The 121896-nt window shown below is 37.3% G+C and overlaps 4 protein-coding genes and 1 long non-coding RNA gene across 7 annotated transcripts; 2 read left to right on the forward strand and 3 right to left on the reverse strand.

The window, feature by feature from the left end:
* Positions 1–43274: 43274 nt before the first annotated feature.
* Positions 43275–58716, reverse strand: LOC130076932 (uncharacterized). The gene is made up of 3 exons (XR_008805700.1): positions 58328–58716; positions 49277–49742; positions 43275–44363 (listed from the first exon to the last, which is right to left on the reverse strand). It is a non-coding gene; the product is annotated as an uncharacterized LOC130076932 (long non-coding RNA).
* Positions 58717–58780: 64 nt separating this feature from the next.
* Positions 58781–73950, forward strand: snx9a (sorting nexin 9a). The gene is made up of 18 exons (XM_056242234.1): positions 58781–59051; positions 62913–62999; positions 63572–63646; positions 64215–64301; positions 67889–67988; positions 69241–69385; positions 69473–69560; positions 69692–69817; positions 69914–70031; positions 70383–70513; positions 70753–70856; positions 71552–71655; positions 71782–71859; positions 71974–72050; positions 72297–72386; positions 73304–73418; positions 73543–73634; positions 73737–73950. Exons 1-18 carry the CDS (start codon positions 59040–59042, stop codon positions 73782–73784), a joined length of 1677 nt encoding a protein of 558 aa, XP_056098209.1. The 5' UTR covers positions 58781–59039; the 3' UTR covers positions 73785–73950.
* A 1669-nt stretch (positions 73951–75619) lies between these two features.
* Positions 75620–91576, reverse strand: LOC130076946 (angiopoietin-related protein 7). Its single transcript, XM_056242250.1, has 7 exons — positions 91436–91576; positions 84546–85129; positions 78257–78491; positions 77950–78087; positions 77660–77876; positions 76636–76831; positions 75620–76540 (listed from the first exon to the last, which is right to left on the reverse strand). The coding sequence occupies exons 2-7, from the start codon at positions 84942–84944 to the stop codon at positions 76394–76396; spliced, it is 1332 nt and encodes a 443-aa protein (XP_056098225.1). The 5' UTR covers positions 84945–85129; positions 91436–91576; the 3' UTR covers positions 75620–76393.
* A 1628-nt stretch (positions 91577–93204) lies between these two features.
* On the forward strand, positions 93205–95944 carry pomca (proopiomelanocortin a). The gene is made up of 3 exons (XM_056242240.1): positions 93205–93266; positions 93501–93631; positions 94621–95944. Exons 2-3 carry the CDS (start codon positions 93503–93505, stop codon positions 95143–95145), a joined length of 654 nt encoding a protein of 217 aa, XP_056098215.1. The 5' UTR covers positions 93205–93266; positions 93501–93502; the 3' UTR covers positions 95146–95944.
* A 2750-nt stretch (positions 95945–98694) lies between these two features.
* Positions 98695–121629, reverse strand: efr3ba (EFR3 homolog Ba (S. cerevisiae)). 3 transcript variants are annotated; one of them, XM_056242238.1, is made up of 22 exons: positions 121506–121629; positions 114079–114155; positions 113632–113759; positions 113355–113505; positions 109262–109383; positions 108300–108449; positions 107719–107844; positions 106744–106822; positions 106144–106279; positions 105732–105893; positions 105070–105181; positions 104880–104931; positions 104550–104722; positions 102586–102823; positions 102209–102337; positions 101872–101939; positions 101429–101556; positions 101194–101285; positions 100905–100953; positions 99385–99488; positions 99183–99232; positions 98695–98986 (listed from the first exon to the last, which is right to left on the reverse strand). In XM_056242238.1, the coding sequence occupies exons 1-22, from the start codon at positions 121612–121614 to the stop codon at positions 98887–98889; spliced, it is 2535 nt and encodes an 844-aa protein (XP_056098213.1). In that variant the 5' UTR covers positions 121615–121629; the 3' UTR covers positions 98695–98886. The 3 variants fall into 3 exon arrangements, with proteins under 3 accessions (XP_056098213.1, XP_056098212.1, XP_056098214.1); XM_056242237.1 differs by having other exon boundaries at positions 99385–99491; XM_056242239.1 differs by lacking the exon at positions 121506–121629 and adding an exon at positions 120366–120740 and having other exon boundaries at positions 98696–98986; positions 99385–99491.
* Between the last annotated feature and the right edge of the window lie 267 nt (positions 121630–121896).

Genomic DNA, 121896 nt, shown 5'->3' on the forward strand with positions numbered 1-121896 from the left:
ATCGTTCAACCACCGATGATGTGAATTTGTGGTGGGGCAATCAGTTTGCCCAACCAATGGCAGACAAAGGAATTGTTTAGAAAACCTGTTTGAATATTCATTAGTATAAAGTATTAAAAAACCACTTCACCTTTATTTAATAATTATATAAATTAAAAAAAGCATTACTGAAAAAATCTAATGTTATTATAAAGTATAGCCTAGCCTAGATACAAACTAACTTATATTTATATATTCATTTAATTTTAATCAAAATATTTAATTATTAATAATATTTACATTTAAAATGTTATATTAAACTGGGCTGACAAGCTCCACCATAACCATGTTTTTGCCTTGTTTATTTGTTTTAATATTTAGTTGTTTGTTCATTGGTTTGCCTTTCTGTTTTATAGGCTATGGCAGTCGCAAATGAGCCACTGCAAATGTCTAAATTCCGTCAGGGTGCACTCAAATGATCTTTCTGTGTAAATGTAAGCGGGACTAAATTAATAAAAAAGAAGCAAACATCCAAAAACACACTCAGGGGGGGGTCACCATAAATAACCTATTACTGACGCTCATGTCACTGGGCTGATGAAGTCAACCATTAGGGGCACTCGAGAGAATATGTGTTGAAGATTGGCTTGCTTGTGGCAACAACAACTGCCCAAGCCAAGTGTTCTGCTCGACCACAGTGAACCAAGAGGAGATGATACTATTCAAGTGCTCTTGTTGAATGGACAGAGCACCCTAGTGGCCATGTTCCAGGCCAAAAATTAGACTCACCAAAACCAGAACCAAAAAGCAGTGTTAATCGTAACACGTGAACTTACTTATCAAAGACCAAATATGTCTGCTAGACTGACCTAATGCACTGATATTGTCAGTCCTAAACTTTTACTCTACAAGACAGACTTTAAAACTTAAAACACAATCTTAATGTGCCCTGTAATCTGATCGGTTTACACTCAACACATCTGATATGATACCAAGCAGATGTCAACACTACTCATAAAGAACAGGAGAGTTTGTTTTCTCATGTGTTGGGTGACATGACAGTAAGACAGTCATTGGGTATTTACTCAAGGCTGGAAGGCCATTGTTGTCCCTCAGCCTCTCCCTAAGGTCACAGGCATCAACTTAATTAAAGCTGACACACTGAAACATCATCCCTACAGCTGGTTCAACAAACCTGTCAAAACACAACAGCACCCATACAGGTTTAAGAAATATAGATCTGATGAACAATTTCCTTGATCAGAGAGAAGACTGCTTGAACCTAAGAGACAACTGACTCTTAATATGGCTCCTACGTTTAAATATACTAAAACTATGTATGACACACATACAAAAAATGTAGGCCTATATTATAAAATTATAGGTTATTGTAAAAATGCTGATTGTGCATGCACGTTTTAAATAGTTTTCTGCTGAATTAGCCACACTGCTACTGAAATCTGTATTGCACATTTAACATATTATGACAACAACCATAATAATAACACTGATAATAGTGAGAAAACCACATGATGAATCAAAGTTCAACATAGCTTTTCCACAAGCTGAGGTAAATACTAACATATGGAAGGTGCTCAGGTGTGTCATGCGCACAACTACAAAACAACAATGGTAACACACAACACTAAAATAACATTAAAAATTAATTTAACAACAATTAAAAATTAATTGATGTAACAAAACCTAATGTACATAATTGATAAAAAAAACATAAGATAACATTGATTATCTTCACTGCATTTATAACAAAACGAAATAAAACAACCCTGCCTCTTTTCAAAAAATATTAAACATTAATATGTGGTTCAGGCAATATGCACTCAGATTATCTTCACTGTAATAAAATTAAATATAACAAAACACAACCCTGTCTTTTTGTCAAATGTCCGTTTTAATGATCAATAAGAGCCATAATAAAAGTATAAAAAGGTATAAGAAGCTATACAATAAGAAATAAAGCAAACAATTCAGTCAAATGTACAAAGTCAGCGTTCTTGTAGGCTACAACAGTAAAAGTTAAATAGCCTAAACATATAAAGTTATGAAACTTCACTTTGCCCTCAGCCAAAACGATTTGCCAGGGAATAAATTATAGATTCATGAGACCAAAGATCGCCAGTTAGATACACAACACAAGACGAATTATATTTCATATTTTTTACATTTTTACATATTTTTGCCAGCGTCAAACTTCAGAAGGACTAGCCAAGGTAAGGCTGTTCCAGGCAGGGTTAATGAGCGCTGATCGCACAACTCCGAAAACGTCAGATCAAATTTTCAAATAGGCGCTGCTATCTTTATAAACCACAGATTTGAGCTTTAAACAACTACATTGTCGTCTGAAAAACTCTTAAAACTACATTTCGTGACACAATAACAATATAATTTTTTTAATTATGTGGGTTTTCTCCTCCGCTATTGCTTGCTAATTGTTGCGAGATGTTTTCTGGGATACCTGACTGTCTCAAGTCCCCACAAGTCACCTCTCGATGGATCCTCGATAAAAGGGGCGGATCAAGAACACGTCTGGGGATTTGAACCGTACTTGGCCAGATGTGAACTTTGAATAGAGAGCCTAAGTCCCTCCCCTCCACTTCCGGCTCATGGGACCTTATTTCGGAAAAAATATGTATGGTAGTCAATGGCGAGAGACAACTTATCTTTTTATTCCGTCTGAACTGTGCCCTGAATTACACATATGATGTTTGTCAATTTAAAAGATAATTATGAAAGTCAAGAAAGTCGCAGTTTGTCATAAAACAGAAGAGTAACATTTAGTTTTATGTGGAAATCGCTCAATGAACTACATCTCCCGGGAAGCGAAACAACGAGCAAGATCCGTTGCTCGTATGTGTGCAGTCTGGTACAAAACACTCAGGCATGACGGCGTAACGTTACGATTATAACGGTCAAACAGTCTCAGTAAATCTTCAGTAAAGTTAGCTTCATTCATTGAGAGAAAATGTGCGCCTTTGGGGTTTGTAGTCTTTGTAATTACGTATTTTCAAAGTCTTATACCTCAACAGTTTTACATCAAACTGCGACTTTCTTGACTTTAAAATGTATCTTTTAAATTGACAAACATCATATGTGTAATTCAGGGCACAATTCAAACGAGATCAAAATATTTGTTGTCTCTCGCCATTGACTACCATGCAATATTTTTCCGAAATAAGGTCCCATGGTGGTCGACCGGAAGGGGAGGGACTTAGGCTCTCTATTGGAACAAGTCTTGGGCAGCGACTGATGACGTTTCACAAGTCCACAAGAACACAAGTACAGACAAGAATTTATATTGAAAAACGGCCACTGTTACATGTGTCCTTCACATTCTTCAAAACGCCCACAATCCTTTGCACACATTACAATTCACGAAAAAAAGAAATGAGGGAATATGACTCGTCACTGAGCTTGTCTGAGATCATTAGGAAATATAAGACAAAAATAATGGTTTCAACGATGATGGCATAATAATAATAATACATTTTATTCATAGTGCACTTTACATTTCAACGAAATCTCAAAGTGCTACAGTAGCAGGGACAGGGGGTTAAAAACAGTTAAAAAAATATCACAAAATCTATAACGTTATTTTTACATGTTATACATGTTAATAATACATGTTATTTTTGTTTTGGATTAAATTTATCACTTGACACTATACTGCTTATGTGAGACAGACGGTGGTCATTCACTGTATTGCATTAATAGAAAGCCATTTACTATAAAGCTAAAGGTATTTTTCCAAAATTAGCCTACGTTTTAATTGTATTTTCGTGTCATGAACATGTGTGACATGCATCTCATTCTAGTGTTTGGAGGACTCAAGCCCACAAGGCTCCGTAGAAGTAGCTGGACCAGAAAGGAGGACACCGCCTCACTAGTATGCAGCCTTTCACTTGAGAAGCAAGCAACCCATGAGTGAGTTATTGAATCATTCATTCAACTTTCAGTTTCATTTTGAAAGCCAGTTGTGTTGATGCACAGACACAGTTGACTCCGATTTGACTTCTTTTGGCGAACCAAATATTGACAAAGTATATGGCAATATTTTGTCTAAAATGCATTTCAATTAGGGCTAGATAATTTCTAGCTTCCTGAACAGTTTCTCGTGTGGAACTGCATTTGCCGCTATGACGCCAAACTGTTCATCATTACATTTAAAACACATAGATTCAAAATGAATAGGACACACTATAGGAAATATCTCGTCACAGTTCATTATGTTACAGTTGCGATTGACACATCAAAAACACAAACAGACACAAAACCACCAACAAAAACACGTCACAACACTGAATGCTGAACACCTAAGCTAGCCTTGTTTAAACCCCATAAGCAATCGACAAGTTAGAAAACTCGCAGAAAGGCACTTACCAGTGGTACTATCTGTAATTAGATTATAATCATTTGTACTGTATAGGGATTCACAATATATTATGTTTTGCTTATAACTGTCAAAGAAAAAAAATCTGATTGATAACGTTATTTATTTTGAGGTGGCAAGAGAGAATTCTGGATCTGACATTTTAAGATTTTGCTTAATAAAATTATATGTTGTTAATAATTAATATATTCATTTATCAAAATAATATTACTTATTTAAAAAAGATATATTATTAAAATATTAATCATATATCAGTGTTTTATCTGCACTCCAGGATCAATAGGATGCTACTGTATGCTGTGTGTATCATGTCAAACAAAAGTTTTTAGCTGAGACTTTATTTGCAATATTTCCTTTTATACATAATTTGAATAATGAATAACTTGCACTATAATTTTAAAATTAAATGCAATACAATACTAGCCAATATGAAATAATTAGATATTAATAATATTGAAGTAATTAAAAGACAGGTGAGTTTGAAATGGTTTGCATGTATGTAATAGACTGTAATATAAATAGGATTTAATATATGTCATTTCATAAAGAAGTAAATGGTGACATCAAACAAACTATCCCTAAACAAATGTCTTGTTTTCTTCCCATTCACCTTGTAGTCACATTCACAAATCAGTTGGGCAACTGGGCAGACATTGCCCCATGGAGTTGCCTGCTTAAGTGCGTATGAAAATAAGTGTCACTCTGGGCTACATTCAAAGGCATTTTCCACACACACACAAAATGTCAGTCTTTCAAATGGATATCAGCATGACACCCTGCAGTGAAGTTTAAAATATTTGGGAGGGGGAGAAGAAAAAATAACTTTTGTTTTACCCCTCCTACAGAAACGAGCACACAGAGAGAGAGAGAGAGAGAGAGAGAGAGAGAGAGAGAGAGAGAGAGAGAGAGAGAGAGAGAGAGAGAGAGAGAGAGAGAGAGAGAGAGAGAGAGAGAGAGAGAGAGAGAGAGAGAGAGAGAGAGAGAGAGAGAGAGAGAGAAGCCTTTTAATTAAGATTTTATGTATTAAGATGAATCCCCCCTCCAAGCAATCATTATAATTGTGTTTTACTGGCCTTGAAACTTGTTTAGGCAAGGATCTTGGCTTTATTACAATATTTTTCCAGAGTCTTTCAAGCAAAGACTGTTTTGATGACATGCTTTCACCCTACACACGACTCTTTTGAGAGCATTCTAATGCTTGTTAATGAGAGAGTCCAACTTTCATTTGAACACAGCTTTCATTAGTTAAATGCCTGCTCCTTGGGGGACGCAAGATTTTAATTACCAAGAGGCCGTTCATAATTTTGACTGCTTTGAGAAGCATGCTTGGAATTTTCTCTGCCAGGTTTCAATTGTTTTGTCTTCATTCTTGCCGTTTTTGAGGAATTCAACTTCTCAAAAATTAATTTGAGAGAGCAGCTTTTCAAGGCTGTGCTTAGTGGATAAATATAGGCTACATGAAGACGGCACATTTAAAATTAGACCACATGTTGTCTTTGAAAAAATATTTTTTTTCTATTCAAACTCATAGTACAAATATCAAAAACCAGCATACACTCAATCATAATGTGCATGCAGGATTATACTCATACTCTTTTGTTTCCATCTTAATTTAACAAAGACAATCTTTTGTATGTGCTCAAATGCTTTTGTGTGGTAACAATTACAACTCAACAGACATATCATGCTCAGCCAGGAGTAGCACTAGCTCGTGTGGTGAGATCCTCTGACAAGTAGTGCAGTGACTCCAGGCACTGGCTGGGAAATTACTCCTAGCCGTTAGCTCCCAATGCTAATTGTTTGTATTAAACAGTGTCTGACAGGAAAGGAAGTGTGCAGAGGCGCTGAGAGCAGCGACAGGTCGTGTTAGCGTAGTGACAGTTGACTGGGCAGCCTGGAGCGGAGCTGGAGAAAGACTCTAATCTGCCCTGCTCGTTACTCTTGTAGCCCATGGCACCTCTGAGCCCTCTTGTTCTGTGTAAGAAACACTGCTGCTACATCACAGCCACATTCTCTAAGAGAACATGTTAAATAACAATATGACTTATGCTCCAGGAAAGGACACTCTCATCAAAACATTTCTCACTTCCTTTTATTTCTTACTGTAAAAGTCATTGTTTATTCTAAACTCGTAGGACTTTCTTATATATAAATCAGACGGGTCAGATTCTCGAGTTAGACTTACTCATTATTAGTGAAAAATTATGTCTCATAGCTTCAAAAGTCTTTATTGTCTTTATTATGATATATATGTATGTATGTATGTTTTATTTGTGCCCTTTTTTAACGTAAAAGTTCCAGCCCCCGATTACAATTTTATTGTATGGAAAAGAGCGACCAGTAGATTATTCAACATTTTTATTATTTTGTACTCGCCATAATTCAAATGGATATGAAACACCATGATGATGAGTAAATTTTTGGTTGAACTATGCCTTTAAAATGAGATCTCTCTTCAATGATTGTAAGAAGCTTTCAGAATTTGTCATTCTGTTTCATTTTGAATTGTTCAACAATTTTTGGGGGCTATTACCGATATATGAGTAGAATCAAGGACTAGAGCTTAAAACAAAGACCCTCGCAGTGGAATGAAGGGAGAGAGAAAACCCGACAAAATCAGTGCTGAGGAGTGGGGAAATCTCCTAAGTGATTTTCTAGGCTGTTACACCCGCTGTGCGGCGGGTATTGAATGATTCCCAGAGGTAGTTAAGTTTGCTTTAGGCTATTTTAGGCTCATCTTAAGGAGATGGAAACACGACTCTGTAAATGTTTGTTCAACTGTCTGTGTCTGGGGGGAGATGGAAGCTCCTTGAAGCGATTACAGCAAATCAAACATGAACATTTTATTGCTATAAACGCCATTTTACATGTGTAACTACTTGGGGATTGGTTTGGAGATAAATGAAGAACATATGGAACATGAGCGTTAGCCTTTTGCAGGCTGCATTAAGTGTGTCCACTGTAGCTCCAGGCTGAGACAAGAGAAGAACAGAGTAGCGGGCACTGACCCTCTCAGGCCTCTTGCCCCAGCAGATGGAGGAGAAGGCAGAGCGGGCACAAAGTGCTGGCACTGCCCATTTTGGCACCACTGGAAAGTGCCAAAGCAAAGCAGAAAGCCAAGATGTGAATCCTTTGTCTGTCTTCATAAATACAGTCTCCCCACATCCAATGGCAACTGTATTTTCTCTCCCATTAGTCGTTTTTTGTTAAAGATAAAAATGTTTGGGCTAAATTAATCCCTGACAGAAGGGGTTTTTTTTCTTTTTCTTTAATAGATTATTTAAACCAAAATCATTATAACAAGCTAGAATTATCAAGTAATACAGCTAAATATTTGCATAAATGAATATTGTGGGTTCAGTACAAGTTAAGCACTTGTGGCTTAATGTTGATTACCACAAAAAAATGTAGCTTTTCTGTAACAAATCAAAAATCTGGTTTACAGTGAGTCACTTACAATGGAAGTGAATGGGGCCAATCCGCAAAGGTTAAAATACTCACTGTTTCAAAAGTAAATGTAAACGTAAAGTTAAATAAAATTTTACAACATCATTGCCATGATGTGCATAATGCCTAAAACCATAAAGCAACTGTAAAAATGATGCTTTGTTTACAGCTTTACAGCTCAAATAATACATAAATTGTAACGGAAGAATTAATGTAAGTGCTTTAATTGAATATAAACTTCACATTTCTGCTATTAAATCCTCCAAATATTGGCCCCATTCACTTACATTAAGTACCTTTCTGTAACCTCATATTTTGCTGCTCCTTTTTTTATGAAAATGAAGGGCATTACATTAAATTTATATTCAAATAAATTAATAAAAAAATCATCATTATTCCATAAATGCTGTTGATTGTGCCAAACTTGTACTGAGAATATTCCTTTAAAGAAGATGCTTATGAACTATTGCATCACTTTTTTTACATTGTTGACGTCAAATAATCATTAAGACACGAGTTAAATGTGCTGTATGTCATGAGAAAAGCACTCACAGTGCCCAATTAACTAATTAGCATGTCTCAGTTGACTCATTATTGTTTTTCAATCCTTCCACCATTTTTGAACATATGTAACACATATGCTCACCAATCACAACTCCCTCTGAAACGCAGCTCCACTTTATAACAAAACTAGCAGCACAAGAAAGAAAGAGAGGGAACGGCAGACAGAAGCGAGTTTTTTTTTTTTTTTTAGGCCGTGCCGGCTCCTTTGGAAAGAGCTTCTTGCCAGGCCACCTGTCTGTGCTCATGCCAGCTGTACGTTTGCGCTGAGGAGTGTCACAAACGCGCCACGCTTCCAGCAGCACATTAGCTGCACTTGGCACTTCTTCCTCATGTGAAGGAAGAAGCGGCGAGAATCAGATGGATACATTTTGCCTGGGGTTGGGGGGTGGTTCTGAAGGAGGGGGTTGTGAAGGTTGAGTGGCTGTCGGGTTTTTCCTTCATTTTTTTCCCCCCCCTCTTTTGGTTCGGTTCAAGAGAAGGAGTGCCAGTGGGAAGCAGAGACACCTGGTGCTGCCTTCAAGCAGTAGCTAAGTGGAAGGGAGCAACTTGGAAAGAGGTATTGTTTCACACACCTTACCTCCGCTACAGTACGTCCGCCTTCTCTGAGAAGCGTTCAGACGGCGAAATGGTGCCCAAACTTCAATCTAAATCGTTAGATTGCGTCCAAGCGTTAAATGCAGAAGGCCAAGTAAAGACAGCGCTAAGGGGGGCCAGTCGATGGCGAGCTTTCAGTGAAGTTTCTCTGAAGGTTTCTGAAGAAACTCAAGTGTTTTTATTTGTTTATATTCTTTTCAGTTGGACGGAAATGGACTTTTAGAAGCTTTGTTGTCGGGGTAAACACAATCTGTAGGGTTTAAATGAAATAATTGTTACTAAATAAAACTGGCATTCTTTTAGAGCTGAGATTAAAAGGATTATCCTTCGCTCTTTTCCGTCCCATCTCCTCCTTACCGGTCTACGGTAAGGCCTACTGCACTCACAAGGGTAAATTAGCAGCAATCAGCTCCCCTCCCTAAGGAATCCGAGTAGTCAAGATAATTGCAGCAACATTTGCCAACAACTCTGACACAACCTGACATTTCCAGGAAAGGTAAATGGCTAAGGCACAACGCTGGGAAGGAGAGATGAGCTGATGAAAAGCCATTATGGACACAATAATTGGATAAATGGCCATCGAAGTTAAGAGTAAGATGGATGACGGTGGATATTGAAAAAACAAATATTGGTGAAGCTTTTTAACACGTGCACAAGTGTGTAATGCATAATTGGAATAATTCATTTTTGGATGATATTCATGTAATACCTCAGTTTTCAATAAGTATTGGTACATCTTGTCAAGGCAGTTCATTAGTAATAATAATAATAATGTTACTTTTGGGAAGGAAGATGGTTCTCCTTTAGATAAACAAGGATTAATTTAATATCCAATGCATTTATAGTGTCAAAATTGGAAATTTTGACACTCCAAATAATACATACATTATTTTGAGTTTTGCATAATTGAATCATAGATTGCAATATGATTAAATTCCCTTGTGATTTAGATTTTGTTTTAAAATAATTTTTCTCCAGTTCAAATGATCAGATGTAAAACAGCATAACATATTTAAAATAATAATAATAATGAAAACATCGGAAAGAAAAGGAGAAAAAAAGTGTTATAATAATATTGACTGGAACTATGGGAAACATGAGGAACTGAAAATAAACTGAAATAAACTGCTCTCAGATACATTGAAGACCAATATGAACAGTATTACAACTGGCTCTCATGAAATACAGTTTCCCCACCCTCCAATGTTCTTCCAGCACCTGAAAACAAGATCTGTAGTGCTGTTATCTGCTCTGTGAGAGAACAGATGTGTTTGCTAGAGCGCTTCATATCGTTCCATGAGGCAAGAGGAAACACTGTAATGACAAAGTGTGTTGTTGTAGCCTGGTTTTTCCTTTCAAATAAACACAGACAAAGCAGTTTGATGGGAATTCAGCTCATACATGATCTTTATCTCTTTATCTTTCTCTGCCGCTATACCTGTACCTGGGCTCATTAAGCAAGACATTTTTCTGGACTTTCTGAGAGTTCAGAAGCAAGAGCAAAAACAACGTGTTAGTTTAGTTTCGTTTCATTTTGTTTTAGTTTCGTTTGGTTATGTTTTTGTTTTGTTATAGTTTGGTTTGGTTGTTGTTTTGTATAGCTTTGTGTGTGTGTTTTTTATTTGTTTGTGGTTTTGTTTTGATTTAGTTTGTTTTGGTTTTTGTTTGTATAGCTTTATGTGTTTTTCTTTTGATTTGTTTGTTGTTTTGTTTTTGTTTGTAGCTTTGTGTGTTTTCCTTTTAATTTGTTTGTTGTTTTGTTTTAGTTTGGTTTGGTTTTTGTTTGTATAGCTTTGTGTTTTTCTTTTGATTTGTTTGTTGTTTTGTTTTTGTTTGTAGCTTTGTGTGTTTTTCTTTTAATTTGTTTGTTGTTTTGTTTTGTACCCATGTTCTGTTTTAAAATACCTTTTAGTAGCTCTCATCACATTTACACCCCAGGTATAAAACTACCATGAATAATTGGGCTTTGAATTAGACAGAGAAACATTTTTAAATATTTTTGTTATACATGCAGCATAAATAACGCTCAACAGAACATTAGGGTTAATTATCTACAGTATATTCAAGATATTTAATTTGTTCAAATTTAGAATTCTTTAAGTGTCAATCATAATGGTGATAGATTTGTTGCCACCATCTGCGTGACCTATTGTACTGCAAATTAATTCCCACACTGACTGGTGAAAAGAAAAGAAACGGTGTCTCTAAAGAATTCTTAATAAGTTCCTCTTTCTTCTTTGTTATAAAATAACTGCTCTAATGTGGCAAAACAGAAGTAGCCTTCCTATTACAAAGCAAAGCAACACAAGGCTTTTTTCCCACTACCCTGCCCCCTCGCTCCACTCACTCCACACCGCCACCCTCTTTTGTGTCTCTCTCTGTTTTTCTCGGTCTCTCTTTTCCTCACCTCTTCATCCTGCATTTTATTTCGCAGAGGTGAAATTGAGTCCTGGAGTCTGTCAGGTCTCGTCCGACTCTCTCAAGGTGAGAGGACATGCCTCCCCTGGCCCGGTGCCGGTGGGTTCTCCCATCTCGCAGAACCGTTTAGGGAGATGGGACGGACAGTGAGAGTGACAAGGAGGTCAGCTTCACGGCTTCCGGGGAGAGCAGATGGCCCTCGGTGTGGGCTTTTTTGTCCATCATTGTTTTTCCTTTTTTCCAGGGGAATGTGCTGAGAACACAATGGCCTGGAGTGAGTGAGTTAGAGCTCCTGGCAGGGAGAAGGCCAGCGCAGAGCTCTGGATGTTGGGTCTAAATCCCCTTTACCTTAGGGAGGGACTAACAGCTCTCTTCCAGCCAAGGTTACTAAAGACCCATCCAGCCATTGCACTGTTTAACCCAAAGAGAAAGTAACGACCTGCATGGCGTACCATACCATGCAACATTCAAGGGTATCTTGTCCTTAACTTGCTATTTTAATTATATATTTAAAGGGATAGTTTATTGAAAAAGCTAATCCAGTCATCATTTATTTACCCTCATGTCATTCCAAACCGCTATGACTTTAGTTTTTTTATGTGGAACACAAAATAAGACATTTTGAAGAATGTTTGGATCACTTTTGTCAATACAGTGAAATTTAATAGGGTCCAAAACAACAACATTGGACCCCATTGACTTTTTTTGTGTGTTCCACAGGGGAAAGTAAGTTATACAGGTTTGAAATGACATTGGCGTGGGTAAAGGATTATACATTTTCATTTTTCTGTGAACTGTTCATAACATCAACTTATCAAGCATTAAAATATCTCATTGTCGCAAAAAATTTTTTCTTTTATTCATAGCCTTTTCCTAGAATTCAATAAAGTGCGTGTGATTTAATTTGATTTACTTGTTTTATATATGCATTGCGCATAATATTTATAATAGCTGTGAGTATTTTTTACTCTATCTGATAGCAGAAGACAGGTGCAGTCACTTCCCAGGAAACTGCTGGGTGTGTCTTTCTCCCAAAGTGACATCTGCTGATGCTGTTAAACCATAAAATAACAAACATCGAATATAACAGCGTCTACAAATAATACAGCCTGGGGCACATTTAAACCTGTTGTTTATATGCTGACACGAAAGTGTCTCTGTCAGGTTTGAAGTGTGTGTTTTTATTTTGAAGATGATAAGAGGCCATTAAACTGAAGTAAGACATCACTGGAACTCTGAAAACGCCTCAGACCCCCAGGCAATTACGCTCAGGACATGGAGAAAGTCGTTTCCCTTTGTCAGGGACAACACACTGTGGCGTTGCATTTTAAAGGAAGTTCTAGGTAATTGAAAGAAGGAAATTCGAGAAGTGTCTGTGAAGGGCTTTTGTGATGATTGTTCTGCTCTTCTTCTTTCATGCATGAAAGAGTTCCCCTTTGCTCTTTTAAGACTGTGGAGAGGAATAAGAACGGGCAAACTTCTCCGAGAAGTATTATCGGTTTGATATATACGCTTCTCCAAAAATGACCCTTGAGCTATTGCTGAACATAACCTCAAACTGCTTGCATTAGTAAGGCAGGTATATGCATTTTTTTTCTGATGAAAACAAAGAACGTACAGTATGAAACATCACAAGTTTTGTGTATAATATAACACATACAAATGCAAAAAAATATTAAAGTTAGTTGGTTTCACAGTGTTTTAGACCACACTGACCATTCAATGTACAAAAACAGTTGAAACTTATATTTTCTTTAATGTTCCACAGGTTTTAGTAATGACATGAAGGTGAGAAAATGATGACAAAATATTCATTTTTTGGTGGACTATCCCTTTAAGTGTGGTGAGGAAAATGCAGGGGAAAAACATATCTTATCACAGGTCATAAACTAATGAATTATTATGAGACTGGTGTTGCTATTGAACATATTAATTTTAATGAAGCAAATGATACTGTAATTTTTCCATTGATGGCATTGTGAACGTTTCCCTGGGGATTAACATCACTCGACAATTAGACGCTCAGCAGTGCATGACAAGGGGGCCGCCATCATAAAAGAGATGGTCATTTTACACTCAAAGAGACAAATCATGTCTCTCATGAGATTGATCACATATGTACACACTTATACAAATTCTTGTCTGCCCAAGTGCCACACCTGGAACTGCTCAATTGCATTGTACGAAGGTACATTGCCCCCTATTTTAAGAGTCTTAAACGCATGGATATGACACAGACAAAAAAGACCAATGTGGAGCAGGAGTGTCATTGGTATTTTTTATTATTTTTTAGAGGCTCACATTGCTCACTTTTGTCTCTGGATGTATTTATGCCCATTTCTGTCCAGTTCTCAACATTTTAACTCTATATATCTCAGTTATGACTTTATAGTTGTGTCCCAAATGACGCACTATATACTATGCACTATGTACTCAACCGTGTAGTGTATGAACTTTATAGGGTTATTTTGTCATTCAACATGGGAATCTGATAGCCCCTCCCCCTCCGCTACGTAATTAAAGCTGCGACAGTCGAGTGCATGACATGTCCATGGGGGGGTTTGTATTTGGGATTTTACTACTTAAAGGTATAGTCCACCCTAAAATAAAAATGTTGTCATCATTTACACAACCTCGTATCATTCCAAACCTGTATGCATTTTTTCTTTTGCTAAACACAAGGAAGATATTTTGAAGTTTCGTTTCCCATTGACTTCCATTGTATTGTTTGTCCACACAATGGAAGTCAATGGGAACCGAAACTGTTTAGTTACCGACATTCTTCAAAATATCCAATTTTGTTTCCAGTAGAAGAATGCATATTGGTTTGGAACGACATGAGAAGAAAATGATGACAGAATTTCCATTTTTGGCTGGACTATACCTTTAATATAGTCCATCGATCTATCCATTCTCTGCAGGGTCGTGGGCCATTTTTTTTTTTTTTTATTAGCATAAAAGGTGGCCAACGTAAAGCTGTTTTAAGATGCAAGTTATATTTTTGGAAGCTTAATTTAAAATGAACGGGCTCAAAAATCTGCAGGTGCATGTTTGAACCGGCATGACACTTCTGATGTAAAGGATCAGGGAGTGGACGTGAGTAACCTCGATGTCTTGTTAGAGAGAGAGTGATTGGAGGATGTCACTGCTCATTCAACAGGGGCTCAGGTGTGACCAAATATGCCCAGCTCTGCTGCTTCCTCATGCACGCAGCCTTCATTACACACTCTCTTTGAAACTTGAGGCCAATTCATCTCTGCTCGCACGTTTATCCGCTTTCCGACATTATACTCAGACATGCAAGCGTGTCTAAGTCATGTGAGCTTCACACACACACTTGTTTAAAGCATAAACCTCCATAAATTCAGTCCCAATGATGCATTCACTCACAATAGCACCTTTTTCATGATTGCTCTGGTTTGCAACCCCCTCTTCCAGGTCGCCACATGCAGATAAGTGGACAGTTAGTCAAACATAAAGGGACATGCATTTTGAATACATATTCACACAAAAGGCAAGTCACGGATGTGAGACACACACTTGTCACACTGTCGTCCCTCGTGGAAACACAAAAGAGCACATCAGAGCGAGAGAAAGACAGCAACCCGGCGGTCCTGGGGTCTCTCGTGTCACTCAAGAGTTGTTTGGTTTTTTTGGGATGGAAACATGTTGTTGTCACTGGTTGTTATTTAAGGACTCAAGATAAAAAAGGGGGGCTTGTTTTGGCATGAACTCGCAAAGCTGTCAGCACAAATGAAGCTATTGGTGGAACCTTTTTTTTTTCTTCCTTGTGCTCAGAAAAACACCAAAGAACGTCCAAAATGAGGAATAGTTGATGAGGTGATAAGAGCCCCTGTTGGGGGGCAGGCAGGTGGGGGTAAATCTGCTAACTGCACCCCTGAGGGTATAGGGCTGGGCCGGGGAGGGGTCAGCCTGATGAAATAGAGGCTAATGACCCCATAACCCCTGATTAAAGGGCAGGAGATCAGAATGCAAACCAGAGCCTATAATGGAAATCAAAAACCTGGAAATTAAATGAAGATTTAATTAATGAAAAATCTGCTTCTTAATGAGACACTGAAAGCAGCTTCCTTTTATAAGCGCTTGCGTCCTCTAGGGAGTGATACATATATATTGTATTTACATTATCCACCTCCCACACACACATGCGTGCGTGGCCACACACACTACACATACTCCCAGCAGACGTACATTTCCTTGCGTGTATACGTTTATTAAATCTCTTCTAGTATATCACTTTGGTTAAGTGTTACAACAAGAAAATAAATAATTTATATATAATATAATGTAAAATATACACTCACCGGCCACTTTATTAGGCACCCCATGCTAGTAACGGGTTGGACCCCCTTTTGCCTTCAGAACTGCCTCAATTCTTCGTGGCATAGATTCAACAAGGTGCTGGAAGCATTCCTCAGGGAGTTTGGTCCATATTGACATGATGGCATCACACAGTTGCCGCAGATTTGTCGGCTGCACATCCATGATGCGAATCTCCCGTTCCACCACATCCCAAAGATGCTCTATTGGGTTGAGATCTGGTGACTGTGGAGGCCATTTTAGTACAGTGAACTCATTGTCATGTTCAAGAAACCAATTTGAAATGATTAGAGCTTTGTGACATGGTGGAAGTAGCCATCAGAGGATGGGTACATGGTGGCCATAAAGGGATGGACATGGTCAGAAACAATGCTCAGGTAGGCCGTGGCATTTAAACGATGCCCAATTGGCACTAAGGGGCCTAAAGTGTGCCAGGAAAACATCCCCCACACCATTACACCACCACCACCAGCCTGCACAGTGGTAACAAGGCATGATGGTTCCATGTTCTCATTCTGTTTACGCCAAATTCTGACTCTAACATCTGAATGTCTCAACAGAAATCGAGACTCATCAGACCAGGCAACATTTTTCCAGTCTTCAACTGTTCAATTTTGGTGAGCTCTTGCAAATTGTAGCCTCTTTTTCCTATTTGTAGTGGAGATGAGTGGTACCCGGTGGAGTCTTCTGCTGTTGTAGCCCATCCGCCTCAAGGTTGTGCGTGTTGTGGCTTCACAAATGCTTTGCTGCATACCTCGGTTGTAACGAGTGGTTATTTCAGTCACTGTTGCCCTTCTATCAGCTCGAACCAGTCTGGCCATTCTCCTCTGACCTCTGGCATCAACAAGGCATTTCCGCCCACAGAACTGCCGCTCACTGGATGTTTTTTCTTTTTCGGACCATTCTCTGTAAACCCTAGAGATGGTTGTGCGTGAAAATCCCAGTAAATTAGCAGTTTCTGAAATACTCAGACCAGCCCTTCTGGCACCAACAATCATGCCACGTTCAAAGTCACTCAAATCACCTTTCTTCCCCATACTGATGCTCGGTTTGAACTGCAGGAGATTGTCTTGACCATGTCTACATGCCTAAATGCACTGAGTTGCCGCCATGTGATTGGCTGCTTAGAAATTAAGTGTTAACGAGCAGTTGGACAGGTGTACCTAATAAAGTGGCCGGTGAGTGTATATATATATAGGTTCACACTGCAGTTCAAAAGGTCGGGGTCAGCAAGATTTTTTTTTTTTATTCAGCTTTGCCACCAAAGGAATAAATTACATTTTAAAATACATTAAAATAGAAACAATTATTTTATCAGTGACATAGAAGAGTTTTAAAAAGTATATAAACATAAAGTGAGCAGTAAACTGTGCCTTTAAGAGTTTCTTGACTTAAAGAGTGTTTCTTGTATTATATATTGTTATTATTAATATTAATAATGATATATTATTTCTTTAGCAGTTTAGCAACACTCTTCCACAGTTTACTGCTTATGTCCAGCAAGAAATTGGTAGTTGATGAATAAGTAAAAAAAAAAAAAAAAAAAAAAAAAGGTAAGGTAAGGTAAGGTAAGGTAAGGTAACTGACATTCATTTTAAAATCACCTTTTGGCTTTTTGTAGTTCACTTAAATTGTCTTGCAGTGTGACAAATGAATTTTAATAGTCCTAATACTTCATGTAACCACTCAGTTAATATGAGGTCATAAAAACGCCATGTATAATTATACAGGAATTTAAAAAAAACAGTTTTAAATGAAGTGTAAGTAGCATGTCACTCTGCAGGCTAACAACCCAAAATTCAAATTTTAATCAGCGTTATCAGATGTATTTTTAAAGACTTTGTTTTACATTTAGAAACATCATAACCCATCTTGTTGTCTTCATGCCAAAATGTGTCCTGCTGCAGGGAGTGATAATGCCCCCTACGCCACTGTTTGCTTATTCGATAGAGTGGATCAGTGTGTGTGAATCAGCACTTCAAACACAGAGAGATAATCGTACATGTACACACACAGTCAGAACCATCACTATACACACTGCCAAACTGCAAAGTCTGTCTAAAACAGTCAAAGTTTTGCCACCCTTATACCGTCAAGCAAATATATGCCACAGGAGGGGTGGGGAACAACCCCAATGATCTGTTTCTTAGGAATTACATTGACATTCTTCTGCTGATCTGTATTAGTGGTAGGGCAGGTGAAAAAGTTGAAGGTGAAGGCAGGTAGTAACCCGTGCTCTCTGTCTGACTTTGGCATTTAATGGAGCTTCTAAACTGTGTCTTGTTTTGACAGATAGGAGCAAAATTAGCACTTGACCTATCTGATGTGACATTCCACCCCACCCTTTCCCTTACGCACGGCACAAACGGTTTATGAGGGTGGTATCCTTCTCTCTCCACAGGCCTTTATTTCTAAAAGAAAAGAGGGGATGAGAGAGGAGAGCAGAAGGGGGAGAGGTGAGAATAGATTATGGTGTGTGGGTGTTCGGTTCAGTACACACAGCACATGTCTCCCCCTGCTGGTCAAGGCACGCCATTGAAGAAAACTATAGTACAGTCTTTCAAGAACTCTAAATTGATTTAAAGCAACCAAATGATATGTAAAGTTAAATATCCACCTTACTTTTGAGGTAAGAGCGGGTGAGGCCTTCTGTAACTTTAATGTGCAAGGCTTTTGGTGTCTTCCGCTTCCAGTTAATCCATTTAATTTAGCTGTAAAGTCTGTTATGCTGCTTGATACTGCAAATTGGTATTTGATATATCCATGTATACTGCGCTTTGTCATTCTTCTAGTTATTTGCCTATAGTGGCTAAAGAAGTGGAAGTCTCACTTCTTACACCTGCATTGAAAAATATGGTGGTACCAATATCCAGTAAAAAAAAAAAAAAAATCAATATAATACATCTATTTAAAAAAAATTAACTGCTTTTTTTTTTTTGCCCTAATATCAAGTTTTCATCCTTCCTGAATGTAAAGCAATTTGTTAGTTCGGCCCTTTGCGTAAGGAACCCTGGTTGATCAGTTTACACAAGACCGTTTTCAACCAAAAACTGAAAATTTTGTATGCGTTTTGTCTGTTCATTTACACAACAACAGGGTTGTAGGGGCCTGAAAACACAAAGTTTTGAAAACGGTTTTCAAAGTGCAAGTTTTTGAAAATGATACTGTTATAGTCTACAACAATTACAACAACGTGAGTTGAAAACAGTGAAGCCATGCGGATGCGTATTACGTGTTCAGTCTAGGCGCGTAGTTTTTCTTTACAAAGTGACGTCGCCAACTACTGGCCTGGCTGCACAATACTGTGTTTTTAGTTGTTTTTGCAGATTGCGGAAGAACGTTGTCGTCTGTACGTGTAAAAAAGCGAAGAAAAACCTTTTCCATTTTTAGTACATTTGTTGTTTAAACGTACCCTCAGTATCTAGATTTCTTCTGTCATATTCAAATCCCATGCCAGATGCATTTAACCTTAAGTCTTTTATATCTGATTTAAACGACCTGTTTGCTAAGATTCGTCTCATATCTTGTCTAGGTGTGACCCAAAATAAAGGTAGGCCTACTGAAAAGAAGCATTTAAAATAAAATCAGGTCCACAATCAGAGCGTTACATGATTCACATGAAATTAAAAGAAGAAATCAGTGTTCGCTGTGAGCTGGCATCATGCAGCTTTAAGCAGACCGCACTTATATTTGTTAGAAAGTTCTCCATAATGCAGTGAATGATTGAATCCTCATGATGCGAGATGCAATAGCCTGCCATTCCCTGGGTTATGCAGAGATTAGTGCTCTAACTGCTGTTTCAGCCTTGTAGTACTTTTCCCCCTTGACCTCAGATGTCTTAGTAAGACTCTGCCATATGTCTGAGTGTCTTTATTAAATGCTCACACAATTTCAACATGCTTTACAGCTTAAGGCCAGCCATATTTTTTAAATCATGCTTTCAACTTAATAAAATGACATACGTTCAGCCGTCACGGCAATCTCCTTAGCTCGACTTGAAGATTTTTGTAAGCGTCTCTGACCACCGAAACAAAGTCATTTCATCACTGCAAGCAATCCCAAAAGTGCTTCTTTTAGATGATTGGAAAATCCATTGTCTCCATGTCTCATGATTAAACTAGTTTTAGTGAAATTAGGACAATGTAGACTTGCCCTCACACTAAGATTCTTCTTCATTTTACTGAGAAATTTGATCAAAGAAAAAGCACAGGCGGAGGATTTGAAAAATCTGAGTGACAATATTCATTTGCCGAGATGATCGGCGAATACCTCGCTCGATTTAGATAAAGTAGTCAATGTGTAATCTGTGTTGGAATCAGGACAAGCATCTTAACCAAAAGAGACCGACTGAAAAATCAATGGGGAAACTGTGTAATACGGGTTTGAAGGAAGTTTAAAGCAGAAGTGTGAGAGGAAGTGAAAAGCAGGGATTAAAAATCACAAGTGAGATTTACTTAGAAATATACCTTCACAGATTGTTCACCTGAGAAAAATACACTGGTAATCGTATATGTTTGGAAGCCTGTTGCACCGCGGAGTAAGAAAATAGATTAAATTTTAGATGCAATATTATATCTCACAATTATGACTTTACTTGTAACTACGATATTACTTTATATCTTGCAATGCGACTTTAAATCTCTCAATTGCAAATTTGTTTCTCACAATTGCGACTTTATTATTCACAATATCTTACAATATTACTTTATATATCGTAATGTGTCTTTGAATCTCACAATTGCAACTTTGTTTCCCATAATTACGACTTTATAACTCCCAGCTGCTTTTATATTTAAAAAATATATATTTTACTATTCCACATCACTATTAAAAGTCAGATATTTCATTGTGAACTCATTAAATTCCTTTCCAAAAATCATCTGGGTTATGATATCCCCATTTTCATCATTTTATAGTTCTATCTTACTGCATGTCACCACCAGTTGTCTCATTTGTGTCTATTTTAATTTCTCCCTAGGAATTTCAGCAGAAACATCTGTTGACACACGACTGAGAACTCCTGAGCTATGGAAAAGCAACGTCTGAGCAACAACACTTTCCTCTGGAACCCGGAATGCAGAGAACAGAATCTGAGTTCAGCAGGAGCCAGGCGGCTGTGAGGTCGGAGAGGTGCATTATTTAGTGGGACAGAAGGAGTTTGCGGGCTGGAGGAGCGAGTGTGTTCACAGGACAGGAGGAGAGATGCGGGTGGAGGGGTGAGTGTCTCAGGTGCGAGTCAGGAGTTTCAGCTCAGCGGCTCTCTGATCAGCCAACAAGCGCATCACGCCGCGTTAGCACTGGGTAGGTGAACAGACTGTCGCATCGTGTAAAGGAACGGACACTGTTTCCTGTGGTTCTAATGCCAGAACTGAGTGGGGTGCAGGAGTGCGAGAGAGAGAGAGAGAGAGAGAGACATAGATGGAGAGAGAGAGGGGAGTTAAGCATGAGCAGACAGATGGAAATTACCCTGGCAAGGTATCAGAGAGAAGCTGCAACAAAGACCTTTGTCTAGTTGCTTTAGAATCCCATGTTTTTTTTCCGCAAACCATAAGATGACGGCCATGCATATTCATTCGCTCATTTTGCATGCAAACTTCTGGTCCTGTCCAGATTAGCATTACATTTTTAAAATGCTGTTTCATGTTGCGAGTAAAGAGGACTACCTTAGGCAGTTTCGAGCATCTTTTCAATTAAACACGCGACAAAAGTCCTTCTTTTCAACAAAACACTCTCGTGCCTGATGTCTGAACAGCTCTTGCGCAGAAGCACGCACATCAGCCGTTCTGGCTAATGCGAACATTTGAATGCGCCGCTTGTAAACGCGTGCGGATACGCAGTCATATCAGAAGAACGATGTTGTGCTTTTTACTCTAAAACAATCTTCTTGCCTCAAGGGTTGTGCAATGTAAAGGCAGGCCCAGTGTACATGGCAAAACACAACAAGCTCTTTCACACTACCAATTAGCAATTGTAACATGCTGGCTCTCAAAGCCCCATTAAAATCGCCTGTGGCGTAGGGTACGTCCTCCGTTTTAATAGCTTCTGAAACCCTTTCTGTTGCAGTAGAATGAGCCATTGAAACCTCGAACAGCAGAAAGATGGACTGGATGTTGCACCGTTCTGTGGTGTACACTTGGACATCTGGTCAGTGGGACATTTGAGAGCAAGGCTGGACCACAGAAGCAGGACACCTAGACTTCTGTCCAAAGTCAAATGAGTACTCAGAGAGGCTTAATAGGAGGGTTAAAATGGCTGACTTCACTCTAATATGGCCTGCTTTGTCAAGTACCGAGAGTCGGAAGTTTGTGACATTAGAGGAAATTGAACTGGCAAAGGAACAAGGCTTTGTACGAAGTAAATTTAACCAATTCTTTTGTGGCCCAAACACATTTCATCTTCTGCATACAGGGTGCAATTTCAATGTGATCTCTTTTTTTTTATTTTAGACTATATCTATACAGAATATATACTGTGTGTGTGTGTGTGTGTGTGTGTGTGTGTGTGTGTGTGTGTGTGTGTGTGTGTGTGTGTGTGTGTGTGTGTGTGTGTGTGTGTGTGTGTGTGTGTGTGTGTGTGTGTGTGTGTTATAAAAAAAAAGACTCCATAGTAGTGATGCACAATATATATTGATACCATATTTGTTATTGGTCAGTATGAGAGATTTTGTTAATTTTATCGGGATAGTGTCCATATCGTATATTTGATATTCTATATATTTATTACCACTATTTTTTTTATTTACCCCCATTTATTTATTATATTTATTACTATTTTTTATTGCTACTATTATTATCAATATCATTGAGCAGTGTTTTGGATGTCATCGTTGGTTAACAAGAATTAGTTTATAGGGAAATGAGGGTGTCACATGTAATAGTTGACACAGCACTACATTTATAGTCACAATTCTCAAAAACTTGTTTGTCTATCTTATAGTTTATATATAAAACCTTTTAAGTTTTAAAATGACACATTTACTGCTGAACTAGAAATGTCCTGTTTCATTTCAGAGCTCTTAGATGTATTATAAAACATAATATAAATTAAGTAAATTGTGGGTATCCACCTGTATTTGCGAGTCACTGAATTTGTTCGTATGCATGTGTTTAAATAGGGACATTTTGGAAGAGTAAAAGCAAGTGGTAAACAATCTCTCTAACATAATGTACATTTAAATATTTATTCAGTCATTGAATAAAAATCTAGGGGACATAATATAACAAATGTTTGTGAATCAGTAATGTCCTCAACTATGATGGGGAAAAACTTTAAAGAGCTTTTGATTTCTCACTTTCTGCCACTCCATTTCACCATGTTTTTCTCCAATACACACTTCCTGTTACAGTACAAAAATGTGATCACACAGGCAAGTGTCCATTTTAAAACAAAACAAAAACACACATGCACACGCACCCACAGGAAAAATATACACCGTTTTCTCCATCCAGTAGAACTGAACTGTAATTATTCCTTTGTAGCTAAAAACAGTATCATTAAGAATAATGGCATCATTAAGTACTAGAAGCTATTACTGTGGGTGAATTTGCTGCATTGATAATGAGGCTTCAGACAGGAAATGAAGATACTAATTATGGGATAAAACACCTACTCAGTTAATTGGAAGCAAAGAGCGAAGTGAAAAGAAAAGCATTTGCACAGAAAGAAAAAAAAACTGTACAAGATCAGTTCTTGACCTTTTCTCGCATGGAGTAATGGTACAGTACAGTTCCCAGGCCATGATTCAGCTCTGCTCTGCAGCATCACAGGGTGACGTGACGACCTCATGTTATGCTTTTAAAATGGCACTGAGCAATAATTCTTGTTTTTTGTCATCTTATTTATTATCACTTAAAGCAGGAGTCACCAACCCGTCGATCGCGATCGACAAGTCGATCTTGGAAGCATTTTAGGTCGATCGCGAAGAGTTTTCAAAATCAGAGAAAAAACACCAATATTTGTATTCATTATTATTTATTAATTAAAAATGCACCATGTGTGAGCCTACTGTGTGTAGTAAATGGTGTCTAGGGGATGCGGAGGCGCGCGCGCCGTTACAATGACGTCATTTTTGGCTCATGCGGACGCGGCGAGTATAAACAAGGCTTTACGCTTTAATCAGCTCAGCCACTTCACACTTCACATCAAGCTCTTCAAGCTAACGATACGCAAGGCAAGCTAACGAAAAGATGGCACAACGGTGAGGGAGTAGGACAAGGCTATTGCTAGTTTGAAATCTGCAGGGGTTTTCCTGCATAGACAATTATGAGGCGGCCGCCTCCGTCAAATGTATAGTTAAGAAACAATATAACGTTATAGACTACACACGACCAGAGTGCTGTTTTCCTGAATGCAAGCACGATTGAAACCAAGATAATGATTTCATAACAGTTAATAAACAAATAGTTAAAATTAAGTTACTTACATTTTTAGACGCAATTACTGTTTTTGTTCTGTTTCAGCAGCGAAAATAGTTCCAAACAACAGAACCAGCGCATCTCACAGCAACACTCATCCATTATTCATTACTGAATGATTCAGCGTTTTGACCTAATCGCTCGAGTCAAAGATTCAATTAACGTTACCCATTTTAAACCGCCTCATTCTGAATCAATCAGCCATTTGAACGAATCGTTTGAATGAATGACTCAATGACTCGCTCACTAAGACGGCCGCCTGCCGCTTCTACTGGCGGTTTAGTTTCAAAGTATCATTCTTTTCAACATTCCTTATTTGTATATTCAAAAAATATTCAAAACAATCTCATAATCTCATTTAATACAGTTATAATTTTTCAATGTAAATTATTTAATTTGATTGGTAACAGCCTTGTCTTATTATTTTAATTGAATGTATTGATAAAATGTAAGAATTTGAAATGAAATATAGAGCATACCAGTACATTAAATAAAATTAGGGGGAAAATGCCCTTTATAAAGGTACAAAAAATTATTCCGATAAGAGTGTTTTCAAAAATGAAACATTGGCAATTTAAGTTTAAAGGGAGTAGGCTAAAGCCTCTGTTTAGGCTATAAATGAAATGTAATTTTGCCAAAAGAAGAACTTTTAATTTAAATAAATGTTAATTTTAAATCAGCCTACTTCAGTGTGATATCATATTATCATGCTTAATTGAATAATTGTAATGTGATGATCAGATGCAGATATCTAAATCAAAGAATATGGGTGGTTGGCAGGTGGATTATTTTTTATTTTTAACAACAGATTCGAGTGACTCAAAGTGCACCAGATTAATGAATTTATCTTTAAAATGTACAAATTTTTCTCATGGGGGGGCATGCCCCCGGACCCCCCTAGTGTTACGATTTTACCAACTCCGCCTCATTTTGAGACAGGAAAAACCCTTTATTGGCTATTGTTAAAAGGAGATCTGTGTTTTATGTTGTTGGAAACGGGAAAGAGAATCAGTGCTGTAGATGACTGTTTTAGGCCTGTAATTGATTGATTATTGAGGTAATGAATAGTAGTAGGTCTGTAATTTGTGTGAAAATATTTTTGAAGAATTGAAGGATGACTGTTGTTATTATATTTTGTATGCTAGTTGCACTTACCATTTTGATTTGAAATAGCCTATGTTTTAAAAGGGAAAATGAAACAGTACATTATTGGCTTAGGCCTGTAATTGACTGATTATTGTGTTTATATATGAGTAATAAGCCTGTGGATATATACTTAACAATGTTATATTACTGTTGAAAATGTTGAATTATAGTTGACAGTTTGTATAGTTATATATACTATTTGTATAGTTAAATAAATATTTTGCTAGTGACTAACAGGCAACAAAGAATGTCAAAGTAGAACTACATTGTGGCCTTGTTTTTTCATAATTTTCTGCAAGTGGTAGATCTTGGTTTACATTTGGACTTGGGATGTGATCTTAGGCTTGAAAAGGTTGGTGACCACTGACTTAAAGAACACTGTAAAGAATCTTGAATCTTTTGACATTAAATGTCATTGGGACATAATTCAGAATTTACTGTCTTAAGACATGTTAGTGGTCATATTTTGAATGGTTAATAGGTGTGATGTTATGCAACATATAGGCAACTTTAGGCTGCAATATGTTATTGGATAATGTTAACCAATATCCAATAGCTATTTAGGCATACTTTTAGCAAAGGTCTGGTTTATCGGTCTGGCTTCCATTCACAATCCATCAGAAAATCTTCCAGAAATATTTTTGTCTTCATAAAAAACTTTTCTACTTTATATTAAGGTTGTGCATTTTTTGTAATGGCATTAAATATATATATATATATATATATATATATATATATATATATATATATATATATATATATATATATATATTTCCAATTAAATATTTTTTTAGTTTATTATTGAAATGAAAACAAAATGCATTACTACACAAGGCAAGACACTGTAAAGGACTCAGGGATTCTGTCTGTATTTTATCTTTGCATATTTTTGCTATCCAGGAGGACCTGTTCCTGAGACAATATCTCCAGAAACCAATGACAGGTCTTCAGTTCCCATCTGTGTCCCAGCCTCTTTAAGGTGTCAGACGCTTCAAGCAATTGTCACTGCCCAAGACGAAGAACTCCTAACCTCACCTGCTATGCCTCCTCTCTTCTTCTGTGTCACTCAAGAGAGGTGTCCAGCGGTGACACATGCCAGAGGGGATCAGTGTTCTACTTAGACTTCATTTTTCGCCTCTGTAAAATACGCAAGAATGTCCTTACAGTCGACAGATTATGTCCTTACAGTCGACAGCCTCAAAGATTACCGTTAATGCAATACCCCATATTTAAAGTTACTGTAGCAATCAATGCCCTGCTCAAAATGTATGATACTTTTTGGTTTTCAGTCTTTATGAAATATCCTTTTCTGTTTAATTATTCAGCCCCTTCTGATTGAGGGTTATCAGAATAACACATAATCATATCTCTCTCATTCAACGCTTCAAAAGGCAATTTTGCGAGCAAGAACTCTGCAATAAATAAAAATAGTTAGCACCGTTCCAAACTCGCCCCAGACCGATGCAAAACATGGCATGTGAAATGGAATGTAAAAAAACAAAATGAGAGAAGGTCAGCCAGGAATTCAAATGGAAGACATTTGCAGTTCCAACAAGACCGGGAGTGTGAGCACACATCTGAACCTCAGTCCTTGCTGGAATAATTGCGGGAGCACATCTGGTGCACTTTGAAAATGAATTGGCCCAGCACTGCTATGATAATGACTGCACGGTAGTCTAATAAGTTAGGGAATGCTGCATTCCAAATGTCACCCTGGGTCGGTCCAGCACTTACTTAGTTCATTTACTTGCATAGAGTTTGATTCCAGCTCCCTTTGCTACAAACTTCATTCCCTGTTGCATTTGCTTTGCCGTTAAATGTAACAAATCACTTATTTTGCCGTTCTTTTTTTCCTTGAGTTTGTTTAAACTCTCAATATAATAAGGTCCCACTAGATAACATTTATTAATGCAGTAACTAACAATGGGCAATACATTTGTTGCAATATTTATCCATCTTTGTTAACGTTAGTTAATAAAAAATACAACTGTTCATTGTAAGTTAGTATGTTAGCTCAGGTCCATTCAAATAATATTAACAGATACAGCTTTTGATTTGAATAATGTGTTAGTAAATGCTGAAATTAACATTAACAAAGATTAAGAAATCAAAGATTAAGAAAGCTTTAGAATTATTTGTCATTGTTTGTTCATGTTCAACTATTCCAAAAAGTACGTTTGGTCTGATGTCGACCCTGCTTAAAGAGTAACGCATCCACCATTTGCTCCTAGTCGGTCGTAAATTCCTTCACATCTCTTTCAGTCACTTCGCCAGAGCGAGTGAAACACAGAGGGTTCTATTTTCATCCAAGGCCTGCAGTGAGGGCCCATTTTGGCTGTTGATCTACAGTGGACTGGTTACGCTGTGGCGGATGCCCTAAAGGCAGCCACAGTCCCAGTGAGTCCCACCAGTCTGATGCTGCTCGGCAAGCATCTTCAGCTCACTCATTATCTCATCCACTGATTTAGGTATTCTTGCAAGAAATCTTGTCAGGCTGTTACTTGCCATCCAATTAGACAGCTCATCTGCGCTTGCTCACCAAGCAGAAACGGTCAACAAGGCCCACGTGCATGTAAGTGAGATTGCGCGTGTTTGCGCGCATGTGATAATAACGACCTGCGGCGCCACCTGCTGTAGGGAGCAGTAGTCCTGTGTCACAATGCCTTCTCTTGACAACATCTGGCGGAGCCCAAGGCGCTGGGAGAAGAGAGCAACAGAGCGGAATAAGGAGAAAGAGGGTCCCCTCGTAGCCGTTCGCAGGCCTGGGCAAGAACCCCTTCTGTCAGATAGCGCTGCCATTGATGTGCCATTCCCCTTGTTGCCTCCTCGTTAGTCCATGCAGTAAATTAATACAATTAAGCACAGTTTTTCTCCAGGCCCACGTGGGTATTGTTCTGAGTGTGTGCTCACTGAAACCTCAATCCCCCAAGCTCATGTGTGACAAGGAGAGAGCGAGTAAGAGAGAATGGGGGATAAGGTTAGCTGAGGAGGCCAGCCGTTCGTTTTCAATGTGACACAGATGCGTTCATTTGTAAGATGAGCATTAAGTGCTCACTAATCTATCTACGTTCGGGTACATCTGGCAGACATCAAGCAAGGTAAATTAAACGGCACAAAGTTGCACTCGCAAACTTAGCAAAATGCTCACGCTTCGCCTCATGCAAAATTGTCCACCGGTGAGCTGAATGAGCCGTCGTTACGGAAAGAATTTTCACCTTGACCTTCTCGCACCACGTTTGGAGTCATTTGCCGAGCTACATGACAGTCGAGGGCGCGATGTTGTGTTATCGGCGTGTAAATCTGGCTATGGGAACTTTGTCTACAGTGCTTTGTAAGACGCGCCACCCGATCAATGAGGAATGACAGCACCTGAGCCTTTTTTCCCTCGATCGAGTCGATATCGTTGGCCGCCACTCCCTGGGTACTTAGCAGATGTAAACTATCCCACGGTCAGGCTCACGCTAGCCTTAACCTTCATTTGCTCAGTGTGTATTTAAGTGTGTCTTTTTCACCCCGCCAAGAGCAATGGAAAGCGATAGCAGTCAACAAAAGACACAAACAGTGTGAAGCACTTAAAACAAGCGCTCCTTTCCAGGCGTGCGCTACTTCCCCTTTGGCTAAAAGCTGCCAGGACACTGGAAGTACCAGGAGAAAGTGGTGTAAATAAAAGCCACCCCCTGAAGCCTGCAGCTTGGATCATACTGTGTCAGCTCTCTCCAAGTATAATAGAAGTGGAAACCCAACAGCAGCCGAGACCATGATGCCACGTAAAGTGCTTTGTGAACAAACAAGCCGCGTAGAAGCGCAAAAACAGAGGCTGTTTAATACGGTTAAACCGCCGTGCCGTATCGTGAGGTCCTCGGAGACGATGTTGCCGTGCGGCGGCTAAGTGTTGTCGGGTCTCGCGGTTGGGGAGGATGGTCTTTTTTGTCCCTGCCACCCCCTCTCCGCTGCTTCCTCTGCCCCTGACAGAGAACAAAAAGGTCAGTTGTACCCTCGGCTGCCTTTGGAGCACGCTGCGCGCCGTGTTTATCAAGCACGCTAATCTATTCTTGTTACTCTCCACTTCAGAGGCAGGCACTCATCTGCGCCCTCCCTCCGCCCCAGCCTCTTCGGTCCCCCAGGGGCGGCGCTGATGGCATCTGGCCGGCGTCCAGCCAGCGCGGGAAAGATGGCACGGAGCTGCCATTAAAATCAATTACATGGGTCAATGTTTTTATTAGAGGATTTCTACTCAAACTAAGTCATCAGGATGGCAACGCGACTGCTGTTTCCCCCATCACATAGCCCCTCCTCACCCCATGACCTTTCTATACCCACCGCTAAATACTTGCTGAAGTGAACGCAGGATGAGGATCTGAGGCCATCGAAGGTTGTGGCATTATTTTTTCTATTGTTGTCATCAATGTGTTGCTCTGACTATAAAGCAGTGCGTGCCGATATCATTGCCATGTCTGGACTAGAGCTTGTGTCTTAAAGATATCATCCCTCCTTGAGGATGAAAGAATATGATTATCCCTTTTGCTGACCTTGCATATTGTTAGATGATATTCCGCACAGTAAAACATCTGTTGTTGTTTTTAACCTCCACCTTCAAGTAAAATATGGTGCATCAAACACCATTAAATAAACTGCACGCAATGTGTTAGCAGGGCGGCAGCAGGGCCTTGAATTAAATGTTTTACTGTTATTATCGCAACAACTGTTTTTTTTTCTTCTTTTTCACATACGGATGTTGAAAGCCAATTACTCGCCGTAGAGTTTCAAGAGGGTTTGCGATCACCTTCCTATTGTTCTAGACACATTCACAGAAGCACACACACATACATGCCTGGTAGGTGTGAATCCAAAGAGGCGTTTTGACCAAAAGAACACTCATGGACTATTGTGGTCTGTCTCTCTCATGTTCTTGTCCCTGAAGTACTTCTGTTGAGCAGGGACACGGGTAACGCCGCTACCAGCGCCTGGATTCAAACCACAATTATTCTTCTCTTATGTGCGTACCCATAAAGCACAATCCACAAAAAAGATCAACTAGACACGTTCTTCCTCACCAATGTGATATAATTGTTCTGTTATTAGTTTCCTTTAAGCCCTTTGTAGAGCTGTTCAGTTTATAGTCTGGGAAAGAATTAGCATTTTTGCTCAAATTAGTGGCTTTCAGTTTTTGAGTAAAATAAGGTCTGTGGTTTGCATTACTTGAAGAGACTTTTGCATTTTGTTTGACAATATAATTTATACAAAGTCTTGTGAAGTTTGAAGCTGTTGTGTTGTGTGTTTTTGGGCAACGGTTAGAACGGTAGTTCTGCTAACTTGTTAGCAAGTTTGTGTTTTTCAAACTGATTCATCAGAAATCTAATTTGAGTTGTGATTGTGCTAAAATGTCAAAATGTGAATGTCTCTTGAAGAAATAAAGCACCTTATTTTACTCACAAATCAAAAAACATTCAAAATTCCTGAAGACACAAATTGGTTTACAGATTGACGCCATGACTCCACTGGTATTTCTTACCAAAATCATACACTTTAGTTCTGGCTTAACTATAGGTACAATTTGAAACTGTCTCTTGCTGAGATCTTATGTGGCTTGAACTGGACACCCAAAAATGGGGGGTATCGGGATGAGGTCAAGGATTTAAAATAAATGGCCCTCTTCGGGTCTTCCAAAGTCATCAGGGCCAACAGCCGGGGGTGCAGGAGCGTTCCCTTTCCCTGTGGAGATCACCCCTCCTGTGCTCTGCAGAAGGCCATGCTTCAAACAGACCCACTCAGAGCCCTGACCTTTGAGAGAGAGTGAGCGAGAGCAAAAAATGGAGCACAGGAAGTTGAGAAAGATGGGCTGATATGTGAAGAGAGGGAGAGAGGATGGACGAAAGTGAGAAAGGAGGTTAACACCATGAGATTTCGCAGCAGTGACAAAATGTGTCAATAACTCAACATGATAACTCTACATTCTTCCCTGAGGCACTGATAATGGCAATTTTGAAAGAAAATACATTTAGAAGAGTCTGATACAGAGACTCACCACCGCCAGACATATTTTGTCCGAAAGTTGAAAAATCTTTGCAAGCAGTGTAAGATGTAGGAAGGCATGTCCGATTAAATGTTTGTATATAGGCTCCATATGTGAGTTTTATTGTGCATTTTATTGTTGATGATTTGATCCATTCCTAGATTGTTCTGTTCCAAACTCATCTCAGAATTGCATCAGAACTGTTAGCAACATTTTTAATTAGTGCAGCTTTTTTTCAAGATTAGATGCATGAGAAAAGTGGACCTGACTCTTAAGAAATTTGTCATGATTTTTTCTGTCCATGTAAGAATCCAAGCTTTTAAAGAGAGCTGCATCACAAGGAGCATTAAATTATATCCTAAGTTCATCTAAGTACATCAACAAATTTGAGAAAAAAAAAAAAAAACGTAAAATCTGTTGACATGCAAGATAATTAAATGAGGTAATTAAGAATAATGTAACAAATACATTTAACTTCGTTTTAGCTCTTTCTTTCTATATATGTTTTTCTTTGCTTTTGTAAATTCCAGAAAATCTTCAGTGTTATAAATAGTTTATTGAATTGCATTTTGACTGCTGTCACTAAATATCAAGATCATATATAACACAAATATATGTATTTATAATTGATATACTTATGTTTATTTTTGTATTATTAAAAAAGCTATAAATTAATTTTTAAAAATATGTTATAAAAAATTACTAACAGTAAAAAAATACTAACTGTTTAAGAGAGTGAAGAAACATTAAAGGGGTTCAAGGGAGTCTTATTATTTATGAATGTCAATTGTTTACAAAGTAAATTTATTGTTGGACTTTCTTTACAAAGAAGTCACTCAATATTTTCTTGATTTTCTTAGGCGGTATCCTTATCTATGGACTGGACTGCTTCAGCATAATCGAGGCCTTCCTTCAGTCTTTCTGAAGATAAGACCGTTAAACTGTCTCCATCCTTGGCCCGTCCCAGTCTTTCACCCAACCCGTCGGGCTGCTTACAGCATATGCGACTATTTCCACTCTCCGCATCTGGCCCCTGACCCACTCTGTCTCTCTTTTTTTGACTCCTCTAAACAGGTGTTCACTAAATGATTATAAATTGGTGGCTGAGTAAACATTCATCGTGGATCCATGCAGGGCCTGGGCTAATATAATTAGAACCCAAACATCAGGACAGTGAGGCCTCCCCATCTGTCCATTTTGTCCTCCGCCATGCAACTTTAAGGAAAAACGGATGAAGGGATGGAGAAAAAAGATGAGCGCCCGTCCCCTGTCGCCCTCTGCCAAGGCATTGAACAGCACGCTCGATTTGTGAGACGTGGCAGCTGGCCTATACCTGCGAGCATCTTGAGAAAGGACGGTAATTGTCTGGAAGAGTGTGTTCGTGAGCGCGTGCATGTGTGTGTGAGCTGTGCGTTTCCAGAGGATGGGCAAGGAGATGGCAGGTTCCTAAGGGATGAGGAGGAGATCTGTCTCAAGGACACACAGCGCTCATCTCTCTCTAACTCACCCTCCGTTTATCCCTCGCTTTCCTCCCTCATCTCAACCTCACCTTGCCTGCATTAAATTACACTGTCAAAAACTTATTTTGGGCCCCGTTTCCCAAAAGTGCTTGGCTTCGTGAGTCACTTTCACAACATGAGGGAATATAATTCAAACCCGAGCCAAATTCAATTCTCGCTTAATTGTTTGGATAAGGGCAATAAAACAGGGCATTGATAAATTAATGTTGAAAATGAAAATGAAAATCAAAGCTTTGATAGACTGATTCGGCGAAAGACCAGCTTAATATTACTTGCTGTATAGCTTATACTTACTAATTTGCTAGTCTTCGGTCTCCCAGGCTGGTTTGGTTTTCAAGTTTAAGTGAGGTTTTGGACACTTGCTAGCTTAACCAGACTGGGACATTAGCTAGACCAGGAAAAACCAGCAAACCATCTTAGGCTGGTTTAAGTTTTTCTTTTTTTTTTTTCTCAGCATGATGAGCTGCTTTGAGTTGTGCCTTAAAACACCTGTAACCATTGGTAAATAAATAAATACTGTAATGTGTAGCCTTAACTGGCTAATTTACTGCAACAAAAAAAATCTGTGTAATGTCTTGTATTTCTACGTCTGTACAATAAGATATTTTTACTTCAGAAACAAAATTGCTGGAAACTGGAAAACAAGACAAATGTACTAATTGACAAAATCATTTTTGCAGTGTTGCTTTTATAAAACAAAAGCCGCAGCAATATGATTAAAGGCAGCAATGTTTGATAAATGAATACAAATGTACTGATTAATAATGATAATCCGAATAATGTTTTTTTTCTGACTAATAACATACAGCTATAATATTTAATAATATCCTACTTAAAGTCTAACATGTTTTTTTTTTTTTTCAAACTAACTGTAAAGTGTTTATAGTTGCCAAGCAACATAGCCACTTGGTGCATTAATATAGAATTTGCAGTCATAGATTTACAGTGATTTTAATATGTTTAACATGACTCATTCAGTCAGAATTTAGTTTTTTTCTTTTCTTTTTTTTCCCACTTTCATACTGGTTTTAATATTGCTGCGATTCAGTGTGTATCAGACCGGCATAAATCCAGTTAAGACTGTACTGGAAAACAAGATGGTTTGTGCAGGAAAAAACATTTATTTATTTATTTATTTTTATCAGGAAAGTTTTTCGTGTATTACATAGAGTTGCATTACAGATGATTCTACAGACCAGCATTGTTGTTGTTTTTTCTACAAAACAGCACTTTGATCTTCTGAAGGCATTTTCAATATCTATTTCACCCTCTGTTTCTTTTTGTCTCTCTCTCTTTCTCGCACCAGAAGAAGCTCTTCTGCACTGCTGAGTCTTCCTCTGAAACACTCAGGCAGAAAAAAGTTGGGAAATGAACACCAGTCTGACCAGCGGAGGCCTGAAGGTCTGCCATCTGCCACCATGCCTGTGTCGCGGCGGCGGCCACCTTCAGAACATATGCATCAAAGCCCTGGGTGAGTGGACTGAAGGAGTCCTGCAGAAAGCCAGCAGAAGTCCGGCCCCAGGGCTGAGGACCGAAACCAGGCGGCCCAGCAGAAGAGGAGCTGACGGCCATTTTCGCCATCTCTTTTCTTCACCGAGGCCCACCAAGGTCAGAAGGACAGCATGCCGGCGAGGGCCTGCCAGCAAAGGAGGAAGAGAGCTTGGCAGTGACTGTTCTCCTGCTCTCGCTCTGTCCCTCTCTGTGTCTGTCAGGGCCTCGGGCGTTATCCTTAACAAAAAGCTCACAGAGGGGAAAAACACTGCAACTCTTTTATCTCTCTTTCTCTTTCTCCTGCTAACAGAATGTCGGAGGAGGTACTGGGCATGCCATGACAGCAGTGGGTCCATTTGTTTAAATTACAAAGGGATTCTGTTATTTGTTGTTAAAGGGATAGTTCACCCAAAATTTTTTAATTATTTACTCACCCTCATGTCGTTCCAAACCTGTATGCTGCAATTTATTTATTTATTGTACATTTTGACAAGTCTTCACACAGTTATTTTCTATAAAACAATCATAGTTCATAGTGACCATGTCTGTCAAACTCCCAAAACGACCCCAAAAGTGTTCCATTCAACTTGTGAACTACATTCCATGTTATCTAAAGTAATACCTATATATCTGTGTGAGGAACAGACTACATTTCTACCTATAAAGCCTGACATTTAAAAAATAATAGTCAATATGACCAATTAAAAAAGATTTTTTTTTCAATTAAACTTTTAGATCAACATTTTTTAAAAGAGATAAATATATCATTCAATATATTATATAAAATATATATTATAATAATTATATATTATAATATAATATGAAGTGTAACATTTTTGTCCATTTATTTTTTATTTTTTCACTTTTCATTGTACTGCTGTCGATCTTTTTGTTAAATTTTTCCCCCTCTTCTCTTGTATTTTCACTGTTAATATTAGCGAACAACTTTCCGACATTGTAATTTCCCTAGGGATTAATAAAGTTTTATCTAATATGATCTAATCTATTATCATTTTCTGTTTTGAATATCATACACAACCAAAAAATATTTGATTTCTTTGCTTGTCGTAGTCAAAAACATATATAAAAACATAAAACAAATATTATATATAAATATAAATGTGAGTAGTTAAAATCAAGAGATCAAAAGAAAGGTTGCATATACAAAATTCATTTAAACATCAGTCCCTACTCTTAATATATATGATATATACTGTACATATGGCTTTATAGAGTTAAGTCCTTATTCACTGATTCACTGAGACTGTTAACTGGATTATTGAGTCAGTGAGTTGAACCCGAAAACCAGATCTGCAAACAAATCTTTCTTTTGAGTTGGTTCCTTTCTAGGAATAAGTTGATATGGCTCACCTATCGAACGGATGTGCTGTTTCCCAAACGCATCGTAAGCATGAGTAGATCTTTGAAACCATTTTGATCAATTTACTAAGACACGCAGCCCTGGTTCTTGAGCTCACTTTACTGACTCAATAAAACAGTGCCTTATCTAAAAGTTGTTAAAAACAACATTCTCGAACACATTCAAGTGTATTTGTGAAAAAACCTTATATTGTAGATCACAGTATACTGCTATAAAACACCAGTTTCAACGTGTCAGATTATATCCTGACAGATTTTCTCTGTAAAATGGTATTGGAGCGTCTCCTCAGAGACAGATGGGGTTTGTGGGTGGCAGGGCTGTGGGCAGTCCTTCCTGACTTAAGGGTTAATAGCCAGTCCACAGGGCTGATCCACCTGCTTTTTAATTAGTGTTTTCAGTGCTCACTCGCCCATGCTTATGTGGCAGGTTTGTGCTAGTTTGTATTACAGGTTCAGCAGTCAAGATTAAGTTATAGGCTAAATCGGTGTGACAGCTGAAAATGCTAAATAAACAAATAAAAAGACAATAATCAAACATGAAAATACTCATCATTGCGGAGCACAATGAAACAGAGTGGCACAGGTCGTGTAGCTTGAACCCTGCTGCCATGATTTTATTTATGCTAATTACAGTACATTAATTATGCCAAAGCATGCATTCACAGCTACAGGCTTAATGCGATGATATAAAAAATAAATAATTTTCAGCTATTAAAAACATATTTTCTTATTTTACTGCTAACCGGGTAAACTGTTTTGCCAATCAACAATGATGTTTGTTTATTTATTTATTTACTTCTTTATTTATTATAGCTAATTTAATCATAAATAATAACAATTTAATATTTGACTTATATAATTGAATCCATTTTTATTAATCTAGCATTTTATTACATTAATTGTAATTGATTTTGTGTTAATATATTCATCAATAAATATTTACAACTTTACTTAACAATAATTGTGCAGATGTAGCCTCTGTGTAAATGCATTTATGTCAACTCTGTGCAGCAATAAGGAGTTTTTCGGTATATACAATGTGATAATGCACAATATTGTGATAAAAAATTCAACTTCTATATAGATATACTTCTATTCTATCTAGAGCTACACACACACACACACACACATATATATATATATATATATATATATATATATATATATCAGAGCTGTATCTAGAGCTGCATATATATATATATATATATATATATATATATATATATATATGCAGCTCTAGATTCTGTACCACTTTTACTTAGAGAGCAGAACAGCTACTGCCTGTGTTTAACTGCTTTCATTAATCACAGGAACAAGTTGAATATTTTATTACAATATTGTACATTATTGCAGTCCAAATATGCCCACAAATTATAACCAGTTAAAATAAATCTAGCCAATATTTAGGTTTGTATATTAAAGTTTTCTCGAGTATTTTTCAACATCAAACCATCCTCATCACACATACCGTAGTACCTTTCCATTCTGGAGCACCATCCTATACAAACAGTGAATTTTTGTTTCGGTTTTTTTTCTGCAGAGTGCCAGAGGGGTACAGGTGAAACGCTTGCCCTATGTGGCACTAAATAAATCAGCACAACCTTTGGCTTGACCTTTTTTCATCCTGCGAACTTTTCCTGACCTTACAAGACATGCTCGGATTAAAGGCTCTTTTCTTCTAGCTCACCGGTGACCCAGCACCTCCGCCCCTCCGCACCCTACACATCTCCCATCTGACTTCACTGCCTTCCCTCCCCTGTAGGCAGATGAAGTTCAATCCATCCCTACTTTTGTTTCATATCCTTAAGATCTATCACTTCAAAAGCCGCGGCTCACTGCGGCCACCACTGAACGCCGCGAGAGGCCACTCAAGAATCAACTCCATCAACGCTGTCAGGACCCTGAAGACCTTCAGCTCCACACTGGGGGCCCCTCCGTCTTCCTCAGGGGGCCCCCTAAGCCCTGTGGCACCCGGGGGCCCTGTAAAGGATATCAAAGATGAAACATCAATGGGAGCCACTTGAAGGATGCGCAACAGAACTGGAGAAAAGGCCACACCAGAAAATATGATGCCAGAAAACTCACCGGAAATCGAAGCGAGAGGAGGCGTTCTTCTTTTCATAAACCCATCATAGTGCATTAGAAAAATCACTTGTTAAAACAGCTTAATGCTTGCATTATGTCAAATAAGTTATTGAGTCAATAAGATTTTTTTATAAAGAAATGAATACTTTATTCAACAAGGACACGTAAAATGTATCAAAAGAGAGAGTAAAGACATTTATAATGTTAAGGTTTCTACATAAATTATGTTCTTTTAACTTTCTGTTCTTCACAGAATCCTGAAAAATATATCTCAGTTTCCAGAAGCAGAAAAAAATGAATAATATGATGATGATGATGATAATAATAATAAATGTTTCTTGAGCAGCAAATCAGCATATTAGAATTATTTCTGAAGGATCACTGAAGACTGAGTAATGATGCTGAAAATTCAGCTTTGCCATCACAGGAGTAAATAACATTTTAAAATATATGAAATTAGCAATAATTTCAGGATTTTGAATAATTATGATTTACAAGATACATTAGTTTAATAAGTATAGTGCAAATTAAAATTAACTTAATATCAGGGCTGTCAATTGATTGACTGTCAATTGAATTGACAGGGCTGTCAAAGTAATCAGAATTAATCGCAACTATCAGTATTTACTGAGAAAAGTAACAAAATATACAATAATTCAACAACATGTATGTGTGACAGAAGAAAGCACAAATACACATTACAAAATGTCACTGGCCGTCTGTCCATTCTGCACAGCATGAGTTTTTATATTCCATCTGCATTTTTTTTTTCTTTGGTGGTTTACATATGCAGATGGGCGTTTTTGGCTGTCCAGTCACATCTTATATCATGACAATTCCACGTTATTACATAGGTGTCAAGAGGCACCATTCATTGTAATATATATATATATATATATATATATATATTTAAATACATAATGTAGTGTGATTTTATATACTTGTATTTATTTTTATATATTATTTTAATTTTACAGTTGAATCCAATTGAATTTATTATATAATTATTTAAGTATAAGTATATAATATATTTATTTCATAATTGTTTATTAATTTAAAAAAAAATGTATTGCAGACTTGTATTTTGTTTACAGAAGAACAAAACGAAAACCATCTGTCACATAAAAATGAAAGAAAATAAACAAAGAAAATCAGTCAATAAGTGGTTCTAAACATGGATTACATCTTCCGGAGAAAACAGGCGACTGCTCTGTTCTGAAAAGGCAATCCTCTCAGTCTTTTGTGATGGCCTAGTTTATCTGAAAGTTGTCCCCAAGCAGCGGCTAAAGGAGTCTGTCCGAGCGATTGGAAAGCGACTAAAGGATCAGGGGCGCCTGATTATGATCCTCTGCACTGTTCTACTCCAGCCTTCTGGGCCGCCCTGCTTACTTCCTTTTTTGCATTTAGGCAAGTGAACAAAGCACAGATCTGGCATTATGGATTAGCAATGTACCTTTTTTTACCTGACTTGGAAGCTCGTAGCGGAGAATGTTTTATCTGACAGCGCTATCCCATTAATATGGCTTCTTTTGTTTCTGTAGCCTTGTGTCCTATTTAAACCGGAAGGCCCGGACGATCTGCTTGGCCGGTCGCTGCACCTCCCCACAATCCTTTGGAGGGTGCAGGAGGATCACCACAGAAATACACTGATTAGCCGATTGCTAACACCTTCAGGGGTGTCGGAGAGTCTCTCTGAGAGCGCCTGAGAGAAAATCTTCAACGTTGTCTGCTGCCGTCGTGATAACATTGTTAGCCGTTCTGAATGTGTCAATAAAGCGTTGCTCCAAATTTGCAGATCGCTCGAATGCTCTCAGCATTGCTCCTCAAAAGCAGCTCATGATTTAGCGAAGGAGGGTGGAGGGCGGGCAAGTGAGCGGGCCATGTGTTTGCGAGAGGAGATGGCTCCCTTCGCGCCGCCACACACACACACACACACACACAGACACACTAGCCAGCCTCCACTGGCCAGGATGAGCGGCTTTTTTGGAGCCAACGGAGAAAACATGGCACAATATGCTGCGAAGTCTGGAGGTGACGGGAGAGAGAGCTGATAAAGGATGACCCGTGAAATCCTGCATTTGCAAACAAACACACGGCTGTTTGATAAAGCTTAGTGAAACACAGCAGGCGGGGAGAGGGAAAACAGATATTACGATCAGGCCTCTTTTTCAGTATCTCTCTTGTGATGCAGAGATAAAGCTGTGCTTCTGATACCATGCCCAAACTTCCAGCCAATGAGAGCAGAGCATAGTTTTACACGCTGAAATTGAATCTTCCTCATTAATTGGGACATATCAATTGTCGTCGGTGCGTGTTTGTGTGGGTCAGGTTTGGCCTACAAGGAAAACAGCCTCATAAGCATTTTAAGTAATGTCTTGATTAAAATCTAAAACTGCAAAAAGGGTTAGGTTTGGGGATATGTTTAGGACACAGAAAATATAATTAGCTCATTACAAAAAACAATATAATTTAATGATATATCAGCACTATGATAGAAAAATATACAGTGATGCACCAAAATTTTGACAACCAAAAACATTCTGCCAAACCGTTTAATTAACGCTTCTCCAATTATGCATTTTAGTGTGCCGCCTCTATTTTAGAACCCACCAGCCGCCACTAGTAGCAATAACTGGATGTATAATTTGTTCGTCTGAAATATATTGGCGGCTCATTGCCGAAGAACTTTATCACAAATGGTTTAATTTCTCACCTGTAGTACACACCACCCTGAACAGCAGTCTGCGTTTAGATACCCCCACAATTCATTGCTGAAACTTTATTTTCAGTTTCGTTTTTTGGGCTAAATGAAAACTTTCGGTGCATCACCAAAAATAAATGTGTTTCTGCAAATAAAATGTGACAGGAAGACCCCATTGTCTTTCAGATAATGTACAGTACCCACTACTCCCAAATTGTAAATTTAGCTGAAAGGACTACATATCCATAACCCTGAAATGTACAATCCAAGCAGTGCCAACGGTATCATTCCTCCTCATTCCTCTGGCTGCCTGGTACCTCCGCCAACATGGCTGTCATTCAGAACCGGCATGAAAGAGTAGCAATATTAGCATTCTATAACAGACAGACGACCATCAGATGAGGGTGTGTGTGTGTGTGTGTGTGTGTGTGTGTGTGTGTGTGTGTGTGTGTGTGTGTGTGTGTGTGTGTGTGTGTGTGTGTGTGTGTGTGTGTGTGTGTGTGTGTGTGTGTGTGTGTGTGTGTGTAGCATTCACATTAGCAAAAATTAGCACAAAAAGATCCATTGTCAATAGTGTAGTGATGTATGAAGCATTACTCACACAAACAGGCATCTCACAGTTGGTCATCATGTTGAAACCATGTGACCAACTTGAACATAAGCAAAATGTGTGGGAAATGGTTTGATGCAGTAAGAGGGTCCGCCTTCACGTGAAAATATCAAACCATGGAGATTTTTTATATACTAATGATTTCAACACATAACATAATTATTCAGCAAGATAATGTGTAGGAGTCTTTGGGGTGTAAAAATTCACAGACGGCAGCCATTCATTCAAACAGAGTTATTTCATTTCACAAAACAATGACAAAGCTAAATGGGACATTTCTCGTTTGCTAATGAGCTTCGTGGTGTTGCATGTGGTTGTTAAAGTCCCCGTGAACCGGAAGTTGCAAACGACTTTTCTCCAGTGTTGTGACGTATTTCCGAGAGAAACGGAATACTAAATGAGGCAAAATAGTGGGCGTGGCTTTTTTTCCCAACTAGCACCTGATTGGATCTAGAAAAGTAGGTGTTTTCATTCAGCCTGTCTACTGTCAGTTGGAGGGGCGTGGTTACGGATGTTAAGAAGACGCCCAAACCGTCAAACCTACGTCATCAGGGAAGGTCCTGCAATGCAGAGGGGAGGGGAAATTTCAGATTTTGATTAAAGATTACGAAGCCAAAAAAAATGTTGTATGGATTGACTTGCATGGATGAATTGTTCACTACAAAACGATCAATTTAGGCAAACAAAGTAAGTATGGTCAATTTTGAATTCATGGGGACTTCTGCCAGCTTTCCTGTCAGCATGAAATGGAAATTTGCGAAAGTATTTTCTTCCCTATTGTGACTGTACTGTGTACTGAGCAAAGCAGTAGCGTGGGACTTGATTTTATCCACCAGGAATTGATTGGATGGTTGTGGTTTGTGATCTCATATGATTGACAGGTAGCCCCGCCCTCACGCTAGTCATCAGAGAAAAGATGTCATTGCAAGAGGGAGAGGACATTTTTTTTATTAAAAATTACGATGGCACATCAATTAAAAAATAATAATAATGATGTGCACGGATAAATAATTTAAAGGTACAATATGTAAGATTTTTGTAATAAAATATTATAATAAAAATAATGTCTCGTCCCTGGTCATTGTCGCCTGTCAATGACGTAATATCAGCGTTATCCCTGGTTTCCGCTCGTACTGCCATAGTAACCATAGCGACAGACGTGGACAACTGCGTTACGTCTAGAGGCACGCTCACACTGTTGTTGTTTCGTTCAAACATTATGGACCATGGCAAGCAGACTTTGGGACAAAAGGAGAAATAAAACGAGGATCAATATCAATATTGTTTTGAGCTCCACGTCCGCGACTAACTTCGACTTGACAGAGACGCTGCTCTTGCATTAACTTTAGCCTATTAGACAGGTGAGCAAATGTACATAAAACTAATCATTGTTATATAGTTCAACATGATGAAATGTTAGAATATGATCAGTATTCTAATGTTGATCTAGCTTGCTAGTTTCATACAGCCAACAAACTAACACATAGAATAACATTATATCTTTCAACACACTAAAATGCAGTTTAGTGTGATAGTGTAGTAGACCAAGTGAAACAGCGCTGCGTTACCTGACAAGTTTCATTCATCTAATAAACTGACCTGTGTGAGTAGTTATTCAGCACTTGCGGGTAGTTCGGTAGAATGAAATGTCCTTAATCCTTTATATCCGCTGATATATGTCTCTCATTAGCAATCGCGCCCTGCTTCATACCACAGTCATGTTAAAAACATCAATGTATTCAGCATGACAACAAGTTCCATGATTCTGCTTATGCGTCATCAATCTACGCCTTTGTTATTGTAAGAGGTTAGCGACCCCTAGCGGCGAAAAAATGACATATTGTAGCTTTAAAGTAAATACTGCAATATTCCGTTTAAAAAAAGAAGAAGAATTACCCATTTTGATTTCATGGTGACTTTAAATAACTAATCATGTTCTATCATTATTAATAATGAAAGGGAAACAAAAAATGAAAATCAAATCAAAAATATGTCATTAAACATTTATGTTTAATAGAGGTATTGGTATAAATATTGGCAATATTGATGTAGTTGTATATTAAGTGTTTGTTATCGGGTTAAAAAGAAAAAAAAAACTAGTTTAAAACCTAACACACTTTAAATTAAATATTAATTTTACTTGAAAAGTGGACTGTGTGATCTTTTATCTGATACAATGACAACAATTCATTACATTTTAAAGCTGCATTTATGTAAGAAAGGCACCTGTTCTCTTTCTTATAATGGTGAATTTGATGACATGTTTTTTTTTTCTATCCTCTTTCATGCTGTTGTTTTCCAACAACATTCACATTCACACAAAATGCATGCTCCCATCCTCCACAAGGACGTCTAGAAGGCTAAAAGGCACAATCTGTTTCCCTTTGTTAAGATCGGTGTTAAAACAAAGCTGTGTCCGCCATCCACTTCGCCATGGGAAAAACAAAACGCGGACCGCCCGCATTGCAATTAAGATCTTTTAAAAGAAAAGCAGCAATCCTTCAACTGCGAGGCTTCACTGAGCACCTACGATTTGCACAAATAAGCATAAAAACAAACAAATAGTCCATTATCTCCTTTTGAAATCTATAATGTGTAATTTCTTTATCTTCCTGATTATGGTACTTTGTGATGCTTGAATGGGAAGCCTTGCAACCCTCCCCCTTACTCGCCACTACAACAAACCGCCAAAAAACAGAGTGCATTGAAATCCATGTGAGTAGAAAAATGGAAGGGGTTAGGGCGAGGAGCAGGGTGTAATGATAACCTTGTTGGGATGATCCTTTCGCTTCGGCTCCATTTTCTCCAGCTGCATCGATTCGCTCTCTCTGCATGAATGAAGGTAAATCTGCAAGAAACCTCCCTCTTATTTTATTTTCAGCTCACTTTCCCATAATTCCTCCCCCTAAAATTGTTTGCACAACAATGCTGCAAAACATCTGCAAAAACAGATAATTAATGTGTCAAGTCAAACTAATGCATTTTATATGAAGACTATGCTTCACTGGTTGTAATTATAACACATTTCTCTCCCTCAGTTACTCTCTTCCCACACACACCTTCCACCCCTCTGAAATGATTACTTGTTTGATAATGCCTGGCGTCACATGGAAGCACTTATTCATGGAGTGTGTGTGCGCTCAAATGTGTTAGCCACCTCCACCTTGATGGTTCGCTGAGCAGAAAATACATAGTGTCCATCTCCAAACCTGTGCTCTGTGGTCAGCCCGGCCACCCATCATAGAGGACGTACTACAGAAGACATACAATTCACAAGGGTTTTAACTATTTTTGTAATAAACTTTCATTGTAATAATTTTTATATTAATATTCAAAACTGACATTTATAATACTTAAAAAAAATAAAGGAGCAAAGACATGTTCTGGAGATTTCTGAACTTAAACATTTATATTATGTGTAACATAGACTACTGTATACAAGACATCTCTTATGCTCACAAAAAAATGCATTTATTTGATAAAAAAATACAGTAAAACAGTAATATTGATATTGAATATTAAATGTAATGTACTCCTGTGATGGCAAAGCTTTCAACAGCCAGATCAGATTCTTCAGATCAGATATCATTCTAAAATGCTGATTTGGTACTCAAAAAAAGAAAAGAAAAAAAGAATAGGCTAATGATTATGTTGAAAACATTTCTGCTGCTTAATATTTTTGTGGAACCCATAATAAAACAAAATCCAGGATTATAACAGCGTATAAATATTTTGTAACATTATGTCTTTACTTTCACTTTTGTTCAAATTTAATGTGTCCTTGCTGAATCAAAGTATTCATTTCTTTAACCCTTTCACACGTAAGTTTAAAATATTCTAGGTGACCCTCCAGCTGAGTTTTTTAAGGTGGGCGTTATTTTAGAATGTATCGCCTTATTATTTCCATGGTGATGATGCGTCATGCTTGTTACATGACACAATACAGCCACAATAGCGCTGTATGGCTGATGTATCGCTTTTATTTCCTTTTTCCTTTTTTATTCAAAATATTCACAAACTTTTTGGCTATGTCATTAACTACCTGATATTCTGATTCTCAAATACGTGTGGTCAATGTGTTTACGTAACACATGAGAACAAACCTCATTGGTTCTTGCTGAAGCTCAAACGTGCTGCGTAACACGAGAATGAACCTCATTGGTTCTTGATGAAGCTCAAACGTGCTGCGTAACACGAGAATGAACCTCATTGGTTCTTGCTGAAGCTCAAACGTGCTGCGTAACACGAGAATGAACCTCATTGGTTCTTGATGAAGCTCAAACGTGCTGCGTAACACGAGAATGAACCTCATTGGTTCTTGCTGAAGCTCAAACGTGCTGCGTAACACGAGAATGAACCTCATTGGTTCTTGCTGAAGCTCAAACGTGCTGCGTAACACGAGAATGAACCTCATTGGTTCTTGATGAAGCTCAAACGTGCTGCGTAACACGAGAATGAACCTCATTGGTTCTTGCTGAAGCTCAAACGTGCTGCGTAACACGAGAATGAACCTCATTGGTTCTTGCGGAAGCTCAAACGTGCTGCGTAACACGAGAATTAACTTCATTGGTTCTTGCTGAAGCTCAAACGTGCTGCGTAACACGAGAATTAACTTCATTGGTTCTTGCTGAAGCACAAACGTGCTGCGTAACACGAGAATGAACCTCATTGGTTCTTGCGGAAGCTCAAACGTGCTGCGTAACACGAGAATGAACCTCATTGGTTCTTGCGGAAGCTCAAACATGCTGCGTAACACGAGAATGAACCTCATTGGTTCTTGCGGAAGCTCAAACGTGCTGCGTAACACAAGAATGAACCTCATTGGTTCTTGCTGAAGCTCAAACGTGCTGCGTAACACAAGAATGAACCTCATTGGTTCTTGCTGAAGCTCAAACGTGCTGCGTAACACGAGAATTAACTTCATTGGTTCTTGCTGAAGCTCAAACGTGCTGCGTAACAAGAGAATGAACCTCATTGGTTCTTGCGGAAGCTCAAACGTGCTGCGTAACACGAGAATGAACCTCATTGGTTCTTGCTAAAGCTCAAACGTGCTGCGTAACACGAGAATGAACCTCATTGGTTCTTGATGAAGCTCAAACGTGCTGCGTAACACGAGAATGAACCTCATTGGTTCTTGCTGAAGCTCAAACGTGCTGCGTAACACGAGAATTAACTTCATTGGTTCTTGCTGAAGCTCAAACGTGCTGCGTAACACGAGAATTAACTTCATTGGTTCTTGCTGAAGCTCAAACGTGCTGCGTAACACGAGAATGAACCTCATTGGTTCTTGCGGAAGCTCAAACGTGCTGCGTAACATGAGAATGAACCTCATTGGTTCTTGCGGAAGCTCAAATATGCTGCGTAACACGAGAATGAACCTCATTGGTTCTTGCTGAAGCTCAAACGTGCTGCGTAACACGAGAATTAACTTCATTGGTTCTTGCTGAAGCTCAAACGTGCTGCGTAACACGAGAATGAACCTCATTGGTTCTTGCGGAAGCTCAAACGTGCTGCGTAACACGAGAATGAACCTCATTGGTTCTTGCTGAAGCTCAAACGTGCTGCGTAACACGAGAATGAACCTCATTGGTTCTTGCTGAAGCTCAAACGTGCTGCGTAACACGAGAATGAACCTCATTGGTTCTTGCTGAAGCTCAAACGTGCTGCGTAACACGAGAATGAACCTCATTGGTTCTTGCTAAAGCTCAAACGTGCTGCGTAACACGAGAATGAACCTCATTGGTTCTTGATGAAGCTCAAACGTGCTGCGTAACACGAGAATGAACCTCATTGGTTCTTGCGGAAGCTCAAACATGCTGCGTAACACGAGAATGAACCTCATTGGTTCTTGCTGAAGCTCAAACGTGCTGCGTAACACGAGAATTAACTTCATTGGTTCTTGCTGAAGCTCAAACGTGCTGCGTAACACGAGAATGAACCTCATTGGTTCTTGCTGAAGCTCAAACGTGCTGCGTAACACGAGAATGAACCTCATTGGTTCTTGCTGAAGCTCAAACGTGCTGCGTAACACGAGAATGAACCTCATTGGTTTTTGCTGAAGCTCAAACGTGCTGCGTAACACGAGAATGAACCTTATTGGTTCTTGCTGAAGCTCAAACGTGCTGCGTAACACGAGAATGAACCTCATTGGTTCTTGCGGAAGCTCAAACATGCTGCGTAACACGAGAATGAACCTCATTGGTTCTTGCTGAAGCTCAAACGTGCTGCGTAACACGAGAATGAACCTCATTGGTTCTTGCGGAAGCTCAAACGTGCTGCGTAACACGAGAATGAACCTCATTGGTTCTTGCGGAAGCTCAAACGTGCTGCGTAACACGAGAATGAACCTCATTGGTTCTTGCTAAAGCTCAAACGTGCTGCGTAACACGAGAATGAACCTCATTGGTTCTTGATGAAGCTCAAACGTGCTGCGTAACACGAGAATGAACCTCATTGGTTCTTGCTAAAGCTCAAACGTGCTGCGTAACACGAGAATGAACCTCATTGGTTCTTGATGAAGCTCAAACGTGCTGCGTAACACGAGAATGAACCTCATTGGTTCTTGCGGAAGCTCAAACATGCTGCGTAACACGAGAATGAACCTCATTGGTTCTTGCTGAAGCTCAAACGTGCTGCGTAACACGAGAATTAACTTCATTGGTTCTTGCTGAAGCTCAAACGTGCTGCGTAACATGAGAATGAACCTCATTGGTTCTTGCTGAAGCTCAAACCTGCTGCGTAACACGAGAATGAACCTCATTGGTTCTTGCTGAAGCTCAAACGTGCTGCGTAACACGAGAATGAACCTCATTGGTTCTTGCTGAAGCTCAAACGTGCTGCGTAACACGAGAATGAACCTCATTGGTTCTTGCTGAAGCTCAAACGTGCTGCGTAACACGAGAATGAACCTCATTGGTTCTTGCTGAAGCTCAAACGGGCTGCGTAACACGAGAATTAACTTCATTGGTTCTTGCTGAAGCTCAAACGTGCTGCGTAACACGAGAATGAACCTCATTGGTTCTTGCGGAAGCTCAAACGTGCTGCGTAACACGAGAATGAACCTCATTGGTTCTTGCGGAAGCTCAAACGTGCTGCGTAACACGAGAATGAACCTCATTGGTTCTTGCTGAAGCTCAAACATGCTGCGTAACACGAGAATGAACCTCATTGGTTCTTGCTGAAGCTCAAACATGCTGCGTAACACGAGAATGAACCTCATTGGTTCTTGCTGAAGCTCAAACGTGCTGCGTAACACGAGAATGAACCTCATTGGTTCTTGCGGAAGCTCAAACGTGCTGCGTAACACGAGAATGAACCTCATTGGTTCTTGCGGAAGCTCAAACGTGCTGCGTAACACAAGAATGAACCTCATTGGTTCTTGCGGAAGCTCAAACGTGCTGCGTAACACGAGAATGAACCTCATTGGTTCTTGCGGAAGCTCAAACATGCTGCGTAACACGAGAATGAACCTCATTGGTTCTTGATGAAGCTCAAACGTGCTGCGTAACACAAGAACGAACCTCATTGGTTCTTGCGGTAGCTCAAACGTGCTGCGTAACACGAGAATGAACCTCATTGGTTCTCGCACGTCAAGCAAGCATGCTTGAGCTTCGGTTTTTACCATGTCTGATGTGTGCGTTGAATTTTTTCTTGCGAATAAATGCCCAAATTAAATCTGATCATCATATAAATCGATCGTGTCTCTTCAGAAAATTAGGAAAAACCGCTCAATTCATATGGATTAGTTTTACGATCTCTTTATGAACCTTTTGAAGGTAGTTGCGTAGCTGTCAACGGAGGGATTCAAATATCATCATTTGTGTTTCGAAGACATGAGGGTGAGTAAATGATGACAGAATTTTCATTTTAGGGTGAATTAACCCTTCAAAGCATTTATGTAATGCATTATAAAGGTATTTATAATTTAGCCTACGTCATAATGCTTTATATCTTTTCATAAATAATTGTAACCAAAGTTAAAATGCATTATATTCGCAGATTCCTTGTTTCATCTGAAATAGTTTTTGTCATGTTTTTAATGCATTATACTTTAATTAACTAAAATTACTTTTATAATGTATATAAAGGCTTCAAGTAAAGTGTTACCAATTTTTTTTTGAACAGTACTGTAAATATAATAATAAATAAAACTCCACTGTACTTACTGTAATAGCAAAGCCTCAACAGCCTGATTCAAGTTATCTGAAGTGCTGCCTGCATTATTAAACATCACACAACAGTGTTCATGAAAACCTCAGATTGTCTCTGTATCAAAAATGGCAACTGCTTCTCATATCGCACAAATAATAGAGTTCAGACAGAGTACAAATTCACATCTCCAGGTGTGAGAGGCATTCAATGTGTGCAGGAATCTGAGGCGGGCAGGTCCCTGGCGAGTGGCTCCTTTTCACCCGGTCAGCAGGACAGGAGCCGAGCGAGCCAGCGGACCAGCAGGAGTGAGCCCCTCCTGGGGTAAAAAGCAGCTCCTGCTGCCCCTGTTGCGCAGCACGGCTCCAGAGCTGGGGGCGAGACAGGGGGAGGCCACTTCTATTGGGCAGGAGTCTCACCATCAGCCAATAGGACAGCAGGGAGCAGTCTGATGCCAGGTGCCTCATCTCCAACTACAGGTGGCTGCAAATACATAATCAATTCTGTCATTTCTCACCTACAACTGGGAGCTTGGATCAGTGTTAGACAGCTTGAGGTTCATGTAATGAGCTTGTTGGAAGGACATCGGCTTTATTGTGTGTTTAAAGATTCCTAAAGCATATTTATCATTTTCAGGCCATTGTCCTTCATTCGCTTTCATTAAAATAATGCAGGACGTGTCAGCTTCAGAATCAATTAGGAGAGTGACTCTGATCTAACCTTTGAGATTATTTTAAATTTGACAGGAATATGATACGCGCTATAATTACCTTATCATCTCGTCTTTCCTTTTGAATTATATTCATAATGTTTTGTAATAGCTTCTATAGCAAACACAGCCTTCATTTCTCTGCCCTGCAATAAATTAATGTTTAGAAAAATAATAAATAAATGCTGGCACAATATAGTTATGTTATCCGTGCCACTTAACCAATACACATATAATTTTTTTTTTGCCTTAAATCTTTAAGTACAATCAACTTGGATGTTTAAGTCATTTCAACTTAAATGACATTACACTGACTTAAAAAATAGTTTCATTTTGTATAACTTATAAAAAAAGTGGAAAATTGCAATACAATGTAAAACCACATGTTGTCATACCTTATTGATCATATAATTTTTTACAGTGTAAGATTAAATACATTTCATTACAATTAGTGTGCTGACTCAACCTCTTAAATAAAGCAAAAAATGAAAAAAATAATTTTACAAAATGTATTTAGCAAACCAGAGATACAAACCAGTCACAAAACAGAGTCTGAAAGCAAACCTACATCTAAAAATAATTCTAAAATGAAATCTATACAGATAAATAAATGAATTATTTTTTATTTAAAAAGGAATAGTCTGTTTCAGAATGATTTTGCTTTAAAATGGGTTTTAAATTGACATATATTCTCAACCGGACTGATGTCTACACATCAGGAACCACAATAAATATGAAGTAATGTCGAGCTATGTACTTTACTGATATAATAGACTCTGATGCCTGTCAATTTATGATACGTTCTGCATCAAATACCCAAATACTGAGGTCACAGGCAAATTAATGAAACACAGCCTACATGTGTTAGCCAATTAAAGAGGAGGTCAACCTCGAGGGAGGGCCTTTATATATTAATGGACTCCTCTGGTCTGTTGTATAATGGAGTCAATAAGCTACATAGATGTGCAGTGTAGAGATTTTTATTAAAATACACCACGTATTTCTAAAATTTACAATGCATAAGCAACACAAGGCATTTATAATTAGCACACATTTCTGGTACACATTAGAAAATTAACTGTGCACAGCAGCATAAGAATGTTCAGCATATTGCATAATATGAAGACATTGACGAATTATGTTTATGAAGCTCTGTGAACTGAGAAGTAAGCTACAGTTTTATAATTAAAACTATAGTTTAGGATGTTATCACATCTGTGATGGCCTGTGACGAGCAGCTGTCTTCAAAACAGTATAAACACAATGATTATTCTTGCACTGAAAAAGAGAAATCATTTAAATATATTTCATTCTTATGTGTACTCAGAAAATGCTTAGGAGTGCTTGAAAAATAAAATGTAATAAATATTCAATTCAAATTTTCAATTCAAATTTATTTGTATAGCGCTTTTCACAATACATATTGTTTCAAAGCAGCTTTACAGAAAGTGCATTTCAGAAATGTACATAGAAGAATATAGTTAGTTAGTCATCATGTACTAATTTAGGGCATAACATATCGCCGGCGTTGAGTCGTCTCTTCACAGGCGTCGAGTCGTCTCATCGCAGGTGTTGGGGCATCTGAAGTCTCCGTGAGAGTCTGGATACAAACTGGAGCTGACGAACGCTATTTACCTCGGGACTAGCGTCCCGAGATAACAGCAGAAAAGCAGATGGGAAATAATTAGCGTAGCTGCTGTTCATTATATTAATGCATTCCATCTGATTCAACAATAGAAGGTAAGCATTATGTGAATGCTTGGCTAAAGAGATGCGTCTTTAATCTAGTTTTGAACTGGGATAGCGAGTCTGAGCCACGAACAGTATCAGGAAGGCTATTCCAGAGTTTAGGAGCTAAATGTGAGAACGCCCTCCCTCCTTTAGTGGACTTAGATATCCTAGGAATGACCAGAAGCCTCGAATTTAGTGATCTTAACGAACGCGATGGATAGTAGGGCGATAGAAGGTCCATTAAATACACAGGAGCTAAACCATTTAGGGCTTTATAGGTCAGTAGTAGTACTTTGTAATTGATACGGAACTTAATAGGTAACCAGTGCAGAGATGATAAAATCGGTGTTATATGATCATATTTTCTTGACCTAGTAAGAACTCTAGCGGCTGCATTTTGCACTAACTGTAGCTTGTTTATTGAGGATGCAGGACAACCAGCTAATAAGGCATTGCAGTAATCTAGTCTCGAGGTCATGAATGCATGAACTAACTTTTCTGCATCAGAAACAGATAGCATGTTACGTAATTTAGCAATGTTTCTAAGGTGGAAAAAGGCAGTTCTTGTAACATATGAAATATGATTTTCGAAAGACAAGTTGCGGTCTAGTATAACACCCAGGTCTTTTACTGTAGTCGATAAGGTAACAGGACATCCTTCTAAATTAAAGTTGTATTGTAAGAGATTTTGTGGGTAGTTTTTTGGACCAATAAGTAATACCTCTGTTTTATCTGGATTTAATAGCAGGAAATTACACGTCATCCAGCATTTTATATCTTTAAGACATTCTGTCAATTTTGATGAGTTAGTGTTTTCATCTGGTCGTGATGAAATATATAATTGAGTGTCGTCAGCATAACAGTGGAAATTAATTCCATGTTTTCTTATAATATTACCAAGTGGCAGCATATATATTGAGAATAGCAGAGGGCCTAACACCGATCCTTGCGGCACTCCATAGTTTACTGACGTTATCTTCGATTTTTCCCCATTTAAACAAACAAAATGGTAACGGTCCGATAAGTACGATCTGAACCAGCTTAATGCCTGTCCCTGAACACCAGTGTAGTTTTGTAGTCGATCCAAGAGTATTTTGTGATCTATAGTGTCGAACGCAGCGCTAAGATCGAGTAGAACTAGTATTGAGATACAGCCTTGGTCAGAAGCTAAAAGTAAATCATTTGTAATTTTAACTAGCGCAGTTTCTGTGCTATGATGCGGTCTGAATCCTGACTGAAATTTTTCATATATCTCATATGAAAAAATATGATAGTGTAACAGTGCTACTGGATCAGGTTCTCCATCACAGGTTCAATGCAGAGGGAGATTTGCAATAATAGGGCTTGACAACAGATCACAGCTGCCATAAAACATGGACACACACACACAAATCACATATATGTGCAAGTATGCACAAAAGCATCTCTAAAGATCAGACAAATACTGCCCTTTTGTCATCCACCGGGAAATGTTATTTGTCCTCAAAACAAAACTTTATAAATGTATACAATATTGTCTCACTTGTCAGTTGCAAGGCTTTCTGTATGACTGGCTGTGAATAATATGTGTGTAAGTTTACATTTGCGCCAGCATTATTCTGAACGTATTGATCAGTCACCAGGATTGCTGATCAATGTTCTGAACTACGTTCCTGCACAATAAACATCTCGCACGAAGCAAAAACTAAAGTAAATGAAACCATAATTAGTCTACATCATTAAAGCAGTATTCAAAAGCTGTGAGGGAATTCAATGGAAGAAGGGAGGGGTTTGTTTATTGAGATTTCTGATCAATATGAAAACTTTGCTTTTAAATATGACGTGGGTTGAAGAGCTTTTTTTCTGCAAGTAGAATTTTTTTTGTAATTGTGGGACTTGGCATTTCCACGAAATGAGAACCACTTAGACATATACAGCTGGGTGATATTTGATTACTAAAATTCTGAATGTACATGTAAGTTAAAGGGTAATAGAGACTGGGACACAATTCTTTATTTCTTTTAAAAATACATTTTATTTATTTTCTTATGTCTGGTTTACCTTGCAAACAAACTAAAAAGAGCAAACGGTAACTCTATATAATGTGTCAAATCTGGTCTGTTTTGATAGGCTTTATGCTGAACGTCACATGACCAAACAGGAAAACAGGTCTCATTGCAGGTCTCATTGCACTGCATCTAAATGTTAGTGATAAAAATAAAAACACTTAAATATCAATCTGATATGCTAGTACATAAGCTAACTAATACAGACATAAAAGGGATAGTTCACTTTGAAATTAATTTTTGGTTGGTTTTAGCTTACCTCAAGGGCATCCAAGATGTAGGTGTCTTTGTTTCCGCAGTAGTTTCAATTTTGATATTTTTAGGTCAAACCGTTCTTGTCTGTCATTCATATAATGCAGGTCTATGGTCACCACCTCAAAGAGCATGCACAGAGAAGTCCAAATTAAACATGATTTAATGACTCGTAAATGTAAGTACACATTGATGGCCTAAGACACGAAACGAGCGGTTTGTGTGAGAAAACAAACAGTATTTATATCGTTTTTACCTCTTGTAAACATAGCCACGTCCAAGTGATCTGAGGGCGCGGGCGATTCGGTCTGCGCAAGCGCCGGAAGTGATCTCTCGCGCGTGTACGTTGATATATCGAAATCGTCTTCCATTGCAATTTCCTGTATATCTAAATATGTTTAGATCTTCACAGTGAAAGGTAACACTTCCGAAATCTCTGTGTAAACAATGAGTGACGTACACGCGCGAGAGATCACTTCTGACGCTTGCGCAGACCGAAGCGCCGGCGCCCTCAGATCACTTGGACGTGGCTGTGTTTACAAGAGGTAAAAACGATATAAATACTGTTCGTTTTCTCACACAAACCGCTCGTTTCGTGTCTTAGGCCATCAATGTGTACTTACATTTACGAGTCATTAAATCATGTTTAATTTGGACTTCTCTGTGTATGCTCTTTGAGGTGGTGACCATAGACCTGCATTATATGACTGACAGACAAGAACGCTTTGACCTAAAAATATCAAAATTGAAACTACTGCGGAAACAAAGACACCTACAGCTTGGATGCCCTTGAGGTAAGCTAAGCTAAGCTATTTCAAAGTGAACTATCCCTTTAATGGTCATTATAACATTGTTCAAACAGCATTTTCCCATCATAACATGGCGTTGTAGGAATTGTAATCAGGCGCTAAATAGAGTAAAAGTAATTTGAGCCAATGGGATCGCTTGGGGTCCTAAAAGAAACCCGATTTCGAGGAGGATCTGATTTGTCACCACACCTGTCTTAGTGCCAGGTACTTTCTGCTGCCGATTTTTCGCTGAACCCCCTCTCAGAATATGGAAGTTTGTTGCGGATAGACACATTATCTTTTACTAAAGTCTGTCAGAGTTTAGTTTGTAAGCAACATTCAAGTAGGCCTATGAATAAAGAATGAATAGTGTAAAATAGGGTTTATCTGGACGTGCGATGTTTAGACTGATCGATAAAAGGACCAAAACCACAGCCTCATTAGGCTACTATTTTGCACCAGCAAACTGCATCCATTAACCATTTAATGAAAATCTTTTCTAATCTAAATGAGTGTTGATTTATTTGATGTGCATTAGCCTTTTCAACGCTAAAAGAAGAGTATAGCCTACACCTGTGATGCTCTCAAAGATATCCCATTGACACAAGTGCTCTGAAACTGAGCACAATGAACTTTTTGGCACACTCCATTCACCAAGTAATTCATGACCTCTGAACACAGAATTTTCTTTGGCAACACGAGAGCATTGATAATTAATACGGCTGGGGTAATTTGCAGGTGCAGATCTTGATTTATTCTTAGCCCTTTCAGGATACAAAACCCCTAAAGGAGCAGGGGCAAATAATCAAAGAGCAACATTTCTGAGTCGATTCATTCAGGTTATATATAAATATATATAAAACCATTTTAGCTGAAGAACACTTTATTAAACTGACTGTCCACCCTTTATTTGGGATAATGTATTGTGATAACAGAGGTTAAGCGACACACTCAATGTTTTATTAATCAACAATATGCAGATAGTTACCGACACATTAAAAACTAGAAGCAGTTCATTAAATCAAATTAAAGTGCATACTTCATCTGTTTTTGTAAGCTATTAACACCTCATAAATAATACATAGTACACGCAACTCGTGCTTACAACCACAGAGACTGAAAAGACTGTGTTATAGAGACCTCTACTGTTTTATGCTTGTAAATGCATTTTCCTTTCACCTGAGGTTCGTTTTACAGTCTATGGTTTTCACTCGCTGAGTGAAATATTACATTACAACAAACATTCTGTATATTCTGTTATTATTAAACAATGATTCTATAATGTAGCTTTGAGTGAACTTTAGGGAAATACACTATCTTTAAACACATTTTTCCCTCTCTCACTAGTTTATTGACATGCATCAGGATATTTCCCCCCCCCTCTCTCTCTTTTTGAACATCATGAAAATTCCCACCACAGTGTAATTTCCACCACACCTCATGATGTATTGTTTAATAGCATGCTGTGATGGAAATGACAATTTGAACATTTATAAATAAAACTCATTTGTCTTGCTAAGGCTATTTTCATAAGCTATACCTTTTTTGTACCCTAATAGGCACAACCAGCACAACTAATAATATTTATAATAATTAGATTTCTTTTTATTTTCCATATTTAAATTCATTTGCACATGCTCATATTTTTAAGTTCTTCACTGTCACTTGTCTCCTTTATAAATAAGTACACTATCTTTGAAAAAACGTCACTAGCTTGACTTTTTTACAAAATTGTTTGGTGCGACGGAAACAATGCTACAACCATGGCATAGCCATATATATAGGCTTGATAGGTATTTTACTTTTTTTATCATTATCATTTAGATTACTATTCTATATTCTTGTTATTATGGATTTTCACACTTTGAAATGTAAAAAAAACAATAATATGATCCTCATGTAGGCACTATAACAAAAAAAAAAAAGACAAAAGCCTTTGCGTTCCTTAATTAATCTGTCTGCACACAAGTTCGGCTTCTTACTGTATATTATTGGTATGAAAGCTGATAATTTCATTTTTTATGCACAGTGTTAAAGCAGTCTATAATCATTATGTGTTCAGTCAGTTTTCAGTCTGTAAAACTGGATTTAATCTATATTATTTTTAAAAACGCATCAACCAAGAGTGATGCCATAATTGATAGAAAATAAAAACAAAGTCTGCTGTTAATTTGATGTAAGCCTTAAATTTATTGGAAGCAAGTACATTCTTTGTGTAGAAGTAAAAAAAAAAAAAAAACAAGCAATACAGTTAAATATAGTTGCTAATGTGAGTGATATTTCATCATCTTTTTTCTTTTGGCCAAAGTTATGCACATTAACCCAGAGAGGAACAAATAAAGATCACAGAACGTAAAGGGTGTATTAAATTAGCAGCACCCCAGACGTCCTGGAAGATCTTCCAGCACCTGCATCTATCCCTCATTGACTCTCATCTCCCCTCACTCATCAGTATTCCCTCACAAGAGAGAGAGAGCATCTCTGTTTGGGTGTTCTCCCTTCTGTCTCTCCTCAGGCTGATGTGGAGGACAGTGAACAAAAGTGGAACACAATCAGTACTGAGCAGCTGCTGGCATCCTGACCCCCAACCCACCCAACCCCTCTGTCTCCCACTCCCTCACTCAGACACACACACAAAGCCTTGAAAATGACCACATAACCTTCACCAAACTGGGAATCTCCCTAGGCAACGGAGGGAGTTCTGCTCCGGTGGGACTGTATTCCAGTAAATCATCGGTGTCATGAGCTTACATGCACACACATTCACCTAGCCTACTTCAAGTCTTTCAAATGTGCTCACACTCGCTGCTCTCAACTTTACATGGATGGATGGATGGGGATAGATAGATAGACAGACAGACAGACATACATGTTTTTCTAGCACTGAATACACTTCTAAAGTTCGAAGTGTATTTTCGAAAGGCCTTTTCAAAGTTCAATTTTGTTTTAAAAATGGTCAAAAAGAAATAGCTTTGTCTAATTTTTGTTGTTTTGTTTTGCTTTACTTTTTATTGTCAAACTGAACTTAACTAGCATAAAAAAAATTCAAGCTGAAGTTAGGTGACGACTTCATCAAAAAGTATAAGCACATGCAGTATCATCTGAAATTCTTCAATTAAATTCAGTTTCTTTTTAGACATGCCTTTGCATGCCACGTGTTGTCCTAATGTACAGACTCAATAAACCAGCATAAAAAAACAACAAATCCACACAATATCAATGATGAAATCGTAGACACTATCAAATGCTAAAGAATAATAGTTTGTTTTAAGAGCAACCGTGCAATGAAGAAGAATAGGTCTACAGCATTTTGGCTGTAAAAAAATATCAATTTCTTACATTATTTCTTCATAGGGGCAACATTTAAAGTATTTGTTTACTTCAAAATAGAGCCTAAATGACATAGTGATTCCAAACATTGACTGTACTCAAACAAATATATTAATGTGTGTAGTGTGTGTATACGGTTAACAATCCAAAAGGAACTCAATGGAATAAATAGAGCATTGGATGAAAAACACTAGCTTGGAAATTTGACTTTACCTTTTAAGACCAGTAGATGGCAATCGTACCTCACCATGGGTGTACACATATTTGGCGCAGTTCCTTGCTTATTTTCTATTTTTTTTCTCACCGCCATTCCTTCTTTACCTGCATACTGCATAGTGCCAGTGTGGCAGTGAAGTCCTGTTACAGAAGCCGTTCCTTCAGCAAACCTGCTCTGGGCTCTGACACGCCTCAGCACGGTCACAAACACGGTTTCATTACTACAAAACAAGGATTTCAAATTAAACCGTTTGCATAAAAAGCTTAAATAATAATAATATTAATTAAAATGCCTGGTACTTATTACAAAATTTGAATAAATGCTGAAATCTAATGTTTCATTGCATAATGTCTCTGTTGTTTACTTGAGCTTACTGGGCGGTGTGTGAGTTGGAGGAAGATCGAGCTGCTCTGACAGCTCAATAAGTCATACATTTTGAGACCAATGTGCCGAAGTTTTCCGGGTCTGAGTTAGGGAAAGAGGACGAAACTTCTACATTTTCAACGCCCATATCTCGTTATATGGGTCAGATAACTGGATTTTATCGAGCTATGTTTTGCTAATCGAGAGCGGTCACTGCTGCATTACACAAAAACAAACGCGTATTTTTCGCTACATTTAGGGACAGAAAGGTTTGTTTTTACTACGTTTTGTTTATTTTAGGAGCTCATATCGCATGTTAATGGTGATTAAATTGTTGATACCACGATGGCAGTGAAGGTAAGTTTTGGCATAACACTGGGATGAACACTATTGATGAAATGACTATGGCGCATTATGTATTTCTCATTTGGACTAACGTTACAGCGAGCAATAATTCATGTTGCATCGTCGCTTGTTGTAGTTCATCGGTGTACTTTATTAGCCTACACGGCATTTTACACAAATACCACTCGAACAATGTTCAATATAACCTAAATAGTTTTATTTGACGAATTGGGTTTATTAGGTAGCAAGAAAAACCTGTGGTCACGCTGGTCTTAAGACATATTATCTGTAAAGTACTGCACTGTGTGTCTGTTTGCTAAAACAGATACCCTATTCGTGAATGAATTGTTCTATTGAGCCGGATCTTTTTAATGAATCGTTTGAACTGGTGGGGGGAAGATGTTGTAATTTAGATATTTGGTTTAGCATGTGCAGGATGATGATGCATCAGCCAATGTGTTATTATTGGAAATAAATAGAAACATTTGCTAATTTAGTTGTAATGTAACAAAATGTCAAATTAATCAGAGGCCATTTTACCCCACTACTGGCATAAGCTAGCCCCCTACCTGGGGTAAGAAGCCCCCCTCGGCTAAACTTGTACAGAAATGACTTTTGATATAATTCTTAATAATATTTATATATATATTAAAGTGTTATTAATGCAAAATACTAAATCACTATACTATTTAAATAGAATTTTGACAATTTAGTTGAATAGCCTAATTGAATAACTGATGTCAGACAAAGCCGAATCCCAGTAAAAGAGATTCATCTGAAAGCTAAAATTATTCTGTGACTTATAGGCGTATAAATGTTTACATATTTAATTGCCTATATTTTAATTGAAGATATGTCATAATAGCAACACTAGATCAATTAACCTCAAAACTGTTTCGAATGACTAAATCTCACAAATGTTTATATTCAGATGAAATGACAAAATTAAAAAAAAAAAATAGTGCTGAGATGAGATTTTGTGTCATCTATGGTCAGGAGAAAAAAAAAAATGTGTGGGGGAGGGGTTATCTTGTCCCGGGGGGCATCTTACCCCGACTTACCCTACATTCGGACTGAATCAGTGTGAGGCTGAGCAGTTAATGGGACTAAAAGTTACTTTACCAATGTAATATCAGAAATACTAATATACTGGAAATATGTAACATACAACATAATTGTGTGGCAGTTTTTTGTTCATAAAAAAGCATTTTTAAAAGGTGCAAAAAGTTTCAGCCAACAGTAAATTGATTTTATGTAATATAATGTAAATTTGAATTATATTTAGGTTAAATGACTTGGATTTATGCGCTGTATCAGGAGTAGAACACAGGAAACTAGAATATAAATCTCAAAAGCAATAGAGTGTGCTTTTTTGGAACTTTTTATTTGGAGCATGTAATAACACTGGGATGTCAGGGAACACGTGCTAAGTTAATTACGTCATGATGAACAGGAATTGCTGAAGGTGTTTCTTTTCAAGTTTTCAACATAGTGAAATATTAGGGGGAAAAAATTGTTTTTAATAGCTTGGGAACTATTTTCACAAGTATGTGATATATTTTCAAAACTCTCAATACAACATTCCAAACTGATCACACAGCTAGTATTTCATTCAAAACCTGCTCTTCTGCTTTCATCAGGGTTGTATATGTTTCCACACTCAAAACACAAGATTATTGTGACATGTACAGGGACTATAAATGATACTGTAAGCCTTTTGAAACAAGCAAGTGCTTGTACTGGTGCATTGAGCAATGACATTTATTGTTTACTACTGTGCTGTATACACAGAAAACAAATTGGTTTTACTTGTCTATAATCAATTGTTTTATTTACAACTTAGAAAAATCATTTTTTGCAATGTAGCCTACAGACTTTGCTGGTTTTCTTTACAAAATGGTTTTACAGTATGACTGAATTGATACTGTAGTTGATCTTTTCAGACTAGGGTGAGTTAGAGTAATTTAGTCTGTGTTTATCACATTGTAAAAAAATATGGCCATGACTTTATTTGATTCATCAGTCTCCATCCTTTCAATGGGGCCCATGCCCACCTCTTTGGCATTTCTTGTACACAAAGTCATTGATTGTTTCCTTTTGCTTGCAGTCTATTCTTCTCTGTTGCCATTGTAAATCCACACACACACACACACACACACACACACACACACACACACACACACACACACACACACACACACACACAAATATACTTTGAAAGTATATTGCAAACAATTAGATAGTGTAATAAATAAATTGGCAATACTGTAACAAGTTAATTTTGTTTGGTTTCAAACATGTAATGGTGAAACACACAAAATAATCAAACATTTTGAAAAAAGCATGATTTAACCATACAGATTGTGTAGATTAAATGAATACATTCGTTAAATTGGTTAAATATATTAAAACTAATCAGAGCAAATAAAAATGTGTATTTGCATTATGAAAATTATTGTGTGCATGTATATTACTAGGTTTGAACAATCTGTTGGGGAATTCATCACTTACTTAAAACAGAACTTGAAAAAAAGAAAAGAAACGTAATGGCAGAAATTGTCTGTCTCTCAAACCTAATGAGTTGCTTAAATAGCATTTGTGGAAATGCAAGTTCTGAGTCAAATGTACACAAACGGTTAGCTGACTTGAAACCCACCCCAAAATGCTGTCTAGGTAGGCAGCTCACTAGATCATTATGGCACAATCCTTTTGTGTCGCCTGTGTCCACCTTATTGCTGTGAACAGGAACATGGTGCATCCTGTCAGGAACAGAACTAAGGGAACATGTCATTCAGAGTACAATGATTTGTCAGCATTATTATTCAAGTGAACACATCCTTTTGGTATGGATAAACACTTGGCACACTTATATGAAAGATGAACTTGGTTAGAGGTGAAAACCAGAAAACCAGTTTCAATGTTTTGGTTTACATGTTGGCTGTGTTGTGTGGTGACTGGTCATGTGGATGAGCCTTCATAGGCAGAAATGAGGGTATTAAGTCTTCCAGCATATACACTACCGTTCAAAAGTTTGGGGTCAGTGAGAATTTTATTTTTATTTTTTGGAGGAAAGAAATCAATACTTTTATTTATCAAGGACAGTAAAGACATTTATAATGTTACAAAAGATTCTATTTCAAACAAATGCTGTTCTTTTGAACTTCCTATTCATCAAAGAATCCTAAAAAAACACAAAAAAACTGTACAACTGACAGACCAACAACTGTTTCAACATTGATAATAATAATAAATGTTTCTTGAGCATCAAATCCTCATATTATACTGATTTGTGAAGGATCATTTGACACTGAAGACACTGACACTGGTGATGCTGAAAATTCAGCTTTGATCACAGGAATAAATTACACTTTACTATATATTCACACAGAAAACAGCTGATTTACACTGGAATAATATTTAATACTATAACTGATTTTTGTTGTATTTTTAATCAAATAAGCGCAGCCATGGTTAGCAGAAGAGAATTCTTTTAAAAGTATTTAAAATCGTACCAACCCCAAACTTTTGAACGGTAGTGTATTAAGATGGATATTTTTGGAAGATAAGTGACATTGCTGTGAACAAATGTGTTTCATCATAATATTCTCATTTGGGAACTGTGTAGATGCATTATCAAAAATGGACGTGTTTATGATTCTTGGAGTTGATGCTGTAGAGTTTTGCTGAATATTTGTCTTTATAGTTTGATATAACATTTAGCCTACATAGAGGATTAAACTGAAGTTTATTAGTCTTAGGAATGTTTTTCCGTATCAAAACACAGAAGTGAAAGTTTTATTCATGCCACACTGAAATATTAATGCAGTTGCTGTTCTGTGTTACCCATATGTTTGCTGTGGGCTTTGTGTTCAGGCTCAGGTATTATATGACTTCACCGCTGAGAGTGGCAACAATGAGCTGACTGTTCAAGAAGGTGAAATACTCACGATCACTAACCAGGTGAGGATCAGCACTAATGTTTCAAGATTCACATTTTTTCATATATATATATATATATATATATATATACTATATATGTTATATATATATGTTAACTTAAACATTAATATATATGTTTAAGTTAGTGTAATTTAATTACACTTTTTTTCTCAGTAACTATAATGGATTACAGTTACATTTATTTTGTAATTAAATTACAAAACCCTGTTACATGTAACTAGTTACTCCCCAACACATGATATATATATATATATATATATACAGTATAAATGGCTGTTCAAAAGCTGGCATCAGTACACCAAAAATAAGCCCCAATGTACTAATGTATTATTTTTTCACAGGTGTTTTCCCTGTATTTGCATTGTGCTGTGTTTTAGGATTAAAGGAAATGTCCGTAAACTGATGTCTTGTACGTTGTTGAAAAATGCTGAAAATGCTGTCATGTCTTCCACAAAAATATTAAAACCACATCTGTTTCCAACATAGTATTTAAATTGTTGTAATATTTCACAACATTACTGTATTTATATACTGTATGTTTACATATGTATTTATATTTTTATTTTTTGTAGAATGTAGGCGGTGGCTGGGTAGAGGCTCGGAATTCCAGAGGAAATGTAGGCCTGGTGCCAGAGGACTATATTGAGGTAAAAAAAAATAAAAAAAATTCTTGAGCTATTTTTTCTTCTTATACAGAGCAAAAGATAAAATGAGAAAAGTGTGTGACATCATTTTTAGTACTCAAGAGAGGGGAAGTGCAAAATGAAAACGAACTTGTTTCTGCTGTCTAGATTTCTGGGAAAATGATTCCGATTATTTAGCATTTTCCTTCTATAGTATCACATCATTGAAATCGAGGTAAATCGACGAGTGTATGTGTGTTTCCTGAGTTGTAGCCTAATTAGAAGATTTAAGATGTAACTGATTAAAGGATTAATTATATTTTTGGCATACTTCTACTCCACATGGAGAATATTCCACTTGTTCTGTGCAGTAGGTCTATCTTTGTACCGTAATTACCAAGATACTTATTCCCACCCAGTGTGGCCTTCCTGTAGATACACAGTCAGCGTGCCTCAAATTTAATGTAATTTGACTGGAAATTTGAGAGTTATGTATGCATAATCAATCAAAATAAATATACTTATTTCCCTTTTTTACATATCAGGCTACTTTGTTATGAATATATTCATGAGTATATTATAATGTTTGCAGATCAACCATGGTTCCACACAAGCATCAGCGACACAGAACATTGATGCTCACAGCCAAGGTTACAACAACAGCTCAGCAAACACTCAGGTACCACATCAACTAAACCCTCTGTATTGCTTAAGTTGTGGTGAGCATGCACTATATGAATTTCTAGCTTAAAATGCTACGATATGAGTAACAGTATCTGCATGTTGTATTACAGTTCCTCAAACTAAATGTAAAGCAGCACTCACTAAAAATAAGTAGCCACATCTAACAAAACCCACTATTCAAATCGAAGTTTTTCTTCCTCATTTTCACAGCCACCTTTTACTAGAAATCCACAGTCATTTAATGAGAGTGCTGGTGAGAATAACATGCACAAAGGCCCTATGTGTCATCTGCAGTTGAAATCCGTTTCCTGTGGAAGCAGGAGAATGAGAGTAAATGGGCCTCATTATACTGCCCTACAAAGCAAAAAGGCAGTAACTACGCAGAGTGCAGAACAGAGAAAAATGACTTTAAAGTTATCCTGTCATCCAGCCTAAGTAGTTGTAGGTAGATTATTGGACATGTGGCTGTTTTGTTACTTTATATTAGCTTATTCTTTGTACATATCAATCCTCATATTTAATTTGATATTTTACCCCTATTTTGCAGTTACTGTATTCTTGCTTTGTATTACTTACCAAAAACGTGGCACCATACCAAGGGAAAAGGCAGTAACTACAGATTCTCCAAAAACTTTTTTGCCACAACTTGGGCTCTGAGTCTGATACACTGTGTTTGAAATAATTTGAACCATTTGGACAACATTTTCAAAAATTTTGTGTTGCGAAACTAGTGTTGCGGAGCGGGCGTGTTACGGATATGGGGTGTACATTTTTAGTAATCAAAAATCATGTCTAATTAATTGAAATCATGAAACTTTCATTATAAACTATTATTAAACTTAAACAATATTTTAAAAACAAACATTTTTGGTCAAACAACATGCTGCACAATGAGCTTTACTGTTAAAATTACATTGAAGAAAAATTGTGATTATTCCTTTAAAATTTAAGTTTTAATCTTAATTTATTTGTAGTGTTAGTATTATTATTACATTGAGACGTTTCTAAATTCTACTGTACAGCAGTAATATTATTTCTTGTCAAGTTAAACCGAACTTTTATTTTGACGGGTTGCCGTGAAGACCGTGTCCTCATATAGGCAAAAAAACAGCTCGAGCGTCACACACGTGCTTCAGCGCGCGCGTGTGTGTGTGTGTGTGTGTGTTAGTTTGGTAGGGGAACAATTAGGGGAAACACTGCATCTCAAACAAAATTTGTGGAAGTTAGAAGCGTGAAATCGCGAATGTTAAAACCGTCCCGTGAGGATGCCGCGAAATCAGCTGTGTGTTCACCATGGCAACAGTAACTACACTGCGCAGCAACACAGTTATTTTTTGTTAGGTAAAACATAACAAGAATACAGTAATGGATGTTACTGTACTCTTGCTTTGTTTCACTAGGGCTTTTTGCAGTTACTGTACAAACGACTACCATTTTTCTCCAAAACGACACACATTTGAGATAAGATGTTTTGTCACATAACAAAGGATGCCTTGAATGTCATGAAAATGATAATAACTCATTTTTGACCAAAAATGCAGTTACTGCCTTTTTGCTTTGTAGGGCAGTATAGCTCGGGACATTAAGCATGAGGACCCGTCTTTCCTCGTCTCTCTTTGTCTTATTAGGTTGTCAGATGTCCTCACTTTGTGTTGTGCACTGCGTCAGTGTGTAATGTGTATGTAACAGTGTTTACATGCCTGCCAGTCTGCAGATAGATAAAAGTGAAATCTATCTCTGCATTAATCTTAGACCAGGTTCACCATCTGGAGAAAGTTTTGGCAGAATTGTAGCAAGAATAAAATGCAGACGATGCCTAACAATTAACTTTTTACCAGTGAATTATACACTATACGTTCAAATTTGTTTAACCAAATTTAAGTCCCTTATGATCTTACTAACCTTTTGGTTTAAAGGTTTATCCTTAAATGCTTTATTTTAGTCTTGTAAACAAATGTAAATATATGAAGACTTTTTTTTTTTTTTTTTACAAAATCTAAATTTAAAGTAAAATTTTCAAATCTAATAATATAAAAATAGAAAATATATTTTATATATATATATAAATATATATATTTAAATATTTGTATACATTTTTTTAACTTTATGATATTTTATTTATATTTACACATAAATATAAATCCCATTCCCATGTGCTCCAAAAAATATTTAATTTGATATATAGAGAGGGTGTGTGTGTGTGTGTGTGTGTGTGTGTGTGGTTCTTCAGTAACTGATCAGCAAACAAAATTTAAGGGTGAACAGTTTGTGATTAAATGAAATTTACTATGAATATACAAGGGGCTCTGGCGGTAGATTTTACACATTGGATGTCCATATACTGAATTTATCTCCATGGGATGAAGCTTGTCAAGTGTATCTCGAGTATACAAGCACCCTTTCATGAAAATTGAGCAAATGGTACAAGTGGAGAAAAGACATATCTAACGACTTAATGTTTCCATCAGCCTTCGATGACTTTAGAGCGATCCACAACACCAAAGTACTAGTAACAATAAACACATCAGTAATGTTGTGCTCAGGGAAAATGGTCTAGATGCTCTTAATTGGTGAGGCCAGGAAGCACGAAAAATGGTTTTTCTTAGCTGGATGTTAGTCTTTAGCAGGATCAAGGTCAGGTCTATTGATGGAATTGGCCATTAAATCTTAGACTAATGGACTGTGACAAACTCAAGAGCCTTTAGCCTTTTAGTTCTTAAAGCGCATCCAGGCCTTTTTTTAGTGGATAGATTTGAGAGAACTATATTTTTATAGCTTATATTCGGTTCATTTGTGACCATCAGCCATTTGTCCAAGAAGTTTTCATTTGTGTGATTCATGGTTTGTAAAATCTCTAAAATGGAAGTTAGGTTCTCATTAATGTTGTTTTACACTGGTAATTCAAAAAAAATTTTTTTATTTGTTCTATAGCATGTGCTTATACTGAGTGTCTACATATTAAAATATGTGTAGTTCTGCAAAGAATCTTTGTGTTTCTGAGTGTAAAGAATATTTGAAGAATCCGATTAACTCTTTTCTACTATAAAGAAACTTTTGTGCAATGGAAAGGTTTCTTGAATGTTAAGTTTTTCATGAAACCATCAATACCAATAAAGGACCTTTATGTTTAAGAGTGTGCTTTGGTTGTAGGTGACAGGGCCAGCCTGTTTTGTATGTTATTGGTCAGACATGGTGTTACGGAGCGAATGGAGATACACAAGCAAATATTATGTGTGAATTTGAATATGAGCCAGCTGCATTTTTGATGTGCTTCAAATGTTACATGGCCAACCCAGGAAGAGTGATTCGCTGTAATCTAAATCTAGTTGTGAGGTTGATGGAGCCTAAAAAGGGATGTTCCTAGTAAACATTTGTGTATTCGTAATTTGAGCAGATACCTTATATGCAAATGGGTCAACCGAGGGATAATTCAAACGCAGGTATTGGACGGGGATTGTGGGAAGGAGCTGAGAGAATCCACTTTCAGCTTTAGGCAACTTCACAACCTACAAAATGCCAAATGAAATGTCTTGAGGGTCAGCATGGATTTAAAATAATGATTTAATGTTGTCTTTTATTTAGGGGGTTAATGGAAATGAGGCTTGGACTGCCACGACATGGTCCAACAACAACCCTGCAGACAACTGGAACTGCACCGAACAGGAACCAGCAGGCAATAATGGTAAAAGGAAATCATTTACAGTACATTATCTTTATCTTTATGATTATCTGTCTATAACTATCTACAATATTGGTCAAAAGTTTGGGGTCAGTAAGAAATTAATACTTTTATTCAGCAAGGAAGCATTACATTGATCAGAACTGATTGTAACACCATTTATACATTTATTTTGACCATCATTTTATATAATTACATAATTAAATATATATATATTTTAAAATAAATGATATTATAGGCTCCAGCCGTCCCATGACCCTGCAGGGGGTAATCTGTATGGTGAATGGATGGATAAATTCTATGCTTTTGAAATATCTATTCATTGAAGAATCCTGAAAAAAAAAGGTTTCACGGTTTCCAAAAAAAAAATGTTACGCAGCACAACTGTTTAACTTCTGAAGGGTCATGTGACACTGAAGACTGGAGTAATGGCCACTGAAAATTCAACTTTCCCATCACAGGGATAAATTACATTATAGAACATATTAAAATAGAAAAAAGTTATTTTAAATTATACTGTAATTATATTGCACAGCAGTATTAATGCATTTACTGTATTTGAGATCAAATATATGCAGAATTGTTGAGATTTAAGTGACTTTTATCAAAAAGATAAAATCTTACTGACCCCAAACTTTTGAACGGAACTGTATAACGTACCTCAAGTTTAACTTCCTCCTGTGTGAGAGCGTTTTTTTATTTGGGCACATTTACATTCTGTAACAGGTACAGCTCATGAATGATTTTGCTGCTTTACTGTCTACAGCTCTATGTCATGTGGTCTGAAAAACCATCTGCTTTGTTATGAGGACTTTAAACTTTCTCTAATATGTCAAGATCTTTTAACATGCCATAGTTAAAGCCATAAATAAGCTCTCAATGCAACTGAGGTAGCCAAGTATTGTATGTGGAAGTTCATTGGTATTTTATAATAATCACAACAGTTTTCTTTGTTTGTGCCTGTTATAGTTGTTCTGAAATAAGCTTTTCTTGGCCCTCCGTTGCAGTATGAATACCGTTGTGAAACATAATTACACTTTTATGCAGTCTTTTTATTCACCACAACTGTAACAATAACGGCACAGAGAAACGATATTGTTGGAATCATTTTCAGAATGATCTTTTCCAGCTGATGAACGATAAAAACACCAACAGCCAATCAGAATCCATCCATTTTAAGCGCTGGAACATTTAAAGCGTTTTTCAGTCTGTTATTCTATTATTGTATATGATGATGATTTGTTGTGTCCCGTAGGTTCTGTCTATTCGTTTGATGAGGAATGGGACGATGATTCCGATGATGGAAAGTCAACAGGCGGTTATGGAGGTTCCCAGACGGAAGAGGGCGGAACGATGCAGCGAGGCGGGGGTCACTCTACAATGAAAATAGCACTCAACAAGTAACGTTTTAGTTTTGATAACTGACGATAATAATATTTCATTAATAAAATGAACTATAATAATGCTCATCTCATCTTTTCCCATAGGTTTCCAGGGTTCTCCAAGACTCCAAATCCAGAGCTGTATCTGCTTACCAAGCACATAGCTAAAGGAAATGACACACTGCCAATTTATGTAAGTCATTTGAATTTGTCATGTGATTTGATTCCATTCCTGAGGAGTGATTAGTCTGAATAACAGAACAATCAAACAACTCTGGGTTTGGATACATTAACACGTTTATTTGATTAATCTTTATTTTGCAGGCAGGTGAGGTGGGTCCAGTATGGCTGTATCCACAAATTCCATTAGATTGTGTAGTGGCTGATCCCAAAAAGGGTTCAAAAATGTATGGCCTGAAGAGCTACATTGAATACCAGGTCACACCTAATGTAAGTTTCTTTGAAACTCCTCTCAGGACTGCTTGAATAATATTGACTTTCTGTAATTGTTTTGCTAACGTGTCTTGGATTCTTTCTTTTTTTCAGACTACTAACAGACCTGTCAATCACAGATACAAACACTTTGACTGGTTATATGAAAGGCTTGTGGATAAGTTTGCTTGTGCTCTACCCATCCCATGTTTGCCTGACAAACAAGTTACAGGTGACATCTCTCTGCTCACTTTAGACCAGCTTCTTGCACCATCTTCCATTTTGTTCACTTGCTGTAGGCCCATTCACACCAAGGACGATAACTATAATGATAAAGATATAGTTCTAAAACTATACACCAACTATAACGGTAACGATAAAAACATTGACAGGCAATCTCAATCCATCCTTCTTTAGTAAGCTCGAGCATTTAAAGCGGCAGACGACGTGCACTTAGAATAAACAGAACGATATTGTGCATTGGTGTGGATGCTAATATAGTTATGGTTCTTGTGTGCACGCCTGCGCAGGCCTTGTTTTTGGCTGGTAGACTCTCTAGCATCTGTCTTCCATTCCTCTTTAGGCCGATTTGAAGAGGAATTTATCAAAGTTCGCATGGAACGCCTGCAGGGATGGATGTCCCGCATGTGCCGACATCCGGTGATCTCAAACAGTGAAGTTTTCCAGCTCTTCCTTAACTACAGAGACGAGAAGGTGCATTTGCTTAAATATTTGTAAAGTAATAGACATAGAGTTGTATACTGATATACATGCATAGTCAAATAATGTATACAAACAGTTAAGGAGCTCTTCTGTTGAGTATTGCCATGTGTTTGCTGATATTGAGATCACATACTTTAGAAGTGTTTTACAGTGTTATATATTAACTTTGGCTAGTGAATAGGTAAGTTCTGCAGTGTTGTAAGACATGTTTTATTTGTTGTTTCTATTAGGAGTGGAAACTAGGGAAGCGGAAAGCAGAGAAAGATGAAACGGTGGGAGTGAAAATCTTCTCCACCATAGATCCAGAACTGCTAGAGATAGATCCTACTCAAGTGTGAGGCAATATTTTTTTCCTAAAATTAATAAAAAATTTAATTTATAATGTTGAATTATATAAAAATCATCAAATATTAATCCCTTTAATTATATCACAAAATGTATTCAATTAATATTTGATTCAAAATGTTAAATTATATAAAAATACCAACTATTATTTCTATAAGTATAATATTAATTATGATTTATAATTATTGTAAATGGATAAGAAAATCTATACTACCAATCAGATTTTGAGTTCATTAAGATTTTTCTTCTTGAAAGAAATTGATGCTTTTGTCAAGGATGCATTAAATTGATCAAAAGTGACAGTAAAGACTTAAAAGTTCTATTTCAAATAAATATGTTTTGAACTTTCTATTCATCAAAGAATCTTGAAAAGAAAAATCTATCACATTTCAAAAATATATTAAGCAGCACAACTGTTTTCAACGTTGATAAGAAGAAATGTTTTTTGAGCAGCAAATCAGCATATTAATGATTTTGGAAGGATCATGTGACGCTGAAAATTCAGCTTTGCCATCTATTAATTACATTTCAAAATATATGAAAATAGTAAATATTTTTGTATAAAATAAAGAGACATTAAATCTTCCCATCCTCAAATATATTATATTATACGCATTTTATAATTTCTTATAATTTAAACTATTTATTTAATAAACAATGGTCTTGTCTTGATGTGATTTGTAGGGAGCAGAAGTTTGAAACGTACAGCCAGTTTAGTAGATCTATGGACAACAGTGTTAAGGAACTACTGGCTGTTGGGAATCTTCACTGGAAGAGATGTACAGGCCGTGAGTTTCACGTATTTCTCTATATTTACTATACTGTCAAAAAAGATATGTTCATTATTTCATTACTGTTACTATTTTGTGATTTGTCCTTTTTCTGCTCCTGAAATTCTGCTTTTAAACCAACAGCATTGCAAAAGGAGTATCGGCAGATTGGAAAAGCATTTCAGAACCTGTCATCAGTTTTCAACACCAGTGGATACCAGAGTAAGAAACTACAGCTTTGTTTATTAAAATGCTTTCATATCATGTTCACAGTTCAAATATGAATACTTAATGATTACCTAATCATGGGGTTTTCTTCTTGTACCTTATTTTCAGGGGAATCAACTCTGACAGAGGCATTAACTGCAACAGGGAAAACATATGAAGAAATAGCAGAAATGGTTGCAGCACAGGTATCAGAAGTACATTTCCTCAATATAAATACTTTAAAAAACATTCCAGTCCTTGAACCTCTGCCAGTGCCGGTCACTCATCATTAGCCATGTTCCCTTACATCCTCTGCTGCTATTTCCACAGTTTGATTGAATTGTAACCAAGGTTACCCAGTGATAACAACATCCGTGATTTCTGTTTTTAGTTTTATCCATGAGTTTAAGCCATTGTTTACGGATTCAATAATGATAACATTTGTTTATCAGCCAAAAAAAGATCTACACTTCCTGTTGGAAACAAACAACGAATACAAGGGACTACTGGGCTGCTTCCCTGACACAATAGGAGTTCACAAGGTAAACCTTTCACCTTTAGTCCCAGCTAACAGGGAACGTTCTCAGAACTTTGGCTAACGAACAAGTTATGAACAAACATTCTTCCGGCAACATTAATAGAGTGTTCATTCAAAGTTGTCTGGTCTGGTCAAAATGTTATAGCACAAAAACGTTAGTTATACATCATTCATGGAATTTTTTTTCTGAAATGTTTTTGTTGGACATTCATCTAATGTTTTTAAATGTTACTACTTGTTTCAGAACGTTCAGAGAACATCATAAGTAACGTTCCCATAAAGTTTGCAAAATTATAAAATGTTATGTTCCCTTAACAGCCTAACCTAGAAAAAAAAAAAAGTTTTTAAAACATAAAAACCTGGACGTTTTGAACGTCTGGGTACATTCGGATCATAACTGAATTGAAATAGCAAAACATTCTTAGAATTCATTTGTCATTTGTGTTAGGTGGGGTGTTTTTCATTTACATGATTGATATTTTGTATGTTGTAATTTAATTTAAATGTGACTAAAAATGACTAAAATGCCTTTTTTATTTTCTGAATTTATAAATCTGTGTTCAATAATGTCATAAAATGTTTAAGATAATGTACATTTGGGTTTAAGAAGCATTGATCTTTTACATCTGGAAATAAACTAAGTTTAATGATTATTAAGAGAGTAAAGACTTTTTAAAATGACAAATTATTTTTTTATTTAAAAATATATATTTTCCGGATTTATTAATTTATCATTAATTAATTATATTTCAATTATTAATTTATCATCATTTGTTTTTCAGTGCGTCTTTTCTTTCAAATTGTTATGTTGAGAATATAATTTGTAATGGAAAATAGTATAAATAATTCACAGCTGAAGTATCTTTAATAGTGGTCACTGCTTATGTTATTTAAATTAGTATTTCAATTATTCCCCCTCAGGCTGCCATTGATAAAGTGAAAGAGGCTGATCATTTGGTGGCAATGAATAAAATCAGCCAACAAGATAAACAAACAATGGAAAAGAATCTCAGCACCATGTCTTATGCATTGCAAGGTACGTTAGTAAAGTGTTGTCTATCTAGACCTTTTGTCACAGTGGTCCTTTATATGTGAACCTGTGTCCGTAATTGTAGTGTTAGTCACATATGTAATCTTAGACTTGCCATCTGTGTCTTTAGCGGAGATGAATCACTTCCATAGCAACCGTATCTATGACTACAACAGACTCATGCAATTCTACCTGGAGGAACAGGTGAAATTCTATGAAACGGTGAGTGGAGGCGGGATTCTAGTTTGTATGGACACCATATACACGATGAATGTAATGCAGTATATTATATATGTAACGTTCTGCTCTTTTCTCATTGGATAGATTGCTGAAAAGCTGAAGAAAGCGCTCGGTCAGTATACCACCATGTGAGGACACACTCTATAAACAGAAATACTCATCAAACTGTGGAACATCAAGAGAAGATGCTGCTTTTGCTTTTTTCATGCTAGTTCACAATTAACCATGTTTTTACGGAGCCCCTAAAGGGACGCGTGAATGAAAAAAATATGAGATAGGAGGAAGAATTATGTCATTGCTTTTGCGTTCTCTCGCAAACGTTTTGCGTTCCCCGAGAAACTTTGCGAAACTGAGAACTTTTGAGTTGTTTTGCGAGCCAACGCAAAGTTTCTCGGGGGAATGTAAATCTTTTGCAAGCAAATGCAGTGTTTCTTGCATATTTTTTCCATCACCATGTCCCTTTATGGGCTCAGAATGTTTCCACCTAACAAAATCAATTGTGCATTACTGCTTTGTGACAGAAAAAAAATAGGTTATAAGGGAACAAACAATGCACATCATATAATGTTATTCATTAACCAAATATTTTGTCCATAAGAACAAGAGAAATTCAAATCTTAACTGTCACGTAAGCTAATGTAACACTCCCTAACATTAAATTTTTTAATTTTCTCTGTGTAAAATGAGGTCTCTCAGGGATGCATACGCTCAGACTGGGCCTTCTAAACCAAAATGGGGTTTATTAACGTCTTAATGAAATTGTCTGGCATTATATTGTTTTCTTGTAGTATGTGAAATTAAATATGTCAGAGATTTAAAAGTGGCATGTATTGGATAATAGCAATAAGGACATTGTCTTTTACCTGTGGTAAAATGTTCTATGCAAAACAAAACTAAAATGTCTCTATATCACACTCGGTGAATAAAATGTGTTTTTAACTAGCCCTATAGTGTGTAATAAATCTTTCTTTATACCTTTCCGAGTCTGCGAGGAGAGTTGTGATGGTCGGCATTGCTCTGCATTTTTGTCCTAGTATCAAAATTTATTTATTTTTGTTCAAGCAAGAGCACAACAATATCATTTTGGAAAAGATAGTGGATCCAGTATTTATGCTCGCTCAGAGTCAGTTTTTTCCTCTTCTAAAGAGGAAACTAATTATTGACCTTAGAAAGGAAAAAGAGGAAATGAGCATGATGACCAAAGCGTGTTTGAATTTCAATTATAAGTGACCTCGTGTGCAAGGAAACACTGGCTGCATCTAAAATTGCACACTTCCCGACTATATAGCGGGTGAAAATGAGTATGTGAAAATATGAGTACAGTATGTCCAAATTCACTGCATTCATTATGGAGTAGTCAAAAAGTACCCGGATGACCTACTACTTCCAGCGAGATGCTGAAGTATGCATACAATGGACACTTTACTATCGCATGAGGCCACGGAGAGGAGCTGTGAATGGCAGTGAAGTGACGTAACTGACACTGGTAGGTCACATGATAATGATAACATGGTGAATGTACTTACATCCAGATTACATTCATACTAGAACATAATTTTTCTCAGTCGCAAAGTAATTGCGTATTCAAAGTAAGTACCTACTCAAGAGTATATGATTTCGGACAAAGCCACGCTTTCTCTCCCAAATCTGTTTCCTTCCTTTAAACAAGGGATGGCATAAATTTTGACATTATTTTTCTTTTCATTTTTGACCATAAGGTGTCTCTTAATTTTGTCTCTCTTCTGAGACTTTGTAAGAACAAAATACTATGCAAATATTCGTCAAATTATGCAATGCCCCTCAAACCCTCTTTTAATACAGTGCCATGTTCATTTGCTGATCTGTTCCACCCTTCCTGTTAGTGTGTGATAGGCAGAAAGAGTCTTTATGGATGGTGCAGATATGTTTATCTCATGGCAAAGAAGTCTGAAGAACACAGAAAGTCAGCTGTATAATAAAGCAATACATTTGTCCAAAACTAACACATTTTTATACATTCTCAAAGAAGTTATAAAATGTAAACAATGTTGTGAAATATACATTTAGGCATTAAAAGGATGTACATTTTGGGATTATTTGAACACCTGTTACCTCTACATTACACAGAATTATTGAGGCTTAAACAGCAAACTTATTTACATGTACCATGTGTGATAGGATATCTCTTAATAGAGCTTTCTCAAATGTTCTCATAAACCTCTGGGGCTGGTTGCGACAAAACCTCTTAAGATTCTGATCGAGAGTACCCTTACGATTACTAAACATAATTTTTTCATCTTTTTTTATTATTAAGATTGTTTTTTTATTTCTTTTATTATGATGATTGAATTTGTTTTATTTTTACATTGCAAAAACGAGATGAATTAAAAAGGTTTTCTTAACTTGAGGGGTTTGTTTCAACTGGGCCCTAGTATTTAAAAAGATTTCCTCTGAATATTTCTATCGAACAAAGTAAATGTACAGTAACACCAATTAAAATATGAAAAGTATACCAATCTTATATTAATCTCTGAATTATTTCTAATGAATGATTATCCAAATAAATGTTTTGTGCAAGTTAAAAAATTATTGATAATCTAATACATATTGTTTTATAAGATTATCAGACATGATTATACAGAATGAGAAATTTGGATATTTTATCTTGGATATTCAGTTGGGACTTTCCATTTAACCACAGTTTACATACAGAGAACCAGTGATGTCACAACAGTGTTGTTTTACGCAGGCCTAAAGCAGTGTTATGGAGAGAGGCGGGGCTTGTATATCCGTGGGCGGATCATCATGCTCACCTTCTTCAAGGAGTAGTAATCTGAGTCCTTCCATGAGTACCACACAATCCCATCAGGCCCCAGAAGATTCTTCCCTTTGGCAGAGTAACGCCCCCCCTGGTGGTCAAGACAAACACAGGACACAGTTAAGATGGTTGGGCTCATATTTTATATCTTGGAATGATTTCATTTTTCCTTCATTTATATACGACCTTATAATACACTCCATTGAGGTTGGCAAAGAAGCACTGATGGTACCACCAGCCTCCGTGAGATATCTCGGCACAGATGTCACCTGTGTCTGGAGTGCTGAAGCTTTGCTTGTCATGGTACCAACCGAACGAGTCCTCGACTGTACCACTGAATCCTGATACATGGAGACGGTAGTGGTTGTCCTCGTTCTCAATCCTGCCAAAGAAAGCTATTTTAGAGTTGTTCACAGAAATGCATATTATCGTCAGAGCATCTGTAGAAATAAGTGCAAGACCTGCACAAATGATCATAATTTAGTATTAATATTTGATTTTTTTATATTTGATCTTTTAAATATTTAATATAATGTAATATTACTATTGTGTTTTAAAATTAATTTAATTCATTAATCTAATTAATATTATTATAAGATGGAAGCTTGTTTTCGCCACAGAATTGAAAATAAAAACGGTAATTGCGGTAAATTTTTTTATGAAATTGAGAGATTACATCTCATAATTCAAAAATGAAAAAGAAAAAAAAGGTCAGAATTGCAAGATATAAACTCTGAATTGCAAGAAATAAAGTCCGACCTGAAAGATATAAACTCGCAATTGGGAGAATTGTGAATAATAGCTATACACATATACTATATAGGCTATATATATACACTCTAAATTGTGAGATATTAACTTGCAAGGGAAAAAAGTCAGAATTGTGAGATATAAACTCACAACAGTGAGAAAAAAAGTCAAAATTTTGAGATAATAAATCGCAATTAACGCAGTTCTGAGAAAAAACTCGGAATTTCTTGGAACTTGCAATTGCAAGATAATTTTTTTTTTTTCTTGGCGGAAACAAGCTATTATTTATAGCTATTATTATTAGCCATGTAATTTTTTAAGCTTCCATATTATTATTAATTGTAATTTGTTTCTCATTTAAATCTATTAATACTATTTAATATATTAAAAATATTTTATCAACTGAAATCAATTTTATCAACTTAGTTGAAATATTCAGACCATCTTTCCAAATGTTTACCAGAAGTTCTGGTACAGTGCGTGTTTGTGCTTGCCATTCCAGTCCTCGAGTTCAATGCGAAGGGAATACTCTCCCTGGCTGGAGATGTCATGGATGTGGTCATTTCCCAGCCAGAAGTCTGCATGCAGATCTCCGAAGCCATCCCTGTATTCTGTCCATTTGCGGTTAAAATTGACCTTTCCATCCTGCCGACGTTGAAACATGGTCCATCCACCTCCTGGTCCAAAGAATGATTCTTTAATCTCAAATAACAGTCTCTAATGCTCATAATTTATTAGAAAAATGCAAACCTTGAGTCTCCATATCACAATAAACGTCGACTGGAGTCGATCCCAATGAGGGGACAACAGTAAAAATCCCAGACCGGTGGACTCCATTGTAGTACAGTGATGCACAGTCAATCGGACAGTTTCTTACATGCTGAACCTCTGAGGAAACAAATACTAAATCAAATCAAGCTATTGTTACAAATGTCCAAATATTTCAGTACTGAGTTCTGAGATGCCAGTGACTTTAAATATGGTATAGTTTTTAACTTTCTATGACTTTCTCAAAACGTTACTTCCCTGTAAGCTCTTCAGTACCTATATTGCTGACCTGGGTGAAGGGTATCTTGGGCGCTGAGAAGCGGGCTTGTGCGGATGATATTGATCATACAGCCAGGATTGCGCCTCACGCGCTCTACTATCATAGTGAGGTTGCGAATCTGTGTTTGCATGTCATAGATGAGTGATCCGTGGATGTGCAGCAGAGCATTGGCCTCTTCATAGATCTGCTGCAGTGTGTGAAAGCGGTGCTCTAAAGACGAGTTTATTCCATACTTCTCCTCGCTCTGCCAGCACAGAGAAATAACATTCAGCAATTCAAAGCACAAAGTTCAAATGGGAAAACTAACACAGATACAGTGTAAGATTAATCTGGTGATATTGTTTATTTAGCCATTTGAAAGTTTTGCGAAAATTATAAAAAATGCTGCCACTGACTGACAATATTTTTTTTTAAATGCTGGCGGGGAAAGAGTTAATTTAGGGCCTTTTTTAAAGAAAGCAAATCTCTGAATCATGATTTGATTGACTTGTTAGCTCAGTAAAACGTAAATGGGAAAACACCTTTTTTGAGTCAATGACCTGAGAAAGGTAAAAAGTGAAATGTATTAATTTAGCTTGGAAGAGTAAGAGCACAAGCATTCTGTTTAAACAATATTTGAGTAAAAGACCCAAATTACCCACAATACTTGAAAATAGCTTCTTTATTTAAAATGAATTTTAACATTGTCAACCTGGGAATGATGAAAGAAAATAGGCCATTTCCTCTTAAAGGAGAACTCCGGCGCAAAATGAACCTTTGGTCTAATTACACATTGTACCTAGTCAACCGTTATCTGAGATTTGTTTTCATGATTATCGAATGTAAATAGTTTTATCTCTAAAAACAGTTTAGCCTATAAAGCTAGTATAACGCTAGTATATTGGGCATAGTGTAATGACAAATAAAAATGGCTTGTTAATACCACTAACAAGGCTCAAAATAGCCCCACACTAACACGGTAGCATAATGAGGGTCCCTACCTTCAAACCGAAGCATTGAGAACTTTGTAAGTGTACAGACAGTTTAATAAGAATATATTTTAAACATACAGTCAACTTCGCGTATACAGGCAGAAGCCATCTTTGAAAAACAGTCTCTACCAGTTGATCTACGAACGCCGATCCAAGTGCGCTGGTGAGAATGTGAACGAGCTATAAGTTGTGATAAGGTGAGCGCGAACAGCAGGCTTGGATCGGCGTTCGTAGATCGACTGGTAAAGGCTGTATTTCAAAGATGGATTCTGCCTGTATACGCGAAGTTGACTGTATGTTTAAAATATCTTCTTATTAAACTGTCTGGACACTGACAGAGTTCTCAATGCTTCGGTTTGAAGGTAGGGACCCTCATTATGCTACCGTGTTAGTGTGGGGCTATTTTGAGCCTTGTTAGTGGTATTAACAAGCGATTTTTATTTGTCATTACACTATGCCCAATATACTAGCGTTATACTAGCTTTATAGGCTAAACTGTTTTTAGAGATAAAACTATTTACATTCGATAATCATGAAAACAAATCTCAGATAACGGTTGACTAGGTAACAATGTGTAATTAGACCAAAGGTTCATTTTGCGCCGGAGTTCTCCTTTAAAGGCCAAACAAACTTCTGTTATTGCAATGCAATGTATAGCTGTTTTAATTCAATTGATATCAACGAGAAACTACATTGTTTGGTGTTGCTAACAATAATAAGAAACATAAATTCATATAGGCTACAATTAACTTCTTGCACATATTTCTGTTGTACAAGAATGAAAAGCATTGTTGGCAATGTGCTCACTACTGATCGTGTGTCTATTGGACAGGTTCCAGCACTAATCCAGTAATTGATCAGGGTTAAGAAGGCATTAGTACAGAAACAGTGCACTACCAAAACATTTGTCTCTGCACAATTGGAGGTGTAGTACAGCTGTTAATATGTAACGTGTGATATACTTTGCTTAGCAAATAAACAATGAAAAAGACTTAATCTCAATTTGTAATAATCCCAGGGGCCATATTCACAAAGAATTTTAAGGCTAAAAGTAGCTCCTAACTGGCGAATTTAGGAGCAACTCCTAAAAATAATGGGCGTGTCACTCCTAAATTTAGGACTCCTAATTTTTTTCACTAAGAGTAATTCACGAAGCATTTTAGCCCTAAAAGTAGCACCTAAGTCTGGGACAGCTTAAAAGAAGTCGAGAGGACTCCTAACTCACTAAGACCTATTCACAAAGGATCGTAGCGCACACCACCGCCTCTCGCAGTCGTCCGGGGTCCGCGACACAAGCGGGAATGCTGCATTGATCTGCAAACAAATCATCTCCCATTCTCACGCTTAGTTTTGCTTGATATCCCAGTGCCGAATTTCACTTTTATTATGTTTTTTTTTTTTTCAGCACCAACTCGGCCAGCAGCAGTAACTGATCCTGCGTCCAGTTGGGCTTTCTTTTACGTTTTGGCGACTTCATAATCCACTGTCATTCAACTATTACATCACTTCAATAAGAGCAACATTTCCTTGCTTTAAGTAGTCTATTTAGGCTAATAGGATGTCAATTAACCAAGCAAGTGTTAATGCAAGTGTTGTTTTTCATTATTAGGCAAGTGGAGGTTTTCATTAGGGTATTAGGCTACCTTGATTTAATTTATTTTAATTCACGACTTTTCTCTCTCTCTGCCTTTTTAGAATTACACTTCACTGGGGCCTGCACAAACATGTCATTATATATGCATTTCGATGACATTACTATTATTATTTTGTGTAGGACACAGACATATTTAGATGTCGCAATTCCATGATTTGTTGCGTCTGTGTTATGTTCCGCATGATGGCCCTGTCATCTAACAACCAATCACCGTGATCATTGCGAGGAAGCTCGTGCCTGAGAAGTGACGTCATCCATAGCAACGAAGACTCACTCTTAGTTTAGGAGTTGTCATTTTTCCTTACTAAGAGTAGGTCTGAAAGGCGCTGTGAATAACTTTTAAGAGAAAACTCCTAGCTAAAATATTTTAGTGCGATTTAGGAGTACTCCTAGTGGTAAGATAAAATTCGTTGTGAATACGGCCCCAGGTTGCTAATGGACACACAGGTTTGTTTATGCATTAAACTCATGGCCATGAGAAAAGGATGTCGTTCCCTCAACGGATCTAGAAGCCACAACTTCAGGATGTCGTTATCCCGAACAAAATGATCTTGTGGCCGCATGGTAATGTGTCGTTGTCTCGACAAAGCTAAGTGAACCGAACATGTCACTTCCCTTCTTTTAACTCGAGTGCAGCATTTAAGGGTGAATTCCAATTCGCTATTAGACATACACCCGAGAACTTCCCTAAGCACTTCCCCTCGCCCGGGGGAATCTCTGCCACTATTTTGAAGTGAGTTCCAGTTTGTCAAGTGGTTGAGGGAAGTTTATGTGGATAGGCCCTCGTCTCCTCGATTTTTACCGTTGTAGCGAGTCTACTCAAACATACACTTCAAACAGCTCTATTGGTGCGATCAAGACATCTCGTAAAGATCATATTTACGAGTTGAGCGCACATGAACGCCACCACAATGTCGTAAATACGAGTGGGAAGCTCGGGATTTTCTTTAAGCCCTGATCTTTACGAGTTGGGGTGTGTCACTGAGAAACATGACGGAATACCACAATACTTAAAGGAGAACTCCGGCGCAAAATTAACCTTTGGTCTAATAAAACATTGGTACCTAGTCAGCCGTTCTCTGAGATTTGTTTTCATGATAATCGAATGTAAAGAGTTTTATCTCTAAAAACTGTTTAGCGTATAACGCTAGTAAGGCATTTAATAAGTAAAAAGAAATCGCTAGTTAATACCACTAACAAGGCTCAAAATAGCCCCACACAAACACAGTAGCATAATGAGGGTCCCTACATGCAAAACGAAGCATTGAGAACTTTGTAAGTGTACAGACCGTTTAATAAGAAGACAAAGATAAAGACAGTCCACTTCGTGTACACAGACAGGAGCCATCTTTGGAAAACAGTCTCGACTAATCAAACCAAGAACGACGTGCTAAGTGAGCTGAACTGTATGAATGGCGTTCGTGGTTTGATTAGTCGAGACTGTTTTCCAAAGATGGCTCCTGTCTGTATACACGAAGTGGACTGTCTTTATCTTTATCTTCTTATTAAACGGTCTGTACACTTACAAAGTTCTCAATGCTTCATTTTATATGTAGGGACCCTCATTATGTTACTGTGATCGTGTGGGGCTATTTTGAGCCTTGTTAGTAAACTAGCGATTTCTTTTTACTTATTATATGCCCCCATTACTAGCGTTATACGCTAAACAGTTTTTAGAGATAAAACTCTTTACATTCGATTATCATGAAAACAAATCTCAGAGAACGGTTGACTAGTTACCAATGTTTTATTAGACCAAAGGTTCCTTTTGCGCCGGAGTTCTCCTTTAAAGGTATTTAGCAGTGATATTGCTAAACTTTTTTTTAATTAAAAACATAAAAAACCAAAGCACACCTGATGCACATTTCTTTGTTCTTCATTTTCTAGAACTAGACTCTAAGAAACCTGCTCTAATTTTGTGTAATTAATTAAGAGAAAGCACACCGCCATCTTACTCCGACGAAAGTGACTTGAACGCTTACGTGCCGTCATAAACACGACTTCCCACCTCGTAAGTACGAACTTCCCAGGAGGACTTGAACGCACCATATATCCCACAATTCAACTTGATGGTGATGTCATAGCAGATCGCTCTTAACTGTAGAGAATGATATATTGATTATTTTGAGAATTAATCGCATAGTGCATAATAATATTACTTATGTTGAGATTTAATCGCATAATACTTGTAGCCAGCTAATGTTTATACTTTTTTTTTTCTCCAACAGCTATTTTTGCACCAATGCTATTTTTCTTTATATCCTAATAATTTGTTAACAAACATGAATTCATTACTTCAATTAGCTCATTGTTTCTGCCTTAAATTAATACATTGTTTAAATGGATACTTGGATACAGTCACCTCTGATAACAGATCACTCTAAATTGTAATGTAGACATGCATTTTCTGTAAAGCTGCTTTGAAACAATATGTATTGTGAAAAGAGCTATACAAATAAATATGAATTGAATTTAATACCTATATGATTTTATATATTTTCTCCAACAACTTATATGCATATAGAATGGTGCATAAAACAAATTCATTAGTAAAAAAGGGTTTAAATAATAAATCAGCTCCGTAGTGAATTCCAAGTGATCAAGGGCTTAGACTCAGAGTGTTCCATTTAAACCTTATGACAGACCCAATGGCCACCAAAGCGCTTTACATTTGCCTCACATTCACCCATTCACACACTCATTCATACACCGACGGCGGTGTCTGCCATACAAGGCACCATCCAGCTCGTCGGAAGCAGCTGGATCTTCTCATGGATCCTCTCATGTCTTGCTCATGAACACCTCGACACTTGGTCAGGTGGAACCGGGGATTGAACCACCAACCTTTCGGTTCGCAGACAACCCACATGAACCACTGAGCCACTGCCGCCCCTTGCATGTTGCATGAGTGCCTACTACTTGCGGAACCCTTGCAATGTTTTTAAATGAAACGCACTATGCTCTTGATAACTTGGAATCTGCTATGGACCTCCCTCATCCACTTGACGAAGTTGAACACACTTCAAAATGGTGGTGAGGATTCCCCCGGGGGGAAGTGCTTAGGGAAGTTTGTGAGTGTACATCTAAAAGTGGAGTTAAACACAGCCCTAGAATGCTGTATCAAAAACACGATAAAGCTGGAAAAGATGCGAGATGGGAGAACAACATTCAAACACATCCATCTAGCGCATGTTTACATAGAAAAACTATGGAAAACCAGTGCAGTGTAATGCAAAAACGTGTCCTGAGTGCACAGCCCCTTGAGGTCTAGAGATGCGTTTTTTAAAAGTTCAACATCTTTTAACGTTAGCTCTTCCGTTTTAGAACGGCGTGTCATGTGCGAGACTCTGCAAGAGACGTGAGATGGAAGCGCATCGGTCAAACACGTCCGTCTAGCATGCGAATACAAAGAAAGACAATGGAAAAGTGCGCAGTGAAATGGAAAAATGCGTTGTGAGTAAACAGCCCCATAGGCTATAAAATCATTACAAAACGTAATAAACAGCAATATGTCCCAATTCATGACGTCCAAGAACCGAGAACTGTTTCATATCTCAGAAATTACCCATTTTACTTTTAAAATATAGGATGGCATAAGAAATATATGATGGAATGAGGAAGGTGCTTGACTCATAGAAACACACGTTACTTGCTAAAAGCTTGTAGCTCTTACCTGCAACTCCAGCACTTTGATGCGATGCCTGTGATTCCTCAGCTCCTCTTGAAGCTCTGAGATGGTCTCTTTCAGGTCCTGCATCTGCTGCTTGCGTTCTTCGTTCTCACGCAGCCAGTAGGAGACCTCATCTGTACAGCGGAACATGTCGGGACACCGCTGTTCCTCCAACTGGGGTAATGTGGCTATTAAACGACACTGTCCATTTGGCATCACTTCATTGCTGTATTCACCACACTGCATTAGGCCACTGCTAACTCGATGTGTGTTAGTCTGAGAAGTGTCTGTTTTAGGAAAGTCTGTGGATTTAGACTCTTCAACAGCGTCTTTGGATTTGACAACAAGAAATTGGGCCCATGCTGCCCAGAGAAATAAAGAATACAGCAGAGACAACCTCATTCTGCAAAAGACTGAAGTTCTCCAGAAAAGTAAGGACTAGGGAGTGAAATCCTCATCAGACCCTGAAACCTGTTTGGGTTCTCAGACTGGTAAAGCTTATTTCCTCATGGTTTAATGATGCCACTAGACCTCTCTGGAGAAGATGGGAAGTAATTGAGATCCTAAACAGATTGCCACCCAGCATTCTGCATAAAGAAATAATAGAATCAATGGGTAAATGGTGACACTCATTAAAAATATATAAAAATGCTATTCATAAATGTCTTGAACAATATCATTTCTTTGAATATGCTTTCAAATGAACCATGAGTAAATGCATCTGTCAATACGGTGACTGGGAGGGGATGTTCTGTTCACTTAGATAGCAGTGAATGGATTTAAAAGACTTTAGGATGAAATGTAGGCCTTATATACAGGTCCTTCTTAAAAAAATTAGCATATTGTGATAAAGTTCATTATTTTCCATAATGTAATGATAAAAAATTAACTTTCATATTGTGGTGAGCAGGACGGCCGAGGGACGTGAGAGAACGTCGCGAGAGGAACAGGCCTGTTCCTCTCTCGATCATCCACTCCGTCGCTCCTCCTTTATGCTTCCGCTCCTCCGTGAGAGATGCGAGACCGGTGTGCTTCCCAGGTGCTGCTCATTAGCAATCGGACCACCGGCCTCGCGACGTTCTCTCACGTCCCTCGGCCGTCCTGCTCACCACACATATATTTTAGATTCATTGCACACCAACTGAAATATTTCAGGTATTTTATTGTTTTAATACTGATGATTTTGGCATACAGCTCATGAAAACCCAAAATTCCTGTCTCAAAAAATTAGCATATTCCATCCGACCAATAAAATAAGTGTTTTTAAATCAGAAAAAAAAGTCAACCTTCAAATAATTATGTTTAGTTATGCACTCAATAGTCAATACTTGGTCGGGAATCCTTTTGCAGAAATGACTGCTTCAATGCGGCGTGGCATGGAGGCAATCAGCCTGTGGCACTGCTGAGGTGTTATGGAGGCCCAGGATGTTTCGATAGCGGCCTTAAGCTCATCCAGAGTGTTAGGTCTTGCGTCTCTCAACTTTCTCTTCACAATATCTCACAGATTCTCTATGGGGTTCAGGTCAGGAGAGCTGGCAGGCCAATTGAGCACAGTAATACCATGGTCAGTAAACCATTTACCAGTAGTTTTGGCACTGTGAGCAGGTGCCAGGCCGTGCTGAAAAATGAAATCTTCATCTCCATAAAGCTTTTCAGCAGATGGAAGCATGAAGTGCTCCAAAATCTCCTGATAGCTAGCTGCATTGACAACAGCAGCTGACATGGCACCCCAGACCATCACTGACTGTGGGTACTTGACACTGGACTTCAGGCATTTTGGCATTTCCTTTTCCCTAGTCTTCCTCCAGACTCTGGCACCTTGATTTCTGAATGACATGCAAAACTGAGCAACAGTCCAGTGCTGCTTCTCTGTAGCCCAGGTCAGGCGCTTCTGCCGCTGTTTCTGGTTCAAAAGTGGCTTGACCTGGGGAATGCGGCACCTGTAGCCCATTTCCTGCACACGCCTGTGCACGGTGGCTCTGGATGTTTCTACTCCAGACTTTCTTACCCTCTTGCTTGAGGGTGTCAATGATGGCCTTCTGGACAGCAGTCAGGTCGGCAGTCTTACCCATGATTGCGGTTTTGAGTAATGAAACAGGCTGGGAGTTTTTAAAAGTCTCAGGAATCTTTTGCAGGTGTTTAGAGTTAATTAGTTGATTCAGATGATTAGGTTAATAGCTCGTTTAGAGACCCTTTTCATGATATGCTAATTTTTTTAGACAGGAATTTTGGGTTTTCATGAGCTGTATGCCAAAATCATCAGTATTAAAACAATAAAATACCTGAAATATTTCAGTTGGTGTGAAATGAATCTAAAATATATGAAAGTTAAATTTTTATCATTACATTATGGAAAATAATAAACTTTATCACAATATGCTAATTTTTTTAGAAGGACCTGTATATATATATATATATACACTCACCTAAAGGATTATTAGGAACACCATACTAATACTGTGTTTGACCCCCCTTCGCCTTCAGAACTGCCTTAATTCTACGTGGCATTGATTCAACAAGGTGCTGAAAGCATTCTTTAGAAATGTTGGCCCATATTGATTGGATAGCATCTTAAAGTTGATGGAGATTTGTGGGATGCACATCCAGCGCACAAAGCTCCCGTTCCACCACATCCCAAAGATGCTCTATTGGGTTGAGATCTGGTGACTGTGGGGGCCATTTTAGTACAGTGAACTCATTGTCATGTTCAAGAAACCAATTTGAAATGATTCGACCTTTGTGACATGGTGCATTATCCTGCTGGAAGTAGCCATCAGAGGATGGGTACATGGTGGCCATAAAGGGATGGACATGGTCAAAAACAATGCTCAGGTAGGCCGTGGCATTTAAACGATGCCCAATTGGCACTAAGGGGCCTAAAGTGTGCCAAGAAAACATCCCCCACACCATTACACCACCACCACCAGCCTGCACAGTGGTAACAAGGCATGATGGATCCATGTTCTCATTCTGTTTACGCCAAATTCTGACTCTACCATCTGAATGTCTCAACAGAAATTGAGACTCATCAGACCAGGCAACATTTTTCCAGTCTTCAACTGTCCAATTTTGGTGAGCTCTTGCAAATTGTAGCCTCTTTTTCCTATTTGTAGTGGAGATGAGTGGTACCCGGTGGGGTCTTCTGCTGTTGTAGCCCATCCGCCTCAAGGTTGTGAGTGTTGTGGCTTCACAAATGCTTTGCTGCATACCTCGGTTGTAACGAGTGGTTATTTCAGTCAAAGTTGCTCTTCTATCAGCTTGAATCAGTCGGCCCATTCTCCTCTGACCTCTAGCATCAACAAGGCATTTTCGCCCACAGGACTCCCGCATACTGGATGTTTTTCCCTTTTCACATTCTTTGTAAACCCTAGAAATGGTTGTGCGTGAAAATCCCAGTAACTGAGCAGATTGTGAAATACTCAGACCGGCCTGTCTGGCACCAACAACCATGCCACGCTCAAAATTGCTTAAATCACCTTTCTTTCCCATTCTGACATTCAGTTTGGAGTTCAGGAGATTGTCTTGACCAGGACCACACCCCTAAATGCATTGAAGCAACTGCCATGTGATTGGTTGATTAGATAATTGCATTAATGAGAAATTGAACAGGTGTTCCTAATAATCCTTTAGGTGAGTGTATATGCCTGTAAAAATATTAAATAAAAAGAAAAAAGTTCAGTAAATGGATTTAAAAGACGGGATATGGACGTGGATGGGATAGAATATAGTTAAATGTACACGGCATATTATTTTAACATTTATTGATAACAAACTTAATTCGATTGGTGTTATAAGCACCATAATGCGCAATATAATAGGCAATATGTTAATATAATAATTTCTTAATTCCACGCTTTACACCACCCACGGTATGTATTTATCTGCTACTCTCATGGCAGACTGAACACGCCCCGCCCCCTACTCCCCGCCCAGACCTGGCCAGTTGAGGTTGACCTCAATTTACCTTGTCATAAAACTCATTTTTCCTCCTTGACATTTGATTAAATATTAGCCTAATAAGGGGTGTAACAGTCTTTGTGTAGGCTACAGGACGAATACAGCGTTGTAGCCTAACCACCATTAACCACCACAATTAATCGCAATAAGCTCAGCGTTTTGTTACTTTCGATAAGAAACAGTGTCATTTTTCTAATTATGTCCATTTTATCACGAAATTCAAACAATAAATGCCGTTTTGACGCTCTTTAGTGTGGCGTGACACATCATAGGCGCCTCAGTTTAAGAAACAGCCCAGCAAACACAAAATTTTATGTTGTGGCAACTTCTGTGGCATGTTGTATTTCTGCTATGGCAACGTCGTGCTGTCTACGTGCTCGCAACATTGTAACAATGTAGAGACAGGGCTGTAGAAAGAAACGTTGTTGCGCAACATTCAGCAACGGAGACGTTCTGACAATTATTATTTTTAATATGCTAGATATAGATATCCCCAATTTAGCATTTTATGTTTTGAGATTAATTTTTAATTAGTCATATGTTAGATAATTGTATACTTTTTAAATATTGTTTATCCTTCCTTATTATTATGTATGGGCCTAACAGTAAATTAATTATAATCAACACGTGTACACTTTGAAGAGTAAAAATGACATAGAAGGTTAGCTAATTCCGCTTTATTAAGCATGGTAATCAAAATGCACTTCTAAAAGTCATACATTAGTGAGAAAAAAAAACATATTACATACAGGGAGTGACTAGAAAGGAGTGCTGAAATCAATTAGCCTACTCATTACTTTTGGCATAAAGTTAAAAATTTGTCATACCTGACCAGAAGATGTTCAAATAAATGTCACATTAGACAAGGAAGTTGTAGGTTGTGTTTGTATAATTCCGTATATTATTTAGCTGAGGTTTAACTAAACGCAATTCTCACGTCTCCTTGCTTGATGTTGAATGAGACGGCAGTTGGTTGAAATTTAAAAGGCTGATTTTCGCGCTTCAGGGCAGTGACGACGAGTACAAAGTCCAGTGGTTGTCCCAACCTGGTCCCAACCCGATCTCACGGCAATTCCTACGAATTTTACGAGGTGGCTAATTCGTACGAATTCATACGACCTCAATCGTACAAAATCGTACGATTTTTGCAAAATTCGTACTACATATTTTACGAGTTACTAAATTCGTATGAATGACCCAGAGCCTAAATTCGTATGAATGACCCAGAGCCGAATGACCTAGCTACCTCTGACCCCGCCCCTAAACCTACCCATCACGTGGGTTTAGACAAATCATACAAATCCGTAAGAGTGAGGCCGTACGAATTAATTACTCAATTCGTACGAATTGGTCGTGAGATAGCTGTTGTCCAGACACCCTAGGCACGGTAGTACAATGTCAACATTGTGACAACGCCGTAACAACCTTCACCACAGAACGTAATTAGCAACCTTAGTTTTGGCCATGTTATTAAAACGTTGTTAGAAGGTTACGTTGTGGTGCCACTGCCAACGTTCTGTGTTTGCTGGGAGCGCGCCCGGACCTCGAGTGAACGCAATCATCTCTTCCTATTAATAAACATGAATGATCAACTGAAGGTATGTTGAATGATAGCCTACAATACTTAAACGTATTATATCTCGTGTAATCGCTCAACCAGGGTTTCAACGGCGGAAAGACATCCATAAAACAGCTTGTAAACAATATCCCATGTAGCATTACATTTACCTAGTCATTCGTGTCCACAGCTTAGTCAGATAAAGAAATAAACTCTTTTGCTAAATATATGCACTATATTAGCCTATATATTCATTATATTTTACTTAACCTGTTAGTGATGTCTTTTATTTAATGTAGGCTATTTTTAAAATATCATGAAAATGACAGCCATGTAAATTATTATACAACGAATGGGGGTAAAAACATAATTTTATAATTAAATTTAGAAGATAATGCAAAAACTGCCTTATGTGCAGTTTACATGTTTGCAATTTGTTATGTGTGTGTTGATTATTATATCTAAAAAAATAAATAGTAACTGAATTTAGGCTAGTTTGGGCTCTGTTGTTAACCTTTATTAGTAATGTGCAAGTAAGGGCACCCTAATGTTTACAGCATTAGCAGAGATAATGTTATCCTTAAGCAACTCTTAATTGTAACTAAATTCATTTAAAATCAGAAACACAATTTGTTCAGTAAACCACTGTTTAATAAAAGCAATTTTATGTTTAGTTTTTTCAAAAAGTGGGTTAGGTTAGGTTGTAAAACATGTGGTGCAATTAATAATAATAATAGTAATAATATACATGGTATTATATGCAAATTTGGAAAAGTCTGTTTATAGTTTTATAGAATAGTTTTCTATAAACATTGATGAACATTTATAAATTATGTGAAGTTTGTAACAGTATTTTTGTAGAAGTACAAATATAAGCTATAATATCTTGACTTTAGAGTAAAGTGGTTATGTGAATGCTTATAATCCATTCACTTAATAATGGAATGTCAGGGGTTCTGCATTCATATCCGATAATGGTACCGGGCCTAGTGTGTACAGTTGTGTAGCCCAGCAGTCTTTAAGAACTGGTTTAACAATAATATTAACATAATTTATGTTCTTTTGTTTCAAAATTCTTATTTAAATCATGTGATGCAGATTTTGAAAGGTTATCTAATGCCTATCTCCATATTTATTGACTCATATTGTCGACCAAGTCTTAATTCATCAAGCATTTCATCAAAGTGCATTGAAAGATCATAAAGATGTACAACATGTCCTTCAACATTACTGCATGATCATGTCACTGAGAACAGATGCAACTTTACAGATGCACACATCGTTCATGAGCATAATGCATCCTGAAATTCCAAAGGCTAAAATAAAATGGCAGCAAATGAAAAATAATCAAGTGAACAAATTAGATAAGCAAAGTTACCTTTCGCCAGACAGGCAAATCTCCTTGTAATTAGGAATGTGGCAAGAACGTATATGTCCCTTTCTCTCACTCACTGTTGGTAGGAAATGCTGTGCTGTGAACAGTGTTACAATGGGCTGACAGACATCTTATCCTCTAAATCTTCTCTAATAGGATTACATTCACTGTGCAGTGTGGGTGAATATACAGCCTGTAAAATATATGCTTGGCATTTTTACTTATTGTTAGATTTACCTGGATGTTGGATTTATTTTTTTCCTAATTAAATATCAATTCTAAAAATGTCTACAACTGTGTTTATCATGGGCATGACCACAATGTTGTTGTTTATTTACACTATTTATTATGTTTATTTATTATTAGCAATAATTGCCATTTATCTGGAACAAAAAGACATTTCATTTAACACTTGATTTATTTTATTTAAAAATACAGGAGCAAAGCTTGCACACACACTTTAGAATCCGGACCGGAATCCTCTTTTTTTTCATTTCCAAGATATCAAGTTTAAAATTTCTTTTGTATAACAAATGTTTTTTTGTCTTAAAGTGGATTAGGTGCAGGAATAAATATGTTAATGTTGCTGTTTAAGGCATACATGCTATATAGCTATAGTTTCCAGAGGATTTTACAATCATGCAGGGTGGCAGTTTGATAAAATGTTAATATAACAACCGAACAAAGTATTATTTAAAAATAATTATTAAATGATTGTTTAAATACTTTTCTAACTGTAAAATAAGCATGTTGCAAATGTAACTAATACAAATAATATCATTTATTTTGTTGTATTTATGTTAATATAACTATCATATATAATATATAGGCCTAGTATAATATAAATCTATAAAAACAATATACACTGAAATTATAAACTGTAATTTGTTTAAAAATGTTAAAAAAAAATGTTTTGCTTAAATTACTCACATTTTTATTCTGCCTGGAATAGTTCCTGTCTCTACCACTGAAAAGACATGTTTAGCATGCCTTATTTTCAAAGTGTGAGTCATCTTTTTATTACTGCATATTATTAATATTTCGGATGGTAATGCATTTTTATAGTATAATTATAATCGTATTATTTTTATTTAATATTTTCTGCTTATATAAATTTGTTTTTTATCTCCCTGAAGAGTTTGGCCCATATTTACTGTAATTTTTGGCATAAATACAGCAATAAGACCATGTATCTACAGTAATACCATGATTTTATGTTTTGTATTTGTCTGCTCAACCTAATCTGCTACTGGCATTCAGTCATATCAAAACATGTTAATTGTGAAATTATGAGCCTTTGTTCTGCTTGTACGCAAACTGTGACACCCAGATGGCTTCCTCCTTCAAATCCCTCACCTTCCAATTAATTTCAACACAAGATTAGCACCTGTGTGTCCTTCCACACCAAAAAACACATGCCGTATAATTGATTTGAAGTGCATTTTAACCTTTAATCACCAAAGTCATGTAAACTGACACGTATGCCCTTAAACGTAATGAAAAAGACCATAATGATTTGATAAGCCAGACATCAGAATGAAGGTATCGTCCTAATCCTGCACTCATTCACATCTGACTTCTAACTGTTGACTGACAATCTTTGATGGATTACTCATCTGTACCGTGGATGATGCGCCGGGGTTTCCAACCTGCACCACCCATTAAAAGTGACAGAGTTTGGTGTCCTTGAGGAATTGACGCACAGATAGCTTAAAAAGGCAACTAGACGAGGATCTCAGACATCAGAGACAAGCAAACGCGCACATAACCAGACAGATCAGAGAATCTCTGGAGAGAAGAACTTTGGTTCGGCGGACTTCTTTCTGCACAACAGGTGGGTAAAAAATTCATGCAGTGAGGTTCGGTTCACTTTAAACATTTTTGATTGGTTTGGTTTTTGCACTTCTGATAATTCATGATGATTCATGTTTATTTTTTTACTATAAAGTGTTATCTCACATACATGCATTGTGTTCATAATGTCCTAATTCTGGTGTGCAATGAAATAATCCTTTCGTTCGTATTTTATTGTGAGTACTGCCATGTTATTAATATTGTGTTCTATCAGACATGGTGAGGATGTTGTGTCCTGCTTGGCTCTTGGCTCTGGCTGTACTGTGTGCGGGCGGCTGTGAAGTTAGAGCTCAGTGTTGGGAAAACACTCGATGCAGAGACCTCAACACTGAGGAGAGCATCTTGGTGAGTTACAATATTCCTTGCACGACTGCTTTTCAGTTCACAAATTCAAATTGTACCATAGATACCATTGCTAACACTTAGGATTAGGAATTTGATCAAATCACAACTCTATTTCTTGGCTTGCTGAAAAGTTTATATTATTAATTGATCAGGCTAATGATTTTTTACCTAGCAAAAGATAGAACAGCAATACACTCCAAACACCCTAGATATGTTCTATACCTTTACTGTATATTGACCATTTTATAAATAATGGTAACACCAAATAACACCAATTTTCTGTGTATTATTTTCAGCGATAGTGTGTACCCTATTTTTAATGGCCCCGTCATTATTAAAATGCCCATGTAAATTTAAATCGTGTAAATACATGTACTCTGCCTGAAACGCTCTGTTTGAGTTCCTGTCTCTTACCGAAAGCCTAGTCTGCTCTGATTGGTCAACGAACAGCTGAAAATAGTATTAATGTGCATTTACACCATAGGAGATTCCAATTTGTAAAAAGCGTTCACATCCTCATAGAACTCGTAATTACAGCTTGTAAACTGGGAATTTTCGGAGAGCTCCTACTTGTACTGCAGATTTATTTGGCCATTGATAGTATTGCCATAGAAAGCATAATTCCCAGGCCGAGGATGTGAACAGCTTTGAGTACATCATGTATTACCATATCGAAATTACGGTAATTACGACATGGTGTGAATGCATCATTATATCTACAGTATGTTGACATTGGTAAAAAAGAAAGAAAAAGAAAAGCATAATAGGTGGCATTTAAATAGCTTCTCTGATTGGTCTTTTTGTATTTTACATTTGCTGAAAAAGGCATGAAATGTTGTAATAAAATAACTGTTTTGAAAGCTGGTTGTGTGCTGGAATTTTTTTTTCTACTATAAAACACCATACCACTTGCATTTTCTTTGGAAAAAGTCAAATTTATGATTTTTATTTTTTAAATGTAAAGTACTTCTTCTTTTGCTCTTTCTAAGAAATGCATACAGCTATGCAAGTCTGATCTGACAGATGAAACCCCCGTCTACCCCGGAGAAAGCCATTTGCAGCCTCCCGAGCTGGAGCAAAACGAGGTCCTCGCAGCGCTGTCCCCAGTTGCCCTCGCACCTGAGCAAATGGACCCAGAGTCCAGCCCTCGGCACGAGCACAAGCGCTCTTACTCCATGGAGCATTTCCGCTGGGGGAAGCCTGTGGGTCGCAAGCGCCGGCCCATCAAGGTGTACACGAATGGCGTGGAGGAGGAATCCGCTGAGACTCTCCCGGCTGAGATGAGGCGCGAGCTGGCAACCAACGAGGTCGACTATCCACAGGAGGAGAACGCTTTAAATCAGCAGGAGAAAAAGGACGGCTCCTACAAAATGAGCCATTTCCGCTGGAGCGGCCCGCCTGCTAGCAAACGCTACGGAGGCTTCATGAAGTCCTGGGACGAGCGCAGTCAGAAACCCCTTCTCACACTCTTCAAAAACGTCATAAACAAAGAGCACCAGAGGAAGGACCAGTGAGGGGATTTTAATGGGACGGGTGGAGAGGAGTTAATGAGAGGGTCTTATCATGCATAGTCAAACAAAAGAGGGTGGGTGATGTTACCAATAGCACTTAATTCTTGATGCTTTAGAGTTTATTCACATTGTATTCAACAATAAATCCTGAATTCTGTACATAGAAATGCTGTGGTGATTAAATACTGGTTAAGAAGCTAAAGGAACAGCAATTTTAGATTATTTATTGAAATGTAATATACTGTAAATTTTGAAAATGTGCCATAAAATGATTGTTTCAAGCAGAAAAGAACAACATGGTTCATTTCTGAGAAACAAACACACACCAAAATCATTCAGCAGTATGTGCAGTTGCCAATAAAGCTATAAACACAGGTCAGACTTTGAATTCATAAAATTAGTCTTTAATTGATATTCTTATTCACACCACATATGTACATCACTTAATGATTTCATGTAGGCAAACATTCACAGAACACAGTTCTGAAGTCATATCGGTTTGCAGTGATAGTATCTAAACACAGGTTGACTAATTACGATCTACAGTGTTGTAATGATCTCACCGATTAAAAATGTAAATGAAAAAAAAAGGTAAAAGCACAGACAAAACACCCAGTGCATGCAGCAGCTGACAAGTAAAGACTTAACTTTGATAGTTGATTTCATACATGCAAAATCACCTCACATGTAAGCAGTCTAGAACATTCCATCAGTTGAACATCATAGCCATATTGACAGAAGATAAAACCCACTAGTTGTTTTTGTGCTGGTAAATAAATTCAAGGCATTACCAAAAATATAATACATCAACCTAAAAATGACTTCAAAAACAAAAAAAAACTGATTTTACAACAAGAAAACATGGTAAAATTTCTAAGTGGATCCGGAATAATATGACATGACTACACATGACACCATAAAATTTTAGACAAGAACACGTCAAGATGAAATTTCGCACAACAAGTATATTCGGCATACACCACATTTACACAGTGAGCTTTTAAAGTGCTGCGATTAAATTTGGGAGAACAAAATCTTGACATACGTAACCCCTCCGGTTCTACTAAATACCGCAGCCTCTAGCTTCATTCACTAGAGCGCCTCTTGAGGCCAGGGGAGTGAGGTTTACTCACACAGCTCTTACTAGCTAGCCTCCGTTACACTCTACCCCTAAACCTCAGTCCCATCCGGGTCACGGCACCAGTGTAACTGGTCCTACTCACACCGCTCTGAGCGGGATTCGAACCAGCATCACTTGCATGGGTAGTGGGCATACTAACAAGGATGCTAAAGACCGCAGCCTCCAGCGTCAGTCGCTAGTGCGCCTCTTCAGGCCAGGGGTGTGAGTTTTACTCTCACTGCTCTTACTAGCTGGCCTCCGTTACACATAAACCTGAAATTATTCATTCATTTTTGCACAAAAAAAAGGAAACACTGTACACGCGACAAATGAAATGCATATCATGGCAAAAAAGGGAGATAACTGATCCTTTTAGATCCATTTGTGAAATTCGCATTAAAAGTGTGGTCACGTTAGCGAAACTTCAGCAAATTTTGCGAGCAAAGTAGGTCCATTGTCAATACTGTACTGTATGTAGTGATGTATGAAGTGCCGCTTACTCAGTGGTCACTTCCAAACCAAACGGCTTTACTTTGGTAAACCCGGCGAATTTGTGTGTTAAATGTTCAACAAACTTGAATTAGTTGTGTAATCCGTATGTTTACGTCACGTGTCCTGTTGACATGACTGCATTTCAGATTTCACTTTATAAAGGTAAATGGGTCTGCACCCTTGGGCCGGTGAAATTTTGACGAAATTTCGTTAATGTGATTTTGTTCGCGAAATTTTGCAAAAGTTTTGCTAATGTGACCGTGTGACCTAAGAAGTCTTGTCAATTCACTCTGGTTCAGAAAAAAATATTTATGCAATCAAACAAACATTACGCAAATGAAAACTCTTACCCTTTACCTATTAGTGAGGTACAGATGTAGGAAACTGCAGCGATTATAGTAATAAATGATGATACGGGACTGACTTTACTATGTGACCATTCATTTTCTTACACAGTGTCATTAAATGTATACTCCACCAAAAATGTTGAATTTTCTCATCATTCATCTCATCACCCTCATGCCACCCCAGATGTTTATTGCATTATATGGACTTTTCTAAAAATCTCCATTTGTGTGCCACAGAATAAAGAAAATCATGCATATGGTGTGGCATGTGGGTGAGTAAATGATGAGAGAATTTAAATTTTTATCCCTTTAACCATCACTTCTGATTGGAAAACTGCATTCAATTGAACTGGAAACGTACTATTTGCTGTATTTTCTCTTCAGCTTCTACCCAATAGTTTTAATTTTTAAATTCAATAATTATTGCTTTAAATACAACTGTTATTGCAGCATGTAGAGACGTTTAAACATGCAAACAAAGCTTGTATTTAGCTAAACTGTTTGTACCCACACATTGAAAAAGGTTTTGGAAACATTAGGACATTCTTAAACAAATGTTCTTAACTTAAGATACAAAATTTAAGGCAGCTTTACTTTTTAGTAGTACAAGAAAACCAATCACTTGCTCTGAACAACAGACTCTCTACGCAGACAAGCTACGATCATTTGTCAATAAATTCTGCCCTTTTTTATCTAGACTAAGTGTTTTTAAGTGCATATTTAACCAACATATTGTAAATTCTCTTGGTTTGTTTGTCTTTGTTGGCATAAATAGACCTCAGGATAAAGTACAGCCATAATCCTTATCTAAAGTCCGATAATAAACTAGACTAGTGTTTCTCAACTGGTGGGTCGCAAGACCATTTTGAGTGGGTTGTGGAGTGTGCAGTTAAAGAAACTACAACAAACGTAATTCTATGTTTTTCTGATGCAAGACTTTTATTTTGAAAGACGTGTGTGAAAGCTGTTGACACTTCTGTCAGACGCAGTTTAACTGAAGACTGCCAGAGAAAAACGTGTTGTCCTGATTCAGTATCTGCGGTCAGATGAGATGTTGTCAGTGTCATTATTCTAACGTTATTTCATACCTTGTTACGTAATAAAGTCTCTCACCTCAGAAAAACAAACTTTCCTGTCCTGTCAGACGTTATACTATGCTTGTAGCGCGCAAATGTGGCGGCACGTGCTGTATATAACTTATCACAGAAATTATAAGCATGCAATGTCGTAGTTATGTTGTCAATTAGTAAGTCATGAAAAAAGTACCAATAAATTATGTAACAGGTACTTCGTGTGTAAGTTGGGGGAAGGATTTGCATGCTGTTCTATGACAACACTGTGTTATTTTGTATATTTTATTTGTGGCGGCTCTTACTAGCTTACTTTATTGTATTAAAAAAAATAGTTTAGTGTTAGTGATATTCTTACAATTTATATGTGCGCAAGTAAAGTGGGATGGCACTTATGTGTGAGTTGACCATTTTTGATAAATAAATTTACTTGGTTTTTAAAAGCAAATTTATTATAATTTTTAAGGGCTAATTATATATATACACACACTTTTTTAATATACTTTTTTAGGAATTAGGTCAAATTCCTAAAAAAACTAAAATTTGGGTCGTGGCTTAATGACCATGGAAAATGTGGGTGCCATGGCCAAACCAGTTGAGAACCACTGCACTAGAGGACATGGTTTAGAAGACATAGTTACACCTGGACATTGAGAAGGAGTGATAATAGAAGGATGAAAACAGCTGTATGAGGCGACTGGGACTCCAGGGTATCTCAGTATACACAGAGGTCTGGAAAGTTCATTTCATACACTGGTATGGAGCGGGTCCGGCCGTGACCGTTCCCGACAGAGCCAGACGGACTCGGCGGAGGCCTATCCAACCGAGAGAGAGAAAGAAAGATGAAACAAATGTCAATCACATGAGACAGACAATACAGCCTTTTTCCATTGTAGTGGATTCAAACTGTATGTATTTTTATGTATGATATTACATAGTATATATCGTCCTTTATGCACAATTGAATGTTTAGAAAAGCTAATTTATAAACTGTTGCAGAAGATCATGTACCTGATTGTGATTTCGAAGATTTGGTTGAGTTTATTCTGCAGTAGGGAAGCCTACAAAAAAAAACAGTACAGGAGAGTTCATCCACAATATAAAAAGAAACGAACAGATGTAGGTGCTGAACAGAAGAGCTGTGTTTGTGCTTTTTGATGATAAAATTAGAGCTAGAGAGTGTGTGTATACAGGCTTGCTGCATTAGACTCACCCTGGCCCCGCAGTGGGCTGCTATCTCTTCAAATGGAGCGTTCTGAAACCTCTCCACCACCTGCCTTCTGCGCTCTCTCTCCAGCTCCTCCACATTCACACTGTCTACTGAACACACACGCACACACTCACGGGTGATTCTATGCTAACTGCCACAGACCAGCCTACAAAATGTCCTTTTTACCCTTTAAAATTTTACTTAAATTTAACGATATAACTACTAATAAAAATGTTTTTGTATCGTGTCTTCTCTAGTCCTTTCACTGTTTAATGAAAAAGGATAATTTCAAATCATATTTTATAGAAATCAGAATCAGTAAAGGGTTATTTCACCCAAAAATTCTAAATTCTGTTATTAAATACTCTCAGGTCGTTCTAAACACGTTAGACATTTGATTATCTTTGGAACACAAATGAAGATCTTTTTAATGAAATCTGAGAGCTTTCTGTCCCTCCATTGAAAGCCTATGCAACTACCACTTTCAAGCACCAGAAAGGCAATAAAGACATCGTAAGAAGAAAATCCATGTGACTCCACTGGTGTAACCTCAATTTGTGATGCAAGTGATGCAAATGCTTTGTTTGTGCAAAAAAAAAAAAGTAACACTTTAATTACAAAATATTAATCTCCAGTGCGCATTCACGCAACAGCGTCAACACAACACGCATGAGTCGTGGTGCTCTCGTGAACGAGCATTTTACGAGATTCATATTTTGTAAATAAAATGTGGTAAATTATGTTTTTTTTTTGCGTTTTTTAGCACTCACGTCACTTCATAAAATTGAGGTTAAACCACTGGAGTCTTACTTTAATTATGTCTTTACTATTTTTCTGGGGGTTGAAAGTGGTAGTTGCGTAGCTGTCAATGGAGTGACAGAAAGCTCTCAGATTTCATCAAGATCTTCATTTAGGCTTACCGGTTGCGACATGAGGGTGAGTATAATTAATGACAGAATTTTCATTTTTGGGTGAACTAACCCTTTTATCAGAGAGACAGTTCTGCAGTATAAAAATTACCCAATAACGTTAAAAAGTTTAGGGTCGGTAAGATTTTTTAAATCTTAAGTTTAAAAGAAGTTTTTAAAAGAAGTCTTATGTTCACCTTGGCTGCATTTATTTGATCAAAAATACAGTAAAAACAGTAATATTGTGAAATATTTTTTTACAATTTAAAATACATTAACAATATTTTACAATGTAATTTATTAATGTAATGGCAAAGTCTTCAGTGTCACATAATCCTTCAGAAATCATAATATGCTGATGTGGTGCTCAAGAAACATTTCTAATTATCAATTTTGAAACAGTGATACTTTTTTCAGCATTCTGGGATAAATATATAGCTCAAAATATTTTTTGTATTAATGTCACTTTTGATCAATTTAATGCATCCTTGCTGAATAATAGTATTCTTTACTTAAAAATAAATAAATAAATAAATAAGGTACTCAACCCAAACTTTTGAACGGTAGTGTACATACAAAGTCAATACAAGTAAACTCAAATCATACAAGACTTACCAATGGCTTGTTTAAGAGTTTCAAATGTTATTTGCTCTGCTGTGGATCTCTGTAAGGATACAGATCATAGATGAATAAAAATATAGCTGATAGTAGATCCAATTCTATGAGGTGGCCGCACGCACGCACGCACGTGCACGCACATGCACGCACACGCACATGCACGCACACGCACACACACACACACACACACACACACACACACACACACACACACACACACACACACACACACACACACACACACACACACACACACACACACACACACACACAATGAAGATGTTACCTGTTCTTTCTCTGGACTGTTTCTAGAATCCATCTCTAACTGCAGAGAGACAGTGTCTCCAATGCTCTTTCTCTTGGACAGTCTGTCTTCATCTGAGTTACAAAAACAATATTTTTTATATATGAAGAATACCAGAGATAAAAAAAAAATCTCAGCCGCAATATAATATTAAACTGTGAAATGGCCCCCCAAAAAAACTTTTCAGTATATTTAAATCTCAGGTTAAGGGTCAGACCTGTGATCTGTGGGATGTATGGTGTTGCCAGTCTCTCTGTGTTGTATCCACTGCCGCCCAGCATCTCTGCTATCTTAGTCTGCAAAAACAGCACCTCTCCTTCCACCGTCTCCAGCTTCTCTGGGATCCTAAAAGAGAAAGAGGCTAAAGCAATTCCTTAAGCTTTCTGAGGCAGTAAGAACCAGACCCATGATGATTATCGAGTGAAGGAGCACTAGGATTATTTAACCATAACTGAAAGACTTTGAACTGAGTAAAAACTGTACAGTATGTTCCCGATCCAGCACAGATGTTCATAAGAAATGAGACAGAACTACACATTTCTGTCGATCTGTTAGTGTGGACCATGGCAGAAAAGTTGAGTCTCTCATAATGGTGAAAAGAACATTATGGTAGTCTGAACAGTCTCTACAGTGGTTTGAAGACTGCAAGGTGTTGCTTACTTAAAGCTCTCAACAAGAACATCCTCTGGAAGCAGGAAAGGGACAATTTTCTTCCTTGACTCAATCACCTGCAGAAAAAAAACTTTAACTGTCACTCCATCAAACAGACAGACAAACAGACAGATGGGTAGATGGATGGATGATACAGACAGAAAAACAGACAGACAGACAGACAGACAGACAGATAGATAGATAGATAGATAGATAGATAGATAGATAGATAGATAGATAGATAGATAGATAGATAGATAGATAGATAGATAGATAGATAGATAGATAGATAGATAGATAGATAGATAGATAGATAGATAGATAGATAGATAGACAGACAGATCACCTCATGGACGTGTTGGCAGAAGGTGGGCACAGTGGTCAGCTGGCTGATGAGGTTCAGGTAGGCAGCTGACAGAGCGTGAATGGCACAGCGGGTATATACAGGAAGACCCTCTTCAGTCGAGGCCAGGTCCTGAGGAAGAGGATGCATCGGTGGAAAAGAAAAAAAAAGCTGAGTAATATTGTTGTTATACCGCAGGTTGATAGACACTTTAATGACTCGTCTGTAAGACACACAGTTAAATACTATACAGTACTTGACCATATTGTAAAGAGAAGTCGACTTGTGTTAGGTTTTAACATTTATATTTACAAGCATATATTATTATGCCACTGGTGTGTCCACAGTCATGTACATATCACAGGGAGTGAGAGAAATACCTGTAAGGCCAAAGCCAGTCGGATCAGGTCCACCACCACCTCCTCATTGGCCAGTTCCACACAGATCAACCCCAGCAGCATATGCAGAGACTCAAAGTGTCGCTGGACGCTGCTTTCCTCTTTGCAGGCCAGGTAAATGTGGCGGTACAGCCTGTGGCTGTGTTTCTTCATGAACAGGTTATCCTGCCTTGAGCATTTGTCTACTTTTAGCTTTAGTACCGAGATATCTGATATAATTCTGTAGAAAACAACACAAAAATACACTGTAAAATGTTTTGTCAGGTAACTTTAACCCTCAGGGCCTACTGTAGCAAAAGTGCACATTTTTTTGCAATTATATTATATAAATTTTTCCCCCCACTAAATACCAATTTCTGGGATGAAACTCTAGATGGCGCAGGCTAGGGATGTCGCGGTACCAAAATTCCAGTAGTCGGTACCGATACCATTAAAATTTTACGGTTCTCGGTACCAATTTCGGTACCACAGCAAAATCAGTTTGAACTATTTTTCCAATTTATTTAACTATTTGAAAAAAAATATTAAACTAATTTCAATTACTTTATTATTTATGACGGGAAATTTATGAAAGCATTGAAGGCTACATATTGTTTAAATAAAAAATATTGATGATATTGAGAAATATTGCTTGTAGAAAAAATCAAGTGAAAATAAGCAACCTTCTATGCACACATTATTATTATTATTAGTAGTAGTATTTTTAATTATTGGAGACGTAGTTAAATCTATTGTACAGTAGCCTACTATAATTAGTCTATTTCTGTCAAACTTTTAATTTGACGGGTTGCCGTGAAGACCTTTGAGTTTCTGTGTGTGTATGATATGACGATTAAACGGTAAAATGCTCATGAAGTGACTCTCGGAGATGAATTGAATCATGAATCATGCCATCATATCGTGAGGCAGCAGACTGAAAACAGCGCGAGTGTCACTCGTGCTTCAGTGTGTGTGTGTGTATGTGTGTGATGTGAGGTAACGTTAAATGAAACCGCACGTCTGCGCCGTTCATTCACACAGAGACAAGCAGATTGTCTCAGCGCGCCGCTTTCATGAAGAGGACGCAACTTCACGCCCATCGTGCATGCATGCGTATCCAGAACCGGGTTTCCCCGGGTACTCGGTACCACCGGAACTTGGTACCGTGACGTTTAATTTTTTTTAGTACCGAATATTTTGACAACACTAGCGCAGGCTGATAGGTCCTGACTTAATTTAGTAGCGATCGCATCGTCATTATAAACCCTCCACCTTCCCCAGCTCCACCTGTATAGATCTGCTATGGGGGGTTCATTCATGCATGTTACATGTTCATACATGCAGCAGCAGCATGTCTTACATGCTCACAGCAATGTCTGTGAATGTATTGGCGGCAGCGTAGCAGATCTATTCCGCCAAGACCAAATACATTAACATCGTCATATCCATTACCATGCCAATCTCTCCAAGAGTTGTCATGGCAGAAATATAGGTTAAAACTACATATAAGGGCAATTCGCTAACAAAAAGTACCAAAACTACCATGGTATTACAATGTTTTTATCTTTTTTATACGTTTTATCTTTACTCCATATATCAAAATACAGAGTAGAATGTAAATGTTTTCTCGGGTAACCTTAAAATGTGGTTCATACTGTAACATGGCTTTATTCAAACTAAAATATTATTTCATATGACTACCAAGTTGTACCAATGAAAAAATATTTTGGAAGGGTCAAATCAGATATAAATAAGTTATTAAGTATGTGGGTATTTAATTCATAATTTAATTGATCTAAAAATAAATAAATAAATTCAAATAAAACTAAATCATTTTTAGAGAAGGACTACACTACAACAGTAAAATGTTTTGAGTCATGACATATTTCAAAGCATGGTAAGTTTGGTATTTTTTTAGAGGTACATTGTAGATTCCTAGAGTCTTGAGTTAGTCAGTGTGTCCGAACCTGACAGGGGAGAATTTGTGCCGGTTGTCATGACGATCAATGATGCTGACGAGGATGTCGAGAACAAGTAGACGGATTTCTGCGTCCTCCATCAGAGTAAAGGACAAGAGAGGGTCCAGGAATGAGGTGGGAAGTGCTGTCAAAATGTTCGTAGACTGGAATCCCGCTGTTACCTGAAGGAGAAAGAGAGAGGCCGACGTTTAAAAGGCACACGAGACCATTAAACTTTTGGACTGCATCAGCAACTGTGGATATCATGAAACAGCAGGGCGAGTAAATGGCCCTCCGCATGGCACAGCATGTGATTATGACTGACACAAACCAGCTCACCTGCAGCAGAGACTTTAGCAGCATAATCTGGATCATCCTACTGCCCTCAACCCTGAAACCAGAAACAGACAAAACACATATTCTTGCTATGCGTGTTATTCCTAAGCTAATTTGCATTTCATCTCTGGCCAGCAGAAATACATAATAAACGTGTCTAATATATAAAGTCTAGGTTGTAACCCTGTCTCACCCGGTGTTGGCCGACCCCAGAGACGGATACATGCCAGGCACAGGAATTTTACCAATGATGAACAGCATGACTTCCGAGCGCTGGTAGGTGGGCAGCGTGTTTGCAAATGAGCCTGTAAACAAAGAAACTTAAGTGAGAGATTGTGCACAGTCAGCTGGTTAAATAAACCCCTTCAGGGTGATACAATACCCCACACGTGAGTCCTGATAGGCTTTATTTTGTGATAATGACTAGGTGACTGTACATTAACCCAAACAGATCTTTCTATCCATCCATCCATCCATCCATCCATCCATCCATCCATCCATCCATCCATCCATCCATCTATCTATCTATCTATCTATCTATCTATCTATCTATCTATCTATCTATCTATCTATGTTTGATGGAGTGAGTTAAAGTTTTTTTTTATTTAGAAAAAAATCAATAACCAATTAATCAATTATCAATTTTTTTTTTTTTCAAATCTAAAAATATTGAGATAAAAATGTTATTTGAGACGAAAGAAAATGTGGAGTGATATGAAACTGAGATCAGCTATGTAGGAAATCAGTTTGACAACAGTCAATTATAGTGTTTAGCCACGTTCATTTTACAAAGATATTTGACCGCTGAACGCCATGACTGCCAGATTTACTCACAAACATTCCTTGTTCACCCACCAATAGTTTTAATGACAGATTCTTGGAGTTGTCTCTCCTCATGTACTGTAATGACCTTGGAGCCCATGTTTGCAAAAGAGTCATAGGATCCAGTGAGTTCGTAGTCCACACTGAGCCTGAGCTGCTTCAGGAGAGTATTAAACACCTCCAGTACTGTGGGCCCTGTGGAGAGGTACGGCACACAGCCGAAACTAAATTAAAAGGAACAATGCAGACGTGTATGATTTCTACAGTATAAAACCTAATTATTTGTCAAACATATAAACATTGATGCATATGAAATAATCAGCATGTATATCACTTTTACATTAAGAAGTAAATAAGTAATGAAAGAATAATATCATCAGAAACATATTTTGTCTAATGAGGTGGGTTTAGTGCTCCCTCTAGTGGTCTAAAGACAGCCTGGTACCTATGGAGCCACTGGCTTCTATGACCGCTGCTTCTGAGATCACCTCCACTATCCCAGCACGCACTCTGGCTGAATTCTTACTGTTGGCATCCAAGTGGCCCAATAGCTGCTGAATCACCAGATGTGAATGTTGGGTCTGTCAAAGAAACAGTAGACATAGTTAATATTACAGTAACACAGATGAACATGGAAATATCTAATCATATTTTCATGATTTAGAGTCACACTGAATGATAGTGTTCAGTTAGATTCAAAATACACTGTGGTCCAAAACTCTGAGGCCATTTAAAAATGTATTTAAACCTGTAAAAAATATAAACAGATTTTTAACACTAAAAACAAAGAGGAATGTTATGATGTAAAGTCAATATGAAATGTTAATACATTAATGTAATTTTTAACTCCAATTGCAAAAATAGTAATATTTTAGCTACTGGTATGAGACTTTTGAACCCCATTGTAATGTATAAAATATGTCCCCAAACACCCCATAATTATTTAGTATCAAAGGGCCATGCTCCACAAAAATAAGTCTTGTATTGTTTTGCATTACCGTACATACTTTTTCAACCAAATTTCAGCAAAGCTGTTTGTATCTACCTGAATGGAGTACATAATGATTTTGAAACAGCGCACTGCAAATGTTTTGCCCTCCCAGAGTGAATGATTATCAAGATGCCTGAAAATACAAAAGTAAATGATTAGCTTCAGCAAACAGAACTGAACAGGAAATAGCACATATTGGTCATAAAATACACTGGCGTAACAGATACTTTTACTGTGTAGTTGTTTTAGGCTAACACGAATTGTTTAATATTGTTTTTATATTTTTATTCTCTTTCCAATGTTATATTTCCTGTACTGCTTTGTATTTGTGTCATTATTGAATTAAAAAAAAAATCCCCAACATTTTAGGACAACATAAATTCATTTAAATCCATTCCATTTACACTACTGTTCAAAAGTTAGGGATACAATTTAAAATAACTGTTTTCTAAATGAAAGTATTATAAAAATGTAATTTATTCCTGTGACGGCAATGCTGAATTTTCAGCAGCCATTTCTCTAGTTTTCAATGTCACATGATCCTTTGATGAATAGAAAAAATTAAAAGAACAGCGTTTATTTGAAATATAAATCTTTTGTAACATTATAAATGTCTTTAGCATCACTTTTGATCAATTTAATGCATCCTTGCTGCATATAAGTATTAATTTCTTTCAACAAAAAAAGAATAAATAAATAAATCAAATCTTTCTGACCCCAAACATTTGAATGGTAGTGTATGTGCATATGTACTAGTAGTCCAGTCAATTAGTAACATGATCATTAATGTCATCTCAATCATTAATTTATAAGTTTCATTTTATGCCATGTATTGCCACATACAGTACGTCCTTTATTTAGTCAAAATAAATATTCAAAATCAGATTTAAAATCAACAATCGTTAATTAATATTGCATGCCTCACACAAATGCTAAAGTATTTGTACAAAATGAACTAAAAAATGAAAACAGATGTGTCTCCTTGCTGCCCTCTTGTGTTTGATAAGGTACTGGTCCATAAACACTCACATGAGCACAGGCTTCACAGCATTCTTGATGTTGTCGTAGGCTGCTCGCCCCAGCAGCTCTCGAAAGCATCTCTCGGTCAGTTCCACTGGACTTTCCTTCTCCTTCTCTGTCCCTGGGGAAGGAGACCTATCGATAGGAATCAGAAACAGAAAACACACATTAACCAGGGCTGAATCAATAGCGATTGTTGTTGGCATTACCGTTAGTTGTGGTCGGTGATTTCCCCAGAGGTGAAGATATGAACAGGTTTTATGGTTCTAAGTTCATCACACAGTTCAATTCATTGTTCATGGTCTGCATATGACCCTCGGGCTTTGGGCTTATTAGGCTTAAAGCCAGTACAGCAGCTTCTAGAATAAATTACTTTCTTATTGCACTTAAAAGCCTGACACCTCAGTTGTAGGCAGTCTGCTGTTATATCACACACTTTTCAATACCATTCGATTAGAAGTTCATTAGCTTAATCACACAGACTGACTAATAGTTATTAGCAAGACATTGTTTCTCAGAAGGAAAATTCACACTTCCATTAGACTAAAAGTGTCCATTTCTCCTCATGTGTGATTGTGTAAGCGAGGCACCTCTCTGCAGCTTCTTCCTGTTGGAGGTTGAACAAGAGAGACGGCACGATTTTGTCCATGTGCTGAGGGTCCCAAATATTTGCCTGAAGCTCGTCATTGACAGTCTTCCTCACCACCCCCTGAAGACCCCTGATCCCTGCCATACGAATCCTTACACAGAGATATACACACACACACAACCCAAACTGACATTAGTTAGTCACGCTTACGAGACATGTGGATTTATATATATGGGTATTTTTATTCAAGTGCACTGCATGATGCAATTCAGCCCCTGGTGCATGAATTATTAAATCAAAGGGGGGGAAAAAGAATATATTATTTCTAATCTTGTTCCACTCAATCCCTATTATATTATAAATATTAAATTGTACCAGTATCTGAGGCAATGTCTCACCCACACACTCTCATGCAGGCATGTGTACACACATGTGAATTTCATTTTTTTATATCCCTATTGCTCTATTTCTACAAAGCTTTAAAATTCACAGTAAGTCATATAATTGTGCATAATATTGTTTAATTAATTGCATTTCAATAATACAATTTGTATTATTCATAATATAATTCATTCTTTTTATTATTACTTTTATTTGTTATTTATTATAACATTAACATTATTTAATTTCAACTAGTCTAAGAAATGAAATGTCACAAATTAAAAATTTAGGCTACTTCTATCATTTTTAAATAAGTAATTTCCTTTATGTATTTGAATTGCACATACAATTTCCATCCATTTTGGATTACACAGTTTTAACATAAAATGTATGTAGTTTTATTTTTTTTTACGGCTAGAGGGACAAAAGTTACACAGTGTACCTTTAAATATCTGTCCATGTTAAGGGACACCATGCATCAGAGGCTTAACCAACAAAAACAAGAAGAAACCAGATTTTCAAAATGCATATTTTTGGGTGTAAAAATCTTCCTCTGTTGAAATGCTGGAAAGACATGCTCACTTTGTGCGAATATCTGGATCCTCGTAACTGGAATGGCACATCTCACTGAAGCGTGAGACAAAGAAATCGTAGCTACGATGGTATGATGGTGTATCCTCCTCTATGTTTGCAAACTTCACAAACTTAAAGAGAAAGAGCAAAAAAATATAGAAAGTTACACTTTATAGCAGGTGGCCTTGCCCCATATGTACTAACATTAAATGCCTACAAGACTATGGATTTATTGTGTAACTACACGTTGTTCCAGAAAATGTTACCATTTACTGCTAAGAAGTTTGAGTTACGGTTAGGTTTTGTAGGATAATTAGGAAAATAGAGGTTAGAATTTTGTGGCGAGGGTTGGGTTAGGGTTAGGGGTTAAGTTAACAGTGTAATTACAAGTATAAATTAAATGCAATTACTTTAAAGGGGACTTGAAATCCATTATCTATATTTTATGTTTCTGGAGGTTAAGGGTTCTGGTGGAGAAATTTCAAGTGGCTTTACCTTTTTCAGAAATGCAAGTAAATCCCACTGCTGTGATTGGCAAACTCCTCCACATGTGTGTGCGTAAATATCAAGGACATTTCGATTTTCTGTTTCATGACCCCTTTAAATGCAATTATAATGCACCAACATGTATGTACATTATACGTATACTGCATCAAATAGTTAAGAATATAGTAGTTTTAGTAGCCACCTAACATGGACCCTCTTTCCAAGTTAGACACTCTTTCTGATGCTGTGAAATCCAGATATTAAAATTATATTCAACAATCACTAATGAATAGATGAATAGTGATAGAAGGGATAGAAGCTAATCAGGCAGATCCAACATGGACATGTTGTGTGACATGCCTTGATCCTCAAAAACCATCAACAAAACTATGTAAGATCAAAGAAAATACGACGTAAACTTCATTGAATACATGGTTTGTGCCATAACGTGTGTTGTGTGGTGAAATGTTCAAATTCAAAGGCCATTTAGAAACCAAACACATTTAGAAGTCAAACACCTGCTATTGCTGGAGCTTGATATTGAATATTTCTATATTGATGGGCCTATGCAGTTCATGGATATATAAAACGTTTTAAGACAATCTGTCAAAGTCTTGACATTTTGTGTCAATATTCCTGAAGCAAAACCAGTTGAGAACCACTTCTTGGTATGTTAATCTGTACTTATGCGGCAAACATACTTTCCAGTACAACAGATTAGGATATTTCTGATTCGGATATCTTAGATTTGAGATAAGCATCAGTTACCCAGTGTGCTACTACTGACCGCATTGAGTTCCACACCAACACAATGCCTACAAAGAACCTGCATACTGAGACTGAGATGAAAACTCTGCACAACCCATAAATTCTGTAAACATGCGCACTGCTTTCAATATTTATGGGCCACATGCCTTAAGCCCTGCCCCATCTGGCCTCGAACTGTAAAAAGTAATCTCTTTTTAATCTTTAAGCCCTTATATTTCAGAAGCATTAGATCTGAGCGGTTTTGAAGTTGAGAACTCTCTACATTCCCATTAGCATGTGAGTAAGGTGGGTGTAAAGCTTTTAGAGACGATGTTGAGGTTTCACGTTACAGACAATAAATTAATTTTTGTTTTGCAATGCTTGTCATGTAAAATGAAATGAGATGAGTTAGAGTGGGCATATACAGTATGAGGAGAACCTGTATATTTCAGGAAAAGGGGAAGGTCTGGCATGAGGTAATGGATTCTGTGCAATATTTAAATACAGAACTTATAAAATATAGAAAAACTTAGAAAAATAAATTTAAACAAATGTACAGAACTATAATAATGTAATACCAGTATTATATACAATTGATAAAACAAAAAAGTGCTGCCTGTGTGTAGCTATAGCATCATCTTCTCTATTGAAAATAACTATTTTTTATATTATGGAATACAAATCCCTAATATTATAAAATAATTTTCAGTTTTAGGGAAAAAGGGGGAATATCTTAAAATTCTTTAAAAACTTACTCATACCTAAAACACATTTTGAAGAATATGGGTAACCAAACAGTTGATGGACCCCATTGAATTGGAAAAATAAAAAATAAAAATACCATGAAAAAATAATCACTCGCTTTTAATTGAGAAGAAACCGATTCTGTTCCCTCAGTGGCGCAATAGAGGGGTCTGTGTCCTTAAGGATATTATAGGGGAACAGGGTCTTCGTGCATTCCATGACCTAGAGAGAGCTTATAATCTGCCGGGCACTTTTTATTTCTATTTACAGTTACGCACAGCAATGTGCGCTCAGGGCGTTCCTTGGGGTATTGAGTTGGGGAATCATCCCCTTCATGTAATTTTTGACACTAAGGGTAAAATTAAGGGTATTGTTTCAGAGTTATATAAGTTTATAATCACAGCTTCACATAAACCTTTATCACTTATCAGACTCTGGAAGACAGATATTAACATCTCCCACTCCCAGGACCCAGACTGGTGTGTGGTTTGGTCAAATATCTCTCTATCATCTAGAAACCCTGATCATCAAATGATGCATTATAGATTAATCCACAGGTCCTATTTAACCCCGCGAAGATTACAACAAATGAAATTTAGAGACAACCCATATTGTGATTTTTGTCCAGACAATACCATTGCTACTTTTTACCATATGGTGTGGCAGTGTCCAGAGGTCAATAGATTTTGGCATAGTGTTTCATCCATCTTGTCTAGTATTATCAAAGGACCCATCCCTCTTTCTCCATGCTTGCTTCTGCTCAATGATACATCGTCTCTAAAGCTAACTATTAACGATAGGCGTCTTCTTCTGGCTGGTTTGACAGCCGCTAAAAAAATGATAGTCTGTCCCTGGAAACCACCACATACATTGTCAATGAGGAAATGGCTCTCTTCCTATCGGGAAATTGTTCAATTAGAGCTCTCTACAGCACGTTTACATTATGCCAAAACCTCCAATATTGACTGTTGGTCAGAGCTATTAGAGAAAATAAATGAAATGATGTAGATAAGGTCAGACTTTTTCTATTTTCTACTGTTTACATCTGATTTGTCTTATACATATGCTGCCCGGGTTTTTTTTTTTTTTTTTTTATGTGCAGCTAATGTATACAAGAGGTGATGTTCAGTTTTGTTATGTTATTAGTATATACTCTAGAACATTGTATTGACCTCTGTGGATTTCATGGTGTGAGGGAAGAGGTTAGGATGTGCTTGATACTTTCAGGTATGAGATATTTATCTAATATATACACAATATCCAATGTTCTGCTCTGTGTTCTATGGTGCTGTGCGGATTTTGGTGGATGTCAGAGGGGTGGACGGGTGGCGGTGGGAGGGGGCTGAGGGGTGTGGGTGTGCGTGTGCGTGTGCGTGTGTGTGTGTGTTTTTTTTTGTTTTGTTTTTCAACACCTTGAGCGAATCTTGTTAGGGGCTGGAGGGTGGTTTTGGGCTGGGTATGATATGGGGAGGAGAAGAGAAACTGGCATCAGAATAAGTAAAATTTTAATGTGCCTATGTATATTCAATGACGATGTAATCGGCCTATTTTTTTCTCTCCAATGTGTAAACAATGATTGTAAGAAAATAAATAACTAATTGATCACAAAAAAAAAAAGAAAAGAAAAATACCATGGAACTCAATGGGGCCCATCAACTGTCTGGTTACCGACATTACTCAAAATATCTTCTTTTGTGTTCAACAGAAGAAAGAAACTCATACAGGCTTGGAACAACTTAAGGGTGAGTAAATGATGACAGAACTTTCTTTTTTGGGCGAACTATCCCTTTAAGATGTGATACTGTGGGGATTTGATTGTCAAGGAGAGCTTTATATTTATATAAAGTAGTTTGGATGAGCTTGATTGAGGAGCAGTCAAAATGTTACTGCTCTGCAATTGACTTGAGCTTTTAAAACTTTTTAGCTCTGGTCTGACCATCTGACCCTTCACTGAAAGCCTGACACCTGAACCTGTGGTGTTGATGCAGCAGTCACATCTCCCTTCGTACTGCAAAGATGCCCAACTCAAGGTAGATTTATCCAGTGATCATTTTCACCCTATAACTACATCAATAGGTCCGAAAGTAGATTTCACTAGAGTGTAAAAACAGTCAATTTTACTCACTGAGTTAGTGCCCAGGATCTGTAAGTTGGGTTTGTCTGCCTCCAGCAGTTTGCGCACCATAGTAAGGAAACTCTCCACAAAAAGGTTTATACTCTGACAGTGACAGGCCATCAGCAGCTGGTCCAAAGCCTCCATAGCAATACAAACATACCTGTGAGACACACACAAATATGATACTGCCCTACCAACGATCACAGACAAATATATAGTGACAAATCAGGTATAAATTATACAGTCAGAAACAATCACTACATTTTCTTCCAGTTTTTGTTTTTACCCATATCTATGCCGGGCAACATCTCTGGATAGTCTTTCTGACAGGTAGGCACCGATACGGTCTAGTTTCTCTGGAGCAGACAAGGCGTAAAATGTAAGCTTCTCCATGTTAGCTTTCACCAAACCGTCCTTTAAAGAAGAAGACAAGATTGGTAGACAGATAGAAAGACTATCAGAAGAACATAAGATGAAAAATAACCATAAAATGTCACTTTAAACTTTTCTCTCCCCAAAAAATCCCTGAAACTGAGAGCATGCGTGTTTGTAAAGACAATCAGGTGACCATGCAGCAGATCTGCCATGCCACAGTGGCTCTAAAACTAATAAATGTCACCATTGAAAGCCTATGTCTACATCACTGCATTGATCACTGATGACTGATAACCACTGGAAGCTTAGTGAACCATCCCTTTTTCATACTCAGTGCTTTTATTTTATCTGACCTTACCTCAGGGTCTTCTGGAAAGATGTTATCCACCAGCCGCTTATAGCGGGGTCTCAGGGCCCCACAGCATCCACAAACCCCTGAATCACATGGGACAAAGTGAATTAGAGCAGCAGAGCATCTCCAGCATGTAGTATTGATCAAGAGTCTTTGTAATTATACTCAATGTGAGGTTTATTTATTGCATCAACACATTAAATAAATTAGACCTGTGTGCTGTAATCTAGTAAGTGAGGCCAGTCGATTCAGAGAAAGGCATTAATCTGTATTTAGGAAACGTCTGCAGCTTGGTGTGCCGGTTAAATAGATTTGAAAAGAAAGCATTTAGAATTGTTTTGGTTTTACACCGCCACTTGAAAGCCCAAAAAACTCTTATGAAGACTAATAAAGGGACACATTGTAAATCACACGGGGGATATGGTAAAAAAAATTAATTAATAAATAAAATCTTTCAATTGTCGTAGATTTGTTGGAAATAATTTCATTAGAAAAACAATATTTTATTTTTTAAATAAAGTTGAATATGATAGCATTATTTAAATGCATAAGGTATAATGAAATTACAATGAACAACATGATTATTTATTAGTCAGTGTTATTTATTTAGTGTTATAGTATTTATTAATATTTTCAATTAGTGTTCACTTTTTCATTTTCAGTTTTAATTTTAGTTTAAGATTCAGTCATTTTGTTATGTGCTTTTGTCATTTTTAATATATATATATAAATTTAATTTATTGTCATTTCAGTTTAGTTTTAGTAATTTTAGTACTTCACCTTTATTTCAGGCTGCCATGGCAAAAAAAAAAAATCAAATTTGTCATCAAATATTATAATATTTTATTTTATTTCAGTTACTGAAAATTATTTTTAATAAAATAAATTTTAGTTAATGATAACAACACTGAGGTTAATGTTCATAACCTTCTTATAAACTGTAGCAGAGTAACATTATCCATCCATCCATTTTAAACAGCATTTTTTATGTGTTTTTTAATGAGTTTAATGAGTCATATTAATTGAGAGAGGCTAAATGGAATTCATGTTCTTTTAAAATGTCATTGTTCACCACAGGACTATTTAAGCGACCTGCATGAAGGTAAAAGGTGATTAAAATTGTGAACAATTTGACTAGTCACAGCATCAAATATAGTCAAGTCACCTTTATTTATATAGCGCTTTATACAATACAGATTGTATCAAAGCAGCTTCACAGTGATAACATGAAAATAATACAACAAAGTTTGCGTCATCGTCCACCTTAAGGTAGATCAATAATATGTTGAATATTAAATGTTCCCAACTAAGCAAGCCAAAAGCCAAGGCGGCAACAGTGACAAGGAACCAAAACTCCATCAGGTGACAGAATGGAGAAAAAACCCTTGAGAGGAACCAGGCTCAGTCGGGGGCCAGTTCTCCTCTGGCCAACGAGCGAACAGCGTATGATTATGATCCAGGCAGCATTACAGGTCAGAAGTCAGATTGGATCAGAACATTCATTGAAGTCGGAGTCATCACGCCAATATGGAAACGAGTTTGTTGAGGTTGTGTCGATGAGGCCTTCACATGGCTGATGAGGCTGGCACTTCAGGGATACAAAACTTTTCCTTATAGATTCATATAACGCTTAACCTAAAATCTTGATGTTGAATCAAATCAGTTCATGTCCATGTTGTTTGTTAACTACCCAATTAAAACTCCACAAACATGCTTTCTCAATAAACACACACACAAACCCCCTTCTGGGCGGATGAGTCAGAGGCAGCACCTTGGAAAGACCCCTGGGAAGGTCGAGTCTGTTTACACCATCACCATAGTGAAAAAGCTTCATCATGGAGGAAAGTAAACAAACCAGAGCAGGTGGGGTGGAGCGATCAGACAGCAGCGTTCAACCACCCACACAATGGCTATTCATTCTAGTCAACAAATATTAAAGGGATAGTTCACCCAAAAATGGAAATTGTCGTCATGATTTACTGACGCTCAAGTTGTTCCAAACCTGTACAAGTTTCTTTCATCTGTTGAACACAAAAGAAGATATTTTGAAGAATGTTGGTAACCAGACAGATTCTGGCCCCCACTGACTTCCATAGTAGGAAAAAAATCCTATGGAAGTCAACTGTCTGGCTACCAACATTTTTCAAAATATCTTCTTTTGTGTTCAACAGATAAAAGAAACTTGTACAGGTTTGGAACAACTTGAGGGTGAGTAAATGATGACAGAATTTTCATTTTTTGGGAAACTACCCCTTTAAGGATCATATCACACACAGTATGACTGATACGGGCAATTTAGTGTATATAGAATCTATCAGTAAAAGAATCAGTCAACTAAACGCAACACAAAATTTAGGTATACTGACTCAAGCCTGCTGTCTGACTAGCTGCTGTCAAGCTGGCGTTTACCAAGCTCGTGATTGGCAATTATGGTGTGTTTGTATGGATGTGAGAAGAGCTGGAGTGTGAGTCACACATTGGCCCGTGCACCTGCTAGTGTTCTGACACATCAGCGTGACACCTCTACGCCTAAAGCATCACAAGTAGAAATGAAAAAAAAAAAAAACTTGACAGTCAACACGAATATTTCCACCCACACACTCAAGACTGCAGTGAATCCTCTCACACTCACACTGTTTCTCACTCCCAGAGTGTTTCTGCCGTCAAAAAAAAAAGGCTCATTAATGACAGCAATGTGTAATCACGTAAAAAAATGACACAACAAACAACTATACAGATTGCTGTGCATTTTACTTGGCCTAAGTAGTTGGTTAGGAAAAATACTTTCAAATTAATAGGTTTAATGGTTTTTGACTGCTAGCTCATTCTCACAAATAAACAAGTATATAAATATTATTTTTATATAATATAAGTATATAAATATATATTTAAATTTAAACAGGCATATAGAAAATAGTGACATTATGAAGACGTTTAAAAAAATTGGAACTATAAAGCTAGAACAAATGATTAAAATAAATTAAAACTTAGGGTATGTTACGTTACACAACAACAACGTACTAAAAACATATACGTTTTCATTTGCATTTTTCTTGAAACTTTGCATTTTTTTTGTGTACAGACGACAACGTTGTCAAAACAATCTCATTCCCATGGATCCGCAAAAACATCTAAAAACGCTGTGTTATGCATGCCAGGTCAGTAGTTGGAGATGTCACTTTGTAAAGAAACACTATGTGCCTATAGACTGAACACGTAATATGCATGTGCATGATGTCACTGTTTTCACAAATTCACATTTTTGTACTGTAGTTTACATCGAGTTTAAACGTTTTCAAAAGTTAGCATTTTCAGGCCCCCAAAATGCTGTAGTCGTGTAAATGACCAGCCAAAACGCATAAAAAGTATTACGTTTTAAGTTGAAAACGGTGTCGTATAAACGCCCCCTAAATTTATCTTATTACAATTTTTATTTTTTCATTATAAATAATATATTTAAATAATAATTTAACTGTAGCAATAATTTAATCTCAGTGCATAAAAAATTATCTGTACCATGCATTTGTGCTTCTAAAACGGAGGACTTGATGAGCAGCCCTCCAACTGACATAATCATCCAAATAGCAAAAAGTAGGCTAAACATTGAGTTCATAAATCCAAGCTCCATACAAGAGCTACAGGAACTGCTTTACTAGAACTGCATGAGCTATATTTATGAAACGCAAGCACTTTGGCATTCTGCTTCTCGGACAGGGTGGTAAATATCACCTCCACAGTTCCCTCTGGTTTACAACCCTCATAATTCTTTCTCATATGTAGGTATGTGTACTCACCTATCATTCACCTGACAGAATCTAGTCACACTGACTGAGCCCATGAGGCCAAAATATCTGCTTTTAGGTTTATTATTTTTACTCACTATATCATAAGCTGTACATTTAATGACAATATTAACAAATACATGTAAAATGTTCACGCTCAAAAAGCACAAACAACTAAATAATTTAAATCGGGAGTGTAGCATCAATTCTAGGGAAGTAAGTGCATACTTTGTTGCCAAGAACAACCTACATGCACATCTGCTATCTGCTTACGCTGCAAAACAAAGGCTATCACTGGCACCGTGACAAAGAGGATTAGGTCACAATAAAGAACTAGTCATGCTTGGATGTACTACTATATGGCTGATATGATATCCTCCAAGCTGGCAGGGATACTAGAAGACATCCAGCTTTAATAGGGCTTTGATAAGGGCTACTAAAGCAATTACATAACACACAACTCACTATGCATGCGAATGAATCAAACTCCATGTTGTGAAAGCTACAGTATGGAAAATCAATCTTTCCGAAACACAAAACGCAGACTCTCGTAGTGACGCAGTCACTCTAAATACAGTTCCCCTGAATTGTTAGAGCTTCTTGAAATCACAGCTATATTTAGCATATCAGCCAACACAGTTGCCATATCCCTTTAGATTGCCCAAAACAGGACACAATATCAAAGACACTCACTCTCATACGGCAGTGTCACAGTGAAAAAGCAGAACTACAGAGAGGGAACTTCATGATAGGGAGGAGAATGTAATCTATTGATTTACTTATTTAACTTTGTCACTGCCATTTCTACTTCCATGAGCAGTTAGTTCATCTAAAACTATGATTTGCATACCCAGAAATCTGTATGAGAATAATGATGTGCCCTTTAGCAAAAGCTTTAGGGTACAGTGAATGTGTTTCAGTATTGCTATTAAAGCATAACATATTATGCCCCAAAATAGTTTGCAATTGTTACCAAAATGTGAATATAAATGACACATAGTGAGGTCCAAAAGTCTGAGAATATACTAAGAATAAAATATCTAGTTTAACATATAAATCAAAAGAAAATATGCATGGGGATTCAGAAAGAATAAATAAAAATAAATACATTGTGGTGTAAATTTAAAAATATACGCTACCATTCAAAAGTTGAGTAAGCAGCCTAAGTTTGTAATGTTTTTAAATATTTTATTCTCAGCAAGGCTGCATTCATTTGATCAAAAACAAAGTAAAAACAGTAATAATATTGTAAAATATTATTAAATTTAAATAACTATTGTCTTATTATTAACTATTTAATATATTCCAAAATGTAATTTATTGTCGTGATGGCAAAGTTGAACAGTCTTCTAATATGATCCTTCAGAAATCATTCTAATATGCTGATTTGGTGCTTAAGAAGCATTTCTTATTATCAATGTTGAAAATAGTTGTTTTGCTTAATATTGTTGTGGAAACCGTGATACAATTTCAAAGTTCTAAATAACAATGTATTTGAAATATAATTTGTTTGTACATTGTAAATATTTGTTGTCACTTTTGATCAATTGAATGCATCCTTGCTGAATAAAAGTATTAATTTCTGTAAAACATATCTAACTGAGCCCAAACTTTTAAATGGTAGTGTATATCTAGGATTATCAGGATTCTAGTGCACTAATAAAAAATATATATATATTTCTAACACTGACCACGTGAACTCCTTTGTACAAAAAGACAGATTTCCGTGCTTCCATTGAAGCATTACAAGAATAACCGAAAAAATGTAATTGATCAATTATTTTTATACTAAATGTCATCAATGCCAATGTCATTTTAAGTATGTATGATGCATGTAGGTATGTAGTATGTATGTAGGAAAAACATATACATGATTTGTCATTGCTGATTTCCTCCTCTTTTGAATTCCTTAAGTGTAAAATCTGAATAGCATAATCTATCATCATATATAACTGACTTAATCCTACATTCTCTCAAAACACTGTTTTGTGGCATGCGTGGAGAAATCTGGGTGAAATACTCAGGCCGATAAAAATGTAATCGATCTGGTTTTGAAGTGCTACAGCCAGTCGCACATCCACGCTGTGAGAAATCAGAGTCGGAGCCTGACTGCCTGCAGCTCACTCAAAACATCCTCGACCATGCGTGCTGGTCGGGCAAAATCATATAAAGCAGGAGATATAAATCAAATAAATCAATATGTGTACATGTAAATGTATAGTTAAAGTAAATAACTGGACATTGCAGTAGTGTGTTTTAGTAGTGCGTGTTTAAGTATTTGGTGCAAAGTAGTGTGGATGAACCTAAACCGGTGCAGCCTGAAAATAAAAGATGAAACGAAATATGCACAATAAATAGAGCAGAGCTGCAATGCTGCATGCAATCTGTTGCTTCAGCATCATTCTGCTGTCATTGCCATAATCTCCTCTGATGCACATGAATCTTTCCTTCAACACAGGGAGGGAATTACCATATATACACATAATCATGCACTAACACAATCGCCCTTACCGTACATTGATGGAATACCTGATGAAATTCTCTGTTCTTTGCCTGAAGCCTCTTTCTCTGTCACATAGCCAGAGAGAGAGAGAGAGAGAGAGAGAGAGGGAGAGACACACACAAACACTCTCACAGACACTCAATCACACACGCACGCTCGCATACGCCGCATGTGACCGGGCTCCAATGACCTTGGATTTTCCAAACAACACGGCACAGCTTTCCCTCTATCAGGAACAATGCTGGTTTAACACACAGGTGCACACACACAAATACACACTCACAGACAATCAAGCACGCACGCAGCCCCTCCTCAGCAAAGACGAACACATTCACACACCTCCTGACCATTCAACAATGAGGGGGAAGGAGATGAGGAGGGCGTTAGAGAGATGGAGAGGGTGAAAACACAGGATGAGAGGGGGAAGGATTCAATTGGTGCAGCCATGCGTCAATCAACTAGAACCCCTCCTCCTATTGCCGACTCTCTCTAGTCTTTGAGTACCGTATATTTAATTGTTGCCTGTTATTTTTGTATGCCTGTTTTTTTGCACTTTTTTTATAAAACATGACTTTTTCTTTTTGGCTGCAATAGAAAGAGTATGATTAAACGTTGATTTTGTCTACAGTTTTTAATATTATATCTGGTTTAAAGATAAATAAATAAATACTACGTACTTCAGAAGAAAAAAAATCCACTTTGTCTAAATAACTAATGAAATTATTATTCATGTTGCTTCATTTTTTATTTACTATTTTTAACAAAAAAAATTTTTTAATATAAAAATACATATGTAATAAATACGTTTTGAAAATCTTTATTTAAAAGAAACCTAAATCTAAGTGTTTTCTACTCCTGACGTCTAATCCATGGCATGTGAAATGGCTCAGTGTTAATCTGACCGGGTTTCAGTTTTAGACACAAAACTATGACTTATTCATGAAAACAATATTTTTTTGCAGTTGCTAAATGTTGCATGAGTATTCCTATATCAAAAATTAAAGGATCAAATTTCTGACAAACAGAGAATCTGGCATTAAAAAACATGCAATGTAAATAAATTGCTCATGTGCTACAAATGATAACATTAAACATGGAACATGGAAGAAACAACAAAAGTACATTAAATAGCCTAAAAATGTGCTTACCACCTCCAACCTGATGATCCAAAAGAGTACTGCAGTCCAGGAGAAGTCTTCTTGTTGGACCTAGAAAATCAGGGAGACCTGAAAAATTAGGGAAACTTGCAAGTGGCATCTTTTTGACTATCCCTAAATAACTTAATGAGAATAATATACACTTTTATCATAGAATCTACTGTAGGCTATATTTCAGAATCCTTTTATAAAAGCATGGAAGTCCAAAACTACTAGTTATAGACATGTACACTTGTTGTAACTTCATACTTGTTCATTCACTGTTGACTGTTAATACGAGCCTACCACCACCTCCCTCCCTCTCTGCCTATTGGTCTGTAGCTCTCTCTCTATCCCATTGTCACTTACATGGCTCAGGATCTCTTTATAGAGACTCTTATTG

The sequence above is a fragment of the Rhinichthys klamathensis genome, unplaced genomic scaffold, assembly GCF_029890125.1.
Source record: "Rhinichthys klamathensis goyatoka isolate OS25496 unplaced genomic scaffold, OSU_Roscu_1.1 h1tg000716l_1, whole genome shotgun sequence".
NCBI lineage: Eukaryota > Metazoa > Chordata > Actinopteri > Cypriniformes > Leuciscidae > Rhinichthys > Rhinichthys klamathensis.

What these genes read in the sequence shown, in the direction of transcription:
- snx9a (XM_056242234.1), top strand. An exon ending in TTAACTACAGAGACGAGAAG is followed by an intron (nt 70,514 to 70,752) that starts GTGCATTTGCTT and finishes TGTTTCTATTAG; the next exon opens with GAGTGGAAACTAGGGAAGCG. An exon ending in CATGTCTTATGCATTGCAAG is followed by an intron (nt 73,419 to 73,542) that starts GTACGTTAGTAA and finishes CTGTGTCTTTAG; the next exon opens with CGGAGATGAATCACTTCCAT.
- LOC130076946 (XM_056242250.1), bottom strand. Translation starts at nt 84,944, where the DNA reads ATGAGGTTGTCTCTGCTGTATTCTTTATTTCTCTGGGCAGCATGGGCC. An exon ending in GCACTGTACCAGAACTTCTG is followed by an intron (nt 76,832 to 77,659) that starts GTAAACATTTGG and finishes TTTCTTTGGCAG; the next exon opens with GATTGAGAACGAGGACAACC. An exon ending in TCAATGGAGTGTATTATAAG is followed by an intron (nt 76,541 to 76,635) that starts GTCGTATATAAA and finishes CTTGACCACCAG; the next exon opens with GGGGGGCGTTACTCTGCCAA.
- pomca (XM_056242240.1), top strand. Translation starts at nt 93,503, where the DNA reads ATGGTGAGGATGTTGTGTCCTGCTTGGCTCTTGGCTCTGGCTGTACTG. An exon ending in ACACTGAGGAGAGCATCTTG is followed by an intron (nt 93,632 to 94,620) that starts GTGAGTTACAAT and finishes GCTCTTTCTAAG; the next exon opens with AAATGCATACAGCTATGCAA.
- efr3ba (XM_056242237.1), bottom strand. Translation starts at nt 121,614, where the DNA reads ATGCCACTTGCAAGTTTCCCTAATTTTTCAGGTCTCCCTGATTTTCTA. An exon ending in CAGGAAGAAGCTGCAGAGAG is followed by an intron (nt 107,845 to 108,299) that starts GTGCCTCGCTTA and finishes TCCTATCGATAG; the next exon opens with GTCTCCTTCCCCAGGGACAG. An exon ending in GTTCTTGTTGAGAGCTTTAA is followed by an intron (nt 101,557 to 101,871) that starts GTAAGCAACACC and finishes TTTCTCTTTTAG; the next exon opens with GATCCCAGAGAAGCTGGAGA.